Source organism: Eulemur rufifrons, chromosome 19, assembly GCF_041146395.1.
Source record: "Eulemur rufifrons isolate Redbay chromosome 19, OSU_ERuf_1, whole genome shotgun sequence".
Taxonomy (NCBI): Eukaryota; Metazoa; Chordata; class Mammalia; order Primates; family Lemuridae; genus Eulemur; species Eulemur rufifrons.
The window spans coordinates 44,968,613-45,112,791 of NC_091001.1; the positions used below are offsets into that span (position 1 = coordinate 44,968,613).

General features: G+C 46.1%; 1 long non-coding RNA gene across 1 annotated transcript; it reads right to left on the reverse strand.

Moving 5' to 3' along the window:
* Positions 1 to 40,469: 40,469 nt before the first annotated feature.
* On the reverse strand, positions 40,470 to 99,043 carry LOC138400226 (uncharacterized). Its single transcript, XR_011236223.1, has 2 exons — positions 98,759 to 99,043; positions 40,470 to 40,780 (listed from the first exon to the last, which is right to left on the reverse strand). It is a non-coding gene; the product is annotated as an uncharacterized lncRNA (long non-coding RNA).
* Positions 99,044 to 144,179: the final 45,136 nt, after the last annotated feature.

A 144,179-nucleotide genomic window follows, 5' to 3' on the forward strand; every position in this document is an offset into this window, starting at 1 on the left:
GCTATATATATTATATGTTATATAGTGTATACACACACACATACACACAGGTATCTGTTCAGATCTTCTACCCATTTTTTAATTTGGCTACTTGTTTTCTTATTGTTGAATTTTAAGATTTCATAACACATTTTAGATTCCTGTTCTTTATCAGGTTCATGTTTTGCAAATATTTCCTCCCAGTCTACAGTTTGTCTTTTCATTATCTTAACTGTACCTTTCATAGAGCAGAAGTTTTTAATTTTAATAAAGTCCAACTTATCTATTTTTTCTTTCATGGATCATGCTTTTGGTGTTGTACCTAAAAATTAATCACCAAACCCAGTGTCACATAGATTTTCTTTTTTGTTTTCTTCCAAAAGTTTGATAAGTTTGCATTTCAAATTTAGGTCTATGCTCCATTTTAAGTTATTTTTTCTGTAAGGTGTAATTTCCCCATCTAGACTGATTGATTGATTGATCGATTTAGCTTATGGACATCCAATTGTTCCCACACCATTTGTTGAAAAGATTTTACTTGGTCCATTGACTTGCCTTTGCTCCTTTGTCAAAAATCAGTTAATTACATTTGTGTGGGCCTATTTCTGGCCTCTCCATTTCTTGATTTGTGTGTCCATTCTTTTGCTTATACCACACTGTCTTGATTACTATAGCTTTATAGTAATTCTTGAATTGCAGTACGTTGAGTCCTCCAACTTTGATCTTCTTCAGTATTGTGTTAAATATTCTAGGTCTTTGCCTTTTTATATTAATTTTAGAATCAGTTTATTGATACCTAAAAAATAACTTACTGAGATTTTGAATTGGATTGTACTGAACAAGTTTAGAAATAATTGACATCTTAACAATATTGTCTTCCAATCCATGAGCATAGAATATCCCTCCATTTATTTAATTTTTTTAATTTTGCTGGTATTCCCTAGCTTTTTACATATAGATTGCACACATATTGTGTTAAATTTATACCTAAGTACTAATTTTGGGGAGTGCTATTGTAAAATTTGAATTTTCATTTTAAATTTCAATTGTTCATTGTATATAGGAAAGCAATTGACTTTGGTATATTTACTTTGTATCCTGTGTCTTTGCTATAATCATCTGTTAGTTCCACAAGATTTCTTTGTGGGTTTTTTTTGTTTTGTTTTTTTTTTTTTTGCTTTTCTGCTTTTTTTTTTGTAGATTATTTGGCATTTTCGGTATAGACAATATATCTGCTAATAAAGACATTATTTATTTATTTATTTTCAATATATATATTTTCCTCTTAGTTCTTTTTCTTACCTTATGGCTGTAGCTAGGACTTACAGTATGATGTTAAATAGGAGTGGTGAGAAGGACATCTTTGTCTTATTTCTGAATTTAGGAGGAAAGTGCCCAGTTTCTCATCATTAAGTATGATGTTAAGTGTAGGTTTTTTGTAAATGTTCTTTACCAAGTTGAGAAAATCTCCTCTATTCCTAGTTTGCTGAGAGATTTTATCATGGGTGGATGCTGAATTTTGTTGAATGCTTTTTCTGCATCAATTGATATGGTCATTGATTTTTCTTCTTTAGCCTGTTGATATGGTAGATTACATTGATTTTTGAATGTTGAACCAGCTTTGCATGCCTGCAATAAATCCCACTTGATTGTGGTGTATAGGTCATCTTATACATTGTTGAATATTATTGACTAATTCTTAAAATAATTTTTGCATCTATGTTTATGAGAGATATTGGTCTATAGTTTTCCTTTCCTAAAATGTCTGAATCAGGTTTTAGTATTAGGGTAATGCTGGTGATATACTATGAATATCTGTGCTACATTTCCCCAACCCCAGCCTCAACCATCACCATTCACACGCTGAAATTCTAACATCCAAGGTGACAGTATTAGGAGGTGAGGCCTTTGGTGGGACATAATTAGGTCATGAGGGTGGAATCCTCATGAAGGCCCAAGAGAAACTCTGTCACCCCTTTCACCATCTGAGGACACAGCTAGAAGACACCATCTAAGAACTAGACAGCAGGCCCTCGTCAGATACTAAATCTGCCAATGCCTTGATTATGGATTCAGAACTATAAGAAATAGATTTCTGTTGTTTATAAGCTATCCATTTTGTGGTATTTTGTTATAGCAGCCCAAACAAAGACAGCTGGCCTCATAGAATAAGTTAGGAAGCACTCCCTCTGCCTCTATTCTCTGTAGGATGCTGTAGAGAATTGTAAATATTTCCTCTTTAAGAGTTTTGCTGAATGTATCAGTGAAACTATCTGGGCCTAGTACTTTCTTTTCTGGAAGATTTTTAATTATTGATTCAATGTCTTTGAATGTAAGACTTCTCTTCTTTCGTGAGTTTCGGTAGTTTGTGTTTTTCAAGGAATTGATTCATTTCACCTTAGCAATACTTATGGGCATAGAGTTGCTTGTAGTATAACTTGGTTATCCTTTTAATGTCTATAGGATCAATAGCGATGACCCCTCTTTTGTTTCCGATACTGGTAATTTGTGTCTTTTTATTTCCTTGTTGTCCTGACTAGACATTTATCAGTTTTATTAACTTTTCAAAGAATCAGCTTTTGTTTTATTGATTTTCTCTATAGTTTTCCTGTTTTTAATTTCATTACTTTTTGCTCTAATTTTTATTGTCTCTTTTCTTCTTCTTGCCTCAGGCTTAAATTGCTCTTCTTTCTCTAGTTTCCTAAGAAACTTGAATGACTGATTTTATATTTTTCTTTTTTTTTCTAATAAATATATACATTTAACATTAAAAATTCCCATTATTCTGCTTTTTGTTCCTATAAATTAGTTTGCATTTTCTAAAATTTTACATGAATGGAATCACGCTGCTCGTATCCTTTTTTCTTTCCCTTTTTTCACTCAGCATGATTATTTTCAGATTCATCCATGTTCTTGCATATATCAATATGTGTTCCTTCTTATGCTCAGTAGTATTCCGTTGTACAGATATGCCCCAACTTATTTATTCATTAGTCTGCTGCTATGCCTTTGGATCATTTCCAGTTTTGAGCCATTGCAAATAAAGCTGCTATTAACATTAACGTAAGAATCTTTGTGTGGACATTGGCTTTTATTTCTCTTGGGTAAATACCTAGGAGTGGAACAGTTGAGTCATATAATAAATGCATGTTTAACTTTTAAGAAACTTCCCATTTGTTCTCCAAAGTAGATATGCCATGTTACATTCTTACCAACAGTATGTAAGAGTTCTAATTCCTCCACATCCTCACCAACACTTTGTATGGTCAGTATTTTTAATTTTAGACATTCTAACAGGTGTGTAATGGTGTCTCATTAATGTTTAGATTTGCATTTTCCTAATTACTAATGACATTGTGCTTGCTTGCCATCCATATCTCTTCTTCAGTGAAATATATGTTCAATTCTTTGTACCATTTATAAAATTGGGGTTTTTTTTTACTATAGATTTCCTTATTATAGTTTTTTAATATTCTGGGTTCAAGTCTGATATCAGATATTCAATTTGCAAAAATGTTCTCCTAGTCTATGGCTTATCTTTTTCATCCTCTTAAGAGTGTCTCTCCTCACAAAGCAGAAATTCTTAAATTTTATTAAGTTCAATTTATCAATTTTTTTATATGTTCTGCTTTTATTCTCATATCTAAAAAGTCTTTGCCTAACTCAAAGCCTCAAGGATTCTCTCCTATATTTTCTAGTAGAACTTATAGTGTTATATGTTCTAAAATTAGATCTATAATCCATTTTCAGTTAATTTTTGTACAGGATGTGAGATATTCCTCAAAGTTCAATTTTTCATGTGTGTGGATATTCAATTGTTCCAGCATCATTTGTTGAAAGAATATACCTTTTTCTACAGAACTACCTTTGCACCCTCATTGAAAATCAGTTGTCCATATATGTTGACATATGTATTTTGAAATACATATTTCTGAAATATTTTATTCCTGTGACTTTATAATAATATCTGAAATCAAGTAGTGTTAATCCTCCAATTTGGTTCTTTTTTGCAGTTGGTTTGGCTATCCCAGATCTACTGTGTTTTTCTTTTGAATTTTAGGATCGGTTTGTCAATTTCTACAAAACCAAAAATCTTCAGGGATTTTTGACAGGGATTGTGTTGATTCTGTATACCAATTTGGAGAGAATTAACAACTTAACAATACAGTCTTCTGACCCAGAACATGATATGTCTTTCTATTTATTTAGGTTTTATTTAATTCCTCTCAGCAATACTTTGCAGTATACAGGTCTTTTGCATTCTTCGTCAAATTTATCCCTAAATATTCCACATTTCTGAGGTTACTATAATGGCATTTTATTCTGATTTCTGTTTGTTCATTGTTAATCATAGAATTGCAACTGATTTTTTAATATTGCTCTTATATCTTGTACCCTTTTAAACTCACTGATTACTTCCAGGAGCTTTTTGTAAATCAATACATTTTTGTCATTTTTTGCTTGTTTAATGTGAGAAGATAAGTTTGTTTTCTTTTACATTTTTGGACTTAATTGGAAGCTGGAAGGATCTGCTTTTTAAGTGTATCTTCCATAGCTCAGTTAGGACATGGTGGCAGTAAGACCCAGAGTAGACTGGAAATGGTGAGTCCAGTCTGCTCTGGGGTGACCCAAGATCAGAGAGGATAACTCTTAGAACACTTTGCCCTAGTGAATGAGAGATATGTAAGGATCAGCTTGGAAGTCCCATCTGCGGATGTGGGTGTTAAGCCCAGTGATGATTTAGTGTCTATCTTTAAGGGATGTTCGCCAAACTATGAGACATCCATGTAATGCCATACTCTGCAGCCACTAAAACAGACGTCAAAAGAGTCATTAACATGGAAATGCTTATGGTTTATGACTATATTTGTTTCCTGATGCTGCGTGACAATTTATCACAAACTAAGCAGCTTAAAAAAGCATCCATTAATTATCCCACAGTTCTGTAGGTCAAAGTCCAGGTGGGCCCAACTCGGGCCTTGGCTTGGGGGCTTACCAGCCTGAGATCCTGGGCTCTCATCTAGAGGCTCCGGGGAAGAATCTGCTTACAGGGTCATTATAGTTGTTGGCAGAATTTGATTCCATGGGATTGTAGGACTGAGGGCTCCATCTCCTTGCCGGGTGTCAGCCAGGGCCTTTCTCAGCTTTGAATCCTCCCACATTTCTTTGGCTTGTGGCTCCTTCATCTTCAAAGACAGCAACTTTACATCACAGCCCCTGATGCGTCTTCTCTCTCTGACCTCCCCTTCTGCCTGCCTCTTCTGCCTGTAAAGGCCCATAGTTTACCTTGGGCCCACCCAGGTAATCCTGGATAATGTCCCTATGTTAAGGTCAACTAATTAATAACCTTAGTTAAATCTGCAAAGTTTCTTTGCCATTGAAGGTGACATACTCAGGGCACGATTTCTCATCATAGTCACAGCTTGTGGGGCTTAGGCACAGAATCTTGGGGACCATATTTAAAACTTTGCTTTATGTAATTATTGAATAAAAATAGGCATGAGTCAAAACATTATGTGCAATGTAATACCATTTTCATTAAGAGAAAAATGCATGCAATAAAAAAATTATGAGTAATGTCTGCTTTCTTCTTTATTCTGTAACTTTTTTTACAGAAAGAATTTATCACTGGGATACTATGAACAGCTTACATAAAACCCAAACCCATACACACCCATCTGCAAGATGGAACTCAAGGTGCATTATCCCATAGGCACAATGTTTGGGGTGATGGAGTCCTGTGGCTTTCCAAAACAATGTTAATACTAAATCTCCGTCCCGTGCATTATTTCTAGTGGGTAGTAACATCCAAGTTCTAATTCAGGATGCCAGGTGACCAGGAACTCTTAATAGCGCATTTACATAAGAAAACACCACTGCCTTACCTCTACAGGAACATCTGCATTAGGAGGGTTGGGGACAGAGGCCCTCACAACACTGCTGCACGCTGAGGCTGCCCCCCCCCCCACAGGCACATCTGTGTGTGCACACGTGCAAAAGTATGTACGCATGAGCACACGAGGGTGCATTCCGGTGTGCATGTGTGTATGTGGGCAGGTGATCTGGGTCAGTTTGTGTTGCCTCTTTTTCCAGAAGAAGAAAAGAGTCACCAAGAAAGTTTTTGTCGGAGAGCATAGGTTTTACTGCAGATTTCTTGGGGAGTCTGTGAGGGAGTGGTTATATACTCGCAACATTCTGCCTTTTGTAATTCTCTCCCTGTCTCCGCCTCTCCCCTCTCTCACCTGCCTTTCTCTCCACCCTCCCTCTGTATAGTTGCTGAACGGTTAAGCAAACTGTGGATCATCCACACCGTGGGCTACTACTCAGCAGTAAAAGGGCGTGCTAAATACTGATACGCCCAACAATGTGGATGACTCTCCAGAGAATTATGCTGAGCAAAAGAGACATCCATGCCTTGATTCTATTCCCATAGTATTCCAGGAACGACAAAACAGATTATTGGTCACCATGGGTTAAGGAGAAGGGGAGGGAGAAAGAGAAGAATGAGGCTGTAAAAATGCAACAAGAGGGATCCCTGTGGTGATGAACACACAGACCTACGTATGGGATAAACTTGCATGGAACTAAATGCGCGCACACACAGAGTGAGCACAGGAAAAAGCGTGCTCATGTCAATATTCCAGTTGTTAAACTGCATTATTGTCCTGCCAGGCGTTACCTTTGGGGGAAACTGGGTGAGGGCATTATATTCCTCTGATTTATTTCTTACGATGAATTTACGATCTCAAGATTTAAAAACTTTAATTAAAAAAGAAGTGAGGAAGAAATAAAGATTTTTCTCAGACAAAAAACAAAAACAAACACACAAACAAGCAAACAAAAAAAACCCCAGAGGAAATTCATAGCCAGCAGACCGGCCCTGAAGGAGATGCTAAGGAAGCTCTTCAGGCAGAGGAAAAATGACACGGGTCAGAAACTGGGATCTGCACAAAGCAGAGCCAAGTGTTGGAGAAGGAATAAAGAAGAAATAATATCGTTCATTTTCCTTGTCCTTAATTGATCTAAATTGCTAACTGTGGTTTTGCAGCTTTCTTCTTACATTTTTTGCTGAAGTGTCAAGCACGTTTTTTGAAAACTTGCAGACCTCTGGTGGGCCTTGTGCCCGTGCATTGGTGGCTGAAAGGCCCGGAAAGAACCCTGATGGCACAGGGTTCCCTTGAGGTTCCTCAGCCTCACCCAACCATGGTCCCCAGTCTCTCTGAGGACCCATGACAGCTCCTGTTAGAGTGGACCCCTGACCCCCTCAGCCCCTGCACGTTGTCCAGGGCCACGGTGGTGAGTGACAGATGCAAGGGCTTTGGAGTCGAGGTGACTTGAGTTCAAACCCCAACTCTGCTTGTTGGTAGCTGTGTAACCTTAGGCAATTTACTTAGCCTCTCTGGTTCCAGGTCTTATATATAACAGAACTTTTCAGCTGTGACAATTATAGGACCTAACGTGTGGGACAGAGGCCAGCACGTAATAGGCGATGTTCACTTCCTTCCTTATTAGGGTAGGTATGATTGTTCCTCCCATTGAGTAGACAGTCGGCACACTCACTAGGAGACTCCATTCCTTGACAAAATTCATATATAAGCTCTACAATGCCCTCTCCTCTCCTGAGGGTTCATTCTGTGCAGGGAGGCAAATGTAAGTATCACTTCTCAGTTTTCCCCCAAAGTTAAACAGGAATCAGGTTTTGTATGGGGTCTTGCAGCTTAAGGAAACAGCTCTGAATCCAAACAGCCGGAAGAAACAATAAGCCCACCTCCTCCCTTCCCCCAGGCCCCTCGAGAGTAGCGGCATTGTGCTGCCTTTCTGGCGGCTCTGAAAACTTTACTTTTTGGTTTTAATACAATTCTACAGTCTATTCCGTTCTCTGTCCAGCAGTCACATGGTGTCTTTAGACATTTAAAATGAGTTAGCAAGGCTCCCAAGGCCCCAGACCTGTCATGTCTGTCTGCTCTCCCATGGCCCACACCACCCCAGCCATACTCATCTTTGTGTTTCTCAACTTGACAAACCCCTTCCACCTAAGGGCCTTTGCACACGCTGTTCCCGCTGGCTGCAACACTATGCCCCTGATCTGAGCATGCTGTCCCCTGCCATCCTGCCCCGTTCCCAGAGTCACCCTAGCAGGCAGCTTTCCCCAGCACGTTCTAAAGCAGACCCCTTCCCTGTCATTGCCCTATGTTGGCCCCATGCACTCACCACAATCTGAAATCACCTCATTTACCTGTTTAGTTAATTTTTGCCTATTACCTCCTTCAGAAACATCAGCTCTGTGTGCCATGGGCTGACTGAGAAATCCCTGGTGCCCAGATCTGGCCCTGTGGTTCCGATACCTATTTGTGAATGAATGATTGCCCCGTCCTTCCCTGGCACAAGCACTCACATGCTGCAGGAGGAACCCTGGCCCCTGGCCCCCTGTGGAGAGCCATTTGTAGAACCTAAGCCGTTCCCAGACCACACTTTGTGCAGCTGGCATAAGGGAAGACAGTCACATATGATGTTAGGCCCAGGGACAAAGGCTTCTCAAGCCAGGCTTGGGGGGCAGAGGGAAGGAGTGTCCGGGCGGGAGGTTCTGAGTAAGGAGCAGCAGAGCATGTCTTCCCCACGCACGTGAAGCCACGGAGCCTGATTGCTTGGGATTAGGGCGGTGCTAATTCAACTGACACCAGGCAAAGGGATCTACCTAGGGAAGATTTACCCCTCGTCTTCTACTCGTCACATCACCCCCAGTCTGGCTGAGCTGCACACCACTCCCCCGCGGACATCAGCTGCCTGCAGTGCGGCCTGTCGAGAGCTGCAGCCAAGACCGGAGGGACGCCCCCCGCCCCCCACCGCATGTCCGTGTGTGTACATATCCAGAGGAACGCCTGTCGGGGGGCTCCAGAAGAGAAATGACTATTCCATAAAGATTTCATTTTTGTTGGAGTGTATCCACGTCTCTATATTGTCATAAAAATTCAATAGGAAACTTCTATAAAAAAAGAAGGCATAATTAAAAAGAAATAGGGACAGCTCCAGCAGAGGTTGAAGATTAAAGATCGAGAGGCCCAGTGCAGACAGGGGAATTTTACGAGCTATCAAAGAAAGAAAAACACACCACACAGAAAATGCGCCCAGTGAAGACAGCCCCAGCCGCCTTGGGTGAGATGAGCAGCCCAGACTGGGGTGCCGGTCTCTGGAGATGGGGGCACAGGTTCGGGGCCCTGCGCAACACCACAGCCCTCAAGAAAGACTGCAGCTGTAGGAGCCAGTGGGACACCAGGTCTCCACATCAGGAGAGCCTTGCCCACGTCGCATCCACAGAGGCTGGGAGCTCAGGACAAAGATATTAATAATCCTTTTCAATTTCATGACCTGGGAGGTTGGGCTGTTGCCCCAACAACCATAAGGCAGGAGAAAGAGCTTTTAACTAACCTCTGGAAGGCTGGATCCCCAGCCAACAGTCAAACAAAGTACTCAGATTCAAGGCCCCCAACTTACTTTTTACTGGACTATTTTTCTAATTACAAATATAATAGATGTTCATTCTAGAAATTTTGGAAATAGAGAAACGCAAAAAGATTAAAACTGACCGCTGTCCTTCCACCTAGCTGTACTCATCTGTCAATCCGACATTTTTACTTCTCAATCTTTGGAAAAATACAGATTGTAAAGAAGAAAATAGGAGAAAAGGCTTGGATGTTGGAAACTGGGGCCGGATGAGGGGGAATCGCCATCCAAAGCAGGCCGGGAACGGGCAGCGGCTGAGTTTTCAGGTGAAGCGCCGAGTGTGTAGAGAGAGGGCCTGCCCATCAGACTCAAAGGAGAGACTGAGGCTTAACAAACGAGGGCACAGAGGGCAGAAAAGGGGAAGCCCCCAGGGTTTTACAACCAAACAGAACCAGTAAGATCTGATGGCCTTTCCCTGTAAGAACAGTCACTCTGCAAAGCCCACAGATGTGTGACCATTTCTGTCCTCGTTTCCAAGTTCGACACAGTTGGTGGTGATGTCTGTCCTGGAGCCCACACCCTCTACCCTGATCTGAGCTAAGACTTCATGGCTGGGCTCACATTTCTGGAGATGAGGTCACCGCTTTAACCTGAAGCATTGGTGGCCGGGAGCCGTGGGCCCCCAGGGACTGCTCATTGAGAGAGCCGTGAGCCCCAGAGAGCCACCAACATAATCTCGCAATTGGAAGGTGGCAACTCTTGTTACTGCTAGTATTTTATTATATCATCATCATCATCATCATCATCACCAAGATGCTGAAAATGGCAACCAGAGCAAGTGAGCTTTGTCCTAGGCCAGGACTGAGCCACCTCTAAACTGTATGAGACCAGTCAGAGAACAATAAGATGTGCTTTTGAGAGACTTTTTTAAAAACTCAAAGTGAAAATAGCTATATTGAGTCCTAAGGGGGAAGGTTTGACTCACTTTACGGCTTTAAGTTGCTAGTTTTTGCACAGAGGATAATCTATGGAGAATCTGGCACAGCTTTGATAACCCTGCCCTAGCTTGTGGCTGAGAAGTAGCCCTGGGTGGCCTTCTGGCCCCTCTTGAGATCAGGCCCAGCCTGTGCCACAGCGTCAGCCGCTCATAGGCTTCTGGGACACTTGCTGCTGGGAAAACACCTCTAGGTGTGGAGCAGGGGAGAGGCAGGTCTGAGGTGCCTCCCAGGTGGCTGTGCGTCCCCTCCTACTGGACGCGAGCTCTGCAGGGCAGGGCTGGCTCCTGCTCACCCACTTCTCTGCTTCTCCCATGGCCATGAGCTCCCCATTGCAAATAAACACTTTTACAAACATGCCTACTAGATGGACTCCGAGTAACAGCAAGAACCCTGGAGAAGATCCTGGCAAGCCTGCTCCTTCCCCCTTTTTCAAACGAGGAGACCAAAGCAGGTGGGGCAGCCCAAGGACACCTGGCAGCCACCCACAGAGGTCACAGAACACCCAGGGCTCACGCTGCCTCATGGCCCACATCAAAGGGATGAAGGAGACTCTGTATTTTCTTTCTCCACAGAAAGCTAAGAACTTGCAGGAAAGAAGCAGAAAAAAATCCTTGCTAGATTTATAGAAAAGGAAATTTCAGGGAAGGTGACTCTGTTCTGAGATGCTCCTGAATTAGTCCTCATGGAGTTTTCCAGAATCCAAGAGTATGGGCTCTGGAATTAGACTTCCTGGATTAGATACCAATGCCCCATTTGTTAGTTAGGCCTCATCAGGCCGTATTAGGCCCTAGCAGGCCTAACTTCCAGTTTCTGAGCCTCTACCGGGACACCTGGATGCCAGGTGGCAGCAGGAGCTTCCGCCACAGCTCCTCGCAAGGATCACGAGATCTTTCATGTACCACTCATGGCAGAGGGCCTGGCATAGGGTCCCTGATCAGCAAAGGTCAGCCACCACTGTTACTGTCATTTCACTGCCACGCACCCTCCGAGAAACTTAGAGACATGGAAGTGTTCTGGATGGCCGAGACAATCTGGGATGGATCGAAGCCAGCTCAGTCCCTTGGTGCTCACTGGTTTCAAGTCTTGTATCAGAATGGGAGCAAGAGGCTTGTCCGGCAGGGGGGGAAGGAGACTGGCCTTTGGACCAGGGGTGGGGGATTGCACTTGAAATTTTTTACAATGTGCATGTATTAATTTTCAAAAAAGTAATTATAACAAAAGAATGCTCTTGTTAGTGATGAAAAATAACTGTACAGACATTTTATAAGTTGAAAGACAATAGAAGGGCCAAAGCACAGTCTAGTAAATATCCCAACACCCTTACCTAGGCACAGGGGCAAGAATTGTGTGCCTTTGGCTCCAGCAAAGAAAGCAAGGGAGCGGGGGCATGTGCAGGCCAGGGCTGGGGAGGAGAGGGAGCTCTAGGCTTTCCATACATCTTCATCTAGAGATCGGGATCTCTTTTAGAAATTGCAATGTGCAATGACCAAGAAGAAAGGAAGCAAAATAATAGTTATAATAGCAATGATGGCTCATACTTGTATAGTACCTTCTATGGGCCAGGGACTGTTTAAGAATTTCATATAAAGTAGTTAACATAATCCTAATAACAACACTATGAGATGGGCACTACCCTTGTCTTATTTAACAGATGAGGAAACTGAAGCCCAGAGAGTTTAAGTGACTTGCCCACATCACACATCTTGTATGTGTTGGATTTGGAACTAAACCGGAAAGTCTGGCTGCGGAGGCCACACACGTCTCTGTACCTCTGCAATATATGGCCAATGCATTCAGATTCTCAAGTCCTTTTATGTGAAGAGCTCAAATGAAAGGAGGAAAAATACAATCCACATCCATAGACCCCAATGGACAAGTCTGAAGTCTATGGGTTCCCATAGTCCTATTCTCACCACACATAGAATTTCTTCAATTGTCACAAAATGGTGACAAGGACAAAGCAGAGGGAAAATTTGAGTTCTCTCAGTTCCAGCTTCAGCAGAATAGTGAAGGGGCAAGAATGAGGACCGGATAGAGTGATAGGATGTGAAGCCCTGCTGCCGTCTGAGTGTGTCCCTCCAAAATGAAACTGAAACGTAATCCCCAGTGTGATGGTACTGAGAGATGAAGCCTTTGGGAAGTGATTAAGTCATAGGGTGGGGCCCTCCTGAATGGGACTAGTGACTTTATAAAACAGGTGCAGGGGGGCTTGTCTGCCCCATCACCGTGTCAGGGTGCAGCAAGAGGCGCCATCTATGAAGCAAACAAGGAGCCCTCACCAGACACCGAATCTGCCTGTGCCTTGGTCTTGGACTTCCCAGCCTCCAGAACTCTGAGCAATACATTCCTATTCTTTATAAGTTACCCAAACAAAGATAAGCCCCCAGCTAGAAACATCCATCTCTGCTAAAAGTGCTGCAGGACCTGGAAGGAGGAACAGACCGTTGAACATCATAGCTGTAAGAAGCAGTGCTCTCTGTTTATCTCAGCCTAGCCCTGTTCTCAGGATTAGCATTGTGCAACTGGAAGGGACCTTGGTGACTTCTGCTCCCCACCTTGATCTCCCAGTAGAAGAGCCAGGCCCCAGAGAAGGAAAGGCCTTGACTGAATTCACCAGGCTCATGGTGGAGAGAGGGCAGCCTCCCAGGTCTCCTGCTGGGAATGCACTGAACCTTTGACCAAAGACTGCTGAACCCCACCCTGCCCCACCCAGTCTTCTGGGAAGCCTCTCCTGCTGCCTCCTCCTACAGCCAGGCTCTGCCAAGCTGTTTCCCTCTGGCTGAATCCAGCCACAGCGCCACTCCCAGTATCTTTCTGGACATTAGTCCTGGCTGCACTGACAGGATGTGGGGTCCTGGAGTCTTCTCTCTCTGCTACAGTGCTGGCCTGGCTGGATGGAAAAACAAGTGGGTACAGTTTGCTCCTAAGGATAAGGGGGATAAACACCTGTGGCCATCCTGGGGGTTACAAGACTACCTTAGCTCCTATTTTAGTTCATTTTCTGTTGCTTATAACAGAATACCTGAAACTGGGTAATTTATAAAGAAAAAAATGTATTTCTTCCTGTTATGAATGCTGAGAAGTCCCAGGTCAAGGGGTCACATGAAGTGAGGTCCTTCATGTTGGTGAGGACTCGGCAGAGTCCCAAAGTGGCACAGGGCACCACATGGCTGAGAGTGCTAGCTCAGGTCTCTCTCCTTCCTTTTATAAAGCCCCCAGTCCCACTCCAGTGACAGCCCACTAATCCATTTATTCACGAGTGGGTTAATCCATTCTTGAAGGCACAGACCTCATGACCCAGTCACCTCTGAAAAGCCCCACGTTTCAATAACGCCACACTGGGGATTAAATTTCAACTTGAGTTTTTGGAAGGGACAAAATTCAAACCATAGCAATCCCTGGGAATTGACTCAATTCTCCTTCCTGTGCAGCAGTTTCTTTGCCTTCCAAAGAATCTGGTCATCCTAACTCCAGACCTCTGAGATGGGTCTGAGCAAATCTGAACTGAGTTTTGGGTTCCTAGAGACAAGCTTCATGCCAACACCAGGCATGAGTGTCCCAGCCTCGCCAGACCCTTCTTAGCTGGTCTGTCTTCTGATGATTAGAAATGAAATGGCCCAGAGGAGACAGAGGAGATGCAGAAATAACTCACACACACTCCCACATACAGTCCCCCATACACTCAACCTCACATACACACTCACACTCAACCACACACACACTCTCACACACATGCAGTAAAATGCACCAAACGTCTTCAAGTGAAGGTACTAAAGGCTCATCTATGTCCTTTTGAAGCATTAAGACTTTGATGAAATTCTCCATGGTTTCATAATTGCTTCCTCAAATGGGGACCCTGACTTTTCTGAGAAAAATGTAAAATAAACCTAAATTTTGCTACAGAAAATATATACACAAAGGAATATGTATTACTGTTCCGGACATTAGAGAAGTTACAGAGGAAAAGCAATCTGCACATTTGCCCTGGACCATTCATTTCCTGCATGATTACAGAAGGTGGGGGAGCATTTGCCTTTGGAAATCCAGTAGATGGAGTTGATGTGAATCTACACACATCAACACCGTAGAAAAATAAAGGAAAACCTGGCCGTATATAATGGATCTGTGCTCAATTAAAATTCACTCACCCGGATTCCAATCGGTTCACTCTTGCGTGGTTAATGAAACAGGAATTACAAGCACTTCAAAAGACCGAGTCTGTCCGTCCAATCATTAACACTCTCCATGGGTGCCTCTCTAAAGTGCTCTTCTCTAAGTTTACCCTTTCATAGTACTCTTCCTGATACATGGTAGATATCAGCATTACTCCTTCACAGTTGTAAAGGCTTGCTGTGTTCAGAACAAAGTCATATCTTGGCTTCTGATCTCTGTACCCACAATGGGAGTTAGTCTGTGTGACTCCAGGCAAGCTCTTTCATATCTTTGGGCCTCAGTAAATAAAGGAGCTCAAGCTATAGCAGTTGTTATGGACAAAGATAGATCCAGCGATAAAATCTAAATTCGCCAACCAGAAATACCCATCGCTGCTCAAAGTGCCCAGGGCCACCAAGAATTCTGATTAACTTTCTCCCTGAGGTTCCTGTGTCCTAAAAGCCATACTTCATTTATCAATAATAAATGCATTTTTCCAGTTCAGGTTGGCAAAAGTGTACTTAACTATCAAGTAGTGCTTTTGATGAGCATGAGAATACCCATGTCTCCATGAAAAGTATGATGTAATTCCAACCAAAAGTAATGGCATTTAAGATTTGAGTTATGAGTAACTGTATATTTTATATTTGGAAATACGTAGTGTTTATGACGTATAGAAACTTCCCTTCAACTCTACTCTACCTTCAGGAACCCTTTTGGGATCGAGGCACCTTGAGCTGGGAAGTACTGGATTTGATGTTCTCTAATGTTCTAGCATTCTGTGATATTGAGCCTAAGAAATTTTGGCTGCCAAGAGGAAAGGATACCACGGACTCTCATCTACTGCCAGTGAGAATGTAATTTGGTACAGTCTTTGTGGAAGTCAATGTTGCAATACATTTTAAAAACCTTAAGATGGGTATAGAGGAAGTTTCCATTCTGATGGTGGTGGAGTGTCTCCTACTGGTCCAATCTTTCTGCAGATAAGATTTTTAACTCCAAACAAGATATTAAAAAACAACTATTTGAAAGCATTGGAGAGAAACCAGAAGCAGACAGAAATGGGAATTTGACCTTTGAAAGAAGGAATTGCACTAGTGAGATCTATGTTTACACTATTTTCCCCTAAGGGCTCTCCCAGTCTACTGGGCAGAAAGCTGCAATCTTGTTGCTTTTGGTGCCAGAGGACAGAGTTCAGGGCTGCCAGAATGGCTGGAAATTGAGAGGGCAAATCCTAGAAAGAACTAAAACTTTTAAAAGCTGAATAAAGATTTCAACAGACTGCATTGCCCGCTGCTTGGGAGACAGAGCTTAGAGTTTGAATCTTGCCAGTTTTTCCAAGAGAGCTTTGGTAAACATCTTGGGCATTTCATTCAAATCCTGAGTGGGGGGAAGATCATACCTAAGAGCAAAGAGTATGCCCCCAGGATTAAAGATTTGCTTTCAGACTGAGGAAAAAAACTTATTAAACCTACCCTAAAGAGTATAAACCCAAGTTTCTACAACATTAAGGTGATAGTCCATAATTAACTGTCTGATGTTGTCAAAGGAAGACAATAGAACACAGCATCTCTAAACCTATCATCTACAAAATAGCATGCAATAAAATATTATAGACATGCAAAGAAACAGAAAAATGGGACTCATACTCCAAGGAAAAAAGTTATTTAATAGAAATAAACTTCAAGGTACTCCAAATGTAGTAGACTAGAACTTTCAAGTAGCTATTATAAAAATGTTCAAGGACATAAAGAAAAACATTGCCGTAATGAGTTAATAGATAAGGAATTACAGGAGAGCAATAGAAACAATTAAAAAAAAAAACAAAACAAAAAAAAAAAACAAAGTTTGAGAAATGACAAGACTCAGAAATGGAAATTTCAGGATGGGCCTAACATCAAGTTGGAGGCAAAAGAAGGAAGGGTCAGTGAACTAGAAGACACATCAATATACATTATCCAGTCTTAAGAACATAGAGGGGAAAATATTTTTTAAATGAAAGAGTACCAGTGACATTTGGCACAATATCAAACAGTTTAATATATGTATAATTGTAATTTCAAAAGAGGAAGAGAGAGAGAATGGGCAGAAAAAATATTTGAAAGAATGTATTTGAAAATGTCTTACATTTGATGCAAAACATTGACTTATAAACCCAAGGATCTCAGAAAACTTCGGGGAAAATGAACACACACGCGTGCGCACACACACAGAGGTACATCACAGTCAAACAGTTGAAAAATAAAGAGAGAGAGAAAAAGCTTGAGCAGGCAGAGAAAAAAATGGCACATTACATACATGGGATGAATGATGTCAATCACACCTGTCTTTTCATCAGAAGCAATGAGGCCAGAGATGATGGGGTTATATGATAATGACATAATAAATGTTGAAATCCTATGCCTAGTAAAATATATCATTCAAAAAATGAAGGTAATGTAGATATTTTCAGTTAACTGAACCTGAGACAACTCATCAGGAAATATGAAAGAAAAGTGTTCAGGTTGATGTGAAATGACAGCAGAAACTTGGGTCTTTAGAATGAAAAGAAGACACCAGAACATCCACAACCATGAATGGGTAACATATGTGGGTAAATAAAAAGGATTACTCTTTTTGTCCTTCTGTCATTTTTTTAAAAAAGATAACTGCCTATTGCTCTTCCCTATTGTCTATGTTATACATTTATATCATATACATGTTATGTTATATCATGCATATATATCATATATATATGTTATGTTATATCATATGTTCTCTGACCACATGGGTACCAAAAATCAACTACAATAAATAACTAGAAAATCTTCAAGTAAGAATTAAGCAACACAGTTTTAGGTTTATCGATATAAACTTAAAAGTAAAAGGCTAACACCAAAAACTTTTGGAAGAAAGCATAAAAGATCTTTGCAATCTTGGGGTAGGTAAATATTTCTTAGGACACAGAAAGCACTAATCATAAAGTTTTTTAAATGATAACTCAATCTTCATCAAATTCTTCTCTTTGAAAGAAATGAAAATGAAAATGAAAAAGAGACAAGCCACAGAACAGGAAAATATATATGTATTTGGTAAAGGACTTGTATCTAGTATACAAAAAGAATTCCTAGAAATCCATAATAAAAGATACACAACCCAATATAAAAATAGGCAAAGGACTACAACAGACACTTTACAAATGGTCAATCAGCACTTGCGAAGGTACTCAACATAACGAGTAATTAGGAAAATGCAAATTACAACCACAATAAGATACCATTTCCCATGCACTAGAATAACCAAAATTACAGAGACTGGCCACACAAAATGGTGAGAACGTGAAGCAACTCTCATACTCTGTCAGTGGGAACATACAATTACTTTGGAAAATTGTTTAGTAGTTACTTATAACTGAAACACATACTTATAGTATGAATTAGCAGTACTTCCCCTAGTTATTTCTCAAGAGAAATAAAAACACTTGTTCACAAAATGACTTACACATGCTCTTAATAGCTTTATTCATAATACAAAAGTGTCCTCCCCGCTTATCTGGGGTTTTGCTTTCCATGGTTTCAGTTACCCACGATCAACCACAATCCAAAAATATTAAATAGAAAATTCCAGAAATAAACAAATTCATGAATTTTAAATTGTGCACCCTTCTGAGCAATGTGATGAAATCTCATGCTGTCTTGCTGCATTCCACCAGGGACATGAATCATCCTTTTTCCAGTGTCTCCAGGCTATGTACACTCACCACCCTTTAGTCACTTAGTAGCCCTCTCAGTTATCAGATCAACCGTCTCTTACAGTGCAACTTTCAGTATGATCTGCGGTTTCAGGCATCCACTGCAGGGTCTTGGAACACATCCCCCACAGATACTGGGGGACTACTGTACTCCAAAATTGGAAATAGCCCACATGGCCATCAACAGGTGAATGGCTAAACAAACTGTGGTTTAATTGTACAATGAACTACTTCTCAGCTAATCTGAGGATACACACAAGTCACAGTGGACCTTAGTGCCGTGTGTGTGGTGAGGCCGAACAACAAGTAACCCCAGCCATGGACACCTCGACAGGACGCTCGATGAGGCTGACACCTAAAGACCAGGAGGGAGCAGCTCTACTTCTTTGGGCGGTATCCCCCTCCCCACATGCTACAGGGCACACACCTCCACTTTTCCCAGCACCTGCACTGCATTTTGGGAAGCAAGAGGAGCGGAGAAACCTTTGGTGGCATCAGAAACATAGACCTCACTGAGTCTAAGTTTTAACACAGTAGATGTTGAGAAACCTTTAGTTAGTGAAATGAAGTATTTTGTTGCCAACAAGAGGAAGGGGGCCTTGAGTGTAAGATGAGTATATGTATATAATGACAGTTATATTTTTTTGCATTTCTGACACGCAGTTCATCTATTTTTGTGTTTCCAGAGAATCTAAATATTAGCAATGGGCCAGGAGAGGAGCCGCCCTAGAGAGATGAGAGGAGGGGAGACCTGGGTGGCTGGAGACCTCAAGGACTCCACCTCTAGATTTTTGGGATTGCTTTGCACCAGGCGTATCCCCGGGAATAAAAAAATGCTACAACAGGCTTCATCGAGCTGTCTTAGCTTAAGGTAAGTTGCTCTCCCTTTGTAATTCAGATTACCCGGTGCAATTTCACCTCCAGAGAAAGAATATTTTCCATACTGACTCAGTACCCATTCTGAGAAACACTATATCTACGTTTTGTCAAATATTAAAATTTACTGTTAAAATAAAATCTTGTTATTCTCATGAAATCCCGGAGGTCTTTAAGTGTTCTCCTTCTACTTCAGTGTCCAAAGTCCTGGAAAGACCCTGGCTTCTGCGCGAAGAGAGAATGGCAGGGAGACCTCCCCCTCCACCCTCTCCCCACCCTGCGCACCCCCAAGGAGAACCAGTGGCTGAGAGGGGCATCCCGGTGACCTCAGGTTCAAGGAAAAAGTGGGTGAAGTTCTTTCATAGCCAGAGAATTCTAGAGACAATTTGGAACCTGAGTGAACAGCCATCCAGTTTCCCAGGGACTGTTCTCGTTTTTGCACTGAAAGTCCCACATCTCAGGAAATTTCTTAGCTCCATGCAGGCAAGCCAGGATTGGTCTTTCCCCCTTTTCAAAGAAGCTCTCCAGTGATGTCTATTTTTCACTCATGCTAGGGTTAGCTTGTGGGCTTACCAAAACTGTGACTGAGACAAGTGCGCAGCATGTGGTAGTGGTAAATAAAATAATGGGTGGGCCACCAGAGGTCTACAGTAAGTGCCGGATTCTGACTTAAAGCCTGCCACCAGATGCAGCTATACAACTGAAGCACACCAACTCACTTGCCACTATAAAGCTTACCACTAAATGCAGCTCTACAATTGAAGTAAGATGCTCACTTGCCACTATAAAGCATGCCACCAGATGCTTAATTGTCACTTGCCACTCACTGATAGGGTTTTGATAAGAGTCTGCAAGCAATTGATTTATTATGGTCTCCGTGCAGTCAAACCTCTCTGCTAATGATAATCTGTATTCGCAGCCACTCCCCAGGGCTAGCATCACTGCCTCGGCTCCACCTCAGATCATCAGGCATTAGATGCTCATAAGGAGTGCACAACCTATTATAGATCCCTCACATGCTCGGTTTATAGTAGGATTCGAGCTCCTATGAGAATCTAATGTTACCGCTGATCTGACAGGAGGCGGAGCTCAGGCAGTGATGCGAGCAATGGGGAGCGGCTGCAAATACAGATGAAGCTTCGCTGTTCACCCATCTCTCACCTCCTGCTGTGTGGCCTGGTTCCTGACAGGCCATGGACCAGTACTGGTCCTCGGACCCAGGGGTTGGGGACCGCAGATCTAGAGGATCAACTGAAACTGTGGACCTCCATGCTGCAACCAAATGTTCAAATGCTTTCCAACAAGAAACAGACACAACAATGTCCTTAAAAGTTTAGTTAACTTTAAAATTAACAAATAGCTTTCATTTTTTAAATTATTAAGTACATAGTAGTTAGATTTTTACAAAATAATGTGCATTTTTAAGTATATCTAATTGAAATTTCTTGAATGTGGCCTTATTTGATTACAGCTAAATTAAGGTGGCCTTCCAACATGGCAGGGTTCCCCATCCCTGGTTCTGGCAGTTCTCTGAGCCATGGAGAAGGCAAGGGTCTTCGGGTTTGGGAGTGGCCATGCCTGGTGGAGGAGAAGAATTCTCTGCCTGGGGCAGAGAATAAGAACGGCAGAAATAGGCATAAAGCGGGAACAATGTGAGTCACTGCTGCACTGAACAAGTAAGCCCCCAAGTCTCAGAGAGCAGCATCCCAATGACAGGGCACAGTGGCATGGGCACCCCTGGCTGTGCCAAGAGAGGAGAGGAAGAGGTGACCCTCTAGCTCCCGTGTAGGCTGGCATTTGGATCCACCCCACCCCCAGATAGCACACAATAGAGGGGGCACTGTCCCCGAGGAAGCAGGGGGCTACGGAAATGGGGATAAATGCAGGATGGCTCCAAATACACTCAGCTCTCCTGACAAGATGCTGTGGCTCCTTTGTTATTAGGCTTCTTCAAGTTCTGCACAGGCACGCAGGAGGTTGTCCTTGGGTCTTCATTGTCACTTTCTGTGACAATGTCACTTCTAGTGGCCCCCAAAGATATCTGCACATCCTCAGAACCTGAGAATGGTGCATTACATGGCAAAAGGGACTTTGCATTGTGATTAAGTTAAAGATCTTGAGATGTGGAGCTTACCCGGGATTATCTGGGTGGGCCCTAAATGTAATCACTTGTAAGAAGGAGGCAGGAAGGTCAAAGAAGGGGAAGACTGTGTGATGATGGAGGCAGACACTGGAGTGATGCACTTTTAGAGGGAGGAAGGGGCCAGCAGTCAGTCCCGTGATGTTGGCCACCTGGGGAAGCTATAACAGGTAAGGAAACTGATTCTTCCCAGAGCCCTGCAGACACCTTGACTTTAGCCCAGTGAAACTGATTTCAGGCTTTTGCCTCCAGAACTACAAAAGAATATACTTGTGTTGTTTTAAGCTATCATGGATTTTACAGCCGCCATGGGAAAGGAGTGTAGTTTGTATGAGAAAAGCTGGAAGACAGAGAGGGGGACCACGTCCGTCTCTTGGTTTGTGGGGAGTTCAGGAACCCCAACCTCTGCCTCCTCCTGGTCTTCCAGCCTCCCTGAAATCCTTAAGGAGAGAAGACCCAGGGTCCTCCAGGGTACAGGAAAGGCCAGGGACAAGCTGTGATCCTTAGCTCCCAGTGGGCAGGCTCACCCACCCTCAGCAGACTCAGCAGGGAGCCGGGCACAGCAGGCGGGAGTGTGTGCCCGAGGTCCTGGCGTGGGCTCCCCAGGGCAGAGTGGGAAAGCTGTAAGAGCAAGCAGGGTGTATCTGGGTGCCTCCTAGTTCCCATGAGCTGGAGGCCCATGACTGGCTTATCCATTGCACACACAGGCACACGCTGGAAACATCCAGAGGAGACGGGGAGCCATGCAAGGCTCAGAAACTGGCCGTGGTGCTGCTGTCTCGGAGCAGCCGTTGCTACTCAGGCACTTTTATCACAGTGCACAGGAAACACCACACTGGGTCACTGGTCGCAGATATCTTTCAAAAATGCAGAAACAAGTCCAGGTGAAAATGAAATGGCTCCTCCTGGCTCGTTTTGTCCCAGCCTCAGCCCAAAGGTATTCACCTCGGTGTTTCTCAGCACGGTGGGGTGTGCAGTGGGGGAGGGGAGATGCCAGAGAGACTCACTGTGGGGTGAGGTGCTCCCGATTACTGGAATGGCTTTCTACTAACAAAGAAAAAAGTCCCAAAGAAAGGGGAGGGGGGGCTGTCATTGTTTGCTTCCTTTTGCTTTTTTGGTTACAACAGTAAAAACTGTCCTTCAAACTTAGTCCCAAAAGACATCAGAGCTTGACAATGACAAATGGGGAACAGATGTTTCTGGGCTATCAGAGTCAGCTTCCTCCTCTACGTGTGGGCTTGGGGACACCAAGAGCCAGTCCTTGCCCGGCCTTGGGAGACAGACAGACAAAGCTCTGGCCACCAACGCTCAAGCTTGATGGGTTTGGTGGGACGGAGGGGACAAGCTTCCCCTGACTGAGTTGGGCAACTCGGGGCTTTTAACTGCCTTGGGAATGAGAGTGTGTGCCTTAGATGAGGAACTAAGACAGGCTCATTTCCCAGCAGGCATACTGCTCAACTTGTCCCCAAGGCCTGTGAAGCTGGGGAGAGAAGAGGGACCTATTTCGTGACCTATGGGCACTGTTCCAGGAGAGGGGAGTGGGGTGCTCTCTCCCCTCCCCCTCAACCTCCCTCCCCGAGAATCCACACAGGGCAAGTACAGGGAGGTGGGCGGGGTGGATCCCGGCTAATGACAAGGGCAGCCTCTTCCTCCCTGTGGCCTCCCTCCGCCCCTCAGTCTCTAGGCCCCGGGGGCACCTGCCTCCTTCACAGGTACCCCCATGGCTCTCCTCTGTGGGCCTCTGCACTCTGAGCCCAGGGCTCTGCTGCCACCTCCTCTGGAGCTCTGGGGAGCTGGGGTCCACTCCCTGGGCAGCCGGGCCCTCCATGGGGAGGCAGCCCTGCCCTGAGCCTTCTCCACACTCGGCCCACTCCCCTGCCTGCCAGCCAAGCAGCAGCAAGGTTTGAAGACTTCTTTCCCACCTACACTCAACGTCAGGTGTGTGGTTAGTAGAAATCGGCTACTCTTCTACTCATATTAGAAACCACCGAGACCTACCACGTACCAGTTCTAGATACCAGCGGTTAGGAGGGAAGGCTCTGGAGTATGACTCCTCAGGTTCAAATCCCAGCGCCACCAGTTCCCCTCCATGTGCCCTGGCATAGCTTAAATGCTGGGTGCCTCAGTTTCCCCATCCTTAAATGGCAGGAATTTTACCACTGTAGAGCAGTTGGTGAGAATTAAATCATCGAGGATTGTCAAGAACTTAGCACTGGCGCTTGCACGCAGAAGTCCCAGTTACAGATGGGGAGACAGGCTCAGAGCGGCTGAGCACCCGGCCTCAAGGACGGAGCAGAATTTGAATCCCGGAGGTCAGGCGGTCTGTCTGCGAGCGGACCCCGCCGGCCTTCGGTGGGCTCGAGGGCACGTGGGCGCTGCTGTCTGCGTGTCAGGTGGCGTGTGGCGGGAGCGGCCTGGAATACCGTCATCGCACAGCGCATCCTGAGCAGAGGGCAGGGGGACGAGGGGGCGGCTGGAGCCCAGTTCACTTTTGCGAAGCACTTCCTGAACTGCACATTCAGTTACCACAAAATGAGTCAAGGTCCCTTTTAAGTGGCTTGCTGAGCTTCCCTCTGATCTGGCACTGTCTCCCCGGGATGGACGGCGGCCGCCTTTCCTGGTGAGCTGGCGGGCCCCGCTCGGAAGCCCCTTCCCTGGGCACCAGCCCTGAGCGGGCACCGCTTCACTTCTTCCCTATGACAACCCCATGGAGAAGGGGCTGGCCTTGTGTCCATTTTTTAAATGGGGATACTGAGGCTCAGAGAGGGTGAGTGAGTTGCCTTGGATCACACAGCTAGCCAGGGTCAGGGCTGAGAGGTGAGCTCCCACCTACCCGGATCTTGCCTGCTCTGCTCGCTCTTTTGCCCGGTTCACTGGGGATGCAGAGGCCTGGGCCATCTGTAAGCTGGAGCTGGAGGAATGAGCTGTGGGGATGCAGCGTTAGAACCAATTCCTCACATCCCAGAGGGAAACAGGGGACTGTGCTGCCCAGGCGGAAAATATAAGGTCGATGGGCTGGTGTCCACCCTGGACTGACTCCCTGTAAGAAATGAGTTGCTTTGCCCACAGAAAGGCTCGCCTGACAGACCTTGTGTCCCCTGGGTGAAGGAAGCACCCGCACTAGGCTTCAGGCCCAGCATCTGGCCCGGGAGATGAGGAAGCCTCGGCAGGAAGGGTCCTCTGTCCCCGGGCTGGGAGGGGTGAGGAGGGCTGGGGTTTGTGCTCCCGCAGAAGTGTGCTGCCCCAGGACCCCTGTGAGTCCTGCCCCAGTGTCTCCTTTGGGGTCCCGAAGCAGGAAGGAGGAATTCTCAGTGATACCCGGGCAGTCAGAGAGAAGAGGAAGCAGAAACACAGCCTGGGAACAGCAGCGCTGGCCAGGAGGGTCTGATGGTGCTGGTGGTGCCTGGGGTTTTTTGTTTTTGTCATTGTTGCTTTGATTTGGTTTAGGAGTTTTCCTGGTAATCACTGCTGGGAAACAGTCAGAGGAACACACACACACACACACACACACAACACGGCTCAACAAATCTGACAACAGTTTTGCCATCCTTGCCCATCTTGTTGAAATGGAAACAGATCTGGGCCTAAAGTCTTCACATGGTTTTTCCTGGTTCTCTCTGTTCTTTTTAAAAAGTAACTTTTAATTAGAGAAATAATGCACAGCCTCCTTGTAAAACATTACAACATTGTAAACAAGGTGCAAGAACCCCTTAACTGCCGTCTGGATCGAGGGGCCTCCCCAGGCCAACACTGTACTCTGTTTGCTGTGGGTCTTTGCAGACTGCGTAGGGTTTTCAGGCTTTTTATTACTTACTATTTCACTGTTTTTTTTTTTTGTTTTTTTGTAGAGATGAGGTCTCACTATGTTACCTAGGCTGGTCTAAAACTCCTGGCCTCAAGCGATCCTCCCACCTCTGCCTCCCAAACTGCTGGGATTACAGGTGTGAGCCACTGCGCCTAGCAGGCTCACACTGGTGATTAAAGCATGTGCTTAAGGTAGGGCTTCTGATAAGTCAAATCCCAAACTTTGTACAATGCCTTCTCCCCTTAGAAGGGCCCAGAAATATTCGAACTGCCCTGAGAGTTTTCCTCCAGACAATACCCCTGCCTTCTGTGGTCAGCCTTCTTTGCAAAGCTCTCTCACACGCCCCTCCACTCGCCCCCACGCTCCATCCAGGCTGGTGATTTTGCAGATAATGAACAGAAGGTTCTGCAGAGTTAAGAGTCTTACACAAAACTATCTGCACTGGCTGGGTTTTCCACTACAGCAGGGACTTCTCACCTGCAAGTGCTGCCTCCTCACCATGGTCTCTAGTGGAGGCATGACTGTCCCATAGCCTCACTCTCATCAGAGTCCTCACATGCCCTAACCACAGCCAACTGCTCTTGCCTCAGGCTCTGTGAAGCTCTGGGCCTGTGTTCTCATGGGAGGGGGCTTTCCATCCAGTCTCTCAAACCAGGGGCCCAGGGGTACTTGTGAGGTTCTGGGAGATTCTAGGAGACCATAAATACCAGACCTGGAAGCAATTGTGGTGTCAGCAGCAGGTGGTACAAATGACGGAAAGAGACACACCAACCTGAACTCCATCTCTGCCCTTCCCACGCCCTCCAAACTGAGCACATCTGCATGGGGTTGTTGGGGGGCAGGGCCACCAAAGTCCCTGATGGGGCCACAGTGTGGCTCTGAGGATGAAGTTAGATACTATGTGGGTGGTAGCAACTCAGGACAGTACTCTGAAGTGGGAACCGCTGGGATGAGAGGTAGAAAAAGAAGACAGCATGAAAAACTTTGGGGTTCCAGAGAAGTCTTCCAAAGAATACTGTGCAGACATGCTCTGCCCACAAACTTTCCCTTCCTAGAAATTCATGATGTTCATTAGCATAGTAAAAGCCCTGGAAAGTCCTGCAGTAATGGCAACAGTTTGATTATCTAACCCAAGTTTTCCTGCACTCACTAGTCCAGAGAACTCCGTTCTGGGAAAATGCCTATTGCTCTCTCCCTGTGGGACACATGTTGCAACTGCTGGCCTGGCCCATCTGGGCTTAAGGAGCAGTGTGTTTCTTAAGCAGCCGTGAATTTCCATGGCCTCACCACAAGGGCCCCCAGCCCCCACCTCACCTCTGACAGGTTAAACAGATCCAACACCTAAAACCCTAAGGTGTTGATAACACTTTTAATTGAAAGCTTAGGTTGAAAACTATGTGGTCTCAAACTATGGCCCGTGGGCCAAATCTTGCCTGCTGCCAGTTTTTTTAAATAAAGTTTTATTAGAACACAGCTTCTCTCATTCCTTTACATATCGACTATGACTGTGGCATTGATATATGACATTTTGAGCTATAATGGCAGAGCTGAGTAGTTGTGACAGAGACCATACGGCCTGCAAAGCCTAAAATATTTACTGTCTGGCCTTTAGAAAAAAAGTTTGCTGAACCCTGGCTTAAAAGAAAGTCCAGGCTTATCTGCAGGATTGGCTCTGTAAAGCTTCAATAGCATAGGACATCTAGATTCGAAATCCCTGCAATTTGGACCAATCTAGGTTCTTCCGTGGTTATGTTATTGATGTAACTGACCCACACAAAGCTTCCAGTGTAGACAAGGGGGTGTGTATATGTGAATGGAGAGACAGAGAGTAGGAACAGGATGGGGAGGAAGGAGAGAAGCTTTATTTTTTAAGAATATTGAATTTGGAGCCAGAGCAATTGAGGCTGCATGACTAGGGAAACTGTGTCTACCCATAAGCCTCAGCTTCATTATGTGAGAAGCGTGGAGACAATGTCATCGACTGCACAGGGCTGTTGTGAACAGTACATGAGATCACGTAGAGCACCGCTGCCATCTCTAAAAGACTCAGCAAGTCCTTGGGGCTCCTCGGCATTTCCTGTTCAGAGTGTGCAGCATGTATTAAGTACTCAACAGACTGGCTTCTATCCAGCAATTATTCAAGGGACACCATCTTATTTGGGGGGCAGACAACATCTGGGCAAGGTAAAACCCCCTTTCCTTCTTGGTTGTACATCAGGGGCTAATTTGGGTCACCTCCTGAGTGTGAACTTCAGCCACATTCTCAGATGTGTTGGCACTGGTCACCTTACATGCAAATAGGACATGAGTGGCAGCTTGATGTACAAACCATGTGACCGCCAGGAAGCAGATGGTCCTGTAAGTGTAACCCACAGACTGAAGATGACCCATGGGCGAACAGCAAGGTGTGCGTGACTGTTATGATGGAACATTTTAGATTCCACGGCGCAAACCTGAGCTGACCTGCTCTCTGTCAGCCGGTGAGGTCTGCCCAGAGAGACGCTGGTGTTTATCTGCCTTATCCTTTAGTTTTTATTGCACTCTGTCGCCTTGTATATTTAACAGGGAAATTTGCTGAAGTGGTTACTAAGCCACTGGGAAAAAAAGCAAAAGGGTGAGGAGCCGCTCTCTGGCCCTGAGGTTGGCAAATTTGCCTCATTAATCAGACCTGTACTGGGTTACAACGTTATTCATGTTTAGGGCATTAAAACTTGAAGCTAAAATTGTAGCAGGAGGTAATTTGAGTACAGGCAGCCTGTCTGTGCCATAGATTTATGATGTTTACTCAACAAAGGATGAGAACTTTCAGGGAAAGAATGAACCCCCACCCCATTCCCTTTTTTCAAAACACATCGTCAGGCCACAGCGATCAAGTTCCTGATTTTGGTGTAAGTGTGCAGAGACTTTGTAAAAAGCCTTCGGGGTGATAAGAGTATGTTGTTGATCTTCCCCATTCTGACTCAGCGGAAGGAGGAAAATGTGCAACTCGGATGGAATGAGCTGTCTGTGGGGCGAATGGCTACTGCAGCACCCTCGGACTGCCCCGCTTTGCCAGAGATGTTCTAGACAGCATCACCGCCCTGCTGGCCCTGATGGCGAATCAGGAACATCTGCACTGCCCTGCCTCACCAGGACCTCAGAATTCCTGACGAAAGCCACCACGTTCCCGTTCCCTGTTGACAGTTTTGCTTCCCGGTGCTTCCTGGTTACAGTTTTTGGAGCTGATTGCTGGTGACCTCAGAAAAGTGAGGGTTCCCGCTTTCTCAGTTTCCCCACCTCCTTCCTGTCGGTCCAGGCGGGCGTTGCCTTCTGGTCTCACACGGTGAAGGAAGATGCACCAGCCTGGCCCTGGGGCTGGCCACGTAGGTAGGATGCCCTTTCTCAAAGAGGGTTCCTTTAAGATGCGGCACAAGGAGCATTCGTACTGCACCTGGACAAGGACGTAACCAAGTGCATGAGCTGGAAGTGCTTCGGGAGAGCGCATCTTCTCACCTTGGCACGGGAGTGATGGGAGCCATACAGGGGTGGGCTCCAATTCTGGTCACGCTGGCTTTTACTTGTGTCACTTTGCCTTGGGCCTGGCGTATTGGTGATAAATTGGAGATAATAATACCAACCACATAGAGGTGATTTGCAGACTGAGTAGGTTGACGTTTTAAGCAGTTTGGCTAAACAAAGCTACTTTGAGTATGGGCTTTGCCATTTCCTACCTGGGTCATTTTGGATGAGTTCCTTGCCTACTCTTCATTTCTCCTTGTCTAAATGGGATGAAGCTACTACCTGTCTCACTGGGCCATGGATGAATAGGTAGAAGTGATTTTCAGAATATACACTGTAGATATTCAATAAATGTTAGGTTTCTATCTCAATTTGATGGAAAGATGCATTTCTCCTTGAATTTAGGGAGAAACCAGGGGAGACTGTATTTTATGCCAAAGTCACAAAACACTGGCATATATCAAACTAAAACTCTTTCCATTCAGCAGGCATGGGGATAGCTACAAGACACCTCGACACCTTCTAAAAGATCCAAAAGTCCCACCTAAAGTGGTCACTATAATGTTGTAATCTTTTCTCTAAGAGCGTCTCAGACTTTCTAGTCTTGTGTGTTTGTTTGTTTTGTCACTTAAGCCAGTATTTTGCAACAGATTTAAAGTAGACACTAGTCCCCCCTTCCCCTGTAATCATGAGAAGTTCCCAGTTTGAACTCAAAGCAAGAAACCTTAAGTTAGACAAAGAAATAGCCCCCCAACTAGGGACAAGTAAGGCAATAAGCAGAGGGAGTCCTTTCTCCTACCGAGGCTGGGGTGAGAGAAAAGAGCAAAAGGAGTTTTGAAGGTGGCAGCAGTTGTAATGATTTATTATCAGGGAAGCCGTATTTACCAATGGAAGGAATACTTTAAAATCTATCTCGTAATGAGGCGTGTGCACGTGCGCAACACAACTGACACACAAGTATTGATATAATTTTGCAAAGATCTTTCAAGACAGTTGCAAAGAACTTTCACATATGCACACACCCCTAGGAGCTATATTCATTAACACTATCCATCTAGTCTTTGACTTAAAAACTCCTAAAAGTCATCTGGCTGGGCAACTGTTGGCTGCATCGTGACCTACATGACCCCAGAGAGGAGGAGCCTTAGAGAAACAAGGACCAACCGACAGACAAGAGCAGTGAGGACAAGCACCGTCACAACAAAATCAGTTTTTCAAGATTATGAGTGCATCTTAAAATAGCACACAATTTTCCAATCTAAATAGTTTGAAACGAATCAAGGGGAAAAAAAACATTAATCAGAGGCAACCAAATTTCTCAAAAATATTTTATTAATACAGCGTTACAAATTAATCCTCAAACTTACCAGTCTCAACAAATTTTGTACTGGTGTGTACTCTCTGACCCCCGGAAAGGACACAGGTGAGAAAATGGGTGAAATTGCCGTCCTTCAGTGTTGACCTGATGTCTCACCTTGTTTGCCTGGGGGAGTGGCTTTTGGCAGGGCTGCTGGAATGTGTGTGAACAGTTTGCTAAAATGCCAGCCAGGCCTTCCAGACCAAATCTGCACATGAATTGCAGAGGACTGAATACCTCACAGTAGCTATGTCTGTCTTCAGAGCAGATGTGTTTGTGCGTGTGTGTGCGCGTGTGTGTGCGTGTGTGTGTGTGTGTGTTCGTTCATAACATTTAAAGAAGTAGCATGCCCAGAGAACAGGAAGGGGGTGCTAATAATTTACAAGCAAAGATAAGATATGATTAGGAGTACGAGGTCAATCAGATAAAGATACCACACACACAACTTGGATTTTGGCCGATACTTTAATTTATTCTGAAAGGAAAAGGAGGGGGAGAGGATGGGGCCTGAGAGTGTTAGGTATTGGCTTCCCATGAGCTGCCTCTCTTAATACACTGTGGCTTATTTCAATACGATCTTTAAAAAAATTGGCAATTTGTTTCATCTTTTCCGCTTCCTTCTAAGATGGCAGAGAAACTTCCCTGGAGGTCCTAGCAACACTGCCATGGATGCTGAAATATTTATTCTCAATGTGCTCAGTTACCTTCCAATGGGAGCATTATTTGAAAGACAGACGCTGTCAGCATTCATCTGAACAGACAAATGCTGGAGGTGTACATAGGAGAGAGAGAGTGGCTCTGAGCTGGGGTTGCCACCACATCTTGTCAACCCTCGAGGACGCGCCATCTTCTGCGGCAATGTTGGTGAGACAACATCACAACTCGGGATCAAGAGGGTTTCTTTCATCCTCCAAATATTTCAAAGCACTTTGCAGACCTCATGTTCTGGCACCTCCATTAGGCTTGGAAGCCAAAAAGTCACATCATCATTTAACAGCTAAGGAAATGACAGGGTGGGGATGCTATGACACTTTCAAGTGAAAAGCTAGTGGTGGGACTGAGGTGTGGTTCCTGTTACCATTCTCCTGTGTCATAAAAGAAGCCCGAACAATCCATGAGCGTGGTTGGCATTTGTGAATAAAGATGAGGTGTCAGCCTCCTGCCTGGAGAAAGGAAGTCGCTCCTTGGATATTGAAAGCCCATCTTAAGCTTTACTCTTTACCTCCCTTGCAACGTCTCAGAAGTTATGATGGATGGCAATGGAGCACGAGGACTTTCTAACGAGCAACAACACATCAGAGTTTGGATTGGTTGTTTTGCTTATCTCAGAAACCTTCTACGGAATGACTTTCCCCTCTTTTGCCTTTGTAAGTCTTGCTCACTTTGAATTGGCATTTTTATATATTTTCATGGTTTTTCTTTCATAAATTAAAGGAAAGCTATTTTTGGTGGTCAAGTGTCTCCTGAAGCAGAGTTAAGAAACAGAGTGTGTTTTCAGTCGTGCACCAGACTGACGATTAGCTAATAAAAATCTCTTTTCCCCCCCTATTTCCTCAAAATTCAGTTCTCAGAAAAACAATTCATTTACTGTACGTACTCTGTTTACCAGCAAGGTTAAAAGTTCAGGAAAAGAAAGACATCAAAATATTTACATTAGGGCAAATCACTGTTCCTATACCACGTCTGGCGCTGCAGATTCAGGACCGGGCCCCTGTCCCGTCATCGCAGGCAGAGGAAGCAGCGGCTGGCGGGCGGGCCGGCCCCTGTCTGTTCTCACACTCTCCGAACTATTTTTATTCTGAGACTACTGCCATCCCTTCTTTCTAGATTTTCTTGTCTTTTTTTTTATTTTGATAGTTTATATTTCACAGCTAAGATCATTAGGACTCCTTCAGAGTATTTTCTGATGACATGTCCTGCTACTTCCTGATATATTTATTTTAAAAAAAAACACTCCATTTTTATGAATTAAAATGATAACATAATCGCCACCATTCACTGACTCTGTACGTTATGCTAGATGTTATGCTTAGTGCTTTCGTACGCTATTGCAAGAACCCCCACGCCTATGCGGTAAGCGTTATTCTTTCTATTTCATGGATTTGGAAACTGAGGCTGAGAGAGATCGACAACGAGCGGGAAGCCATGCAAAGCAGACCTGGGCACGTCTCCATTTCCTCCACCCTGAAAGAGGGGCCCCGCGCTGATCTTCCATCTGCAGACTTGCATTCCTGGGTCACCCTTGCCTCAAGGAGAGAGAGATCAGGGAGAGTCAGGTGGCCCTTAGCTAACATGAACCGTGCTCTTCCAGAGGCCCCAGGGGGCCAGGTGGGCCACCCTCCACCCATCAGCATCTTGCAGCCGAGTAGATCACGGAGGGGGCCCAGCAGTGACAGAGAGGGACCCCAACAGCCTGGGCCTGGCCTCCTGTGCAGGGTCTGCAGGAGGAGGCACATTGGGTACATCAGCAGACAGATGGGGCAGGGACTTTTCTCTCCTCCGTCTTGGCAACTGGACATGAAACTGGAGCCTTTATGTCACGGAGCAGGGCAGGAGGAAGGGGCTTCCATTCAGTGATTCCGCCCTGGACACGTCCTTCCTGAAGCCCCACGGTGCACCAGGTGCCAGCTGGATGGGAACGACACAGCCAGGGCCTGCCCTCGACAGCTCCGGTGCCAGATGGATCAGGTCTGCACTCACCACCCATGGTCACATCCCTGCCCTACAGAGCAATGCCACTGTGCCAGTGGCTTCTAGGAGGGTGGCCGTGGCCACAGTGGATGCCCTTGTGCAGGCAATGGTGAGACCCCCTTCTCTGCCAGCTCCCAGGGCCCAGAGCCTTCCCCTGCAGGTGGTGCCACATGGAGCCGTGCTCCAGTCTGCAGTGGATCTATCACAGCCCCACACAAGCCCAGGAGGCACACATGGCACCATGTGTCACCCACAGCCATTCTGTGTACCCACTACACACCCACACAGCTACCAGCACAGACATACCACACTCACCCACGCACACCCACCACCAACACCCACATGCACACATCACAGACACCTCACCCCACACACAGCACAGATACCCACATGCACACACATGAACACGCACCACAGACACCCACACCCAGCCACACACAAGGCACACACACCACACACATGATACTGCACACAAACACATAAGCTACAGGAACGTACACCCACACCACACATGTTATACCCACATACACGCACACCCCACATACATGTACACATCCACCAGATACCCACGTACATATCTACCCAGGCACTCCCACACAACATACCACACCACACACAAAAACACACAGGCACATATGCAAAAACAGACACACATACACACATACAATAGACACACCCGCACATACCACAGATACCTACCCCACCTGTACACAGGTGCCACGTGCCAGACACTTCCCCATAACCTCTTAGGCACCACATACTCGTGTCACATGTGCGTGTACACAGTCCCCACATGACCATATCGCACACGCGCAAGTGCACACACTCGCTCTCACTCCCCCATGGCTGCCTCTGCTCATTCTAAGGCAGCGCTGGCAGAACTGTCGGGGAACTGCCAACACTGCTCCTACTTGGAGAGGTGGCCCCTGTGTTAAGGAGACAGTGCTTGTTAAGCAACTTCTTGGGGACATATACAAGCAGATATAAGACAACCTAAAAAATGGCTGTCCAAAGCAGGGCATGCTTGAGAGTGAAAGGCAGAGCTGAAAGGAATTCCAAGTTGATTTCTAACAGACATGGACCTGACCATCTTGAGCTAGCCAGGGTACATGGTCACCCCACCTACAGGGACCAGGGGCAACAGTTATAGTCAGTCATGTTCTGCTGCCTACCAAGGCCTTGGAGATAAAAATAATGGAATAGGAATTGGTGATGAGGGCTGGAGGCGGGACAGTGATAGTTTTTGACGGAATATTTTTCTTATTTTCCTTCCCTCCTCGAATGGCAACAACGGCCCCCTCTGTAGGTGGAACTCATTTCATGGTTTCCCAGCTGTTCCTTTTCTTCAAGTGGCCGATTCTCAAACACCCTATTAGCTGATGGGTGGAAGCCTGCCTGGGCCCCCAGGAGTCCCTACCTGATGTCCCCACCCCTGTGACTCATGCCTCAGAAGAATTCACTTTACAAACATTTACTTGGCACCTCGGCAAGGCAGGTGTGAAGTGCAGAGTGAGCAACCGTGGGCCGTGCCCTGGGATCTTGCTGAAATGCAGATTCTTGTACCAGGGGCAGGGTGGGGCCTCTGCCTTTCTGCCCCACTGACCACACTTTTGAATAGTAGGTGGTTTGCAGAGAACGATGTCTGCCCACACCCCAGCCCTTGCGGATCCTCACACAACCCCGGCGGGATGCAGGGCCAATGGGGTCACCAGCGTCCACAGTGGGAGAGACTCAAGTGGGGGCTGTAGCAAGAGGGGTGTGGAGGACTCAGCACCCACCATCGACTTCCACCCAGCCCCGTTTTCATTTATGCTCTGGCGTCCCCCTTCCCAACTGTCGCTTACCACAGTCCTTTTTGAGAAAAATGGCATTTGCTTTTACTGTTTATAAAATGTAATACAAAGAAGCAGCATAATAGAGAGGTGGGGTGAAGCTGGACTGCTCTGGATTGACACCCAGGATATGCCGTCACAGGGCTGGTTTTTCCGACATGGAGCAAATTGGTTATCTTCACTTAAACTCAGGTTTCTTAACTGAAACAAAGGGGTGGTAATCCTGCCTTTGGGGCCTGTTATGAGAACTAGAAATCATGTTGTAAACCACCAAAAGATGTATCCAGAGCAAACTAGAGCCTTAGATGGTAGCTGGGATTACGATAGAGGTGCATATTTATTAATCCATTGACATAGACAATCATCACTGAAAACACAGTACTCTAGACCTGGGTAGAGTGAGGCAGGTCCACCCAGGGCTGAAGGAGAAGGAACTGGAATCTGACCCATTCCACCCATGGGAACTCAGGATGGTATTCAGGGTCCTGCTAAGTCACGTAAAAAGTGAAACAGGCCCGTGAGTCCAGAAGTGAGGGCATAATGCATGGGTCGGTGGGTCTCGGAAAGGTAATCCAAGTCCAGTGTTTGGAGACAACAGTCCCTGTCAAACACCTGTGAGTCAAGGTCAGACATTCCTCAGACTGACTCCCTTCTACTACATAAAAGCAAATATGACTCAAAAGTATTGAGTTTATGACTCAAAATATGACTTTAGTATTAATAAAAATGACATTTAAATCTGGAAATTTCAAGTACAGCCATTTGTCAGAAAGCCTCAGTGAAGATAAGCATGATGCAGCTTGCCTAGATATGAAACCCTCACTGCTTTTGATAACAGAGTCAAAGAACCCAACATGGGAATTCGCCTAAATGAAGCCAGCCCAGCTGTTTCAGTCAGTGCACATCTGAGCCAAACGCTCACATACGGAGCAGGGGAGGAGAGCGCATTGTTCCCACTAAGCTTTCATCTCCGCTGGGTTAGTTTTCTCTTACTGCATCCCTGATAAAGTGGGAACATGTGGATCTAACAGCTCCTTATGGGAAGGAACTACCCGAAGCCCCTGCCAGGGAGCCCCATGTGACCCCTTCAGCCTGGGCATGGGAACCTAGCCCTTGTCTCAACCACATTTTTGTTGTGGTTAAAGTGCATGCAGATCTAACTTCAGACCAACCCACAAACATCTTAGAGATACTGGAGTGAGAGGGAGAAAATCTGGAAGGCTGGAAATGAGCAAATGTCACCACCATTTTCCAAAGGACTGGCTTCCAAAGACTGCAGAAGAGCAGACTCCCTCTGATTTCCAGGGAAATCCAGAAGAAGCATGAAACAAGGCTCACAAGCTTTTGGGAAGAAAGTGGTGGTCTCTAGGAGGCAACTCGAGTTCTCTAAGAGAAAGTCATTCCATGCTAACCTCATTTCCTGTTTTGACGAGCTTCACCAGAACAGTCAATTAGGGGAATGCCCCAGAAAGTATGTCTTGCTTTCAGTAGAGCATTTGAAAACCTCTCATCCTATCCTATGTATCTAAGATGCAAAAGATGGGCCTGATGACGATAGGACCAGAAAGACTCACAACTGGCAGGACAACCATCCCCAGAGAAGGCCAACTCCTTCATGGCAGTCCTGCCCACCTCTGCTCCCTCTGCACTGGCTGGAGATGCCAGGACGGACAGGCAGTCCCTGAGTTCTCAGCTGGACAGGTGATTCAGTGCTTTCTGCCCATGGCAAGTGTGGTTTAGGATGACTCTTTGCAGCGCTACATATGAGAACATTGAGGACCCCGGAGTGAGAGTATCAGCCTGTGGCTGGGTCTGCATGAGGGACATTTGGAGAACACAGGAACATTCTTTGTGGAGAGTTACAGGGCTCTGTCCTGTGTTCTGTCCCATTCACCATTTTATTTTGTTAACATTTATTTTGTTAACATTTCTTTTTTGAGACAGAGTCTCACTCTGTCCCCTGGGTAGAGTGCAGTGGCATCATCACAGCTCACAGCAACCTCAAACTCTTGGGCTTGAGCGATTCTCCTGCCTCAGCCTCCTGAGTAGCTGGAACTCCAGGTGTGTGCCACAATGCCGGGCTAATTTTTCTATTTTTAATAGAGACGGGGTCTCACTCTTTTTTAGGCTGGTCTCGAATTCCTCAGCTCAAGTGATCCTCCCACCTCAGCCTCCCAGAGTGCTAGGATTATGGCATGAGCCACTGCACCCGGCCCCACTCACCATTTTAAAGATAACTTGGAAGCAGACATTGAAGGCATAGTTACCAAATTTGCAGATCACACAAAGCTCTGAGGAAGAAATGGCCCCAAAGAATCAAGGCACAATGGTTAGAAACCTGGGGTGAAACAAGAAAGAACAAATGTGAAGTCCTGTTAAAAACACCATCCACTGCAGGAGGACAAAAATCTATGGCCATTTGCTTCAAGTTATACCACTGAGTACTTGAGTATGGCCGGGAGTGAAAAAACAAAACCTTTTTTTTAAGTTCTTTTCAAAATATTGAGGTTTTTCTTGGGGAGCTAGACAAGCCCTATAAAGCCCTCCCCTGCCTATCTTATGGCCTTGCTGGGAGGACAAAATAAGTCAGACACGGTAAAGTGCTTTGAAAAAGGGAAAGCTCCGAAATTCAAAATAGTATTATTATTTGTTGTAAGGTGCTTTCCCTCCAGCCAAAAAAAAAAAAAAAAAAAAGAAGAAAATCTGACAGTCTATGAGTGATAAGCAGAAAATGATTCAGCTTTGGCTGCTACTTCTCCATCTCTACCCCAAACTGGCTGAACTCACTGTACCACCTGACCGAGCCTTACCTCCTCCGAAAGGTAGCACCTCTGCTGCTCCGCTCTTTCAAAGTGCTTCTCGCCCTGTCCTAAATTCTTGGATTACAGTCATTAAATAGTGATTCAGAAAGCTCCCTCCCTTTCCAGGGCTGGGTCTTCAAAGACGCAAACCAAGTAAACCATCAGAGTGAACACCAAGGGACTCAGATCTGGGCCTCAGACTTTCACAGACACAGTCATGCGGCGCTCAGAACATCTGAGAAATGGGTAGTTCGGCGATTTCATTGTGCGTACATCACGGAGTATACTTAGACAAGCCTAGGTTATACACCCATACAACCTGTTACTATATACTGAACAGTACAGGCAATTGTAACACAATGGTCAGAATTTGTGTATCTAAATGTATCTACACATAGAAGTCTGCGACATCACCAGGTGATAGGAATTTTTCAGCTCCATTATAACCTGTGGCACCCGATTGCCTGTGCAGTCCGTCACTGATCAAAGTGCCGTTCCTTACGCAGCGCATGGCTGTATTGTAAATTCTGTTCAATCCTACAGTGCAGTGCTTTGAAAGCATGTCACCTTTGCTGCTCACAAACCCCAGCTTAAAACGTGGATGGAAAATATATTGCAGACACAAGACAGGAGGGCTTTTCAGTCAAGTTAATAGACAGAGAGAATGACCTTAAACTCCCTTCAGATTCAACATAATTTCACTTGGCAGTTACAGGACTCAAGGTTCCCCTAGACCACACTGTCCAGTAGAACTTTCTGTGATCATAGACATGTTCTTTATCTGCACTGTCCAGTCTGATAACCATATCACCATGTGGATATTTAAATTTAAATTAATTAAAATAAAAATGAATTTAAAAATTCAGTTCCTTGGGTACACGAGCATGTTTTAAGTGTCCCATAGTCCTATGTGGCTATGGCTACTGTATTGGAAAGTACAGCTCTAGATCGATGTTTCTCAACCTCGGCTGTGCATTAAAATTTCCTAGAGAAGTTGTAAAAATACTGACATCTGCACCTCCCCGCTCCCATTCTGATGGGGTTGGTCCATGTGGGGCCTGGATTTCTGGACTTTTCATAACTCTTGGGTAATTCTAATGTCTTCTGGAGTCAGAACTACTACCTTAACTGACTAGAACTGTGTAGTCAATTCTGTTTGGCTCTTTCTCCTATCATCCTTGTGGGGGATGAGAACAACATATGGGTTATTTCTGGCTTTTCCTGAGCCTGTGACTCCTATCTTTTTAATGTCATAAATAATCCTAATGAGTATGACTGGGAAATGGGCAGAGGATGCAGTTGAATTCTGCTCAAGAAGACAAGGGAGGAGCAACCAGGGAGGAGACATTCTTCCCAAGGCATCAGGGCAGGGGTTTGTCCAAGAGGGCAGAGGTAGGCGTGTGTGAAGGAGCCCTGGGGCACGTCTGCAAATCCACCATTGGCCCCAGCTCCTTAGCACCCCCAGGGGCTTTGTTCCTGCTGCCTGTGTTACCCTTGTACACTGCCTTCTCCTCTGCTAGAACCCGGGTAAAGAGAGACCAGCAGAGAGGAAAATAATAATAATGAGAAGAAGAAGGTCAGGGCAGGGTGGAATCTTTGGATTAATTTCATCTGGTCTTCATGGTGTTCCGCCGGGGAAAGAGCATCCAGAGATGCTCCAGTGAGGACACATCCCTCCACAACAGGGTGGCATTTAATCTTCCAGTATGTGAGCAAATAAACTTTAACTTGAGGACATCTATCAGCAAGGCAAAGTTTGGTGTCGGATGAGAATCTGACTACCCAGACAGCAGAGAGTTCACGATCAGCCTTTTCTGCTGGATGGTTTCCCGGAGGAAATCCTGGTCCCAACCCTGCAATGCCACTTACCACACTCAGAGGGATTCAGTGTCCTCATCCACCAAAAGTGGTCAGAACAGTGCTCAGCATGGTGGGGTTGCTGACAGCAAGAAGAAGCAAGAAGAGGATGGACCCAGATGACACATAATTTTGACAGAGCATCAGATGCAGGGACAGACTGGGGAAGGAGACAGACCACCATCTAGTTTTCTAGAGCAGAAATTTTAGCAGTAGAGTGAGAGGAATACAGATAATTAATAATTGAATATTCAGGGTAAATGCTGATAATGGTAAGCTCTATGAAGAAAATAAAATAGTGTCATGAGATAGAGAGAAATGGTGGGGAGATGGAGGGATGTCCTAGGACACGGTGCTCAGGGAGGCCTCCTTGAGCAGGGGACATCTGGGCTGAGACCTGGATATGCATTGCAATATGCACTGTGCCAGGCACACAGTGGGTCTTGCTATGGCCATCATGGTCTATTGGTAAACTAATTCTGAGAAGTGTGAAACGGTATGACATGGCCATTTGAAAGTATTCCTTAATGCCTGCTGCGCTTAAAAGTGAAGACCGATGAAAAGTTCTGGAAGGCACCTAATGGCCTCTTTGGCCATGTCCTCAGAAGGGTCAAGCTGTCTTACTCCAGGTTGGGCAAGAGAGTCAGATTCCACAGAAGGAAGGCTTTGACATTTGACCATTTTAAAGAATGCTCAGGTGCCAATTCCAGAGTCTCAGGCTGGAAGGGAAGGTTTAGGAAATCAGGACGTCTTTGTGAAATGAGACGGAGCTGTCCATCCATGATGCACCACTCAGCGCCTCCCGACGCTTCCTGAGCAGACGTGCTGGGAAGCCCAGGGCTGAGTTAACCTCATCCACTGCTTCGTCGCCAGAATCTGGCACACAGCAGCTCGCAAAGAAACCTTTCCGAAATGCCTAAGTGAATGGGGGACGGATGTGTGGAGGGAGGGAGGCAGCCGAAAAGGCAGATGTCTCCCCTGGAAAGTGAGAGATTGGTGGAGATCTTGGGGTCACAGTCTATGGGCCATGATCAGGGTGGGCGTGGAAGGAAACTCCAGATGAATCCCAACATTGCTCTCAGCTGTCAATCTGCCAACACTAACGCTAGAGAGATCTAGAGAGGTATAAGGAGAAACAAGGCGAACGTGGCTGAGGAATAAAAGATTCAATTTCAACACACTTTTAAAGGTGTCATGATGATCTGTGTGGTTATGACAGGGTTCCTTTTCCTTGTGGCCTTATAGAAATTAATCTCAAACACTACTTGATATCTTTTAAATTTGTGTTTAAAGACAGCTAAGAAACAAACAATTCAGTTTTCTTTGGTTTTACTTTTAATGAAGGACAAGGCATTAAGACACATAGAGACTGGCCAGACAAATGGGAAGCCAAGCAGACGAGACCGTGACCAAAGGAGGGCAGACACAGCCCCAGCAAGTGCAGAGGCCCTTAGAGTCCCAGCAGTTGGAATCGGGCCCCCGTGAAAAGCCTTCCCCAGCGTTGCGGCTGTGATCAGCGGGCAGCAGGTAGAGGTGCTGGAGGGGGCTGAGTCCTGATTTTCGTGTCTGTGTCATTTTCGATCAAGTGTGTCATAGGGCTTCCTGTTTCATCTCCCAGTTATTCTGAAACAAAACATGCATGAAAAACACAGGTCACTGCCAACCGCATTGAGAGATAGTCACTCTAGAATATGGAAACTGAAAAGGGAAAGACAGATCACAAATGCCACAGTAAGATGGGAAATAAAGTTTATCAGCATCTCTTTAAAGTGTGACAATCAACAAAAATCGCAGGTGGTGATGATGGTGTGGGGTGTCCATTAGAAAGTAATTCAGGAGGGACTGAAGAGGCAGATGTTCCCAGAGGCCTGCTGCTTAGTTTGGGCCACTCGGCATGTTTACTGAAAAGTTGAAGTCAGTTCTGACTTCATTGCCAGGGTGTGACTCCTGGGGAGCCCTGAGGCTCTTCCCCGATGTGCTCCTGATGGCTTGGCTGAGTCACACGAGAACTTACAGGATGAGCCAGGTGTCTGCCCAGGTGACATCCTGAGCTCCCCTCCCCAAAGGCCCCAAGGAGACCCAATGAGAGGTCACCATGGAATTCCAGCCCAGTGAGGTCCTGAGCCTCCAGCTACCTCGCCTCTTCCCATCTCAGGAGAGGACAGCCTCCCCAGGAGAGGGGGCCTCCCGGGTCCATCAGATAGGAGCAGATACGCTTGGTCCTAGTTGGAGGGAAGGACAGCCGGGAAGCAGAGGCCCCGGCCAAGCAGAGGCCCAGCACGGGGCCAGCACAGGTCCAGAAAGCTGGGATCCCATCAGTGACTGCTTTGCTGCTGAGACCAGTGTGTCTGGCTCCCAAGCAGCAACTCTGTGGAAGATCTTTCCTAGGTCTCCCAAACAAGTGAAAACATACTTCCAAAGACACACAGAGGGTCAGTAGACTCAAAAATACAGATGGCACCATCCCCCCAAAGTCCATACTATAGCCCCACAAAACCAGCTCTGTGCTTAGATCTGCTGCTCAGAAGCACTTGGGAGGAGGCAGTTTTTCCAGGAGCGAGCTGGAGACAGCACTCCCATGAGAGGGAGGCCAAACCCAAGCTATCAGGCTGTTCCAGCATATTCCCTGACCAGGCACTATTGATGGCTGGAGAAAGGATGGGCTCTACCCAGGACCATGCAAAGCTCCTCGGGAACTCTGCTGTCCCCTCCACACACAGCCTGTCCAAGGTGCAACCCTGGGTTCACCATGAAAACCCATTGATCCTGTCCCTCTCCATTTCCTTTGGTTAGTGGCACAAAATTTTGTGTAAAATGAGATGGGAGAGGTATGCAATTTTGGAAAAGCTCCATTCTTCCCCCTGTGATTCATTCACAGTGCACGGTAGCATACAAAAGACCCAGAGATGCAAAGAGATAAAGAAAGCTGTTGGAATGATCATGTGCTTCCCAAACATATTTGGGGCAGAATCACTTTTTGCACACTGGCCTGTGTCAGCAGGGCTGTCGCATGGTGCCAGGAAATGCAGCCTGCTGAGGGCAGAGTGCCCCGCCTGCGAGGCCTGGCAAAGCTCTCCTCCTCCTCAGGACACCGCAGGCCTGCAGGCCACAGAGCAAAGCTTCAGGACATGTGGCAATTGTGACAGGCCATTTACTTTCTGAAACTCTGTATTACTTCTTCCCAGTGTCTTTCCCCAGTGTCTTGCACTTATGAGGTAGCTGATTCACACAAACTCCTGCAGCTTTTATTTATTTATTTTTCTTAAAGGCCTCGTCTGCCAGTGGCAGGGTGACACTGCGCTTTCCGAGAGGCGACAAACCTGGCTCCGTGGTACCCACGCAATCTGGGAGGAACACCGCCTAGATGAATCTGTCGGGAAAGCCAGCTTCCCGTTTTGTGTTCTATGAGCCAGCATTTCCTAACGAGGCTTAAAATCCGACATCTGGGCCGGGATTTCATAATGCAGCGCCTTCCTGGGTGGGCAAAGAGAAACAGGAACTAAGTAACGCATCAGCAGCCAGCATGGGCAGAAGGGGAAACCTGGTTCCTTCAGCTCACCACTGAAATAGAGAGGTGGCTTACCAACCTGCGTGCTCACCAGTCCCCTCGTTGCAGAATGGGACGAAGAAACAAAATGTGCTAGCCCAGGTGGGCTACGGTACGGAACACCCAACTGCAAACCTGGACCAAAACCACGGAGACAGGTGGCTGGGCCTTAAGGGTCATCTGACCTACCCTTCATTGCACAGGTGGAGAAAGTGAGGCACACAGAAGGAGAAGGTCAGTAACCTCCCCAAGGTCATACTGGAAGGCACAGGGCTGGGACTGGAACCTGGGTCTCCCACCTAGTCCCTGTGGGTCAGTGGCCAAAGCTGAGAAGATTCTGAATTCCAGCTCTCCACTGCAAGGCTTGAGACAGCCTGTCTGGGGGATTTTGCATGGATGAATCAAATTTCTGGTGACTCCCCATTGGTCTGGCTGTCTAGCTATCACTGAAGGAACCCAAGACAGTTCCTCTAGGAACTATAAAAGACTTGCCCCTAATTCAGAGCTGATCACAGATACACTTGGAGTGGGTGGAGGCCACCAGTGTTGGGATAGTCCCAAAGGAGCTTCTGGTCACATGTGGGGCCATTCCTACTCCCGGCTTGGCTGAGCTATGCTGTCCCTGTAGGTCTCTAACATTCAGGGGGCTTGTTAGGTCTCCCCACTGTGGGGGACGTAACTTCGCTTCCCTCCAGATCTGAGGGACAGCCTCGGTGTCACACACATCACACTGAATGCAAGCCCTCATTAGCACCCCAAAATGCAACCCAGGCCATCTTCTCGACACTCCCCGAGCTGGCTCCCAAATCCTGCTCTTTCTGTGCCTGACAGCAATCCAAAGAAAAGCTCCTGCCATGGGAAACTGAGAAAGGGGGAGAAACAGCGTCTCAGACACCCACCTCCAACCCCACCCCTGAACTGGGTGGCTGTCCGGGAAGGCTGCTTTGTCCCTGAGTCAATCAATCCAAGCCTCTACTTCCTGGGCAGTAAGAACCAAGGCCCGGGGAAGTGGAGACCACCGACTTGGGTTTGCTGTAACATCCAAGGCACTGCCAATACCTCACTGCCAAGAGGCCACACCGGCACCTCCAGCCACCCACGTGCAAAGACACACCTCAGCTTGTTCCGGCCCCTTAGCAGCACGGAGGACTTCGTCAAGGCATAGGAAAAGGACCAGTGGGGAACTCACAGCCTGTCCCTATCCACTCATGTCAGATTCTGACAGCGTTGGATGCCAGCTTTCAGAGATATCGAAAGAGTTGCCAAGGAGGATGGGGCCTGCTCACCAACACCAAGGTGTTGAGCACTGCTTTTATTTGTCAGGATATTAAAACCTAGAGGGCACACTCAGGAAATGTTTATTGCTTGTCACGGGCTGATTTCAGGGATAAGTGAGATAGGTTTTTTGTGTAAATCATGCTTTTGTGCTGCTAGAGATGTCAGGGAGGAGACTGAGGCACCAGCACTGGGACCCCCACACTTGTCTCTGGTGGGGACACCGTGTCTAGAGCTCCGGTCACGTCTCCCAGAGCAGACTTAGAGGCTTTCCAGGGCACCGCCCCTTAGAGGCTTCTGCAAAATACCTACACGTGGTTCAGGAAGACTCTGAGTCCTTGAGCGGGGACTTTTAATGGCCCTGTCAGCATAGTGTGTCAGTCCGGGGCTGCCCTGGAACACACCCGGGGGCTCTTGGCCACCACCTATTGAGAACATCCCATGTGCCAGCAGCTGCTGCCCTTGTGTGCTTTCATTAAGCCTCACCTGAGCCCTCTTGGGTTGGAGCAATTGGGACCATCGCTATCAGCCAGGGAGGACCCGTCGGGGGAGGTCCACGCCTGGCAGATAAACGGTGGCACCAGCTTCCAACCCAGCGTCTTGATCCTCGGGTTCTGTCGCCTTCCGGGAGACTCAGAGGCTCACAGGTAATTCAAACACCTGAGCCCTGGAGGATCTTGCAGGTTTGCCTGCCTTCAGGTACAGAGAGGCACCCATGACAGCTCCCTCAGTTCATGCCAGAGGTGAAAATAGACAAGGGTCATTGAGCCCAGGGCTGGCCCTAGCTAGATTGTTCCCTGGTCCAGTCATGATACCCTGCACATGAGCCACTAGAAAGTAAAATAAAATCCATTTTTTAAAGAACCAAATCTCAAAAGCATATTGGCAGCATTATAGTCCGGTTGACACTGTGAAAAGTCAGGACTATAGGTAACCTTGCTGGGCAGTTACTGGGAAATGCAAAGAACCTTCTGAAAGGTGGGCTTGACCTCTAAGCTTACGGCAGGACGCACAAAGGGACCTTAGGGAAAAGTGGAGACAGGCATCGACCCCATGGGACACGATCTTCAGGCATCCCGCCACCCCGCCCCAGGCAGTGGCTCTCAGCCGGGCTCTCTGCAACAGCAGCATCACATCAACAGAGAATCTGTTAGAAATGCAAATTCTCAGGCCTGTCTCAGATATTCTAAATAGGAAACTATGCGGGTGGGGCCCAGGGATGTGTGTTTTCACAGCCACAGGTGATTCAGATGCACGCAAGAACCACTGGTGGCAAGTGATATCTGCTCCCGGTGACACTCTTGGATGTGCGGCCGTGGGCGATGGTGGGTTGGCCGTCTACTGCTGTTCACATTTAGTCATCTGTACCCAGGCCATTCCCGGACGACTCACCCCTCAGATCCCCACCACGGGAGGAAAGAGAGAGCAGCCCAGAATCCATCCAGGGTTGTCAACGAGTTCTCAAGGTGACCTGGGGAGAAGGGTAGGCAGGACCCATCCCTTCCACTCCTGTTCCGGGTGTTGGTCCTCTGCACGTGGGGCTGAGCGCTGTGGGGTATTCAGCCTGCACTGTGGTCTCTCCCCAGTGGCCACATTTCTCCTCTAGCCGAGCCTCCCCCACCTCACTTTGCCTTCCTGTCCTCAGCTCACTGTGCTGCCACACTTTGTCTGCAGAGAACACTTGAGGCATGTGTCTGCCAGCACTTCTCTCAAATAGGAGAATAGAAATGTTTTCACCAGCTCAACCCTCCTTACTGCCACCCTGGGGAGGAGGGGTGGGGGCAAAGCCCCCACTCCCGCTTTCGGGCTGTGCTCACACCCACCTCTGTGCATAGGTGGAGAGTACCAGCAAAAGGCTCGTGATGGGACAGGTAGGAGGCAATAGACGACCAGGCCAAAAATAAAAGTTAAAAAAAATAGTTTGTTTATCATTTAAAAAAACTAACCTCATACAGGAAGTATGAGGAGAAGAAGAAGAAGAAGAAAAAGAAGAAGAAGAAAAAAAAAAAGCAAAACACCCAGGCTATGATACTGGAAGTGCCCATACTAGTTACAGATAAAATGTGTGTTCCTCTGTTTCCACATTTGACTTTGCAGGGATGGCGGGAACAGGCAGGATAGGGCACTGGGTGGGGTGGGGTGGTGATGGGGATAAAGCAAAGAAGTGGCTGAGTACACTGGGCACAGGCTTGCCAGGCACAGGGCAGGACTATGTCCCCATTCAGGTACATGTCCCTGCAGGTGGGGCTGTCCCAGTCGGACACGGAGAAGGGGACGTCTAAAACAGAAACTGCTACCTGAAATCCTCCCACGCACTGGCCTCTCCTGCCCCAGGTCCTGCCCCGGTGTGTGTTTCAAGTGAAGAAGCAAGAGTTACAAGGTCACGACCACCTTCCTCCCCGCAGCCCATCCAGACTTGCAGCCCCAGCAGCAGGCAGCTAGGGAGACACCACCCTCCCAGGCCTTCCGTCAGAGCCTAAGGCTGCCCAGACCTTCAGGACAAGCTCAACAGGCAGACTTGCATTGACTGGTCTGATGGACACTAACACGAGGCCACCCGGGGTAGACAGGAGTCAGGTCTAATGCCTCACACAGACCCATCTGCTCTCTGTGAAATGTGGTTCAACTGGATTTTTTAAAATGGGGGTGGGGGACTGACAACCTCCATATGAGGATTGGAGTGGAGAAAAATACTGAGACTAAAGGACATTTCCTCTTTCATAGAACCTTGCAACAGAATAGGAAATAGGAATCCTCCCTCCCCATAATAAAAAATAAATGCAAACACTATACAGTGTGCACACTTTGAAAAGATAGCAACCAAAGGATTTAAAGTCATTTCAAATGCTGTCAAAGAAACGAAATGAAAGAAAGAGAAGAAAGAAAGAAAGAAGGAAAGAAAGAAACTAACTCTGTATACCAAAATCTCAAAATAGAACCAAAACCTGCAAATCATACTCAGGAGTCTATTGTGAACCCATATTTTAACACGCTACTGAAAAGGTTAATTAAATTTTCCTACCGAAACTAAATGTGGGCTGTGAAAGAACATTAAAATGAAGAAAATTTCCCCGTGGCTGCTATTATATTATCACCAAAGCCATCAAGTTTCAGTTTGAGTTATTTGTATTTGTTTGTGAAAACAAAGATTAGATAAGTAGAAACATAAACCTCATACTAATTATTGTCCTGGAGTATCTGATTTTTAAGACAAAAAAATAAGACCACCACAGGCACACACACAAACACACACACACAAGCCATGAAAAGTCAAAACAAGAGAGACGAGGGAGAGGATGCTGCTATCTCGTTCTGTCATTTGAAAAAAATACATTGTCTCATGTGAAACATTAATATTTGTTTACAGTCTGTGAAGATAAAATGACAGTCAACGTGTACTTGGGCTTGTTGAAATTTTTGTCAACTGTATGCCCAGGTAGAGAACTTTTCTTTTAAACTGCAAACTATAATTTTTGTTTTACAGTTGCAAAAGTGTAATAACAGTCATACAATTCCATGTTGAAGACTTGGGAAAAAATGGAATTTAAATACTGTTTTAAAAAATCAAAATATTAGCTTTGAGACATTTATAACCAGATAGAGCCTGGATGAAACATGGGATTTAGGTGCAGACCTGGCTTTTAATTCAAATGTGTCTCAAGTGCCAGGTGAATAGTTTCTTTTCTGAAGTTTTAAAAGAAATCCAAAGATGAAATGGTTAATCAAAAACTATGGGTGAGCAGAAACTTTTCTTCATGTATTTCCATCACAACATAAACACCAGAATAAAAAAAAAAAAAAAATGCAAAAACAGACCTTCAGTGGTCTCACATCACCGAACAGACTGTTTTTCTACCTATTTTGTGTTGCTGCCTTTTGTTATCAGCCCAATCGGCAAATTGTGGCCAATTTTTTCATGGTTTAAGCAGACATTTTGTTCCCAAACTGCTTTCAACATTTTAGCTACCAAATACAGTTTACGAGAAAATGAACAAGCCACAATACAAACAGAAAAAGTACCTCTTCTTACCAAATTAACCCCATTTAAGGTTAAAATGCAAAGAAATAATAATAATAATTAGAAAAAAGAATTCTAGTAAATTCAAATTCTGAAACAACCTAATCGGTCTTTCCTGGAAAAAGAATAATTAATGATTAACCTACTGATGAATTTTGAAACCAACTATATGACATTCCCTGATTCCGACCACCATGACACCATGAAATGCTTTTAATGACACAACATGTAATTGTTATTTTACTAAATGTGTTTTTGTAAAACCAAATATTGTTTGAAGACGCAGAGCAAGACTCTCAAGGAGTCAATTGAACTATGCTAACGTAAAATAATCGGTTAAGCAGTTATTTACTACTGAAAATAAATGACACCCACGTAGTTCATGTTACATATTAATATTGAAACCAAATGGCAGTCTTATACCGCAAATCATTTCATAAAAAAAAATGAAACCGTGTTAAAATGAAAACCCAGGGTTTTATTTTATAAAAGCATTAAATATTAAGATTTAAATGGTGGAAGGCTGACTTGGCTTTTTAAAATTTTGTTTTGCTTAATTACAACAACAAATTGAAAATGAACAAAGAATGAAAGATGCCTTCCTAAAAATTCAAGAACTACTAGTCAGGAGAAAAGCAGAATTTCAGACAGAAGACTGAAGAAAAGTCTTCTCTGTTTGTAATCTTCCCTCATATTTGAAGGCACAGCAATATGTACATTTTTAGCCTTTTAAAATACCAGCATGCCCACACACTGTCTCAGATTAAACCAAGGAGAAAATGACACATTCTGAAACCATTTTCTAAAGCTTCTTTTCCTGATAACACTGAGGCACTTACAATCAAATTAATGAGTTTCTAAAAAGCCCAAACAACTCTCCATAAAGAGACAGAATTGTTCACAACAACCTGCAGATATTTCTAGATTTTTCAGACAATACTTTGAGCATTAGTCCTTGCTATTTACATTTAGAAAAGCTAAGTCATCTTTAACCTCTCCATTAGAAAGAAATACTACTCAGTCCTTTGCCTAATTAAATTGAGGAACACTTTGAAAAACACCAGTAGAGTCAGCACAGTAGTTCTCTCATTTCAATTTAAAAATTAGTTAACTCTTCCCCCCACATTCCTTGCACAAATATGTACCCTCCTAATCTATTCATACTTGAAAATTCTGAAAGTAATAAAGAAAGGAAACATCACAGAGAATAAGTAGTCAGCATTTCTTCTCAAAGTGGATTTCTTCCTAAAACATAAACCAGCAAATAAACAGTGGGAAGGACTCAAAGCAAATGACAAAACTCAGGAAGAACACTGAAAAATACATATTGATGGACAGAAACCTCAGCATGAAGAATTCTGAATCATTGAGAAGGACAGACACACTTGTGCTCAGCTTAAAGACTCCCAGTGAAAGGTCGGCTTCTGGTAAAGTTGAACCGATGACAACATCAGTGGAATAACATCTTCCATTCAACTCAGTGTGCTGTGTTGTTTAACACTACACCTAAAACATGTGACTCAGAATTTACACTTCATTTTTTATGTTCCAATTCTTTCAATATTATGGGACAATTCTGATACTTTAAAGCAAGCAGCCTGGCTTATGTAAGACAACAGCATTTAAAAACAAACAGACAAAACCACCTTGAAAAAGCACTACAATTAAAGATGACAGTGAATAAGAAGACTGTGGCAGTCACCTAATTTGCTACTTTCAGACATTTTCTGTATGAGAATTTTAATCTAAAATACCTGCCCCATCCTCATGCAGCATAATTGAATGTTCACATTCAGAACAAGCCTGACCTTAACTAGTACTTGCCACTCTTTAAAACCACACATATCTTCTTCCCCCGATTAAGACTTGGGAAATGAGGCTGATTTTAGTCATCTGGAAAGAGTGAAACAGGACATGGTCTTGAAGCACTTTCTTCAGAACCGTTGTCATTTTAACTTTGTTTTACCACAACAGAAAAGGCCGTGCCCACGGAACAAATTCAAGTTCGCCCTCAATTGTATCTGTAACGCTGGAATTTCTTAAGAGCAGAATGGCACAGCACAAAAGCTCTCATTGAATGAATAGTCAAAGCATTTAAAAAAATTCCCCACTTTTTTTGTAAGTAAATAAATCAAAATGTGAACTCTCATATATTAAAAATGAATGTTTTTTAGCACAATTACCTCCCAGGCAACCTAGCTAATTTTTTCTTCCTCCTTTTCACAATATACAATTGTTAACACCAAGATTTTTTAAAACTTTGTTATATTTAGAGGCATTCCTAAGGGTAAGTAAAATATGGTTTTCCTCTAAATTACCCTTTTACTTGAAGCCAATCTACCATGTATGAAATGATGACAATTTTGTTAAAAGCTGGCTTTAGAGGTTAAGACTGCTTCAACTATTAGGATTAAAAAATTAAGCTTTTTTTAAAAAGCAAAGAATAATTTTCCAGAATCTAGAAACAATTGCAATTGAGAAAAAAAAAAAAAAAAAAAAAACAATACCAAATAAAACCAGACAGACAAAAATGACAGAAGCCAAAAAAACCCATAATTCTTGCCCTGGAACTGAGGATCTCTTGAATTTCATTTTCTATTTTCCACAAAGACAAAATAAAATCATTTTCTAATTATAAAATTAAATATGTAGCAAGCATAAGAAATTTGCAATATATTAAATACCAATAGATCTAAGTACACACAAAAAGGTGAATTGCATTTTTTGTAGCATGAATGCAACCCTCTGTGCTGGTGCTGTTGTGAGTTGCCAAGGCAGATCTATCCAACCAAAAAAAGGATAATTTTGGTCGTAAACTCAGATTAGAGCCAAATAATTCTCCTCTAACAAGGTCTATTAGCACAACTAGGAGGCATTGTGGATACCCCTGGACCATGAAGAGTGGAGTATATTTCTGAGAGTCACCTAAAACCTTTCATTGATGTTGGCTTGAAAGCTGTTTGATTAGCTGTAGGATGCCAACCAATCTCTTTATCAAAGCCAGCTGAAAACAAAACTGAGAGAAACAGCTTGTGGTTTCACAAAAATGTATTTACATGAAGTATATTTTAAAGGGAGTTTGATCATTAGGTACGATGTCATCTGTGATGTGCGGTGGGTTTGACATTTAAAGATGTCAGAGGTTGTCAGATTTATCTCCAGTCTATACTTAGTTGAGATCTCCAGCCAGCAGATCTTCTGTTGTTGATTTCCAGCCTAGAAATCTGAACATATTAACTCTTATTTACTTCACACTAATCTCTTCTCTGTCCTCTCACGTCTTTACCTAAGATTTATCAAAGAGAAAGTGGAGCCATGGGAGCCATTTGGAATATAAGCCCCCTCTCACACCTAGTCCCGAGGTTGGTGACAGGCAAACAAACCACAGTGAACTGAGCGCCGGCAAAGAGAGTTATTAATAAGCGCACGTTCCCTAAAACCCAGAAGGGTCCACAACTCTCCAGCCCATTACTCTACTGCGACGTGTCTCGAAAAGAACATTCTGACAAGACGGGATTTCCTTCAGTTAACACTTAAAAACTGTCGACATCAAGGAAAACCCAGAGTGACACCAAACATTTTGCCTCGTTGAAAGCTGCCTCGGTAGAAGTCACACATAGGAACAGTAAAAGATCCCAAATAAGCATCTGCCTTCAGGTATCGTCAACCAGAAACAGGGTTCAATAGCTTTTTCAGTTTATTTAGCGAGCAAAAGTGAATGCTTTATAGCTTATCAAGAGATGAATACATGAATTACTACCTTCTAACTATTGTAAGAATGATGTTTGGTGCATGTTTAAACATCCATTCACTGTTTTCTAAATGTCACTTTCCATCTTACCTAATTTGTTGGGAATGAAAATTGAGCTCTAAAAGACAATTCAGAGCAGACCCAAGAGGAGTCACCACTGTGCGGCCGACAGCACAGCTGAGCCACAGAACCTCATGCAGGGGCCGCACAGACCTCTCACACAGAAAGAAAAATGGTTGCTAATGTTACAGAACAAAAATATCCATTCAGGTAGCAGCTCTGTTCCTTATGACCCTCCCACCTTAATTCACATTGCAGAAGACAAGGAGTACCAGCCCCAGGATGCGAATGCCGTGTTTATGTGCAGCTAGCAGCACACTTTTTAAAGGGTTATGGGGAAAAAATTTTTTATAAAACTTCCCTACTCATCAATTATTTTCCATACTTTGTTTTATAAAGGCCTTCTCCCCAAACTCAACTCTTTCATTGTTAATCATCTTGTTTGAAACAAATTGTGGCATGAAACCTATCCATATAGGTTGCCACTCAAGCCCAGGAGAGCCGGGCCAGAGGAAGTCCCCAGCCAGGGTTCTGACAGCAATTGGGAAAGGAAGCAGGCTGGGGGTGGGGGGGCAGGGAACAAGCAAGGGACAGTAATGACTGTGACTTATTACCTGCTCTACACCTGTCTTCTTAGCAGGAAATAGCAACTTTGATTTATTTTATAAGCTCAGAGGCACCCAGGTTTCATTTATTAAGAACCTCTTTTCCACTTGCCTGAGCTGTGGTGTTCGTTTGAAAAGTTAGAAAAACCAGTGCATGAATACCAGGAAAACTGGTCTGCAAGGAGGGGTGGAGTAAAGGGGTTTTACTCGACCCTCTGCTTCTGGGTTCTCCATGCTGCAGGACCCTGCTCTGCCAGCGCCTTTGAACACCAGGCTGAGATTGTGAACACCAGGCTGAGATTCTGAACACCAGGCTGAGATTGTGAACACCAGGCTGAGATTCTGAACACCAGCTGAGATTCTGAACCAGTGCACACAAGTCCCCGAGACAGCCGATCAGAAATTTGCTTTAGGATTGGTTTTGAGAAGAACAAATAGAGTTACAATACAGCACTGAAGCACTTCTGATGGAACTAACCCAGAATGGCAATGCTAGCCTGCACAACAAAATGTGAGGTCCTCCATTTCAGCAAATCCAAGGGACTTCCTGCGTTGTCAGGGTCTCCTTCCCACCTGCCCCCACCACAGGCACAGAGAGAAGCCCGTGGGGAGACATGTGCTGCTCCAGGCGGCCCTCCCTCTGTCACTGCCTTTGTTGTTGATACTGTTCCCACTGCGTTTATGAGGTGACACTGCCTGCAAAGCTTGCTTTCTGCTGCTGCCTGTTGCTAGGGAATGAACCCTAATCACTGCGAGAGAACAACAGCAGCAGCAATCTTCATTTGGCAAACAGCGAGCACAAATATCTCAGTTTGGTGACAAAGTACAAATAATCCTTAAAAACATGCTCACTGACATTTTCCCTCAGAAGGATGACAACATATGCCCCATAATGAAATATATATTTTCACTATCATGATGTTGGGTATGGTGTGTTTGAAGTGGATCTTATTTCCATATTGAATTTCTGTCCTTTGTCACCAACCTGGGTGCCCAGGGTGACTGCCGTCTCTTAGAATAGCTTGGCTGTGGATCTCGCTCAGTTGTCAGCCTCTATTTACTTTTTTTTTTCTTGGAGAAAAAAGCAAACCACATCGTCAAAGCATTTAAAAACACAAACCAAAGGAAACTGGGTTTCCAGGCTTTAAGCAGATGTTATTTACCCACAATTTATTTCCAAGAAGTAACTGGGTAAACCATTGCCATCCTTCATTAGTATTCCATTAGAGGCATAAAATCATTTTTGTGCCAGTTATCCATATTTGCTTCTTGACATGATAAGTGAAGGAAAACCTTTGTCCTCTAACCCTGACTCACCTCCATTCTCAGGATGTGGGGGGCCCCAACCCTTTTATGTGCCTTTCATGGGGGTGGCTAGAGTCTGGCCATTGCTGGTTGCAGTGATGAGGAAGCTGGTAGAGACAGAGCAAGCAGTTCTCTCTCCAGGCGGTACCACCCCACGCTAAATAGAAGCCCAAATGTTACTTCGTGGAAAAGGGCACCTCCTTTTCCCTCTTGTGGGGAGGATGGACCTTGTCACTGGGCAACATAGACCTCATGCTCAAGCTTTCTTCAGATAGTCAGGTCCCAAGTGTGGAGACCGGCTCCATTAGGCCCTCGGGTGGCGAGGGCAGGGCCAGGGTCTGCAGCCCCCATGGTATCCCCTGCCCAGCACAGTGTTTGGTTCAGAAGTGGCACGAGTATCTGTTGGGTAGGTTCACAATGGTGGGAGGGACAGCAAGAACCAACTTCCTAGCTCGGTACTCTAGTACAGTTCCAGAGTTGACAGAGATTGTACAAGGAGGTGAGCAATGCTGACAACTACTATTCATTAAGGCACAGTCAGCCCTCAGTATGCACAGGTTCCAAATTCCTGGATTCAACCAACCACAGATCAAAAATATTTAAACAAAAAACCCCCCAATAATAATAACAATATAGCAATACAAATAATGCAAGTAAAGAACAATACATTAGAATAACTGTTTACATAGCACTTACATTGGATTAGGTATTATAAGTAATCTAAGGGTAATTTAAATCATAGGGGAGTATGTGTATGTGTAATCATAGGGGAGTAAGTATTATGCCATTCTTTGTCAGGGACTTGGACATCCTTGGAGTTTGGTATCCATGGGGGTCCTGGAACCACTCCTCCAGGGATACCAAGGGACGACTGTGCTATCCCAGGCACATAGTGTAACTTAGCAAATTTGCTTAACCCTCTGAGGCAAATACTCTTATTATCCTCATTAGAGAGAAGGAAGCCAACAGAGGGGTGGTTAACCTGTTGCAGATGACGGTAAGTCAAGTGTTGGAGGACTGCAGGTGTCTGCTGGCCCAGCCCACATTCTTGCTTTCTTACCAGGAAGCCTTCACTGTCATTAGAGTTAGTGGCCACCAACCTGGGCTCTTCCCCTGAGGCCGTGGGTCTGGTCACTATCCCTGCCTTCCTGGTTGGACTGTGACTGCTCCAGGACAGATGCTGTGACCAGCTCAGATGATCCTGTCTCTCCAGCACCAAGAACCTTGCCTAGAGCACCATGGACCTTGACACATATTTATAGGACTCTCAGTTTTTAAGACATGGTTCTTCATCTCCTGCACACTAGGACTTCTAAAGCGAAGAGGAAACTGTCTTCAGTAGTGGGTGTTTGGTTCTCTGCTAAGAGCCAGAAGTTAGTGGATCTAAAGAAGATTTATTGCATTCAGTGTAATTATCCTCGGACGGCGGGGGGGGGGGGGGGGGGCTGCCTTTTGGCATTACCCTGCATGTTAATTTACTGACATTTACCTATTCCATTGTCTGTCCAAGTGGTTAGTACATGCCAGAATGAAGCTTTTCACATTGATGAGGATTTAAATAAAAATCTTTTCACAAATTGCCCTGTTAGCCATGTCAGCAGTACCTTGAAATAAAACAGAAAAGCAAAGCTACACAAAGGTTGTTTATCAAATTAAATAACATTTATCTTTGGTGGTTTGTGTGTGTATAATCTTCATGATCAAGGCTAGAACATGTCTGGCACACCTAATCCAACGTTCTGCTGAACATTCTTATGGGCAGAGATCAAGGAAAAGAGGAGGGCACCTTGCTGGAAGGTGGGCTTTGGTAAGTCAGAAGGAACCACCTCTTTGTCACACGGGGTCTGGTCTAAGGTGCCATAACCCTGTGCCCTAGGGAGTTGGGATGTATTGGAGGAAGCAGGATCTTTCATGCCAAGGAAGGAATACCATGTGTCTTTCATAGAAAGTAGAAGTATATCAGAATATTATTACTGTCATTGTTATTAACCCCTTTGGGTTTGCAAAGGATTAATACCTCTCAATTCACAGGAGCCTTTATAGATATGGTTTCATCTAAATTTCAAAACTGCCCAGGGAATCAGGAGGGGCACATTCATTTATTCCTTTGTCCAGTGGTTTATTTAACACACACCCCTGTAAACCAGGTTCCTGGGCCCACTCCCCGACAGCATCACGGCACTAGTGGCCGACTTTGGGCTCCAAGAGCACAAGACTGTGTGTGGCAGGAGAAGAAGGAAAGAAAAAAAGGACAGGCAGAGCATCCTTTCCCTTTCCTGGGTCAGCCTGCTTTAGACTTTCCGGTCCCTCCAGCTCCCACAGGGTGGGGCAGAGAGCACTCCAGGGCCCCTCCCACCCCATGGCAGCTCCACCTCCAGGACGGCCCCCACCCCCTCTCCTGGGGAGGCTGGGGAGACATCTGTGGCATTGGGTCACCGAGGTCTGCTGCCCAGACCAGTGGTTAACAGAACTCCCAGAGGGGGCTCCAGTGTGTGTGTGAAATTCTAATAGTGAGATTTCAGGTCTCATTTCTGGCCAAACTGCAGGAGATGAGGGGAGGTGATGTTTAGGGACAGACCTATCTCATCAGCTGGTGGCCTACAAGATTTCTCCCAGGGGTGGGGTGGCAGGTGGGGCTCTCTGTTGGTCTAGACTGTTCTTCCTCGCCTGAGTACTCCTGAGGTCCCACTTTGGGGGAGCGGGGTGCTGTGGTCCTGGAGGCGGCCAGGATTTGGGCTCCATGTGGCACCCTTCTCAGAGCACCGGGTCACTGTGGCTTTTCTATTCCTTTGCACAGCAGTGAGCAGGATGCTTGTCGCCCAGGGGGTGGGAGTGGAATCCTCTTCGTGTCACTCCAAAATTGGAAAAATGAAAGTTGTACTTCTTTTATTTGTTTCTTGCCTTGATCTTCTTTTCCTCCTGTAGACTAATATTTTAAGGGTAGTTTCACTGTTTAATTTCATGTCTTTTTTTTTAAAGAAAAAAATATAAAAATCCTCTTTGCAATCTTTTTTTTTTAAAGCCACCTGTGTATACATATATACATATATATATATATATATATTTTAATATAGAAAGAAGGGAAGATGAAGACCCAGAAGGAAGAGGAGGAGGAAAAAGAGGAGGAAGAGAGGAGAGAAAGTTTGGGAGGAAAGAAAAAAGGAAGGGGAAATTGACATAGATACTGACCCCATTCAGACAGAACTTGAAGAAAGCCATAGCCTCCTTTTTGACTCAGATGCTTATTTCATGGAATGTTTAAGAAGCACATGGAGAAATTAAAGAGAAAAGGTGCTTGGGTCCCAGACGCCCACCGTTCTATGGAGCACCATCCTTTACCGCTGGGAAAATCGCTCTTCCCTGGTTATAACAGAATCACTTTCCCTACCGAGCATCGTGCAGGACTGCTTTAAAAGCAGGCTAGGACACGAAGCCAGTGAGACTCATCTCAAGACTGTAAACATGACACGGGAAACCTCTGCTATGGAAATAAATCTCTTTGCCTCTAGGGAAAGAACAAATCCAAAGGGGTGACTCAGGGAGGCGGCAGGGGGCATCCTTCCCGGCACTTTTAATAAATCAGAGTTTTAATGGAAAATGTTTCAACATTGGTGCTAATTCTGCAATTTATTCAGAGAGTCAAAAGATGGCTTAAAAAAATAAAGGTACACCCATTATATTTTCTTTATAGTTCTTAGTTGTCACTCCATAAACACTAATTCACAGTATTAAGGAGGCTTTTGCTGGAACACTGACTGCCAGGCTTGGGAAGGCATGGTTTTATGGTGACAAAAAGCCCAGCTTTAGGAACTGATGTAGGAAAAGGCAGCTTCTGATTCAGGGCAGGTTTGCAGGTGTCGAACTCAGCTTTCCCGACTGTCCTGCTGTTCAGAGAACGCTTTGTAAAAAATCCACCACTGTCTCTTGGGCCAGCAGCCCCAGCCTGGCCAAAGGTACCACCTTCCACTTCCCACCTCTCTCAACACACACCCCATTTGCCTCTGTCTTCTTCGTGTTCGTTAGCTTTTCATTCTAACCTTCTTTGCAATGTCAATGGAACCAGTGTGCCAGCTTGTTTCTGACAAGCCTATTTCACACTCTGATGGACACTCTCTTGTCTGGAAATTTATTTCTAATCTTACATTCCAGGACGTCCTCCCTCGGTTTCACCCCATTACTCTGGGTACCCTTCTTTATAGCATGTTAAATGCCTCTTTTACCTCCTGGGTATCAGTAACCTTCACATATGTGAGAATGATGGTCTTTTTCCTGCCCCAGCTCCATTCAAGCAACTCAACATACTGAATTCTTGAGAGCCTTCCCACCACTAACCTGTTCTCAGCGACTTTTCCCTCAGTCACTTTGGGTTCTCCTCTTTCTCTTTCCCCCGTCTAGGTGTTCCCAACTGAATGTGTGTGGCCTATTTCAGAAGGAGCTTAGAATCGGGAAAACACTTATCAGATTAGGACAAATATACGTTAGCCTAAAATACCCAGCTAGTTGAATTATAAACCTAACCACAGAAATAGCCTGGGACAACCCTGACGTTGAATGTGATATTTCAGGCTGCACCTTGGGACGGCATGCAACCCCCAGTTATAAATCCACCAGAAGCACGGTCATGCATGCTACGGTTTCCTGCATGGCATCAACACGGGCAATGGATGGGATTCAACGACCGTTTTCTCCAGCAAGATGTATTTTAGAAAGCGAAAGGCGAATTGGTTTTTTAGTTGTGGTGCTGCCTCATTTGGAAAGAAAAAGTATGTCAGGCTTTTGTTTCACTGAGATGCCTGTCTCACACATTAAGGCATTTGCGGTCCCACGCTCGGGCAATGTCTTCATTTCACGCCGCCTCCACGAAGAATTATTAATGCGGGTAATGGGCACAAATGTGATACCATAAAACTTGCACCAGTACAGTGTTTGCTGTCAGGAAGTCAGGAAATTGCTACAACTACCACAACAGCTTGTGTGGAATTAAGTATAATTAGTGTTAATTCCACTGAGGTAGAGTTTTTTTCCATGTTTTTTCTGATTTTTTATTTTTAGTTATCATGGGTACACAGTAGTTGTGTATCTTTATAGGGTACACATGATGTTCGATTTTTTTAAAAAATATCAGATATGGCTCATGAACTTGTTTGTTGGTAAGGGATGTGTATTAGCATCAAAAATAAAGGCATACCACAGAAAGGCATGAGAATGATACTCCGAGGCCACCGAGTGGTTATTGACATTTGTTTCATGAGGTTTTAGCTCCTAAGCTAATATTAACCACTCACAAAAATCATATGGATAATTCTCACATATATACTTCCCTTAGTAAAATGATGCACTTTCAAACGTAAATGAAATCTGAGCTAACGTCGTAAAAGCACAAGTATATCCTACCAAGTTCAAAGCTCCCATAAAGCAACAGTGTCTACATGCAGCGAGAAGCTCTGTGCTGTCCGCTTGAACAGCCCGTGTGCTGCTGACTGCCAGGGAGCCACTGTGTTTCAAACCCAATTCTCCCGTGAAATACAGGCCTCAGAGTCTAATGGCACTCCGAGGTCACAGGGCACGGTGGAACCTGCCTCTGGTCTGGGAGCCTTCCCCAGAGACACACCAGTGGAACTCGTGAACTGTCTAGATTAAAGGATTAAAAACATCTTCGCTGCAGGTCTTTATCTTGAGGATAATCTAATCAGTGGCACGTTTACTTAGAGTAAGGAATGGCCATGGGGGGAGGGAGCAAAGGGTCAGCAAAGAGCCCTGGACGGGGCTCCTGCCACTGAGCTCTTGTCACTCCCAAAGCACCGGCTCTCGGGGCCTCAACTCCTGTGTCTGTAAAAGGAGAGGTCTGGACTTGGTGGTGGCTTTTGAGATCCCTGCCCCCATAATTTCTATAATTCCTTGAGAATCACATCTAGCTTCTAACTTTATCACACAAAGTGATTCAAAAGCCCTGGTTCCATTAATGGGTGTTTTCTTTTACCATGTTAAAAAAGACATGACATAAAATTTACCATTTTAAGCACACTATTCAGTGGCATTAAGTATATTCACTGTTGTACAGCCATCACCACCATCCATCTCTAGAACCTTTTCATCCTCCCAAACAGAAACTGTCCCCGTTCAACTAAAGCTTCCCATCCTCCCTCTCCGCAGCCCCTGGTAACCACCATTTTACTTTCTTTCTCTATGACTTTGACTACTCTAGGTATCTCATATGAGTGAAATCATACGATACTTTTTTATATTCAAAAACAAGAGTACAGTGTATTTGATACACTATCTTTTTCTCTGTCCTGCTACGTGTAAATTACACTAAAACAGAGTGGTCCTCTCTAGGGCCACTGGCATGAGCAGTACTTTCACAGATTTAAAAAATGGCAGTTGAGCCCAAACATCCAATTGTATAGAAAGCATTCGTGCGGGGAAGGCATCCAGCGAGAAGCGTCAGGGATATGCTATTTTGGTTTGGTAAAAGACACACTTTCAAAACTGATATTTTAAAAGTCATTTCAGAAGTAAAATAAACCAGGCTGCTATCTCCTAGCCACTGTGCATACTCTGTACATGATCTCTCACCACTGAAAAAAGCTGTGCGAAACAACAGGAAGTTGCTCATGGATCCTAACATTGGCCCCTGGTGACTGTAAGCAGAAAATACACTGAGTAATTCCCCTAAAGATGAGATGACTGAAGTTGATTATTTGTTTAGTGTTTAAAAATAAAAAAGAATCAGCAAAAAAGGAAGGGGGTTGGAGAAAAAGAAAAAGTTTCCCTTGTTCATAGAAAAGGTAAGTTTTATTTTTTAAAATTCAGTGAATACAAAAAATTCTTGATAAAGACAGCATATGTCATTTGTTTTGTACCATAAGGAACTACATGCAGCTTACTAATTTTCTCTACTTGTATGCTACAGGATGAGCTTGTCCATCACAAAAATTAATTTCATAGGCAAGAAAATATGAAATATGAATTTCATAGGTAAGCTTCTATGAAATATTAATTTAATAGGTAGCCAATAGGAAATATTGATGCCTTGCAATATGGGTGACCATGGAGATAAAAATCACTGACCCAGAGCATGATTTATTGATTAAAGGGCATTATTTACTATATCCTAATAAACAAAATGTGTGTGGGCATGTGACAGTTCTAATTTAAAACATAATTCTAAATCATGTTTACCTTAGATCTGAAAAGCCCTGATATTGTAGAAAAACTAAAGCTTGACAGACAAAACAATACAAAAGCCAAATGCTGCATTTTAATTCAGAAGTGGGAAAATGTTAACTTGTTTTACTTTTTGATACCTCTCCTATTAGGGTTATTACACATTTGATATTGAAAAGAAATTGAAGTTAACAACTAATACTATTTCTTTTTTTAAAAGCCTCAAATAGTTTGCACATGCACACATAGATACTATAAAAAAATATAGAATATATAAATATATATAAAACAAAATATTACAATAGACAAGATTTATTAATAGATTTCCTAGGAAAAAGGGAGAAAATCATGTAAAAGAGCAAATTCTTGATTTGGCACAATTAATTGTAGGCTCTCTTAACTGTGAAGAGGGAGAGGTTGGAGAAGGTATTAGTCCACATATATTTATAGAAGAGAATGGATCTTTTGAGCAGACAACCCAACAATGAAGTCCTAAAGTGACACCACTGAAATCCTCTACTGTTTCTTTCTTTTGGACAAAACCAAACATTGAAGCAGAGCTGGCCTTGCCTTTGAGGCAAAAGGCAAAGGCAGCCAGAGTGATGGCCACACCAAGCCCTCCTGCACCAAAGGATTTTGAAATCAACAAGTCACCAGACCACACACCAAGCAAGGAGCGACCACTTAACAGAGAGAAAATAGCCGTGTTTAAAATGAAAGCATTATCAACGTTGGTCTAAACAGCTGGTAAGATGACCTTGAGGGAAGTTCCAAAATGAAACAAATCAAATTAGTTTTTGATCCTTTCTAAAATCTAAAATGTGAAAAATCAAAGTATGCTTATTAGGGTCCGTGTGCTGAAGTTTTAAAATGACTAAAATTCCATCTGTCGTGGAAATCCCTACAAATTTACAAGACGATAAAAAAAAACTATTTCAAAATGGTGCTTAGTCATGTTGCATTTTTTGGTAATAATGTCCAAGCTTTCATGTCCCCATGGGAGAACCCATGAGTATGTGACCTTCACAGGACTCTGGGGTGTATGGGGGTGGGGGCAAGTTCTAAAAATACTGCTCACAAATTATTGCTAGTCAACTCGAATTTGACTGTGAAAGCCCCGGTGGAGGACGGGGATGGTCTAAAATGTCTACAGGAGAAGGCAGAGTGACTGTGTTCTAGAACCCCTGGCATCTGTGGGTGAGCACAGTATTTTCTAATGAGTAAGAATGAAATCAGTGAAAATGCTCAGCATTAAAGGGAAAAATAACTTATCTGCTCTCTAACCACGGAGCTCAGTCATCTAAGAAAAACCTTAATAATTTGTGAACAACGTGCCCAAACATACAAAAGTAGCCCATTGCTTCTTGCAGAATATTTAAACCTGACTTGACTTTGGAGTTATAATCCACATATCTTAAGTCCACATTTCATGGCTGGAACATTCCATTTAGTGACGGGGACTGACTTAGATGGGTGAAGTTCTTGACCCTGAACAGAAAATAAAATGTTAAAAATAGTAACGAGAGTGCTGAATAGCTACGTAGTCAACTCTAGAATGTGCAGTGTGTTCATGAAACACACTGCTCGCTGTCTCCAAGAACAGTGACCACTGCACCAGACTCCCAAAGGAAACGTGGCTAATCCTGTGAAATTCGGGCTTCTTTTCAGCTATGCCATAAAAGTAGCCCTAAACACACTTGACAGGGGACTTTTCCGCTCTGGACCCTTTCCCCAGAACCTGGGTGAACACTCGCACACCTAGCCCCTTTCTTCCCTAGGCCTTCCTGTGATGTGCAACTGGTGAGGGCCTATTGTGCCAAAGGTGCAGAATAACAGAGGAAAGTTTGTTTACTCTCTCCCATTTTTTTGATGTTAACAACTGCTTAATGGCCTGAAAGCTCAAGGATCCCTGGAGCAGGGTCCCTTTTACACCTACCCAGCCTCACACTCCCCTGACAGCATCTCTATCTTTTTCTTCTAGTTGTAACACTGTGTTTCACTTAGTGATCAACATAAAAATAAAAAGGACAGAGGGGCAGGCCTAGAACAGGCCTAGGACAGACAACCATCTGGGATTGTGCCGGCATCAGCTGCAGGTCTGGGGGTTCCAGTGAGGCCTGGGTGGGTGTGAATTAAAAGCCTGGAGGGGGAGTTCTGTGTGCCTCTGGGGGGAGTGGAGGTGAGGGTTTCTCTTGGCCCTCACCTCCCTGTGTCAGGAACCCTGGTAGTGCTGGGGACAGAGCCTGGCCCGGGTACCTCCTTAGCAGCTCCTATTTCCTCTGCTCTCCCTTCCTGCAACCTGTGCTCCTGTTTCCCGGCACCCCCTGCTGTGGGGAACCCAAGATGGCAGCTCCATAGTTGGGGGGAAAAGGCAAAGGCTGGAGGGTTCCAAAACTCCACGCCTAGTTCTGCAAGCCCTGACACAAAGCGGGGAGGGTCCAGAGGAGATGAAACCCCAGTGTACTCTTTTGAACAACTGGGGTGGCACTACACTGCAACCGACAGCTGCTCCCCAAGAATTAATCCAGTATATCTCAGCCCTCCCCTTTCAGCTCCTAAGTGCTCCCAGAGGTCAGAGCTTCCAAACCCTTCAGTTCACACAGGCCGGGACTTGCTGAGGGCAGGGGTGCTGGAGAAGTGAGGGTTACTTCCAGGAGTATCTGTTCTTGCCCACAAGTGGATCTTGCCCACAGTGGATCACGAAATTACTAAGTGTTGCTATGGTTATTAAAGTCATCCTTTTTAAAAAGAGAATACCAGGTCAGATTTTCTTAACACATTGTTCCAATGGCAACGGTCCAGGGTTGTAGCTAATGAAGTGTCCTAAAGATAAACAAAGGACTGCACATTCCAATTAAATTGTTTGCTGCTGGTTCTTTTACACACACACACACACACACACACACACAGACCATTCAGGGGAAATAATGTATTCTTGTGCACTCAGCATGAGAAATAAAGAAAAAAAATACATTTTCCATAGAAATTGTCTTACTCCACGTCCTTAAAATTCTACAGCTTGGTTCAGCACAAATAAGAGGAAACCATTGTGAAGGCTGAGCTCTCCGCAGGAGCGAGGCAGCCGCAGAGCAGGCTCAGGCAGACCGCGGGCAGCCTCATTTCTTTATTAACACCACCACCTACAGGACTGCTCTGAATAGCATGGTGCGGCGCGGCTCATGCAGCCTTACAAGGAAAACAACATTCAGAACAATTGCACCACATTTTTTTCAACTTCCTGTTTATTAGTATTTTATCTAAGAGCAGAACAAAAGTCTGTATAAATGGGAGAAAAGAAAATGAATGTGCCGTAAAGTGCTATTCACAAGGCACATGCACAACACCTCTTCAAGTGCTGTCGTGTGATGTTTTTTCACTGAACCCACCTCAGGCCTTCAAATGTCTCCGATGACAGAGGTCAAGAAGAAATAAATGAAATTCACTATTTTGTAAGAATTTTATAATATTAAACCTTTTTTTAAAAAAAAAAACAAGTGGGCTTGTTTTCTGCACAGCTATATGGCAGTATTCATTTCTACACTGGACAAGTGCACGTTTTATCAGTAAGAGTGTGTATTTTGCCAGACATGCCCATGAACACAAAGAACATGCAAGCGCTGCCCCCTCCCCCCAACGTTTGTTGCGGAGCTTGTTGTGTAAAAGAAGGGAGAGGGTGTGTGGTCGAGGTGAAGGGCGTCTGTTGAGGTTCCCAGGTCAAGGGTGGACAAAGGGCTGATGGCACCTGCATTTCTCCTCAAAGAAACAGGGTCTCTGCTGGGGTCCTTCCAGCTAAGTCATGAGGTCATTACAGAATTGTCAGTGACTTCTGTGAACTCTGCCTTTCTCCCTTCACCTGCCGGCCATGCTGTTCTTTGGGTTCCTTCCCTGCTCACTGTCTGCACGAGGCTCAGGGCAATGAGGTTGAGTACAGAATCAATGGCCATAGGACTTAAACTGTTGGCCTTGACGGCCACGTTTTCCCTTGAAAACAGCCTGGAATGTGCAGTCTATCTTTGTGGTTGGGTGTTCATGAAAGGCCTGGGCCTTGGAACAGTTCCACGGGACCCTTGCTCTTTTATGTCTCCAGTTATAAACACCACTGAGTCTCATTTATTTTGAGCAGTTCTAACATCCTGTTTTCCCTCCTCAAGAAGGACATCTAGAAATGTGGGATTATCAACTCGGGGAATTACCTAAGATTGTTTTCTGTGCCCCAGTCATCAGAAGCCTTGCTATGATGTACCCTCCACATCTCGGTCTCTCGTGACATCAGCATGTACGGCCTTGCCTAATTATTCCTGATGCCGATTGCCTCGTTCACGTGAAAATGAGAGGGAATCCATACGAAGAGGCCTCCTATTGTATGGGGTAACAAGAAACATATCTGCAGATAGGGAAGGCATAAATCAAAGCTGAAACGTGAACTTCGCACTGGTCAAGACCAGTTTAATCAGAAACAGATTGCAAATGCTCTAGCAGAACAAATAGTGTCTTTCTAAGTGGCTGAAAGGGCTGTGAGGAGCTCAGAGTGAACTGAACAATCACAATAAACAACGAAGGTCACCAAATGACACAGCAGCCATCAATTGCTCGCCGGTAGTAATCACTGAGCCTCGCCGCATGCGCCTGGAACGTGGCGGACAAAGAAACCTGGGGTGGTTGTCCTTCTGCCCAGTGACCTTGATCAACACTGTCAGTAGTCAGGTCTAGGTAGGGAGGGGACCCTTACTGGAGAGAATATCACTGTAGCATTCTTTTTTATTTTTTTAATTGACAAAAATTGTATTATATTTATCGTGTATAACAATACATATTGTGGAATGGCTCAGTCGAACTAATTAATATATGCATCACCTCACGTACTTAGTTTTGGTGGTGAGAACACTCAAAATTTACTCTCTTAGCAATTTTCAAAATACAATACCTTGCTATTAACTATAGTCCCCATGTTGTACCATAGACCTCTTGAACTTATTCCTCCCGTTTTAACTGAACTTTTTGTATCCTTTGATCAACATCTTCCCAACAACCCCCTCACCAGCCCCCAGGAACCACCATTCTACTCTCTGCTTCTATAAGTTCAACTTTTTAATATTCTACCTATCCGTGAGATCGTGTGGTATTTGTCTTTCTGTGTCTGGCTTATCTCACTTAACATAATGTCATCTGGTTCATCCATGTTGTTGCAAATGACAGTATTTCCTTCTTTTTACAAGGTGAGTAGTATTCCATTGTGTATATATACATACCACATTCTCTTTATCCATTCATGTTTTTATGGACACTTAGGTTGGTCCTGTGGCATTCTTGATTGGCAAATATAGGGGAACATTTAAGTACTAACTTCTGCTAAGGAAGGAATTGCTCCTTGAGCTTAAGAGTACATTTCGTCAGTGTCAGTATTTGTGAAGCAACTCACTGACTCTAGCTATCCGACACTTATGATAAGTCAGAAAGACAAAGCTCCCGTGTCTGCTTCACAGAAAGAAAATGTGGATGCACAATATAATAAAGTCTTCCTCAAACACAAAAGACAACTATCTGTGCTATTAAGGAAGGAGCTGGATGTTAGGAACCAGGAGCTGGGTGGCTATGGCAGACCAAGGCACAAGGGCAGGCCATCTCTGAGTAGGAACTGTCCTGCCACCATCCCACACTGGGTTTAGGAATAATGGGTGCTCGACTGAGTAAGAAGCTACCTTGAAAGCTACTGAAATCCCTCTTCCAGCCAGCCTACAAAAGGGATAACTAATGTGACAGATAAATGATAGGTGATGACTTGTAAGTCAAGTCATGGCTCCTTTGTATACCAAAAAGCTTAAATTTAGTGGGTCACATATGTCATTGAGTAAAAGCTCCTGGACATCTGCAGCTTGCTTCCCTAGTGTCCCATTAGCAATCTTCATAACTCCACCTTCAGGAGAGGGGTGGAGATATGGCAGGTAAATTAATCAGTACATCACAGGTCCCCACCCACTGTGATTGGCTTGAGGACAGGCACATGACCTCAGCTGGTCCAATCAGGGTGAATCTCTTTTAAAGGAAGGCTGGGATAAAAGTTCTTTCCTGCTGAATTTGGACCTGAAAGGACAAATGGCAGCCCCTTTAAGACCATGATGAGAGTTGAGTTTGAGAACAGGGACAGCACATTAGAAACTGAGCCAGGAGGAGAAGAGAGAGGTGAAACACCTTGACTTCATTTGAGCTGTATGTGTGCCAGCCCTATTCCTAGATCATGAGATGGTAAATTCTGGATTGTGCTTAAACCACTTTGAGTTCGGTTTTCTGTCACTTTTAACCAAAAGACTCTTAATTAAATCAGAAATGCCTCTGCAATTACCTACTTATTTACCCTAAAAGAGAGGATCTACAAGTGTAGATTCCTCCTTCTTCATAAAGTGCTTAGTGTTACCCTACAGTCCCTGCCATTTAACTAAAGACACAGAAATGTATACCGAAAGAGCCGATAAAATGGAGCAGAAAGCAGTTCTCTTAGTGCCTCTGGCCCTTAGCATGGCGAGAGATCCTCCTCCCAGAGATATCACCCTAGGATGCCAAAGCGGGTCCCTCTGACTCCCAATTACAAAGGAAACTAAAATTAAAACATCCAGAAAAAAATAGAAAACCAGATTAAATGGTTTGTTGAAACACAGAGGACTAAGTAATGACAAGAGACTACCAAAAATAATCATTAGGCCTTCTTCCATTTTCAACATTATTTCTCATTCAGCCATTTTATAAAACACAAATTCTCTCTACCCCCCAAAACTTCATTTTCTTTTGGGCTGTGTTCTTTGCTGTGGAATCTGACCAACTAGGATAGAATAATGCTCAAAGAGATCTTGCTTTTATAGTATAAACAAATAATGTTAGCAGGTTTCTTGGCATTATTGGTTTCTCATTGAGGTTCCAAATAGCTCAGCATAATAAAGGCTTTTAAAATGTTCACACTGAACACAGAAATAACCAAAAGTACGAATTCAACTGTGAGCGAGACGCAGTTTTAAAAAATGTTCTTGGTACTATAAGCTTTGGTTTGCTTCACAGGGCATCTGCTGAGGTTTGACATTTCACCTGCCTTGAGCTTTCATTCATTCATTCATCATTGTGCATCCCCCAAATACAAATAAAAAGGACCATGTCACTGAGCTTAAAATTTAATGTGCAACCACAATCCATGCAAGCTAAGGACCAGGGAAGCAATGTCAACGAGCCTCTCATGGGCAGTGGCTGAGGCAAGTAAGAAATCCCGTGCCCAAGTCAGACCGGGGAGCCCATCGAGCCCCCAGCTACCCATGGACCTCACCCATCCAGGCCTCTTTAGTCTATGAAGGCTTCTGATTGTGGAGGCCGCAATTCAGCCTCTCTCCATTCTGCCGAGAGATATCTGGGGTACTGCAGTCCCTTGATGAAAGTCCCCGTCTGGCACTGGGGGCATACTTGGTTCCCCTAAAATCCCACCTGCCCTGTGGAGCTCCATAGCTATAGATTCGGAAGCCCTGAGACCAGCTTGTTCACCATTATTTCACAGGTGAGGGGAACTGGTCTCTGTCCAATCAGATCAGGACTCCATGGGCTTGTCTCCCAGGTAGAATTTCAATTTCCTGGTCCATCAGAGGTCTTCATCTGCCCCTCCAGGGGAGAATCCTGACATAAAGGGAAGGAAAGAAGCCATCCTCCCACCCCCCCCCACCAACCCCTCCAACAATTCTGCCAGTGTGCCAATGCCCATCAGCTATCACGAGCCCCTGGACAAGTTTTCTCAAGGCTCCCAACCGTGGTTCCTCACGCTTGCTCAGAGAGGCATAGCCTTAACACACCAGTCCTCCTAGAACATTGCTTTGGCTGTGGAATTCTGCTCAAGGACCTACGGCTCTCCCTACTGGCTCCAACACGGAATCTAAATTCTCTGCCCAGGCCAAGAAAGACCTCTGTGGTTTGCTCCTACCCTAGCTAAGCAACATTTTCTTCCTCCCATCCACCTATTCAAGCTTTTATTCAACAAAAACACACTGAGCACTGGATTAGTTGGGCTGCTGTAACAAAGTGTCACAGACTGACAACAGAAGTTGATTTCCTCACAGTTCTGAGGGCTGGGAGTCTGAGATCAGCTGTGGGTAGGGTTGGTTTCTTCTGAGGCCTCCCCCTTGGCTTACCTGGCTGCCTACTTGCTACACTCACACGATCTTCCCTCTATATCACGTCTCTGTCCTAATCGCCTCTTATAAGGACACCAGGCATTTTGAATTAGGGTCCACCCATGTGGCCTCATTTTACTTCATTGCCTCTTCAAAGATCCTTTCTCCAAATACAGTCACAGCCCAAGGTACTGGGAGTTAGGGCTTCCCCATGTGAATTTGGGGTGGGACGGAATTCAGGCCATGACAAGCACCAACATGATGCCGTGGGACGGGGGAGGGAAGAGAGGCAGGGACGGGGAAGGGGACAGAGATGGCTGAAACATGGCCACTGCTGTCAGGCAGATAAATCCTCCACTCCTACAGGAGGGTGGCAGGACTTTCTCCCCCCCTCCCCCCGCACCCGGGGCTCAGTCTCCTCGCCTCATCTGGTCTGTCTCTCGAGCTCAGCTTGGACTTTTCTTTCCACGGAGCCCGGACTGCCTGGTCCTCCTTGAGTCCCTGCGGGGCTCCCACTGAGCTAAACTTCTCCTCCCCATGCCGTCCTGACTCTCCTGTGACCTTCTCAGGGACACAAGTGGCCGGAGCATCTCTTGCAAGGCTGGGCACGGTAGGCCCCAAGGCAGCGCTTCCTTCTCCCGGGATAAAATACCTTCCTCTTCTTCTGCTTTCTGACTGGTAAAAGCCACCAGAGGGCGGCTGGGGGCGACTGGCTTCTCCATCACCTGCCTCAGCATCTTTCAGGCAAGTGCTCAACTATTTCAGCGTGTTCCGAAACGCAAAGGCTTTTGAGTATCAATAAGTGAAATCTCCAGTCAGTGTATCTTGATGAAATAGTCTCTTCGGTCTTACATTTTTACTCCCTTTCTGCTCAGAATTACGTGTATGAGAAGTGACACCTTACCACGTGAGACAGGGATGCTATCCGAGTTGACACTAACCACGCAGCACTGGAGTGAGATCTAAGAAGATGAAAAATAGCCAGGGTCCTTTAAACTTTAATGTATCTGAGGTGTGAACAAATGACCCTGTTTTATACTTTTCTTCTATTGTCATTAGCTGCAAATGCCACCTTATGTGTGTATCCAACATTGGTGCCCCAGCCCTTCCCGGCTGAGAGAAATATCAGCTCTTCTTTTAATATGCCCTAGGCTCCCACAGACAGAACTCTCAGAGTTCTGTGTGCTCCCAGAGTGCTTTGTGCATAGTGTGGTTTAGTGGCATGGTAATTAAGAGTGTGCACTTTGGGATCCAACTGTCCAAGTTCAAATCTGGGCCTTGTCACCTATCTGCTGTGTGACCTTGGACAAGTTACATAACCTCTCTGTGTCTCATTTTGCTTATCTGTAAAATAGGGACAACAATAGTATCTGTCTCATGGATTATGCGAGGATGAAATGAGATAATTCACACAATTAACAAAAACCCACATTTTTGGCCCTCAGGAAACAAGACTGTGGATATCACATGATCTTTCACAACTGTCTGCCCTTCCACACTGTGAACTTCTCAAGGATGAAGGCACTATTCCTTAGGACAGCATGGTGCCTGGGACACAGTGAGCACCCAGCTAATGTTTGTGGACATAAACACGTATAATAGCTCAATTTTAGTTTTAAAACTGGGTTTTCCTCTTTTTTTTAAAATATAACTTGCTCACTTAGAGCTTTAAAAAATACAGCAAGAGGCCAGGAGCAGTGGCTCATACCTGTAATCCTAGCACTCTGGGAGGCCGAGGCGGGAGGATCGTTTGAGCTCGGGAGTTCGAGACCAGCCTGAGCAAGAGCGAGACCCCATCTCTACTAAAAATAGAAAGAAATTGTATGGACAACTAAAAATATATACAGAAAAAATTAACTGGGCATGGTGGCGCATGCCTGTAGTCCCAGCTACTTGGGAGGCTGAGGCAGGAGGATTGCGTGAGCCCAGGAATTTGAGGTTGCTGTGAGCTAGGCTGACACCACGGCACTCTAGCCTGGGCAACAGAGTGAGAATCTATCTCGAAAAAAAAAAAAAAAGAATACAGCAAGAAAAGTAGCACAGACCAATTAAAAATCCTGGGTTAACTAAATAAAGCCCCCTACTCCTGTCTTTTGGCTTCATCCATATGGTTTCAGCACGAACACCCCACAAATACAGAATAGAGTTGCCCATATGCAAATTAGCTTCTTTTCGACATTCCTATAAAAATAAATATTTCCAAATACGAAGTTGATGGTGAAAAGTGTGCTCATTATGGAAGAATGCAAAGCAGCACCATGATATTCATCTCGGGGCCAAATGAGCAGTGACCACAATTCATAACTGAAAACTCCTGGAGAAGGCCTTTGCTGGCAGCGCACTGCCCCTCTGTGAAGCTCTCCTTGCAACACCAAAGCCGACCTCGGGGCTGCGATGCTCACCTTCTGAGCCTAAGTCACCACCCCCTACACCGTGGTAGTGGCTGTATTTTTATTATTTGGTAATTAAAGAAAAAAAACATAACGTAGATTTAATTATGCATGCAAAAGAATTCATATAATTTACATCAAAAAAGCCCCTACATGATAGAATTCATAAATGCCGGAGCCATTAGTTGTCATTTACCATGGCTGACAGGCAGGTGGGTTTCAGGGTCCCTGCAAACGTTGCAGACCCAAGGCCTCCCGGGTGGAAATCACTCCTCAAGGAGAACATTGCCTTCTGTCTACCAGCAAAGATACGGGCAGCTGCTGGTTGAAGACAGAGTCAAAAGAAACATGGCTACAAAGGGCATCTATCTTCCAACCCTCTAGGGACTATATAATTTACAGTAGAAAATCTGGTCCTTGGAGCAAATCAGTCCTATATCGGAAACATCCTGACATAGCCACCACCCCACCCCCCCAAAAAAATCACCCTGCTACTTAGAGACACTAGCTAGCCAAACAGGGCAGAAGATATAAGATCACACAATATTCAGATTGCTGCTAACCAAAAAATGCCTTGCAGCACTGCACTCTGGGGGTGAAGGTCAAGTAGAAGAAAAGCCGGTGGTCCAGCTGGTCTGTGGCGCTCCCTTTATGACACACGAGGGCTGACCCGTCCTCTAGGGACAGTGGGCCATGTCTGCACTGACCCTCGGTACCAGGCTCGGGAACACTCTCACTGACTCAGAAGATGACTCTGGGGTGGGAGGCGGAAATAAGAAGCTCTTCAGAAATGATTTACCCCCACTGTTTGAAACTTGCCGTGTCACACTTGATGAGACCCCACCGATAGGTTCCAATATGCATCAAGAGAAAAAAAGGACCGTGTGTGTTTCTTCACAGGGTGCAGGCAGGCAGCCTGCAGCCGGCCTAGCTCCAGGTGCTTCATGTGGTTTCACACTCGGTGCCCCCAAGCCCCTCCGCCTGGCCAGCCCCCTGCTCCTGCGGGCACCCGGCTTGGTGGGGGCGGTCGTGGGCAGCGGCTCTGACGTTAGGAAACAAGGCCCCACCCACACAGCTCGGGTTTCAGTTTCACTAGGCGGCAAACACAACTATGCAAATTATTTTCCTTGCCCACCCCGCCCCCGCCCACAGCCTCACAGACTCATTCTTCACTCTGGAGCTAACATACACACGAGGCTAACTAAGGATTTAAATCCTATTTACTTTAAAATGCCCAGGTGCAATTTTGAAACAAGATTCTCCTTTCAGAAGGGCAATCATGAATATAAAGTAGAGAATTAGTAGCAATGTCAAGAGTAAAGCCCCGAGGCTAACACCAAACTTCTAACATAAATGGAGCGTTGAAAGGCACATGCCAGGAATTACACAAACTGAAGGAAAAAGATAACTGGGGGTGTGTTTCGACCCACGCGATTGGTCCAAGGGGAGACAGGCCCACAGAGAGCCGGCCTCAGGCCTTGCAACCCACACTGCACGCGTCTAGAATCCTCAGGTCTCGAGGGGTTTAGGAAAACTAATGTCTAGTTCAAATTCAAGTCATGTTCTAGAAATTGGGGCATGTAGTCATTTTTTCTACATTATGTGTGATTCATTTGCACTTTAACTCAAGTGATTTGAGCTAACATCCACTCAGACAAAAACTTCCCAACCCAGAAACAGAGTTAGTAAAATTTGGGGTGGGGGAGAAGGCAACAGCATGCTTTCCTTTGCTGTCATGGTAAATAAATTATTTAGGGGTAGGTTTATGTGAATTTAGACCAGAATAATGCTACTCAGCTGTAATCATTATTTCATTTATGAGATTCAGATGATCTTGGTGAATGATATTTTTGCAGTTTTTTCTAAAAGATGTCAAGGGTTTCTATCACCAGACACACAGGAGGAACCATTTTCAAAAGGATAGTAATTTCTATTTCCTTCAAAATCATTCTTCCCTGGTCCCCATTTATGCTCAGTTTCATTTTCAAGGTGCATTTGCAGGGTTCGTGTAAAGCTCACAGCTGCAACAAAAAGACTGACAACTCTGTAAAATACCCTGAGCGCAAAGACAGTCTAGTTTGTTTATAAAAAGTCCTTAAAATAATTGTAAACTGAACTGTGGGTGGGAAACCTTTTTAACACTAAAGCTACAGAGACACTGACTCCTCTCGGAAAGCCCTGAATAGTAAGAAGTGATGCCAGTGAATCCCTAGTGACTTGTCACTCAACTTAAAACCGGCCCTCATTAAGAGTGACGGTCCCCAGCCTTCCCTGTAAGATCAACCCAAATGTAAGTCAAGAACAAGAACAAACTTCCTTGCAGGGGATTCTGAGCAAACTTCGAGGCTGTTCCCACATCTGTGAAAGGTCACGGGCTGAGGCCGGGTTGAAAAACCTGCACAGCTAGAGGACACCTGGGCTGCCTGCTAATCACCTGCCAGGCACCTGCCTGAGCACCATCACTACCACATGTGCAGAACCACGAGACAGGCTCTGTCTCCATCTATATAGATGATAAAACCAAGGCGCTAGAGACGTTAAGTAACTGGCCCGAAGAAAAAGCTAGAACTCAAGGCATTTGCTTTTGACCCACATGCACTACTACGTCTCTAGAACAAAACTACCAGATGTACACATTTTACCCACCTCCCGAACACCAAGAACGGCTTTCCTTTCCCTGCCATGCACAGGCAGGCTCGTGGGTGCCCAGCCCCTCCTGGTCCCTGTGGACGCACCTGGCCAGTTCTGAGTTAGGGATCTCATTGTTCCCACACACCAAGCCATGTTCTCCAACAGCTCTGTCAATAAAAATAGCTGATATCTGGGAGGAAAAAAAAATATTTTTTGGTTCAGGACGCTCTGTAGTGTTCTGGCCTGCAAAGAAACCCTTGCCCTCACTTACCCCCAGATAGAAATCTGAGAGTGCGCGTGTCCCTCCCACTCTGCAGGGCACTCTTGTCCTCTCCCTTTCCTTCCTCGTCCCCTGAGGAGCTCTGTGATTGCTGTTCTGAGCTGTGGGCTGATGTGGGAAGGGAGAAGGTCCCTGCATCCCTGGTGGGAACATCGCTGAGCCCACCTGTGAACTCATGTGAAATCTGCGTACTTGCGCTCCGCCTTACGGGACCATCATCTCAGAGCCCCCCAGGGAGGGTGATGCGGCTTTCACTGCATACCCCGGGGACCTTCCTTGGAACCTGTGTTCTATGACTAAGTGTGTTTAAGATCCAGGCACACAGCTCACCTCCACACCTAGCCAGTATGCCACTCTCAAGGTGGGAAACACTCTTCCAAGGACTCACGTTGACCCATCTGGGCAGGGCAGTCTGGAGCAGAGGCGGATAGTAGGAAAGGACTGATTCTTTTGGATAGCGCTGCTATTAACACAACAGAGAAAGATGGAGCCCCATCCAATAGAATCCAATGCCAATTACTCCCAGAGAAAAATTTAATCATTAAGGACTGCAGTCCCCAACCCCCAGGCTGCCGACCAGTACCAGTCTGTGGCCTGTTAAGAACCGGGCCACACAGCAGGAGATGAGCTGCAGCAAGCAAGCAAAACTTCATCTGTGTTTACAGCCTCTCTCCATCACTCACATCACCGCATAAGCTCTGCCTCCTGTCAGATCAGCTGTGGCACTTGATTGTCATAGAAGTGCAAACCCTACTGTAAACTGCGCATGTGAGAGATCTAGGTCTCAGGCTCCTTATGAGAATGTAATGCCTGATGATCTGAGGTGGAGCTGAGGAGGTGATACTAGTGCTGTGGAGCGGCTGCAAACACAGATTATCATTAGCACAGTAAATGACTGTACAGTAAATGTAATGCCTGCTTGAATCATCCTGAAACCTTTCCCCTACCCCCAGTCCATGGAAAAATTATCTTCCATGAAACCAGTCCCTGGTGCCAAAAAGGTTGGGGACTGCTGATTTAAGACATAAAAATTAAATTAAGTAAAATCCCCTTCCTCATCCCTTCCAAGGAAGGTGGATTCTGAAGATGTTGAGGGTGACTGATGGTAGATTTTAAGGGTGGGGAAGAGACAAAATTGGCCAAAATGAGGCTATTGGCTCCATGACTTTAGACATTAGAGATCAGAGAGTGTATCGGCCAGGACAGTTAGGAAGAAGAAAGAGATGTTTAAAGAAATTGATGGAACCACATGGTAGAGCTTTAATGGAAAAGGCTTGAGAGAAATATGGAAAGATGGTGCCTAAGGGAGAAGGTGCCCACCTGCCTGCTGGGAGCCAGCACCCAGCACATAGTTGGTGCTCAGTACATGTTTTTAAGTGGAACTCAACAAAGCCCTAATAGAATACTCTCAGAAAGGCACAAATCTAATTGGACCTTGGTAGTGAGAGAAAATAGAACTTGGTAGTGAGAGAAAATAGGACTTCTCTACTTCTATTTTATCTAACTTTTCTGTCAAAGAAAATAATGTTAATACTGGGAAGAGGACTATATTAGTCAGGGTTCTCCAGAGAAACAGAACCAATAGGGTGAGAGAGAGAGAAGAAGAGAGATTTGTTTCAAGGAACTGGCACACACAGTTGTGAGGGCTGGCAAGTCCAAGATCTGCAGGGTAGGCTGGCGGGCTAGAGACCCAAGGGAGAGTCTGTGTTGCAGCTCAAGCCTGCTGGTAGAATCCCTCTTCTTTGGGAGGGATCAGCCTTTTTCTATTGAGGCCTTCAACTGACTGGACAAGGCCCACCCACATTATGGAAGATAATTAATCTGCTTTACTCAAAGCTACTGCTTTAAATGTTAATCTCATCTGAAAAATACATTCACAGAAACATCTAGGGTCATGTTTGACCAAATATCTGGATATTGTGGCCTAGCAAAGTTGACACATAAAATTAACCCTCACAAAGACACAGACATCGTGTGTAGCAACTGAAGCCCAGGATGGGGTGGGGAGTGTGAAAGGACACCCAGATGACGAGAATTTCTGCCCCAGTGTCCTGCAGCCCAGCAGCTGGGAGCCGGGCTCTTAGAGCCATCACAGAGAGCTTCTCAGATGCTCATAAGACATGTGCAATTCTGGTGGCCAAAAAGGGCCAGAATGTGACCCCATAAACCCTGAACCTTATATTTACCCTTGACAAGATTCTAAAATGGATTGCCAAAAATAATACTTTAGAAGACCTTAGAAAAGGAAGTGGCGAGTTCCAGGAGCCAGATGGGTTAGTCAGACAGGTCACATCCAGCTAATCTCATTTTCTTGTGACAAGTTCTCAAAATTGGTAATACGGCAAGCAACCTATCTAGACTTCAGCAAGACGCCAGCAAGGAAATGCTGGAAGCCAAGATGGAGATCTGTGCTCAGGAACTGGGTTAGTGATGTCACAGTTGGTTGCCTGACTCAGGAGTTCTGACTGGCGCCACCTAGAGGACTGTTCTCCTGGGCTATGCTCCATGCCTCCATCCTCTGCCCTGTCCTGTCCACAAACACAATATAGATGGCATGTTTGTCAGGCCTATCAATAATCCAACCCCTGGGGGGATTGTGAATTCACTGATTCATAAACAAGATACTAGAAGACTTTGATGGGATATGATGATGGCTTAAATATTCCAAGATACAGTTTAATAAAGGAATCATTAAGTTATGTACTTTGGGGTACCAAAAAATGGTCTCCATAAGTTTAAAATATATGAGATTTGTCTTTTGTAGCAGAAATTAAAGGGGGAAAGTATTATGGGATTCCATTATTAACAGAGGTGTAACGTGGCCACCAGCTGAGCAAAGGGCTCCCAGGTATGCTAACAGGGCCCTGTAGGGTGGGAGGGGGTGGCCCTTTTCTGTTCACTTCATCTTGGACTTCCAGCCTCCAGAACTGTAAGAAAATAAATTTCTGTTATTTCAGCCACCCAGTCTATGGCATCTTGTCATGGCAGTCCAGGCAGACTAATGCACAAATCAAAACTAGTTTAGTTTTTCCTCTTGGTTGCAAACTGTTGCAAAGTGTCCAGGTTTTATATCTCCCCTAGCCTGCAAGTGCTCAGAGGACACTCAGCCCACATGATTCCAGCCAACACGTGAAGTTTGAGTTCACAAAATGCTGTCCTCCCAGTGGAATCCTGAATGATAAGGAAAATGGTATAGCGCCAAGGCTTGGACACCAACGACACAGGAGCACACAGATGCGTACACACAGCACCGAGCCAGCTAGGGGCAGTGATGGGGAGAAGCGCCCAAATCCATTCTGAGCACCGTGACAAGCCCATGCTGTGGGAAAAAGCAGCCGCTGTCACAAAAAGAAAGACCCCAGGCAGGTACTTCTTAATCATATTAAGGCTGTAATAATACGACAAAGAAAGAATATTCCAAATGGATCTGGCTCTTTAAAACAAGGGAATTTTCTTGCCCTTTGACACCAGCAAAATCCACTGCTCATTGAACTGCCTGTCTGGAATCTCACACATTTGCACGTCAAAGTTGCTAATGAAGGACTAAGTCGATAATTCAAACAAACCCTGTGGTTTGGAAGTCACAGTCTTTCTGCTTAATGTTCGATTTTCAGGCTCTTCTCTTGGAATAGAGCCCATGGTGCATTCTATGGGTGCTTAGTAGAGTGACAAATTCCACATGAGAGATTTTAGATTTAGAAACCGTCAGGTGGAATGAGCCAGGTGGGGGCCTGGCTGGGTCAAAGGTGAAGCAGGGAGGGCTCTTTTCACCGTGGCTTCTGACCAGGCTCTCAGGGTAATCCCCTCAAAGGAATTCAGCCTTTGCGTGCACTAACACCCTGCCACCCACCCACTGGACCACCATTGCACATCCCAATCCACCTGCCTCTCAAGGCCTTGTCCAAACACCGCCTCCTTCACCAGCACCCATGGCAAATCCAGGGCGAGTCCCCGTCCCCTCCCTGAACTCCAGGTCCCTCCACCTGGGCCCTCTTCAGCACTTTCCCTTCCTCCTTTATACCCCCACTGCTTCGGACTCACTTCTCCCAGGCTCTGTGTCCTTTCCCCTGGGATGTCTTCCTGGTTTACCATGGTATCCCCATCAGTACCTATCCTATGGTGTTGAATTACAGCTCTGTGATTTTTTTCACTTCATCTGAATCTCATTACTTTCCAATCACAATGCAGAAATATTTCTAGTAGTACATTCCAAAGTACACTTCCTCTTGTGTTCTTTATAATGTGCAATGCCTATCATGTCTGCCCTTCCAAGTACTAAGAACGTTCCATCTGTCTGTTCAGGTTCTATGCCTCCATGGAAGAGGGGTTGAAGTTTCCTACACAAAACATCTGCACATGAGGGCACATGAGAGCATGTCCACGTGTAAATGTGAACATACATAAATGTGCAGGAGATGAGGCCATACGATGAGCAGACACTACTTGACTGTCCTTGGGAGATGACCAGGCACACAGCCCTGGTCTACGAAGTGATCTTCCTCAGAGGCTCTTTGTCTCGTGCATGAACATGAAGCAGCAAAACCTGTGACTTCCAAACCACAGGGCTTGTTTGAATTATCTACTTATTCCTTTATTAACAGCTTCAATGTGCAAATCTGTGAGATTCCAGGACATACATGCCAGGGAGCAATGGATTTCTCTGTTTCTAAATAACAAGCAAATTCCTTGTTTTAAAAGAGGCAGATTCAGTTGGAATAGTCTTTATTAATTGTACATTACCTAATGCTACCTGGGATTATAGCTGTTGACCAGCAATGGCAAGCTGTCCATCGCAGTGAAAGAGCCTGCATTGCCTCCCATGTCCCCATGGCTGCCAGAGCTGCGGGCCCTAGTCACCTGAATGGTCTCCGTGTCGACGGCCAGGCAGAGGAGCTGGCTGTGCTGCAGAGTTGGCAAGAGCCCTCCTGGCACGTAGGTGTCTGCATATGTTATTGGTGGCTGCTCAGCCAACATATACTTGGGGAAAGGAGGGGGAGTCTCCTAAGAGTGCTTCACCAGTTCTGTAATAGTCCTATTCTGTAATACTCTCAATGCTTGGGCGAGAGAAACTACTTCCACGCCATGCCCACCCTCACACATGTCACGTTCTCCTGGCTCATGTGCACAGCCGGGGGCCCAGGTGTTGCCATCTGTTCTGAGTTCTCAAAATATCAGTGTGACATGGGAGGCCTGGAGTTTCACAATTCAGCCAGTTCCATCCTGCCACGTCCGTCTTGATCGTGGCTCTCACGTGTCCATCCCATTCCTTCCAGGCCAGGCCGAGCTCCCGTGCTGAGGGTGACTTCTAAGAGGGCTTCAGGCCTTCAGTGGGGCTTCACTGCAGTTCTTCCCACAAAGCCATTATTCTAAAGCTGTGCATTCATCATTCTAGCCCCTGCTCAAAAACCTTTAAGAAACACACACACACACACACACACACACACACACACACACTGCCTGCAGGTGAAAGACCCACATGGTGACCTTGTAGTTGGGGCTGCCAGTCCACAGAGGGGCCCGACACCTCCTCCACTGCCACCTGCTGAGCTAGAGGGTTCCGGATGTGCCAGGGCCACTGCACTCTGCCTCCGACCATGCCACTCCTCCCAGAGGGAATCCTTTTCCCACTTTTAAAAATTTCAATCCGGATGTCATTTATCTTTTCCCCATATTAATTTATTCCTTCTAATCTTCTATCAGATTCTTATGTTTTGTCCTAAATTGTATTCTTTAGGACACAGCTGTGGTCCCATGAAATTCTCCAAGGAAAAAAAGTGGAGGGTTTCACCATCATCTACATTTGCCATATACTGCAAATTCCATGCCATTTTGCATATTTCAAAGCACATATTTGGATGTTTACAATGCATGGCCCAAGGCTCTGAGAAGTCTACAGTTAAAAAAATGTTTCTCTTAGATCATCCTGGGTTTTCCCATTCTATACTTGACTGCAGACCCTTTGGGGGCATAGCATTTATTACGGCCACACACGCACTGGCCCCCCTCACCTTCTCCAGTGCTGTCTTTGCAGGCATCACCACGTTACGAACAACTGAGCCACAGGTTGACTGAACATAAAAACAGCAGAAAGGAAGTTGTAACGAAGTCTCCTCAAAGTCTCTGCTTCCTATGGGGCAACTACAGCTGGATGTGCTGCATGTTCCATTTCATAAGCCACCATGTTGGTTGAGCTACCAGATTCTGCAACCTCTGACCTTAGTGAGCTTACCTGGGCTGGAGCCAGATCCATGCAATCCAGAGCTCATCTTGGAGCCGTGGGTTTAGGAGAGTTTTGGTGGGAACGTGGGTGGGCGTCATGGCCCCCTGGTGCTTTCTTTATAACTGGACAGCAAGTTTCCCTCTTAAGTGGGTGCTCATTTGCATCGCCTGCCTGAGCCTAATGTCCCCATGGTAACAGAAATACACCTCCAAAAGGTGCTCGCTCAGTCTATAAATGCTGAGATCAGGCCCTATATAGGGAGGACCCTAAAGTGGCAAGACATGGGTGGTGAGAGAAGAATCCCGGACAGAAAACTTGACTTCTCAATCCTAAGGGATCCCAGCAATGGGTGGGCAAATTGGAAAGGTTGCCCCAAAGCCCATCCCCTGGAGCATGTCCTAGCCTGGGACAGAGAGTTCTCCTATAGCTAGTCCTTCAGGGCCCCTGGATTCTTAGTTCTGGAAACCAGGTGGGATGAGTGTATATTTCAGGCCTGAGCCATCAGTCCAGTGCAGCACCCAGGCCTCTGCTGGCAGCCCAGTTTCTCTGTGGTTGTTTCCAGCACATAAAATACAGCCCAGCACAGCCAGCCCTGGGGCTGGAGGCTCTTCCGTGGGAGCATAATCTCACTGCAAATTCTATCCCTGCTCCTTCATTTCTGTAAATTGCTTTTAAGTCACATTTCAGCATCTGTTGTTACATAAAGCAGTGGTGGGGAGTCCAAGTTATGAAAGGCAACTACATGTCATCTGGTGCTGGCCCCGCCTTCCTTCATGGAGTCTCCCCTGGAGGATCGGAGCATCCTCTGGGCTCAGCAGGAAAGGCAATAAGACCCACCAATACTGAGATCCACGTGAGCCCTAGTTCAAGGTGGACATGTGTGGCCCCTTGCTCAAAAATGATTAAGAATTTCAAGATGGTGACAGAAGAGCATTAAACCAAGCCAGGCCCTTCTGTGGGGTGGGGAGCACCCTATGGCACTGCATAGAGCACGGGCCCATGAGGCTGGCACAGCCAGTGTCCGCCATGGGCCCACATGGAGAGTGCTGGGGACCTCATGGTCTTGCTCTGAGGTCCTCAAGGTGGCCAGACAGAAGTACAGCATCCTGGAAAGACTTCCTTGGAGAGGGGCTCTAGGCCTGGCCTTCCAGTGCCCTGCCCGGATTCCCATCCTCTCGGAGTCCAGCAGTCTTGACGGCCTCTAACTGTTGGGTTTGACTTGATCTCCACACTGGGAGGGGTCAGTCTCCTTCTTGCCGGGTGTGTCTATTCCTACTGATGAGGTTATTTTCATTGACTGTTTATTTTTGGCCCCAGGAAAATCAGGCCTATTTTCTACTTGGGTTGCTTGTCCACATTTCACACTTGAGATCAAATTTTCTCCCGGGGGCCCTGCCTGGCCTGGCCTGCGTCCAGAACTGGGTGTCAGCCTTTCCTGAGCTGACGGCCACCTGGATCCGTTTACGCTGAGACTCTCCTGAGCTCATACCTGAAACCTTCCCTCCTCTGCTCTGGCTCCAATGTCCTCCACTGTGTTCACTGTCTCTTTGCCCCATTATCCATCCGACCCCTTCCTGTTTCTATCCCATATTGTCTAAAAGCTGTGGGCTCCATCCTTCCATCCTTTAGGTCACAAGGGAGTCTGAGAGGCAGAGGTGTCCTGTGGAAGCTCCACTCCATCCCATATTCCAACTGAAACGTGCCCACTTCACCCCTCCCCCAACGCATAAACTTATAACCTTAAAATATCATAATTTCAGCAGGAAAAGGTGCTCTACTTAGTCAATACTCTGGGAAAATTTGCTTTCCATTTAGAGAAAATTTAGACCCCCTTCCTTATTTCAAATGATAAACAAAAATAAATTCTAATGGATTTGATATTTTAAACTTCAAAAATAAAACAATAATGTATCAGAAGGAAAAAAAGTGAGAGTATTTTTGTACTCTATGGGTAAGAAGAGATTTTCTAAGCAAGACAAAAACCTGGGTATCAAAAGGAAAATAATAATTGCTTAAAAATTAAATACTTCTGTAATATAAAAGACACAGTGAACAAAGTAAAAAGACAGGCTAGGAGAAAATAATGGCATCATATATGTCAAAATTTAGAGTCCAGGATAGTAGAAGAGCCCCTACAGAAGAACAAGAAAAAAGGAAGGGAGGAAGGGAGAATGGGAGGGAAGGAAGGAGGGAAAAAGTGGGCAAAGAATCTGAGCAGCGATTTGCAAAAGAGCAGTTAGTAGGCTGTAGGCCTTCTCCTTTAAACCAACTCTCCCCAGAACAATCTGCGAGCTTAGATATATATGTGTGTATATATGTATTTTTCCATATTATTATTTCTGGATGCTGAGTTTAAACCCTTACTTTTTTCTTTCAGTGCATAGCTTAAATTTTGTGGGACCTTTGGCATAAAACTCTTCAGCAGAGAGCGCACATTTTAGGGACACCCCCTAAAGGCAGAATTCTTCTGAAAAGAGACCAGCAGGGCACGACTGCAAAGTAAGGCGGCTACAGAAATCATCCTACATAATATTATGCTAAGTAACTCTGTATGCTTTTTGTGTTATCCTAACAAATATGTTGTTCTAGATGTTAAAGGAGATTAATTACGTGAGAGATTATTTATGCAGTTGTCACACGTTCACGGAGCATGAGGCCTGGAAGGAAGCCTGCCTGACTGGGAGCAGCAGGCGGCTCTAGCGGTGGGAACGTGGGTATTGTTTTCTTCCTTGTCTTTTCTTCCAAATCCCCGCACCTGGCGTCATGACAGGCGCTGCCACCCGGATGCCAGCGGAGCCGCATCTCCGTCCTGGTGCTGTCAACGCTCAGGGGCTGGGAGGGGAGCGGGGAACCTCTGTCCTCAAGCCGTCTTTCGCCTGGTGCCTGAATATTTTCTTCAGATATTACCTTAAAGTAACAGGCCATTCACATCCTGCTGGTGAAAATTGCTCGTTTTTGTCATTTCCAAAGTATTTTCTTTACATGGTTTCTGGTTGCTTCAAATGATGCCCTCAATTTTACAATAAGAGGATTATTTAAAAATGTAAAAGCTGCCACTTATAGCAAACTGCGGTGACCTGGGGGCCCCGTGGTGGATGCCTCCCCTGTCCGGCCACAGGGTGTCCTGACCAGAGTCCCAGCTGCCTGGTCACGTTTCTGAGGTGGGCAGGGACGCGTGGACCTCCCCCGTGGCCCGCCCGGCACGGGAGCACGCAGCTGGGGCGCTGTGTGTGGGCACCCACCCTGCAGGTCGCCTCCAGATCTGAGTCCTCTCTCCTCTGCCTATGACTTTGAAGTTAAAGTTTCACTCTCTTGACAAATACTCATTGCTTAAGGCTACCCTTGCTACTAAAATAACTTTCCATGAAATACTCTGAAAGAAGCTTCTTGACTGTAAATGCTACTATATTATAAGAAATGCCGTGTTTGTGTGCGGTTATGTCTTGTGTAACTGACTCCACTGGGTTTTCGAGGTGAAAATTGTTCGTTTTTGTCATTTCCAAAACCTGACATCTTTCACTATAATGTGGCAACTTCTCAGTTCTTTAAACTATTTTTTTCTCGAATTTCTCATGAATTGATGGTTCCTGTTTTTCTGAACTGTTTGTTGAACCCATGCTTCTGCTAGGTTCACAGTCACCCTTATTCAATAACTAGGAAGCAAGGCAAATAGGTCCTGCAAAAAAATGTGACTTTGCAGTCACTTGGGGGCTTCCGTGGCCTGGCTCTGCAAATTGCAATTTGGAGTGACGCGTGTGAACCTCAGAGGGAAGAAAAGAAGCAGGATAATGGCAATGTGGGTGAAAGGTCCTCCTGTAGGGTGAGGTCCTCAGAGTGAGGTTAGACTGTGCTGTCCTGCTCACGCGGGGACCATGGCTCAACCACCGGCCCGGGGCGTGGAGTCCCAGAGGGTCCCTGCACAGGGACTTTCTGTAGCCCACCAGAGCATGGATCACATCACATATAAAGATGAAACAAGCCTTTCTTCTTCCTCCTCTTCCTCTTCTTCTTCTTCTTCTCTTTTTTTAAGCAAATGTAAAGACTAGATTTTGTTTTTTAATCTCCAATTTTCTGCAACTCAGGAAAAGTTAAAACAAAGTGAGAACACTGTCTTCGCTTAAATAAAAAATGATTTTCTGCTTACAGGTTGGTCGATCATCCATTATCAGCAGATGTCTCTTGAGGAGCTAATCCACACTGAGCTGACCTGGGACTCGGGGCCCTGCTCCGAGGAGCCTCCTTCGACATCTGCAAGGATGCACGCTGTGTTGGTCTGCCAGGGCCACCGTGATAAAGCAGCACAGACAAAGTGGCTTCAAAAACAGGAACACATCAGCTCACGGTCCTGCAGGCCAGAGTTCTGGGGTCAAAGTGTCAGAGGGCCACGTTCCCCCTCAGGGAAGGATCTGTTCCAAGCCTCTCCCAGCTTCTGGTAGGTCCTTGGCTTGTGGCAGCTTAACGCCAGGCTTCACATGGCACACTCCCTGCGCGTGTGTCTGTCACTGAATTTCCCCTTTTTATAAGGACGCCAGTCATATTGGATTAGGGACCCACCCTACTCCAGTATGACCTCATCTGAACTAATTACATCTGCAATGACCCTATTTCCAAATAAGGTCACATTCTAAGCTGCTGGGGGCCAGGACTTCAACATGTGAATGTGGAGAGACACAAGTTAACCCATAACACGCCCTAGAGGATGATTCACACACGTCTGGACTCCCACTCATTTTCTTTGTCGTTTCCTCTACCAGTCCTCTGCCCCCAAATGCGTTCCCCTGAAAGCAAGGTGTCTTCCCACTAAGCGCAGGCCCTTTGCTTTCTTTCCATCAGCGTCCATGGCTATGCTCAGAAGGAGTCAAATTAAAGGTTGCTGAAAGCCAGGAGCTCGAGATCCTGCTGCTGCCGAAACAGCACTGCCCAGGAAGCTCACCTCCGCAAAGATGTCCAGCCACCCTGGGCCTCCTGGCTCTGCACTTTCAGACTAACCCCACGGTGCTCTGCGGGTAAACTCCGGGAAGTCCCTTGGGCCCCAGGGCGGCTCCTGTGGGGGCAGCTGTCCATGCACTCCTGTGGGGGTGCTGCCTGCTCTGTCCCCACTGGGGCAGGCAGCGGGTGGCCTAGTGACTGCCTTAGCTGGAACTCTGGCTCCCCCACTTGTCAGCTGGGTGGCCTCAGGTTCTGCTTCCTGCCTAAGAAATGGGGATAATCGCTTAGGGTTATCAAGAGAGTTAAAGTGTGTGAAATACTTAACACAAAACCTGGCCCAGAGGAGGGTCTTGTAAAAAGTCAGCCTGGACTACTTGTGGTGCCACAGAGAGAGCACTTGCTTTCACTAGGTTTCTTTTAAAAAATTCTTGACTTGTAAGAGTCTTTGGAAAAAATAAAACAATGAAAAAATTAAATTAAAAAATTCTGAGATTAATTCTTTTGAAGACCCAATCTCTGTTTCTTCATCCCTCTGTTTTGTAAATAGAAGTTGGTGTCAAGGTTACCCTTACGAAGCCCACAGTGTCCAAGTCCCTGCTCTCATTTCTGGCTGCCAGATTGTCACCCTGGGGAACAGAGTCCCAGCTCCCCGGGAGCTCATCTAGGAACCACTGCTGACCCTGGAGCTTCGCTGGGGAGAGGAGACCACACACAATGCCTTCCCTGTGTGCAAGGGCCTGCCCCCTCCATCCACCCATTAAAAAAATTACAAAAGTTCAAAATTTAAAAAAAAGTTTAACATTAAAAAACCATCGTGATAGCTTTTGTGAAAAATAAGGGATAAAAGAAAAAGACCTGTTCCTCTTTGCTTGTATTGTATTTGCACAAAGAAACTCTGCAGGGATATACAAGAAGCCAAGAAAAGGGTGATGGAGGGAACTGGATGGAAGACTGGGGTGGGCGTGTGCTTTTCAGTGGACAACTCATTATAGAGCTTCATTTGCGAACCTTATTCAGAAAAATGAAAGCTGGATATTTCCTTCCCTCATTCACCACATTTGCAGGTTGAAAGAGACGTTCTGGATGCTCGTCTCGAGAGATGCTGAAAAGCATCAGCTGAAGCCCCTTGCCAGGCGAGTAGCTGGCAGTGTCTGCCACAGCAAGAGGGTGCTCTCCAGGGCTCGTCGCAGAGCTTCTGGGGGGACTCCTTGAGGCCGTGGGAGAACTGCTCGGGCAGGGATTGCAAAGAAAGGCGTCTTCTCCTGGAAATAACTTATCTGCAGGATCCTGATCTGCATGTGGTCTTGGCAAACAGGATCCAGCAAAGCTGGATGTGTGCAGTCCAATGGAGATTTGTGCTGCCTTGGGTGAAGCTGGGAATTCCAGCTCTACCTCAGGCTGTGGACCCTCAAACTCTCAAGAGCCTCAATTTGCTCATCTGCAACATGGGTCAATAGTGCCAAACCCCCATGGAATGGACATGGAGTTTAAACAAGCTAATAGACACATACACCTGGCCCATTGAAGGCACCCCATAAATATAGCTCCTCCATCCCCTTTCACTGCTGCCAGGAAGCCCTTTCAAAATTGAGTTGATTCACTACATACAGGTTAAGCATTGAGGCTGATCTCTCCTAAGTTCTGGGTGACATACATATGAAAACCTCAAACATGAGAACAAAAAGGTTCCACTTTTCCACCAGTAGAGGACCGAGAAATTGGAATGATCTTTTGAATCAGTTTTCTCAGGTCACTCTGAGACTCTCTATTTTCTGAAATACGAAGAACAATTTCTATTTCAGTAAGATGTCCATTGCCTGCCAATGACTTTTAATTTTCACAGAGAATGGTAGGAAGCAGAGTTAGAAGATTCTAGTAGTTTTGGGAAAAACATTACAAACTACGGGGGAGAGGATACACTGAGATGAGAGGGGCTGCGTTACGTGAAAGGCCGTGCACAGACTGGGGGGGGCAGCATTTGTCCCCCTTTCCAGTGACTGCTCCTGTTCTGTCCGAGAGTCCCCTATGACGAACCCAGTCAGTGAACACAGCAGATGACGCACACTTTGGACAGGTGAGACAGTCGCTGTGGACGAGTCATCACCCTACCGGAAACCTCTGGTGTGCAGTCACCTCCGCTGCTGCTGGGTGGCAGTCTGCACTCACTCTCTGCCTCCCCTCTCCCCTCCGCATGCACGACTCTGAGCAGGCTTCTGGGGACTTCAAAGCCACCGCGCTTGGGGATGAGATGAGCCACATGCATGTCAGGCCTGGCTCAGCAGCGCCAGCTTGAAAGGCTTGTCTGAATGGAACCAAATACGTCCACCCCACAAACTGAGGATGTGACTAGGTATAAACAACAATCCTGACAACCAGGCATTCGAACGCTCTGGATGTGGAAGGTGACCTGCCGCTAGTATCTTGTTAACGGCTGGCCTAGAGTTAGCTGGCCTTGCCAGAAGCTCCCTGTGCTTGAGGATCGAGGGAACAGAGAACAGCGGAGGAGGACAAGCACCTTCAGAAGAAGGCCCACAGATGTCAAACCATCCCTACCGGCTCCCTTTGTCCCTGGGATCACTATCACACATTTGATCGTGTGATGTGTTGCACAGTCCCTTTCACCCCCATCGGTGAAACTTGTGCAGCAAGGGGAGCTATTGTATTCAGTGGGGTGCCCGAGAGTGTTGGAATACTGGCGACTTTGAAGACAGTCTCTAGTGGGGTGCCACAGGTCTCTGCTCTTGGTCTGCACTGACCCAAATGGTCTGGCGGAGATGTAAAGGGGACACCGCTGGAACTTGTAGGTGACATTAAGTGTCCTGTGTTATGTTAGAGAATATGTGGGCCAAAGCTAAAAGACTACACTAAGGATAATGTAACGTTCTACTCAGGTTAAAAATATAGAAAGAAGAAAACCAAAAACGTCACCACCTCAGTTGCAGAATGAGGGAGATGTGGCTTTGCAGCATGTCCCCACACAGTGAGGCCAGGAGGTCAGCTGGCTGCGAGTGCAGTGCTGGTCCCACAGATGGGTGTGCCTGCCAGAAACCTGAGCCTTTATCCAGGACGAGGGAGGTTGCTGCGCTTACCTGAACAGGGACATTGGAAAGCTGCCATGTCCACGAGGTGCACAAAGAATCTTTCCAGGAGCTGCGAGAAGAGGGAAAAGCTTGAACACAAGTGGTGATGTCTGTGAGTGGGAAGGTTCTGGCATGGAAGAAGCCGGGGCACATGCTTTAACTCAACAGTTTCTGAGACAGAGTAAGTGCTGGTTGCATGTTCGTGGACGTGTTGAGTTATGACCATCATGCTGATCGTGGCTATGATTAAGTGGCTTCAGGGGGCAGAAGTAGGTCCAAAATGTGGACGTGCGAGAACCCAGGCTTGGGATGGGTTATGGACCATCTTTTCCGTAGGCCCTTGCAGCGACAGGCTGGGCTGTCTCTGGAGGAAGGGGAAGGCTTACGTCGCGATCACACAGCCCCTGTGGGGGCTCCTAGCCGGGGGTTTCCATGGTGGGACGTGCCCTTCACGCTCAGAATCCCTGATTCAAAGTGAGGAGCGTGTAAGTGATGACAGTGACTCCAAGCTGGATTGCTGAGCATCTGCCATTGTGGGTCACCTTACCCAGGCCTTACAGAGGATCAAAGAGGATCACGGCCCCACAGCTGGCAAGAGGAAGCTAGGAATCGGCCCGGGGACTCTGCCTCCCAGACAGATGTCATGCCAGCTATTGACCTCCCCAGAACCTTGCTGGTTCCCTCTTCATGTCCCCACGCTGTGTGCCATATCCACGCGGGAAAACAAATGAACACACAGATATACACACCTCACTCCTCTCTCTCTGCTCAGATGTGTTCCCATCAGAGTGGCCAGCGGACCGCCCACACGTGAGAGGCCCCTCTGCTAACAGCCCTTCTCACAGCCACATCTGCCCATCACCTGCCCCCGCAGGTCCCAACAAACATTTGTTGAATGGTGGATGACGAGCTAAACGCATGGGCATTGAATCTATTTCCTCTAGATGTCTAGTACTCTACAGCTAATGCCGTCCCTGGGTGAAAGCAAATGAAACTCGGAGGCCTCATCGTGGAATTCCTTGAGTGCCACAGTCGTAGTAGCTAGATCATTGCTGGGATGCAGATCTGGGGCCCAGAGAAAGGCTCCTGTGGTCAGAAATAAACAGCAAAAAAGGCACTAATTCCAGCAAGAATAGCTGATACTAGTGAATACCTGCTATCCTACTATACGTGGCACTTTCCTAAGAATTTTTCATGCAATGACTCTTTTCATCCTCAGAACGACCCTCTGTGGTAATTGTTCCCGTATTCCTATTTTACAGATTAGGAAACTGAGGCCAGTAGGTGTGCAGTGAGTGGCTGGCAGAGCTGAGGCTCAGCCCGGGTGGTGGCTTCGTCACTGTGCCTCATGGCCTTCCCGAGGACAGAGGGTTCACCGAACCAGAGCAAACAGTGCCTGGCGGGGAGACAGGTGCAAAATCACAGAACGTGAGGGGTGATTCCTGGGGAGGGAGGGCCCCAAGTCTGGGCCCACAGTCCCACACACGTAGAAGAATGCAGCGTGTGCTGGCGACAGCTCGTGCTGCGCTGAGGAGAGACAAGCGGAGGAGGCAGGTAGGGATGAGCATTGGGGCTCAGGCCTGGGGCCCCCATCTGCTCATCTCCCCATGGCCTGTGTGTGTCTTGTCAGCTGCGCCTGAACTTTGTCTGTTAAGCTGCGCTTAACGCGTCTCCCCCCAAAAGAGTCAAAAGACAATCTTGGGGACTTTGCAGGACCTGGACAGGAGCCAAGCCTGAGGCTTCTTTGTGCCAATCTAGAATTTGCTGGAATGACTTTACAAAAACAAGACCAAGGAGGTGGATCCCCGTGAAGGCAAATTCATGCACAAATGCCACAGGCCCGGACCGTCTGGCTGTGTGCAGCCCTCGCCTGCGGCCCTGGCCTGAGGGAACCCTCAGCACAGCCGGCAGAGATGCTCTCGGTGCCGGGGCATCCCCCTGGCAGGCCCCTCCACGGGGCTTGCAAGCCCCCGAGAGCCCACTGGAGGATTTACCCCCCAGAGATGGGGACACTGAGGTTTCCACTAGTGGCCACTCCTGGCAGAGGCCAGGGACGCCCACCCGACTGACTGGCCAAGGCTCCTGACTCAGGGGCTGTCCACTGTGGAGAGGACACCACCCCTCTGAGGACCCGCTGAGAGCCACCACCTTCCCCACAGAACCTCAGGGGCTTGATTCGGGCTTTTCATCTTGTCACGGTGATGACCCGTCTTTCAAAGCCACCCAGATCAGGAATCCATGCTCTACATCTGTGCTGTGAACTCTGGTAGCTACTCACCATGTGTGCCTATGGACATTTAAGTTCAAATTAATAGAAATTAAGTGAAATTCTCAATTCAGTTCCTAGTCATAGCAGCCACACACTTTACTTGCTCAGTAGCCATGTGTGGCGTGTGCCCCTTGCATTGGACAGCACAGATCTAGAACATTTCCATCCTTGCAAAGGTTCTGTTAGCGCTGTCCTATGCGATTTGGGAAGCCACAGGGAGACAACATGTGATCCACACCCCCTCAGGTCCCCTGAGAGTTTTCTGTTTCTGCCTTCTCTCTGTCACTGCTATTTCTTGGCCCAGGCTGGGGGAAGTCCAGCTGCAGCCGGCAGCAGGCAGGACGAGGCGTGTGGAGGGTGACGCCATCAGACACTGCTGGGCTACATGCTCACGCCGTGGCTGAGAGAGCAGGGACTCATTTCCAGCAGCAGCAGAGCCTACGGTCAGGGGACAGACCACGGGAGGTGCCGTCCCACCTGGCTGGAGCAGGCAGGGAACAGCTCCTGGAGCTCCCCCTGCATTGAGTCTCCAAGTGCCGAAGTGGCAATGGTAGGGGCCACCTCAGACAATGGGCACTCCTCCCTGGTTTCCTGGTACCACCTAAGCCCAAGACTGTTTGATGACACTCAGAGCCTTGGGGCAAGCAAGGATGCCCAGTAATGACAGAATCTGAATTTTCCAAGAGCCAAGTAGAGAGGGTGCAGTAAGGGCAGGGTGAACTTGGAGCAGAATTAATATAATTTAGAGAATTAGAAGTTAAAGGAATGTCACATTTTTGATAACTTAACATTGTAGAATGCGATCCACACCCACTAAACAAATAAATTGAGCAAGGATGGCAAATTATTGCAGGGGAACTCGGGATGATCACATACGAGTGGAGACAGGGCAGACAAGCCTGCTCTGAAACCCACCCCGTCAGTCCCACAGCTACAGCGAGTGCCGAGGATGTTGTAGGTCAGCAGCGACACACGCAAGCCAAACCCACCCACCCCGCTCAGAGGCCAGAGTTAGGGTCACATTCCCTGCCCGAGGCTGTGGAGGGTCCGCAGTTCAGAAGCCACCCCTGAGAGACCAGCCCACATGCCCCATGGCAAGGCCCTTCTGCTCTCTGCCCTCCCGGGCCTACTTCTGTCCCAGGCACAGAGGGCACAGAGCATGGGCCCCATGACACTTTCAGGGGCCCGTGAAAATGTGTTAATTTTGATTTATTTTAAAATTGGAGGAAAACCATGAAAAAATGAAAATGAATACATCATAACGAATCCGGCCTGGGTGACATTTATCTTTCTGCCAAGGCAATGACACTATGTCTTTTTCATGAGAAAGTTGTCCATGAAGACCAAAGCATCTGGGGTCCCTGGGAGTCCACACAAGGTCGTGAGCTCTTGTCCCCTATACCAGAGACCTGAATGGCAGCTCCACACAGAGGGGACCCTGATGCCCTGACAAACACTGCTAGTTGACCTACAGATTGAATTTCAGCAGTGATATTTTTCCCACCTCCCTTCTGCATCACACAGGGTAAACCCACTCCCAAAATAGTCAGGAAAATTACCTGATTACTCAAAGGCCTGTGACTGTCTGCCTGTTCTACCATCCTACCATTTTCTTCCTTCCTCTAAGTTGTCTTACGGCTTCAGGAAGGCTGCTGGAGCTCCAGTCGTCACCTCTGCATTCCAGACAGGAGGAAGGAGGGAAATGGGGTGGAGGGGTATATGGTTAAGCCTGTTAGATCTCAGGCTCCTATAAAGACTTTTCCTAGAATCCCCAGCTCACTCCTTCAGCCTATAGCTTTCATTGGCCAACCTATCTGTAAAGGAGCCAAGGAAATACCATTTTTTAATGGGGCATATTGCTGTCCCTGACAACATAGGGTTTGTTGTTGACAACACAGGAAGCAGAAGAGAATGGACAACTAGCGGTCTCTACCACAGAGTACTGAAGACAACTCCATTCATATTTTACAGCATTCTCTGTCCTGTGAGTGGACCCAGGGACAAACCACTTAGCTCCTCTGTGACCAAGGTCTCTTTTGTGAAATAACAACATGGCTCTCACCAGAAGCATCAGGAAGGGTACCAAAGAGATTGTGGCTTCAAGGACTTTGAACAATCTGGAGGAGGATATTCAAAAGGACAGAAATCGCTTGTTTGATTTTTGTATTATAATCAAATAGGATTTTTTTTCATTCAAGCATTTAGCGAATATTTCTCATTTATCCAATAACATAATAGGGACAATCCAGACACTGTTCTGTTAATTGAGTGTTTACTTGGGGCCGGGCACTGTTCAGAATCCTTTGCACATGTGACCTCACTCAGTCTTTGCAGAACCACATGTGGCAGATTCTACCATCATCATCCATTTTGCTCAAAGGAAGTACTTGGAACACAGAGGAGTTAAGGACAATGTCCAAGGTCACACTGCTGGCAAACAGAGGAGCCAAGCTTTGAACCAACAGGCTGTCTCTTCGGTCCCAGGGATGTGGGGGTGAACTGGCAGACAAGCTCCCTCCTAATTTTGTCTTTCTGGTGAAACAGATACACGCCCAATTACATAAGGCTGTCATAAGTTCCCCCATTCCGTCATAAGTGCCCTTCCCCCACTGGGGAGGACACACCAGGAATCTCAGCTATGTCTGGGTTCATGACTCACCTCTTGCCTCTCTGCCAGTTTTTCCAGAGTCAGGACCATACCCTTCCAGTCCCAACGGTGCAGTAAGGAAACTGCCCAGACCTGACTTCAAAATCTAGGCTACCTTCCAGCAAAGAGCAAAATGACTCTTTGCTTAGAATTTTTAGAAAAAGTTCAGCTCCAAGGACATGGAGTCTATTCACATAATTCAATCTGATCAAAAGCCAGAGAAACTGAAACTGTCACATTCCCCTGCTATCTCCTGGCACAATCAAGGCCAAAAGGACTCATGAGGAGGTGATGGGTTTTGCGGGGAGGGTGTTTGCTGCTATTCTGCCTTGGATCTAAGTCCCCTCCTGTGCTTTTCCTTGCTCTGCATCATATCAAGGCCTTGCCTCACTCCTCCATCTTCCTCCTCCAGCAACTTTATAGACAGGGTGGCCAGTGAAAGATGTTGGCTGAAAGGGTCAGCTGGGGATTCTAGGAAAGGTCTGTAAAAGAGCTTAACCTTTTGTCCCTCCCCCCACTTTCCTCCTTCCTCCCGTCTGGAATGCAGAGGTGATGGCTGGAGCTCCAACAGCCTTCTTGAAACCATAAAATAACTTGGAGGAAGGAAGCCAGTGCTAAGGATGGCAGAGCAGGCAGATGGACAAACCGGCTGCTTATTGACCCTTGCCCTGGACAGCCTGCTTCCTGTCTGAGAACAGGACAGATAGGGGAAGAGAACCCTTTTTCTTGGTGAGAGAAAGTAAGCCTACTCTTTTTGGAACCACTGCTATTTTATAAATTTTCCTTTCATCTATTAATAGCTGAATTGATAGAAATTCATACATCCGTCTTACACTCTGTAAATGATTTATCCAGTGAGAACAGCTAAGATAATACTTTTTCTGTCATCATTAAAATTTCCAAGATTTTTAAATTTGAAAAACGACAGGATGGAGAGAAAGGCTAAAAGCCCCTGTAGTAGAGCCGTCATTTGTAGGGCATCACTCCTGAAAGCAAGAGATAAGCAGGAAAACCACGATGGATAAGATCTGCCATCACCCTTAGCTTTTCTGAGGGTTATATTACACAAAATGCAACAACATCTATTTTTTTAATCAGAAGGAATCTTTTGAGACCAGCCAAGCATCCTTCCCTCTTCTCCTTCCTGGGGGCCCAACTTCCTTCTGATCTGTTGTTGGCTGTTCCTTGCTTGAGCTCTGTGATCTAAACAGAACCTTCCAGAATCTGCAGGGAGCCCAGTCCCTGCCCTGCAGCCCGGGGCCAAGCACAGCACTGCCCAGCACACAGCACTGTGGGCAGAGGAGTCCTCTGGATTATGGCACCAGGGGCAGTTGCAGGAACAACTCCTCACAAATTAGCACCATCTGCAATTGACAAACATAGTGCAGACAGTTCTCAGCATCCAAAGCTTAAACAAGCACTCACAGTGGAGACATATACAGCATCCGATGCTTCACTGTGACAGGTCAATCCCTGAGAAGGCAGAGTGATCAAAAGGACACAGTGGTACTTTTCTTGGACCTAGCAGAATGGTGTATGGATCTGGCTTCTGAGGCACCGCACAATCTTTAATTTTCTTTAGAATTGGCAAGTAAAGGCCATGTTATGTTCACCTTGGTTTAAGTTTTAAGTGTATCTTATTTAATTTTTTTTCAATATGAGTCATCTCCCTATACTGTGATGATTTTCAAACAACCGGAATCTAGATGACTCGAAGTTGACTGTAGCTGGCTTGAGACAGGAAGCGTGAGTGCAGAATCCAGCTGCTTCCACTTCGGGGCAGGTCTGAGACCAGCAGTCCTGGGCTTTCTGGCCTGTGGCCCCAGTCTGGTTGGATTACACACAGAACCCTCCTGATCTCCCGCTTGTCCTGATTCTCCTGCCCTGAGCGAGGGCAAGGGGCTCTCCTGCCATCGATGCATTCTTGGGAGCTGTGCCAGGATTGCTAAGGAATCCTGGACCCTTGAGGGAGTCGAGTGACCTGTCATCCTTCCAAGCTTCCAGGGTGGGTATGTGTGTTGGGGGGGAGAGGAGGGTGGAGGTTACAGGAAATGCACACAAAGTTACTACCATAGGGTTGAGGCTGGATGAAACCAGACTGTTCCAATTGTGATGATGTTGAGGACAATGATGATGATGATGACATCTAGAACGCCAGGATTTCCTGGAGAGAACCCAGGCGGATCTCCCATTTACCTAATAAATAAATTTCCTATGAATGCAGACATGCCATGTAACTGATGATGCAGGAGGGGTCTCACTTCGGGGGCGTGAGAGTCAATTCTTTATGGATGCCCTCGGGGCAGAGGGACCCAGGTGTCTGGCCCTATTTCTGAATAAATGAATGTGTACTTAATAGTTACTGTGTCTCCTCGTAACTTGTGTACCGATCATAAAATCTTCCTAAGAACTCCCAAGACTGGTGCACTTATCATCCTGACTTCACAATGAGGAAGATGGGACACCAAGAAGTTAAGTAACTTGCCCAACACAGGGGTGAGCTCACCACATGGCCACCGGTGGTGGGGACACGGGACACGTACTGCGGAAACCTCTGGGCAGGAGGTTGAGAGCCCTGGTCCAGGTGCTGAGGAGGGGTGGAGAGTGGCAGCCAGGGCCAGCAAACCAGAGCCCAGTCCCTAGGCCGAGGGCACCATGACAACAGGACACTGACCAACTCCCCGATGTCACCAAACTGTCAGCATTTTCTTTTGCAATAGATGTCCTTTTACCATAGATTGCTTCCCTCTTTACCCCCTGCCTGCTTCCTCATTGAAGAGCAGCCCCTCTGGGATTGGGAAAACACGACAAAACAGCAAATCACACATTAATCAATGCTCTGTTGCCAGGTGTGTGCATGGCCTGATTTCTGGCCTTTTTAAATGACTCTTTTTCCTGATTACAAACGCGATAATATCAGTGCGCCACAGGCCTGTTTCTCACGGGTAAGAAGTGTCTCGACTCCCAGCATCCACACAACTGCCCGAGTCCTGCATGAAGAACACACTCAACGTCTAGGATAGAAATCAGCGCCCCCAAAACCATTTCCCGACAGCACTCACAGGAGGATTGAAAGGAAAGGCACGGGGCCCAGTGATAAGCCCACGTGCAGGACCGACGCCTTCTCTGAAGTGGGGACAACAGAGTTAGCGTCCACAACCCTCTGATGCGCTGTCTGGGGCAGTGTGCCTTTTACAGGCGCTTGTCTCCACGAAGGGGGCATTTCTCTGAGCACTTACAAAGATTACTCACCAAGAGAGACAAACAGGCTTGTCTCCCACCTTGGAAATGCCTGGCATCTGTCTTGACGCTGTGATTCTTAGCTTTGGAACAACCGCAGCCTGCATTGAAGCTATAGGATCTTTCTTGAAAAAGCCATGGAGCTAACTCAAGGGCCGCAAGCCCCCAATGCCTGCAGAGGCCAGATAAATACTAGAAGCCAACAGAGCTAGTATTGGTGGGGTCCCTTCTACATCAGGCCCTGTTCCATGCACTGGGTCCTCGCTGCAGCCCGCTGAGGCAGGTGGTGTCTGTCAAGCCTCTCCCGAGGCTTCGAGAGGCTGAGCCGCAGGGTTTGGGGCAGTCAGCCTGGCTGCTAAGCCTCCCCTCTAATCGTGCTATCCAAGCTCTGTGGCATCAGGGTGTGTCGGGGCCTGTGATCCGGAGAATGTGAACCCCACCCAGAGTTATCTAAACAGAGAAAACAACCCTGGGAGGCCACACAGAGCTAATGGGGGAGGGATGCAATCAGGGCTGCACCAGGCGGCACCCAAGCGATTTCATTTATTAAAACTTTTCTCAGCATGTATCGCATTTTATTTATAAGAGGAGTGAGGTTCTGGGGAGGTTCTCTTCCTTGGAATCTTGCTCTCTGATTTTAAGCTCACTTAATCTTCCCACGCTACACGTCACATGCAGAATGCCAACTTTGAAGTTCATGCCACGACTGACACTCCCGCCCAATCCCCCAGCAAGGGTGACGTGTAAGCAGAACATCACAGGACACTAAACGCAGCTTCAGCCCTCCGGCCCTGAATGAATGCTGGATTTTTCGTTTAACAGACTGCATGCTCAACCTGTTCCCTAAAGGCAGAACCCAAAAGTCACCAACATTAGCCAAAGGATGGATGCCAAATGTGTTGTTCCTGACGTGGAGACAGACCCTTAGCACAGGGGACTCCCAGCCGCCGCCTGGGGGAGTTGGGACCTAAACTGGGAGTCGGTCACCTACCCAGGGGAGGCATCCAAAGTTGATCTTAACCAAAGTTCAAACAGCCAAACCTTTCTAGGGGGCCGGTCAGCCACCGTACTGTGCTCGGAGCTAGACTGAAGTTCTCTTAGAGGCTCCAATTTTAGAAATTGGGTGCTGACTCATTATTAACCCAGGAAGCCCACACACTCAAATGACTGTACTGAAAAAGCTCCTTGTCATGCCCTGCCCACTGATGTGCTGCTTTTTAAGCAAATTCGAAAAATGTTTATCATAAGGTATTTATGACATTTTAACCGTTTCATTTACAGTAACTAGAACGACATTTAAAAAAAAAATGTTTCCTGTATTTTACTTGACAGTAAAACTATTCATCAGAATAGTAACAGCTCGAGAAATACCTATCAAGATCAAAGTCAGGCCTCAAGGGCTCCGTGGCCCCATCCTCAACTCTCCCCAGCCCCCCAGCCCCAGTCCCCAGTAGTTTTATTTTCTTTCTGATTCTATCGAAGTATGTGACTTTCAGCGTTAAGGAAAAGGAAAGGACATAAAATAAGCTCCCAGACTCATTCATGAGCTTTCAGAGAAGGGAGCCAAAAATTGCTGCCTCTCTATTGTATTTCTTGAGCTGAAACTGGGCAGCAGGGACCACGCGGCCAGAAATGGCTCAGGGGCTGCCTTTCCTCCACCTCTGAGAAGCGGAAGCCGACCCAACCTCAGCACCCCTGGGGTAGCACAAGTGCACCCACTTCCATCTCTGAATTTCACTTTGGCTTCTTGAGAGGAGTCTCCAGCAGCTTATTTTCCAGCCTAGCAGCAACGCTACATCTCCCAAGACAACAGTGCACAACCAGCATCTGCATTCTCGCCACTAACGCCTGAGAAACTCCTCCCGACAGCCAGGCTCCAATGCAGTCACCACGGGGGTGGGGGCAGAGGGAGCCACTTTTCTAAAACTACAGCTTTTCCAAGTCTGAACGAAATGCAGTGTCCACTCCAGGGCACAACAGCCTTGCCCACAGCCCAGACTCTGAGGCAAACTGCAGAAATGATCATAAAAATGACAGAAACATACTCACCAGGGAGAAGCTGGTGGCGCCACCTTCCCAGGAACTGTGCCGTGAAGCTCTGAAGACGGGCATTGGCCCAGGCACAGCTGGCCTGGAATGTCAGTTTGAAACTTTAAAAAAGCAGTGACCATACAGTCACTTATTTCCCTCCATTCCCAGTGATGTCCACACGATTAAGACAGAAAAAAAAAAAAAAAAAAGGCGCACACCTCAGCCTTCATTCTCATTGGAACGAGATGACTCATGCTGACTCACAGCCACCACTTCCTCTCCCGACATTCTCTTCATACTTGTGAGCCGGGCTGGTGCGGTTCCCAGGGTCCCTGCAGCCTTCCTGGAAGGACAGCCTTCCTGACCCTGGCAAAGAGACCCACACTCTGTCCCATCGTGGGACCCAGGGATCGCCTACACAAGGGAAATGCTTTATTTAGGAGTCCTGAGAACAACTGGAAATTAAAATGCATGAATCTTGTTTACATTTGAATTTCAAATGCACACGGAAATTCTGCAACGTATTCCAAGTTCATGTATGAAATTCTTGCTCTTTTCTAGGCACGTCAGGAAAGGGGGAAGAATGAGATATTGTCTTATTCATTAAAGCATTTGGGTTTACATTGCCCTGATAATGCTTATTTCAGTGCATGTTTTCCTCTGATACAATAATTCACCCCATCTGAAATCATCTCTTCAAAGCTGTTTATTAGGTGGGCTTGTGCCCTGTTTGTAGGCTTAAGTGGCTTACATCTTTTCTATCCATCTTTCAGACTTCAAGAATATGCTAGATTCAAACAGAAAAGTCCCAAGGAATTAAACGAAACTACATCGATCTAACTTTTAAAAATTGCTGATGAATGTTTGTATGCAAAACCGAGAGTAGCCTCTGCTTCCCAGTTTTCTTTTGAATGATGCAGAGGGCGGGGCAGCCTTCCACAGCCTCCAGCATTTTTAAATTATGAGAAGTACTGGGAGACAGCAGAAGCCATGTGATGCTCCGTGGCCTCTTGGGAAGCCACAAGTAAGTGCTGCTGTGATTGCATTTGGCCGACTCACGGTTTTTGGAGGGTGACACACGCAAGGTCATGAATGAAGGTTGGTGCTCTTAAAGCTTCTGTTTGACTTAGTACCTGATGCTCTGCAGGCCACGATCTGACAGCCCTAACGGTTATAGAGCAAATAAGGAAATCGCATTTTGGAGGAGGACAGAAAACCCAGGCTGTGAAGAGGCACATCTCTATGTTGTAGACTTTGCCCTGGAGGGATCATTTACAGCTGGATTTATTTTAGGGAAGAGTGTACTCTTTCAAAATTCCCATCTCAGATCTTTTATCAGGAAGATCAGGGCATTTTCCATCAGGCAATACCAAGGACTCTGAGTTCCCTCTGAAAGTTGTAGCATATCGGTCATTTGGCCAGAGATTCTTATTCTTGCAGTTTTGTTTTTCATGTCTTTTCCAGGAAAGTACAAAGCCTGCTGGTTTTCTGGAATTTAGGAATATTTTTGTTGTGCAATTCATTACGGTATGTTTTCTTTAGGGGGACTGGGCAGCAGCCCCAGATACTGGCGTCAGCACATCTTGTGGCACCCACAAGGGGCAAGTCTTTCGGCCACAAGGGTGTGGCAGCCCCATGAGAAGAATGCATTGACTGGGAGCCATGCAGAGGCTATGGGTTGTTATGCTTGTCCTATATATAGAAAACCAGGCTTTACCGTTCTTATGAAGACTTTTATTAAGTCATCTCTTTAATCCCTGAACTGAAAAAAATTAATAAAAAAAATAACACCAGGGATGAGTGAAAGAAGTTTGAAATAGGCTCCAAGTGGGGCCACACCCTCCTGCCACTTTAGCACTGGTTTCTTCCACAGCAACACTGTTACAAGGAGCCTTCTGGGACTTTCAGAGGCAGGGCCTTAGACATAGCCAGGGCTGCTCCCAAAGCAGCAATTTGAGCTGCCACCATAGGGGGCCAGTGGAACTGTGTTCTTCCTATAAAGTGTTGCATTTGAGAATCCCATAAATGCTAAATGTTAATTCCTGATTCACCTTCGCAGCTCTTCTCATTTGGGCTGGAAAGTGGAAAAAGGATGTAAGTGTGAGAAGGGGGAGGAGGCCATTTCAGTACATTAATAATAAATCATTCATTAAGGCATAAAAGCACCACCCTCCCCCTCCCCCCATTATTAATGTGGAATTTTCTGGAGTGGATTCTCTTTGAGCTGGCTCTACCTATTCCACCAGAAAGGAAACAATCATGACAACTTAAACATTGCTACTTTGAAAACACTTTGTGAACATCTGGACATTCTTTCCTCAAGGAAAATAGCACTGTAAAAATGTAGTTTCATTGAATTAGGAAAGCAAAACAAGTTTCACTTCTAAAGACAGTGTACCCTCTGAAGACAGTGCATCCTAGCATGTCACGGAATTCTCATCAACACTGGTGGCTTACATGTAAGAGTATCTAATACATGCTAGTAACTCTCCTAAACACAGGTAAGTATTAAGTCCTCTGATCCTCAAAATAGGCCTATACCAAAGGTAGGGATATCCTCCTGCCCACTTCCTAGCAAAGAAATGGAGGCACAGAGAGGTCCAGGAGCCTGCCCAAGGTTGCAGAGCCTGGATGTGAGCCCAGGCTGGCTGGTTGCAGAGCCCATGTACTGAACCAGCAGACCATGCAAATCCCCACAAATGATTTTTTAAACATCTCTGTGCACACATCCTCTTAACCCATGACGTGTTCTCCCAAATTTTGCAGGCATATGTGAGGCAGGGGTACTTTCTATTTATTTGAGAAATAAATTGAAATACTAATTTTCAAATGACCTATCTCTATCTAAAGATGCTCCCCCAAGATTCCTATTCCTCGTTATTCAATCAAACATTAATCTAGGTACTGTTGGGAGGGGATTTTGCAAGTGTAATAAAGTCAAAGTCGATTGACCATAAAATCAGAAGAATAGATGGGTGGTGCTAACCCAGTCAGATGAGCCCTTTAAAAGCAGAGAGTTTTCTCTGGCTGGAAGAAGAAGAGGAAGTCAGAGACTTAAAGCAGGAAGGAGTCACTTGGTCAGGAATGCACCAGTCCTTAAGTGCTGACGGCAACCTGCAGCTGACGGCCAGCAATGAAATAGGGACCTCGGATCTACAGCATCAAGGAACGGGGTTCTGCCAACAACCCACACAAGCTTGCAAGTGGGTTTTTTTCCCCAAAGTCTCCAGACACAAACTCAGCTCCTTTGACATGCTGATTTTGGTGTGTGAAACCCTGAGCAGAGAGCCCGGCGGAGTCTATCCAGACTTCTAACCAACAGACTTGTGAGCTAATAAATGAGGCTTATTTTAAGCCACTCAGTATACAGTAATTTGTTACACAGCATTAGAACACTAAACCCTCAGCCCATTTGCAAAATAGGAGCAATAAGAGTTCCATACTCATAGAGTTACATGAGAATTAAAAGTTGATATCCATTAAGTACCTAGAATAGATAGGCCCTATATCTAAGTGTTGGTTATTTTTCACATGTGCCACTGAGCTGGTAAAAGCCAGATATTCTGTGGTTGACTATTTGAAAGTTTTTCCACCATTACAGTATTTGAGTCACAGGCTGCAGTCAAAAGTCTAGAATTTTAGATGAATGAATCACACACTAAATACGCATCATCTTTTCAAAACTCAGTGCCCCTGAATAAGCAGCATGATCATAAAACATTACTTAACACAGCAGACCAGAATAAAGATTTCAGAAGATGTGGTGCAAAAGACAGGAAGTTTGGAACCCAACAATTCAACAAATATTTAACGAACACACACCAGATGCCAAGTTCTGACTCAGGTCCTGGGGACACAGCAGGAAAAGAGACACAAAAGGTTCCTGTTCTCATGAAGCTCACACTCTGGGGGACGAGACAGAAAATAAGTACATGAGAAAAATACAGGCCAGTGATGTGAACTGTGCAAAAATTAGCATAGGTAAGAGGGAAGTTCTTGAGATGGGCGGGCCCTCTAGAAAAGCCGCTCTGGAGAGGTGCCATTTAAGCTGAGATTGAATGATCTGGCCAGCAGTATCCCAGGACGTGGGGTCAGCTAATGCCAAGACCCTCAAGGTAATAAGGAGCCCAAAAAAGCCCAGCATGGCCACAGCTTGGAGAGCAGCAGGGAGAGAAGATGAGATGGGTCTGGAGAAGGTGGCAGGGAAGGAGCTTGGATTTTGTTTCAAGTGCAATGAGGATGCACTGGAACATTTTAAACAGGAGAGTGATAAGGTCTGATTTGAATTTTCCAAGGGTAACTCTTACTGCTATGTATGGAGCACTTGCTGCGTAGGACCAGGTGGGAACAAGGGAGCCCAGGGGCCCCGCTGGAATCTGATGACTGCTCCAGAGAGGGAGAGATGAGAACCTAGTAGAGTAACATTTGGGAGGTAGAGTTGGATGGATTGGGTTTGAGGGCAGTGATGGAAAGAGAGTAATCAAGCATAACCCTTAGACTTTTGATTTGAGCAACAGAGGAGTTCCATTTACTGAGATAGGAGGAGTGAAAAAGAAGACAGTCTAGGCTGGGAAGAAACCACAGGTTCTGTTTCGGCCACGTAAATTAGGACACGCCTATCAAACATACATATGGAGATGTCAAGTAGGCCTGGAATTCTGGGGAAAGGTCAATGTTAGAGGCAGATTTGAGAGTTAATGTCCTGGAGATGGAATTAAAGACCTGACCTGGATGAGAGAGAGAGAGATGAGAAGGGAGTCAGGCCAGCGATGACTCACGCCTGTAATCCTAGCACTCTGGAAAGCCGAGGCGGAAGAATCACTTGAAGGCAAGAATTCGAGACCAGCCTGAGCAAGAGTGAGACCCCCGTCTCTACTAAAAATAGAAAACCTTAGCTGGCCAACTAAAAATAGAAACAAAAAATTAGCCTGATGTGGTGGTGAGTCCCTGTAGTCCCAGCTACTTGGGAGGCTGAGGCAGGAAGATCGCTTAAGCCCAGGAGTTTGAGGTTGCTGTGATCCAGACTGATGCCTTCACACTCTAGCCTGGGCAACAGAGCAGGACTCTGTCTCAAAAAAAAAAAAAAAAAAAAAAAAATTGAAGGGAGTTCAGCACCCTCAGCCAGTGAGGTTGGAAGAAATCCAAGAAAATCAGTGCTCAGAAGCCAACAAATGAAGGTTTCAAGAAGACGGAAGAGGTCCGCTTACCAGCACAGAGCAGGGTGTGCTGGCCTGGCCAGGAGGAGGCCATGGTGACGGGAAGATGGCCCTGGGCAGTATCCGTGAGCAGGGCATGGGAGACCAGCTTCAGGGGTTGGGGAGGGAGCACCAGCCCTGGGACAGGGTGCAGCACCCACAGACAATACTTTCAAAAAGGGAAGCAGGAAAATGGGATCTGGAGCACTTTGAGGCCCCACCAGGTACAGTGATGTCAATTAAATGACAGAGGCCTGGGCTCACCCTGTGACCTCTGAGTTAAGTCAATGCAACGATATTCCAGTTATTCTGCCAAGTGGAGAAGGCGTTACAGCAGGAGTTGGGGGCATTGGTAAGTAGCCCACAACCCATGAGTCAGTGGCCAACAATACCACTCTGTCCTGGCAAAGGCGGTAATAGATTCTGAGGTTATTGTCGGTATCAGCCGTCTCTAGGTTGGTGAAGACAGACTACACACTGGAAATGCTAACAAGAAAAACATAAATCAAATCTATTATAAAGAGCCAAGGCAGTTTAAATTCTCCATTTTAACTAACAGGAAGAACTTACGAATGGTCTCTTTCCATCGTAAACAGAGGCAGATGGTAGTGTTTATCATTTTGCATGATTTGGTATAACTGGGAAATTTCTTAGGCTTGACAACTGACAAAACAAAGCCAAGCAAAACCCTTAATATCCAGATAATTCTTTGGTCTAATGTATACTGCCCAGAGAGCAGAAAGAGCCTGTTCTCTGATATACCATTTTGATTCTTAGCAGAGTGATCCTTTAACAGCAGAATCACTTTTTAATTTGTATTTCGTGATTCCCTCAAAAACACAAGAACACATACACCCTAAGCAATCTGAGTTTGCTCCTGGAAAAGCTCATAATTAAAAACTTTTATTGTATTGGGAAAAAATCAGCACACTTCCTAATGGCCATGGCTGGGTTGTTGAATTCACCATAGTGGCTCTTGACGGCAACTCATGAGTCAAACCTCATACTCCCCGGGGCCAGGTTGACCGAGGGCCTGAGAAGAGGTTCCCAGGCTGGCAGTGTGGGCCAGCGCGGCCCCCACCCCACCCCGGGCGTCACCCGCCTCCGGGCAGCCCCTGTCACTGCAGGGTCTGCCTGTCCTTCCTGCCTCCCCCTGCCACGCTCCACTCCCTTCTCTGAACTGCTTCTTTCACTTTTGTGATGACACAAAGCCACAGATCTGATCGGGCCACCCTCCAGCTTTCACATCTGCACAGCTTCTTGGAGTCCACGTTGTGGTTTCAGGGTTTGCCCTGAGGCAAACAGGCCTACATTGGAACCCAGCTCCCAACTCAGCAGCCTTGAGAAAGTGCCCTTCCCCCGAGTCTTTTATTCCTTGTTTGGAAGCCGAGAACAGCCATGGTCATAGGAGAGTCCTTGTCCCAGTATCCTGGTGTGGACTGCATGAGACGATACAGGTGATGTGGAGAGCAGAGGGCCAGGCCCTTAGTCAGCACCCAGCACATGGTTGTCATTCTGTCTAACAGCCCCCTTTCCTGGAGGACCCTTCCTTTCCCCCTTTCATGTGGTCCTGGTGGTTCTGTCAACCTCTGCCTCCCACCCCACACCACCTATCATCAGGTCTGGCTGTACATTACTGGAAAAATGTCGCAATGGCATCAGTCGGGACTTCATTTCTCTCTCACACCAAAGCAGTCGGCATAGGAAGCACAGGCTGATGGGGCAGCCCCCAAGTGTCACTAGGAACCTGGGCTCCCGTCTTCCTGACGCACCACCCTGGAGTCTGGCTTTCACCCTCAAAGTGACTTCACAGTCCAGACGGCCGGAACTCCAGCCAGCAAGTCCGTATTCCCCATGTGGGCAGTGGAGGAAGTGAGGGAGCACAGAAACGTGCATAGCGCCCCCTCCCCACCACTGTGGAGCTCTACTGACACTTCCACATATGGCTGCACACATGGAGCTAGCTGCATGCCAGGCCGGGAGTGCCGTCTTCCCTCTGGACACACTGCCACCGAAATACAGTGGTTCTTCTCAGTGAGGCGAGAAAGGGAGAGGGGATATCGGGTGACAGCTGGCAGTACCTGCCATGGCATTGAGAGCGGTGCGGGGCCCTTGTCGCCCTTCCGTGGGATCTGTTCTACGGCACTGGAGAGAGACGGTCCGTGTTCCCTGTGGGTCACAGGCAGGAGCAGGGTCCCAACACACAGAGGACACAGTCAGCACACAGAGGAACATGAGCCAGGGAAGGGAGTGTGTGTACACCAGGAGTGAGGCTGCCTTTCAGCTTTGGTTCTGGGAAAACCGCTCACCTCCTGACCTGACCTGTGTAAGTAGAGTCTCCCCCACTGGAGTGTTGACGGCTTGCCATAATTATTACTGTGCATCGTAATGAGTGGGCTACTCTATGTACGTTTATTATTAATACTGGCAAACCCAGGTGACATCAGGGGCTCCTCCAGCTGCACCCATTCCTCCCACAGCTCCCCACACCTGCTTCACCCATGCTGGCTCCTTGCTAGGTCTCAGGCCAAAAGCTCCTTTCTCCTCTCTGTGCCTACACCTCTGCTTCCCCCACCCCCAACCTGGTCACTTCTCCTCCGTCCTTTCTCTCCAAGCAAATTCCTTCTTAGTCTTGAAGACTGGATTCAAATGTCACCTCCTATGTGCAGCTTTCCTCAACCCCCTTAAATTCGTTGGAGTCCGTAAATGTTTTAATGATCTGTTTCATATTTAACACAGTCCTGGGCCCCTCCCACTGGACTGAAAGGACCTGCAGGGAAAATCCCCACCCTCCACACACACCCACACCCACACACGCACTCCCACAGGTAACCGTAAGCATTTGTCACTGGATGACTGAATGAACAGCAAGCGGACTGAGGTTTGGCAGATGCAAACGAGACCCAAACTGGAGTCTTCTGAGAAGGGTGTTGGGTGTGAATCTCGCTCTGCCTCCACTGCCTTCTTTGTAAAAGAGAAATAATAATAATAATAATGACATCCCTCTAGGGATAGTTCATAATGACTGATGCGCAGGAAGACCTCGATTAATAGTGGCCATTTGTATCAGTACTGTTTGCACGCCATCGACTCTGAGATGCACATTTCATTTTCCCACCGTATCAGCCCTTACAATATACGGCATGACATGGTTTAATTGGCAGAGCTTGTTTGTTTGTTTTTTTCTTGGTGGTACAATCAATGCTGTTTAGAAGTCAATGGAACGGTTATTCTCAGGAAAGGAATAGAGCTCAGAAATTTCGGGCCCTGCAAAGTCAGAGAAGTCAACTGCTTATAAATTCCAAATAACAAGAAAGAGATGAAGCTGTGCCAAGGCCCAAAGTGGCTCAGAACAAGATGACGGGAAAGGCCTGGCCTTCACCGTGGTCTTCCAGAAGGAATCAGGGAAGCTCCCATTCCACCAAAGGAGAGCATGAAAGCGAGGGAAGAGCACAAAGGAAGGAAATTAAGTACATCAAAGACCTACGTCTGGGCGAGAACTCGGCATGACTGCAGCCATGTGGAACTCACTAGAAGCAAACAGATCAGAAGCTGACTACATTTTTATGGAACCTGAATTGCCACAAAGAAACCATGAACCAAAAAGCGTGTTATGCATACAGTGGAATACTACCCAGCCGTAAAAAGGAATGGAGTATTAACACATGCTACAGAGTGGATGAACCTTGGAAACATATGCTCAGTGGACACACGCTGCCTGCTGCCATCTCTGTGAAATATCCGGAATAGGCAGGTGCACACGGAGACAGATTAGTGGTCACCAGGTGCTGGGGGGAGGCGGCAACAGGGAGCAACTGCTTAATGAGTGCAGGGCTTCCTTCTGCGGTGATGGAAATGTTTTGGAACCAGATAGAAGTGGTAGTCATGCAATGTTGTGGTTGTCCTAAATGCCATGAATTGTTCATCTTTAAATGGTTAATTTTGTGTTTTGCTAATTTCACCTCAATTTTTTTTAAAAAGGCATTTGGCTGTTCAACCATGGGACCCCCAACCTTTCAGCAGCAGGAGGTGGACTGGAGAAGCCGCACAGTCCCCACTAAGGGCGTGTTCCCATTCCAGCACCACAAACAGCTGCCCAGTGGGAGGGGCCGGAAGGGCTCTCTGAGCACAGCCAGGGGCCCCACAGAGCAATGGGCAGCCCCAGAGAGGTACCTGAAGATTTGGGGGAAGGGACTTCCCCTGTGTGCTCAGAAGGTTTATTGCTGGACAGGGGGGCCCTGTGTGCCTTTTGCTACCCTTCTCTGAATGGTAGTGTTGTTGCCGTGATCCTATCCCTGTCCTGTTGCAAGGTACAGGACTGCACGGGGCAGCTAATTTATCTTACAGTTTTATCATCTGTTTATAGGCCTCTGGGTCAGGAAAGGCCACATCACACTCTACTGAGAGACTGCCATGCACTGCCTGGAGATCCCAGAACACTCTACCAAATACAGCTCCGTTTATGGCCACGGCAATGACTGTTGGTTCCTAACCCCACATCAGCTCTCCCCACTGCCCCTAATAATCAAGCCACTGATTTTTCAGCTGGACACAAAATAATTCTTCCTAGAACAATTGCACATGTATTATCACCCTTGCAGCTGGGGTGGCCACATCCTGGGGAAGGCGGGTGATAAGGTGGAAGTTGCCTGAGTTAGCAAGGATGGGCAGCCGCCAGGTAATCCTAGACAGCCTTCCTATGGATTTCTTTTGCATGAGAGAATAAAACATTTTGCATTTGGGTCTTTGTTATTATAGGTTTCTGTGATATGCGACCAACCCTAAGTGTACTTTACACAGCGGGCTCTGTCATACTCAACTCTGCAGTGCAGCCTTAACCCCACCACCATTTGGGATCTGTTGAACCTCCTCGTTGTCTTAGACCTTTCAAAAATTGACCAGGGCACCCGCAGTTTCCCACAGAACACCCTCACATTTTCATATTAGAAAATTTCAAGGAGGAATTTGCCAAGTTCAGGCAAGACAATTATCCCTAAGCCTGCAGGCCCCCTCCCTGGCCACTGGAGCTTCTAGACAGACCTACAAAGTAGTAAAGGAAGACAGCATTGACTGGTGCATCCTTCTGTACAGTATGTGCTTGAAAAACAATCACAAAGTACTTTAATTTTACCCCAGATATTTCTTAGCATGTCCCAAAGAAGAAATTCATTTCTGATGTAGTTTGCGGAGTTTTAATTTTTGCTTTCATATTGTTTTTGTTTTGCTCTCACTTCATAGGCAATTTCATCCACTGCTCAGTGGACACTAGCTCCCACTGAATTGAATCTTGTGAAAAGTGAGAAAATTCCTATTAATCAAGACAGCAGCTGCTGGTTAGAGTAACAGGAATTTCTTTTATCAGATGTTCTTAAAGCTAGGGGGGAAAGTATTAAAATCTGCAAAGCATGCATATTTTAATATAAAGTTTATTTTTGCATGATTAGAAAAGTTATAAATGCTGCCTGGGGCTAACCTAGACAATACAGAAGAGCAGAGCATATTAATCCTACCTCCCAAAGCCAAACACGGTTAGTATTTTGCAATATTTCCTGCTGCCGGCTTCTCTTCTCTCTGTTTACATAGCTGTATTCCCACTGTATACATAACTTTGTACCCTACTTTATTTCACTTAATATTACAACATAAGCATTTCCCCACATTATTAAAAGCCCCTAGTACCCAGAGCCCAGGCCTATTTTCATGATGAAGCTTAGATAGTTCTCAATGGGTGTCTTAGTCACACAAAGACAAGCATAAGGACCTCAAGAACGGTCCCTCCGAAGGAGCAGGCTGCTCTTCCTCGTCTACCAAACAGTACGAGAACTATGACAGTCACAGAGGGGAAGGAGGTGCCCAGTGGTTCCACTGCCTGCCCGTGACCAGGGCCCAGCTTGTGGCCTGCTGAGGGCCCTACTCATTTAGTTCTTTCTCACAGAAACACACCCTGGCTTTGAACCAAGGGTGCAGGCCAGTGCCACAAAAGCTCAAGAGGGATTAAAAAAAAAAAAAGAACAGACACAAAAAGAAAAAGTAACATATGCCGGTGTTTGTGCGGTGAGATAGCGAGACGTTCATTTTAATTCCCAGAAGAGAAAAGAGCTGTCCTAACTCACAGACACGACAAGTCTGCCCAGAAACCTTCACCCTTGCTTTGGACACCTGGTGAGCACACTCGAGGCTGCAGAAAGTCCGCAGACAGGGATGGGGAGAGAGACTGGCACCGCCAGTGAAGTGGCCCTGGGCACTGCCCCAGAGTGGATTGGGGCGATTTGGCTTCTCTGAAGCGAAACATCTTTTCTGCAGAAACGCAGTGACATGAGGGCAGAGCTGTGCCTATATGTTCACTTCTGTGTCCCCAGCATCCAGGACGTGCCTGGCACATATTGTAGTATTCAGTGTAGTTTACTGAATAAAGACCCTTTTTGCAAGCTCCCTTGAATGTTGACAATCAGGACTCAGTTTGAGTTCACAAGCACTTTCTTGTGAAGCAGCAAATGTCTCCAGGCTTAGCAGTCACTCTTTCTGGGTGTGGCTCAGCTTGCTGCTTCTTCATTGCCCTGCTCCCCAGGGGAAGGTGGGCTTAGCTTCCGCAAAAGAAGGGCAGGGGGACATGGACAGGAGGACACTATACTGAGGGACAGAGGTGCATGTGATCACAGATAAACTTCCCTATTTCAAAATTTGGCTTCAACATAATAATAACAAAATTTGGCTTCCAATCTCTTCTCCTTCCCTGTTTCTTTTTTTTTTTTTTTTGTTTGTTTGTTTGTTTGTTGAGACAGAGTCTCACTTTGTTGCCCAGGCTAGAGTGAGTGCCGTGGCATCAGCTTAGCTCACAGGAACCTCAGACTCCTCGGCTTAAGCGATCCTACTGCCTCAGCCTCCCGAGTAGCTGGGACTACAGGCATGCGCCACTATGCCCGGCTAATTTTTTCTATATAGATTTTTAGTTGTCTGTATAATGTCTTTCTATTTTTAGTAGAGACGGGGTCTCGCTCTTGCTCAGGCTAGTCTCGAACTCCTGACCTCGAGCGATCCACCCGCCTCGGCCTCCCAGAGTGCTAGGATTACAGGCGTGAGCCACCGCGCCCGGCCTCCTTCCCTGTTTCTTACTCTTTCATTTCCTCCTTGTTCCCAGGACCCAGAGCTCAGGTTAGGCCTGGTAATGCTAAAGGCCAGCATGTTAAGGGTTAAATACATCTTCAGTGGGCATTCTTGTGCACAGTTTATATCATTTTATTTCTGAAAAAGTGCAGTGACAGTTTTGACTTTAGAAGAATATTTTGGACCATATATGTGCTTGTAAGTTGGGTGTTGCTTGCCTCTAGAATTGTATGCGTGTCTGGACCAGTTGAGAGTTATTCTGGGATCTCCCCTGTCCTGGGAAACAGGGCAGCCAAGGGGTCTGTCTGCAGTGTGAGGATGTTCTCCCTACAATAGGAGAAATAGACAATCTGCAGTGACACACACAGATAAGCATATCCTCAAAAGTTAGGAAACTGTAGCCAAACTCTAACATAGAGACTGAATCACCATCATCATCACCATTATCATCATCATCACTATTACGCATGTGGCTAATATGTGTTAGGCTATTACTATGCACCTGGCACTATGCTAAGCAACATGCATCCTCTCATGTAATCCTCCAACAGGCACTTTATAAATGAGGAAACTGAGTCCCAGAAATGTTCAGCAGCTCACCCAAGGGTACAGAAGCGGCAAGGCAGGGACCCACATCCACACAGTCTTTCTCCAGGACCCAGACTCCTAACAACTCATTGTCGTAGGGAAGATAGAAGTGAAGCAGAGGGGACTCCAGGACTCTGACTTTAATGGAAAGTGACTATCTCTAGCCTCTGGCAGCAAAGCAGGGTGGGACTGGGTCTCTCAGAGCTGCCTTGATGCCAGGCTCTCTGATCACTGCAGTGGCCCCAGGCAGTGCCGTGCACACTCCAGACACTCAGAAGGTAGTGGTTGAGTGGGCATGTGAATGACCTGGTTATCAAGTATATTTCACCCTGTGAACTTGTCCAAGTTGTTTTCAAATATTTGAACTAGGCTTCCTGACCTGTACCTAGGAGGTTGCACTGTGATTTCTGTGTTCCCGTTCACAGCTATAAGACCCTAATATTGACTTCCTTGTTGGCTTGAGAGCAGGCAGATATGGGAGGGTTGTTGAATCTCCCCGACTCAGTCACACAAACTCATAAAAGACAAGGACAACCATTAATAAAGGCATTACTGGCTTAGAGGGTACAAAGTTGGCTTGAGGGGCAGGCATGGTGGTATAGAAGAAGGGCAGTTGGGTCTTTTTAGCTGTGAAAGGTGGAAAGATGCTGGAGGCAGTGGGCACTTGGGGACAATGGTACATGATTACATTTCCCATCTCCAGAACAGCTAGAGATAGCCATGGAACTGTGAATTGAGCTTGTTGAGTGGTACTGTCTGGAATGAAGGGGGCAGTCAGTGGGCTAGTGGCCATCTTACCTTCTCCTCCTACTCTTCATTTGTTCTCCTGCTGCTTGGAATGCAGACATGATGGCAGGAGTTCCAGCAGCTATCTTGGGGCTATCAGTGAAAAGGCTATAAGCACTATAGTGCCCTCAGTCTTTGAGCCAAGGCCAGCAACTATCTGCCTCCAGTTTTCTTATTAGAAAAACAAACCTTATTGTTTAAGCCACTTAGGTCAAGTCTATTACTGGCAGTTGAATCTGATTCCTAACTGATACGCCCTCTGTGGTAGGCAGCCTCTGAGACAGCCCCCAAGTTTCCCACCTGCTGGTACTCACACTCTTGTGGGAATCCTTCCCCTTGAGTCTAAACTGGATTTACTGACTTGCTTATCACAAAGAATATGGCCGAAGTGATGGAATGTCACTTCTGAGATTAAGTAACGAAATGACTGAAGCTTCTGTCTTGAATGCTCTCACATTCTTTTGGATTGCTCACCCTGGGAGAAGCTAGCTTCCAGGTCATGAGGCAGCCCTATGGAGAGGCCCACACGGTGAGCGACCAAGTTCTGCCGACAAGTTTGGAAGCGGACACCCCCACCTCAGTTGAGCCTTCAGATGAGACTGCAGCCCTGGCCAACAGCTTGACCGAAACCTCAGGAGAGGGCTTGAGCCATAAACATCTAGCTAAGTCATGTCTAGATTCTCAACCTACAGAAACTGTGATAATATATTTTTATTATTTTAAACTTATTTTAGATAGATAATATATCCTCCACCCAACAATTTACTTTAATATTCAACTTAGTGTCTACTCTGAGTCTTCTATTGCACATCTTGCTTGCACTGTCCTCATTGAAATATTGGCTCCTGAATAGAATTCTTGGCATAAGCTGGCACGTAGTAGATGCTCAATGGAAGAACAGATAAATGGATGGATGGATGGGAGAATGAATTACAGAGGCTGTGTCTTGCTCAGCTGTTCTTCAGAACCCGTAGCCTCAATAAGTGTTGAACAAACCATGTGGGTAAACACAAGTGTAAAATAACAAAAGTGCATCGTATCAGCCAACTATGATTAGAGCATCAGTAATTTTACTTGGGTTGGCACTTCTAGACCCAGTTTTGTGACTTACTAGAGGCAAATTCCTCTTGGGAGGCCTTATTAAGTTAGAAGAGTATTTAATAGCACTCAACATTTATCTTTGGGTGTAAAAGTAAACAAAAGTTTTATTTATTACTGTGCTCAACTAAACAACACATTAATATGATGTGTTAAGGCCGGAAGCTACGAGTCAAATGAACAGACTGACATTAAAAGGGAAGACTCACCAAATTTCCTGATAATTTATGAACTAGAGCAGAAATAAGAGCTGCTTAATCAGCTTGAAGGCTGGTGGGAACAATGACTGCAGCTGTTTGCAAGGCAATGAAGGATCGTTCTTCACTGTCAAAGGCAGACAGGGCTCTTATTTTAGGCCATCCAGTTTTTCATTTCATTATGCAAGACATTTAAATGGTAGCCCAAGGCAAACTGTAAAGCCCATATTGTACTTTAATCTAAAGCAGGTCTCTTTAAAAGCTTTGTGCCCATATGTGGTTGTTTGCTGAATTCTAGTTTTATATGAGAGGGCTAGGGGAAAAGAATTTTGCAAAATAGAGATAGAAAGTATGTTGGCTGGAGGGGGTGGCCATGGCAGGGGGAAGGATGGGCAACAGGAGGATAAATGGGGGGGCGGGGTCAGCCTAAGCTTGGTCCCCCAGGAGAGCAGGAAGGACACACACTGAATGTGTGTGGCCAGGATTGGCGGCACTGCCATGCAGTGGGGTCAAAATTCCCTCAAAAGTTATTTACATTACAAGGACAATGTTTTTTAATCTATTCTCTAAATCAAGTTTTAAATTCAGAGAACAACCTGTCTGGGTTGTTTGTATGATTTGTTTCAATGCATTAAGGAGATGAGTGGTTGTCACCGGGCCTTGCAGAGAGATCGGAGGAGATTCTCCCCGCCAGGAAGCCCAGGAGTCTTTCTGGTCTTTGCTTTGGCAGCAGTTGGATGCCCTCCATCCTCCCAGTGCCTGCCCCCATCCCGCCACGCTGCGTCCCCCAGCTCCCTCGAGACAGGTCGCTACAGGTCTGTAGAACCAGGATCCCTCTCTTCGCCCACTGACACCTCTTATGTTTCTTGGGAAGAATTTTATCCTACGTAGCAACATCCTGGAAACATAACTGCATTCTACTACTGGCCTCAGAGGAGAAAGATAGTTTGCAAAATTACTCAAGGAAATAGTTAGCATTGAGGAAAAAAACCTCTTACATTGTCCTTCTTGTGGAAGGCAAAATGCTCTGGAAGGCCAGGCTTACTCCAGTGAAACAAGTACCAACATTTCTGGACCAACTCCTTATTGGCACATACTGCAAAAGGAACTCTTCAATCACATGGGCTGCTTAGTTCCAGGAAATGAGCAGAGTCTTATCCTGGTACATTTCCATCCCTGTTGCTTTGGATCCATCAATGGAGAGGACCCACCAGCTGAAAGGACTGTCCCTTTCTTTGGGCTGTTTGTCCAACTTCATCTGTGAACCAGCAAAAAGTAAACTTCCCACACTCCCCATGCACCAGGATTCTTCCATTGAAGAAGCCAAATGCCTCCCTCAAAAGACACTCATCAGTTCTCATGGTTTCCTCAGGCCAAGGTGCTGTGCCTGGAACAATGGCCAGTCCCCATCATCAGGGAGAGGCCACGGAAAGCCGGTGTGAGAACCGGCCAGGAAAAAATGCGGTTAAAAAAAAAAAAAGAGAACAACCGGGTCACATCCTCAGTCTTCAAAGAAGAATATCAAACCCTGAGCAGGCTCCATGGTTGCCCCAAAACTCAAACCTCACTTTATTCATCAGAACCTCCATGGGAGTCAGTGACTGAGACCTGGTTGGTCCCGGTGCCAGGTCTCGGGTTCTTATAAACTTTGGTGTCAGAACGTTATCCAGCCAGGTCCTTCCCCAGATCTGGAATACTCAAGACCAAAAGGGCTTCTAAATGTGACATCTCCAGATGTGTGAGTTGAAATCCAGAGCGCTGCAAAAATACATGAAAGTATGTCTCTCTGAAAGTACCTGGGAATGTGGTAGTCACTAACTTAGCGCAAAGTTTCATTAATTTGAAATAGTCAAATCTTAATCCTGGTCAATGAAGCTCAGACTCGGGGGGATGGGGGGGGATGGGCAATATATATAACCTTAACTTTTGTATCCCCATAGTAAGCTGAAATAAAAAAAAAAAAAAAAAAAAAAAAAAGCATGAGGATAGTGAGTTTTGTTGCTAAGAGGAGGTGAGTGACAGGTAGTCCAGCCCCTCCCTGGTGTCCAGGGGAAGCCACGGCCCTCCAGCCTTTTATTTTTAAGGGATAAATAATTTATTTATGAGATAATTTGAATTTCTGTTTTGCTAAATTGTTTTTTAAAATTACTACTTATTAATGACTTCTTTAAGTTTCTATGCAAGCAATCTCGTCTTTAGTAATTCTTGCTTCTCCTCCGCTGTCATTTCTGGTTTCTCCGTCATTTCCTCTATCTTTCCAGCAGGTTTTCCTTTCTGCTTCATATTTCATGTCTACTTAGTCCTTATATCCTTCCTCACGGACATCAACTCATCTCACTTCTGCCTGAGGTTCTCGTGGCCGACGCTCATCAGTTCCCAGGGCTGATCAGTTTGCTACTGGGCCTTCAGCGCCCATGTGTTCTGAGCCAGGAATCTTCAGGCCTTTTCGTGGGAGGGAGGAAGACGCAAGCCACATTTCCACCTTCCTTGCCAAGGGTTGTCCTGATAAGCAAAATGCACTTTAACTTCTGAGGATGGGTGTGCAAGTTCACCAACCCCTTGGGAATTACGTGTTTTCTCAGCTTCTCTAATGTAACCTGTGAGCTCTTCGGTTTTAGCTGGGTCTCTTTCCTCAAAGGGTCAAGGAGACTGGTTCCCGCATCTGTCCTTCAAAACATCAGTGCATTCCCACTTCTTCCCCTAATCTCTCTGTGACTTAGCATTTCATGTATTCCAGAGGCAGAAATCTTTCCACGAACACCACACCTCCCCTCCACCAGCACTTTCTCTAGGGCTGCTTCAGTCTGCGTTCATGGTGTGGACACCTTGGAGAATGACTGCAATCTAGAAAATGACATGACCCCACCGTCACCATCCACAGGCCTGTGTCCCCATCCACTCTGTTTCTGCTGGTCTCCCTGTGCCCCTGGGACCAGAGCTGGCAGGCCAGGGGACTGTCCCATCTGCCCTCCTTCCCAGGATCCACTTTGCAAGGCTCTCTTTGGCTTTATGAGGCACTCCTATATCCTCCTATAAATTCTCTCTCTCTCTCTTCCTTGTGTAACCTCAAGTTTTCTGAGTTTTCTTTTTCTTGCTACCAAAAAGGCCCCAAAAATACAAAATCTGACACCCCTCCTTTTGCAACCTAAGCTACCCAGCACACAAAATCACAGCATTTTATGTAATTTTTACAACCTCACTGAGCTGCACTGAATGAAGAAGTGAAATATTTCCCAGGACTGCAGTGTGTGATCACTGTTAACCCCAGGAACATTATAATGATGTCTTACGATCTCAGAATCTCTCTCACTTAGGGAGTATAAATCTGTGTTTCTATAGCTAAAAGCTACCTTGAGAATACGGGGATAAGAGCAAACCCATTAGTTTTACGTTAGCAGCTAAACTAGAAGCAGAAAGTCCATCAACCGTGACACAGCTGATGGTGGGGGGACCGATTCCTCTCCTGTTGTCAATATTCTGTATGATCATAAGCAAATCATCCTCCCACCCGTCCCCCTCTCACAGGGTAAATGCATTCAGTAGGACAATAGTTAGTTATCGCTCGCCTAGAAGGTGCCTGATACCATGGGGGTGGAAGGAGGGAGGACCCACTGCAATTGCAAAGCCATGTGAAATCTGATGGGCAACACTGCTACATATAATATAATACAGCACAGACAGAGGGGCACGCCTTCCTGCCAAGACCCCTGCCAAGGACAGGGTTTCGATGTACAAACCCAGAGGCAGAGCCTCCATGAGATGTAGATTCCATTCATGTCATCTTAACGTCTCTCAAAGTTTGGGGCTTACCTGACAAGAAAATTATGAAAAGAACACAGAATCCCTTGCACTGCAACCAACTTGGAGGATAAAAGAGGTTCTGACCATTTGCATGAAGAGGTGAAGGCCCGATGGGAGGCCAATGGAGCGTCATTAAAGCCCTGATGAGTTGGGAGCAAGAGAACCAGCAACGCAAACCCAGGCCGTGGCAGATTCAAAGGGACCCAGAGCTGGGTCCGGTAGGTGAGATGTTTTGTAAATACGAGTTGGGGGGAAAAGTCTTTGAAAAGTTAAAAAGTGGGGCGTGAAGAATGCATTCTAGGCAAGGGGAGTTCAAAAGTAAAGGAAATGGATCTAGAAAGCAGAGTGGGGAAAATAAAGAAGGATTCTTTAGTGAACGTTAGTGGCTTCGACTGGCTGATGTTTCGCTCAATTAGATTGAACGGGGATGACTTCAGCTGGGGAGGAGAGGGGGCTACAGGAAGAGCAGCAAGACGGGATTCGACTGAGGACCCTGACCATCAGAGTAGGGATTTATTTCAGACTCGGGACATTTAGAACTGGTGGCCCTTAGCAAGTGTCCCTGCAGGCTGTCCAGGGAAGACTTGTAAGAAAACGCACCTGGCCTTGATGTGGAAGATGGATGGGAGGTGTAGAGGGTGCTGGAGGCAGGAGTCGGGGCTGTCAGAAGAGCAGAAAGGAGATCATCAGAGATGGAAAGAACAAAAGATCACACTGCGGTGGCCACCCAGGCACCCAAGAAACCATGGTAGACAAAACAGGAATGGGGGATGCAGGAGGAGATGGGAAAGTGGAGATCAGTGTTTGGCTTGTGTACTCACAGGGCCAGCGAGACCCTAGAGGGACACTGTCGCCTAGGTAAGTGAACAAGAGGGGACCTGCAGAGAGAGGAAGCTGGGGTTAGAGATCCAGGTCCGGGGTTTGGACAGGAGCAGTTCATGCCAAGTGTCCAAAGCGGGGAGCAGCAGCTGGGAGGACTCCTTCAGAAGGAGCTGTGGAGGGAAGAGTTGGACTCTGTGGAAATCACCTTCCACCCCCACTTCCTGAACCCCTGTGAGAAGGTACACCCCCGTGCCGGTGTCTCCAGCCCACACAGCAGCTCTGCAAAGTGGGTGATTTTGCCCCATTTTACAGATGAGGCCACTAACTGAATCCTAAGAAGCCACAATTCTTGCCCAAGCTCAGATGCTATCAGGTGGCAGAAGGGCGAGGCCCCAGGTCTGTGGGGCTCTGCAGCTGGGATCTTCAGAGGCCCTGAGTCTCCAGGCAAAAGGCTGGGTCCCTCTCAGCCCTTAAATGTGACATTTGTACTCAGAACAAATGAGCCTGGGAGTGGGTTTTGGTTACTGGATTACTTTTAGTTTCACAAGACCTTGGTACATCTGTGTTTTAGGGAGGAAAAAAAAACTATTTCCAGGTTCCAGGAAAGCTATGAAATCTAGGGAAGTATAAACAGGGCAAAGCCGGCTTAAGCCCTGGGTCAGTTCTACAAAGGCTGGAGACTCCTCTGGAACCCAGAGCATCCAGCGAAGTCAGAAGCAGGCCTGAGATAAAACAGATGTGGGTGCACAGGCTGGGGCCCGATGAGAGACGTGGCCCCGTGACCCTACTGCCCCAGCCTCATCTCATTAGACGACAGGCCACAAAGATGCTTCTGTGCAGTTAACTTCTTGCTCTCTTGCTTGCTTTTTTTTTTTTTTTAATTAAAATCAATATCGTAGTGATAAAGGAAAAAACAGCTGGCTTTGCAAAGCACAGGAATTCCCCGGGATCTTTGTTTCTCCTCCCCCGTCTGCCAAAATGCAAATAAATTTCCCTCGGGCCTCCATTCACCCTCCATAAACTAAAGATAACACCAGTCACTCAAACTTCCACATGGGAGTTTGGACATCTTAGAGGAAATTTGCTTTTTAAACCCACACATAAGCGTAAGCACATATGGTGTGGTGGAAATGGCATCTGCCGACTGAAATGTCTCCACGCTGTGGAGCTGTGGTCGAAAACTTCACGGCCCAGCGCCCTGCAGCCTGCCATGGCCATGACTCCAGTTCTCACCGGTGCGTGGTGAGGGGAAGTGATGCAGGTCTCATCCAGGCCAAGGCTTCTGAGAAGCAGGTGGGGTTTCTCTACTCCTCCTCTGTCTGCCGGCCAGGGAACAGGTCCCAGGGGATGGTGGAGAGCCCCCAGACAGAAGGAACCAGGGTCTCTGAATCACAAGGAAAAGGAGAGAGCCTGCCAACCAGGACTGTTACGTGAGCGTTAGGCCACTGGTGTGCTGGGTTTATTTGTGTAGCTGCTGGGGTTACTTGATCTAATATAGCTGTGTGTCTAGAAATGTATTTATACCTGCGTGTGTGGTGTGTGCATTGTTTTAAGAAACCCTGAGATCTGAATGTAGGTTTTTATTAAGTTAACCACATTTGTATCACAGGAGGGTTCCTCACTGTATGAATCATTCTCTGCAGGAGTCTTTTAAAAAGATAGCCCCCACCCCCGGTAAGAATATTATTCTGCTTACAAGAAGTGGATTTCAGTACAGCTCGAGAACATGCTGCCCACATCATGAATGTGTACGATGATCCATGCAGGACACCAGAGGGCCCTGGCTCACCCTGGAGTCCCCGAAGACCTCTCTCTTTGTCCCCTGCCTCCAAGGCAATGAGGCTAGGGCAGATTTCCTCCACAAGGACTCACTGTGCTTCCCGTGGCACAATCCAATCTGAAACACCACTGGATCCCTGCCAGCCTATTTCTCATGGTGCCCAACAGCGTGGCGTTTCCTCGAGCGAGTTGTGAAAATAGCATAGCGTGGATGTGAGTTGCAATGAGTTTGCTTTTTGTTGGTGAGCCGTGAAGTCAAGGTTGCTCCTTCCAGGACATGGGACCGAGGGCCCAGGGAAGGCTGTCTGTGCACAGACAGGGCACTGTGGGCGTGGGTGCAGGCGTCTGGGAGGAGGGCTGTGTGCATAGCCCGAGACGGGAGCGGGTGGGGCTGCCAGGAGGAGAGACAGGGAGGAGAAAGAAAGGTCTAACCATGACACTTGTAGTGAATTCACACTGGGCCAAGCAGGAGCAGATTTTAAGAAAACACAAGGGAATCAAGCTGGAAATAGCAAGATAAATCCAAGAAGGAATATTGATCCTAAAAACAGCCTGGCCTTTACATCCATTAAGTCATTTATATAAAAAGTCAAAGTGTCATGACATGATTTTAAAATATATTTTACCTAGCTGAAGTGGGGGGGTTGTTTGTTTTATTAAACAAAAAAGTGGTTGCAAGTGTAGACAACCATTGGAATTGAAGGCAGGATTATAGCTCAGTTCCAAATATTCTGTGAAAATTTGCTGTTAGGCCTGAGCACAGACTGGGCAGGGCCATCTTGTCCCCAGAGTGAATCCCTCTGACAGCCACATAGGGCCAGATCCTGCAAGCTCCCCATGTTCCTCTGTCTACCAAAATCCATTTTGCCTGTAATTTTCCTTCTCTCCAGAGAAGGTCTTCATAAACAGAGTGGTAGGCAGTGCAACTAACCAAGGGCCCCTAGATTATAGATATGATGTCAAACCAACATGACAGAGACCAAAAGAGTTTCAAAATACTCAGCTCCTAATTAAACTCGTGTTCAATTACCAAATCCCCAAAGCAAGGATCTAAAGGCCCTTAGGAATATGCTCTAAAGGGGGCAGAAGAGAGCATCGTCCACATTTGTGATCAAGAGCAGCACTTTTCAGCTTCTCAGATGTCCCTGGCCTGTTCAGCTCCCCGGGGACCTCAGCAAAATGCAGATTCTGATTCAGCAGGCCTGGGGCAAGGCCTGGGATTCTGCATGCTTAACAAGTTCCTGGGGAGGCCACTGCTGCTGGCCCAAGTCCCACACTTTGAATTGCAAGGGTTTAGAGCAATTTAGGGACTAAAAGATCTACAGATATTAGAGACATAGCTTCTGATCTGAGACTTGGAGCATGCAGAGAAATTATGGCATCAACAGAACTCTGCTGACACCCCTGAGATTATCAAGGTTTAAACACACACACACACACACACACACACACACAATGTACAAGCTCACACACGAAGAAATCTATTCAAAACCTGTGCTACAGATTTTTATTCATACTCTGTATCACGTGGGTAATATATTCAATCTGGAAGTTCAAACATTCATTCTAGAAGTTTCTGTTTGTGTCTCCGTCACAGGGGTAACTTTTAAAGGCAAATGTCTAAAATATATTCTGATATCCAGGCATTTACACCTGACTATTTTAATAGCACTAACCTCAGCAGATGGGTGTGTGTTGGGGTTTTTAGTTGATATTAACATGCTCAAGTGCTCATAGCCTGAGACCCTAAAATAAGTGTGATTATTCTTCATGAACCTGGCAGCTCTTGGCTACTGGTAACATGAAGTGTACCAGGCACTATGGAGAGGGAGATCTGAAGGATTTGGAGGAGGATTCTAGGTCAGGGCCAGGTTCCAAAACTTCTTTCTCTAATCACTCAGTAGTTAACTGATCTCTTGAATTACACTGGAACTTACAGGCAAGGGTTGTCCTCGTGGGTCTCCACACTCCAGCTGTGTTATATGATCTTTCAGCTGAACAGACTTCCACTGGAAATAGGACTTACAAGTAAGGGAAGTTAACAGGGCACTTTCTTTGCATATCTGTTTTATTTAAAATTTAAATGATGTTCTGATTTTTCTATCAGTTAATCCCTGATCTTGATTAAAAAAAAAAAAAAAACAGAGCATGTGCCAAACTGGAGCCCTTGCCCAGATGAAAAGACAGAGAAGGAGCAGCTCATGCGGAGCTTGGGATGTGCTGGGCCGTGGTCGAGGGCAGCAGGCCGTGGCCTATGTCTGGGGTGTATACAGCAGGTTGCTCTGTAGGACCGACATGGCAGCCTGAGACCCTTGCAGAGGAGCCTGACTTTGGGCATGGCACCTGCCCCCACTCAGCCTCGGTTTCCTTAGCATCACATGCCCACTTCCTGGGCGCCATCCAGAGGGAATGAGGTGTGGTGGCAAAGGGCCCGCACACTGCTGTCCCGCCCTGTGCCACAGCAGATGATGGTAATGCAGCCGCTGCTGCCCACAAACTTCCTTCCCTCAAAGAACGTTTTACCTGTTTGCAAAGTGACACTCCCTCAAGCCCTGCCTTTCCAGGGGGAAAACTGCCACCCCTGGTTTTATTCTTTTCTGATTCTCATAACCACCTTTTTTTTTTACCCAGGTGGGGGAAATTAATATCTGTACTCAATACTACTTCAATGGCTTATTTTATCCGTTATCTTCTTTTATGCTGCTTTTTGTGTCCTAACTAGGAAATCTTGGCCTTTGCCAAAATCATGAAGTTATCCTCCTATGTTTTCTACTAAAAGCCGAATCGCAGGACAGTGGCCATGGAAGTTGGAATCCACTAAGGAGTGTGTAACAACTCACCTGCTGAATCAATTAGCAAGAAAAAAAATATCTATAGAAAAAAATAAAATAAAATAAATTTTTAAAAAACTGAATCGTTTTACCTTTCCCATTTAAGTTTGCCATCCATCTGGCATTAGTTTTAGCAACATTATTTTAAATACTAATTTTGTATTTAAATACAATTTAAATATTAATTTGGTACTATTTGTCTTAATTTTTATCTTTTTTGTTTTTAAATAAGAAACCAGGAAAGTAGCAATTTCCCAGGTAGAAAAAATTACATACCCTAAAATTATAATATTTTTCTCTTTTAACTTTAGGATAGTCAGAATGTCAGAAAGCAATTTTCCCATTTCGTGAGGCTAAATAAAAATTAATTTATCATAAGCATTAATTACATACATAGAGAATGCTTGTGTGAGGTAAACAAACTGTGGTAACTACTGAAGATGTTAGACTAGTTTAAGGAAGGATTTAGGCGTTCATTTAAAATGTTTTATTGATATTTATATTATACATTTATATCCATAAGAAATATATTTATATAAAATAGCCATGCACATTTTTATGTTCATTATATTTATTTGTACATGTTTACATATTCATTAATATTTATTATATTCAGTATATTGATATCCATGTGCTAGTGAAGATACGTGATTTGCTTGGGGGAAACTGGGGACATCCCAAAAATCACCCAGCATAACCAAATGACATCAGAGGACAGGTTTGATGATGCCACTGGTGTGCAAGCTTTATTCTTTGCCCCCGAGCTTTGTCGTTATTTCAGAACAGTGTCTTGTAGGTCACAGATGTGACTCCATGTGTACCAGAAAAGATGTGTCTCAGTCTAGCATGGCAGACCTGACCTGCAAGGTGCAGCCACCGCCAGCATCCCGGGTCAGAACCGGAACATCGGAGACCAAGTTAGATGCAAAGCACAACTTCTCCCTCCGGGAATTGACTTCAAATACTGGGCTTTCTGCAGGCCAAGCCACTGGACAGGGAAAGAAGTTTATTTATCCTGTTTTTGAATACAAAGATAAATGAAATCATGAAGTGACATGAGAGCCGTAGGTCAAAAGCAAAATTAGATGCTGTCCTATTTACAGCACCACAAATCACTTTTCATTCCAAACGCTAAACGCTCTCAGCATGAGTGATCCTGGCATGTTCACACTGAAGCAAAGAAACACTCTGCCTGAGGGAAGCATCCGCCGAGGGAGCGAGGGTTTCCATGCTATAAAGAATGGGGCGTGGCCGAGAGGTGACTCCAGGGAACCTGAGCACTGTTTCCTGCTCAATCTCCCGCCTGCGCTTCTTGAGACAGAGCTGTCAGCTTATTCTGAAAATTTTTAAAGTTTGTTTTTATTCTTACCTAGATGAAAGACTGAATCCCACATCCACATGGCCCATGGGCATCCAAGGAGACCCACATTTTCCCCAAAATCACTTTAACCAAAGCTCTGGGGTAAGACTCATGACTCAGAATGCTGCCCCACACGTTGGTCGTGAACATGGTGAGTTGGAACTGGAAAGCCTTTTTTAGAGCCAGAATTCTCAGCCAGCCATATCGAGTGCACAAGAACGTCAGCACAGGACAGCAGGCTGTGTGGCCCAGGAAAGAAGAGTGCTCACGTGGGGCTGCAAGACCCTATTTAGCTGTACTATCCATGGCAACATTGAAAACATCTGCTAAATACCCCACTTTTGCTTAATTATGATGGATTTTAAGCCTCTCTGCCTGATAATCACTAACCTGTCCGTTTGCTTCTTTTAACTCCAAGGTAGGAATAATAAAACTGAGACCCCAGCTCAAGGGAAGATGTTTACCTTCCTGTGCACACCTACCTATCATCCACTGTCTGCTTCAAGCTGCCAGTTATACGTTGACAAGGAAGGAGAGATCGTCCATGCCCTCTTGTACGTAGTGTTTCAGGTTCCCAGCACTACTGTTCTTTGTTGATTTGGAGCAGGCATGGTCTAATCCACAGCCAGCCACACCAGCAGCTCAACTCCTAACAGGACAGAGAAGATCTGGGAGCAGCCTCCCCCTGTTCTTAACTGGTTTCTTGATGAAATTAAATAGAGGATGGAACAAAATCTGTCAAACCCACCTGCTCTTTATGCTGGTGTCAGTGTAAAGATCACATTCTGCCCTCCAGTACCCTGTGGGTCATCAAAGAAGATATTAGCATCCTTTTCTCCTCTGTGATGCAACCCTTAAAAGCAGAAAATGCCCTAGTTAAAATTCTGCAGATGTTATCATTTAAAAACGGCATTGGTGAATTCCACATGCAAGTTTCTTTCTTGCTAGCTTGAGAAAGAGATGGTTAATTTTCAATGAACTGTGGTTCCCAGTTTAAAATGTCATCCTAAGCTTTGATTTTAAAAGGCAATATAAAATATGTATCGAAAATAAGATGGAAACTGCCATAATGACTGATACGGTGGCCCAAACGCTTCCAATTATGACAGAAAATTAGATTCGATTTCTTTGGGGGAGGGGGATGAGGAAGCCAGCAATACTTTGGAAATGAGTGAATGGAGCATTGGAGGCAATGTTTCCCTCTCACGTTGCACCCAGTTTTGACCCTCATTGCTTCAGCAATGCAAAGTGGCATAAATGCTGGTCCCCACGCAGTGCCTGTGCAGTGAATGCAAATACAGTACTTGGTTCCTGACCGCAGTGTGCAAAAGCACATAGAGGCAAGAGGGTCGCATTTCATATTCTCTCTGCTTCTCCAGGGCCAGGCTTCACGGAGGCTGAGCAGTCGCTGGCTGCCTTGTTCATCTCTCTGCCCCTTTGCTAAATCACTACCTACTTCAACATGGAAAATGAAGGGAGAAACATCAGCAGACCATTTGCCAAATGTCGATCATCTGTTTTAATTGTGGTTGTGCTGATTTTATTGCTCTTGGCAAAATCTTGTTCTCCCTGCAGTGCAGCCTAAATACTAGGTTATATCAGTTGCCATTGAAAACACAACCCATTACATGTCAGACACAAAGGAAATAAAAATTGCTGACACTCTGTTTTGCAAGGACAAATTAATTTGCCCCAGAATGGCATGTTTGCCACCGATCTCATTAAAAGCACTGCAAGATTATCAGGAAAAATTAATACAAGCTGTTGGTTATCAGCTACATCATTTCAGCTCACAAAGGCAAGTCCTAGTTGTCAGTTTGCTGCTGGGGGCAAGGACAGGCGTTAACAAAGAAAGTCACATTCAATTAGAAACCATCGCTGGGGCTGGCATTTGCGGTTCCCCTGCACCAGATCAGCTTGAAGAACAATCACACTGTTTCTTTTTGGTTCGAACTTTAAAGCAAGGGCAGTGTTGGCAGCGAAGGGGGATCAAGTCCTTTCTCAAACATGCTGATGCAGTCTGCTTGGAAAGTTTGGAAACTGAGGCTCCATGGTACTGAGCACGCTCAGGAGATAAAGGATTGGATAATAATTTAAAAAGTGCTTTGGAAATACTCACTCCCTGAAGATGGGGCTGGTTGAAACTTCAAGGTGCCAATGATGCCTCCCTCCTGGCACCGGGCTCAGGTCCCTTCAGAACCTCTCCCCAGGTAACAGTCCCATGATCTCTGTGCATGGCTCTCAGGAATCACAGGCACCTATTTAATGCCTAGGACACTCGCTGGCAGCCACTACACTGATGGCCCTTGTGTGCCTTCTGAAATATCCATATAATGGACCCTCACTGAGCAATAGCTATGAGCCCAACACCCTTGGAGGCCCTAATACACCAGTTGAGCGCAAACACCAAAGAAAGAGATACTATGTTCAGAAGCCTTTTATTGCTAAACAAATTTCATTTGGTTTCTAACCTCCACAAATTGCTAATCTGAGCTGTGGGTTATCTCTGAGTTACATTCACCCAACCATTTTCAGGAATCGCCTGTTTTCTGCAGAAGCAGCTGCTGCACGTGCTCCTCCTCCTCTGCTCCCTCTTAGACCAATGTGGTCAGTCAGTTAATAAAAGTGTGAATTTGGTCCCTATTCTAGGGGCCAGGATGTTAAGTGACCAAAGCTATTCCAGGGTATTTATCACTAAAAGTATATATTTTTAAAAGGCATCTATAAAAGTCCAGAACAGGCTGTCTCTGCATTCACCTAGCCTAGGTGAGAGTCTGTCTGTCCTGCTGGATCTCCATCTACTGGGGCAAGGGGCGATGTGATTTGTCAGATCATGTCCCTGCAACATTGTGCACACCATTTAACCCTAGTAAATGTGCAAAAAAAAGAAGTGTTGTTGAAGTGAGTTGACTGTGGAATTTGTCTCTTTTTCCTTTCTGGGCTCTGAATCCCAGGCCCATGAGCACGGCTTGGCACCCTCAATCCTGTGGCCTTCCCTGCTTTATGCTGAGAGGCAGCAGGAAGGACCAGGCCTGGGAGTGGAGCCCCAGGATCCAGTCACCTAACTGGCCTGACAGGTGCATCTGAAAAGACTTCCTGGAGGCAGAAGAAGCTCCTGCCTCCAGCTGCCTCGGGCCTTCCTCCCGTCCAAGTCCCACAGCCTGGCTGTCCCTCCTGTACTGTTTGGTTTGGGCCTCCACCCGGGTGCCGACTCATGCATCCAAGCAGGCTCAGCTAGAGGAACCCAAGCCCCTTTCCCTGAAAATGTGTCTGTGAGTGGCAGGTAGCCTGGCTGATAGAGGTGTCACTCCTCAGGCAAAGGGGCCCCATGCCCACAGCGCTAACAGTGGGGTGAAGGGGCTCCTGTCCACTTCCTGAGCTGAGCTTGTCTCTGAGACGCCTGTGCCTCCTCTAAGGCAGCACCCCACTTCCAGCTCATTCTTGTACCACAGAATAGCAGGAACTCAGTGCTCAGTCCTGCTGGCCTCAGAGACTCCCTTTGAACTCCCAGAGGTTTGAGTCTGTCAGCGGCACTTAAACCAGGAGGGCCAACCTCTGACACGTCCAAGCAGGCCCATCCACGGTTTCTCACAACATTCCAAGAAGAAGGAAGAACAACTCTCTTGGGCTGAAAAGAACTGGAGACAATCCAGGAGCACAGTCTTCAGATCCTGCCTCTGATCTTGGCCTCAAAAGTCAGAGCCTCCCATCAAAGGACAGAGCCACCAAAAAACTCCATTTACACCGTGCCGATGGCCTCTGTGAGCCAGAAATTTCCAGAAGCTCTGAGGTGGGGGGGAAGGGGAGCTGTTGTGGTTGTGCTCTGAGCTGAGTTGTTCAAGCCCTACTTGCAGAGGTAGAGCAAACCCTGTGGAGAGCCTCCATCTCAAAGGCACACACTTTGCAAAGCAGGTGGCTCTCACAGGGGATGAAGAATCTACATTCCCATGGAACTGGGATGAAGTAGAGTCATGGAACAGTATCTGTCCCGGAGTATGCCTGAAAAGCAAGCAATTAAAACAAATGTGATGGCTTTGGACAGAGACCAAACCCCGCATCACTGCTGTGGAGGTCCGTGGAAGGGGCCTCTGAGCACAGCAGACTCTGCAGTCAGTCTCCACTTTGGCTGGCTTCGAAGGGGCAAGCTAGATGACTTTTACAGCCATCAGATGCAGCGAGAGACACAGATACCTCGGGCTGAAAGAAACACACTTATAGCTGGTACAGTGGCGAACATCTTTCCTTGTTCATCCTGGAGAATGTCCCCCCGGGCCAGAGGACGAGGCTGGCCAGAGCTGCTCTCGGTTGAACACGAGTGAGTGGTGTTGAAACTACCGTTGAGCTGGAAATCAAACGCTCTCTTCACACATTGGTTCCAATTTTCCTTTTCTGTTCATTCAACATCCTCAGACAAGCTCTCTAAGTCTAAACCTCGTCCTGGCTTAAAATCTGAGGAAGCCATAATGGTGAATGTCCATGTCAACACTCTTTGCCTTCGGCTCTCGGACTCGCCCTTCCCTCCCAAGGCGCCGCCCTGGGGACGTGGACGGCCTTGATGGCAGCCATGGGACGGAGCAGGCTGCGCTGCTGCCGTCACAGCTCCATAGGTGCGCTGTGTTTTCTTCTCAGCATACCCATTTTAGGCTCGTGTGGTATTAAACTTTTCTGCCAGTAAGTAGAAAAGGCATTTAAAAAAAAAAAAAAAAAACTGAGAAACAACTTGCAGGCGAGAGCAGATATTTCAGAAATGACTCAGAATCGTGTTTTGCTAGAAGAATGCTAATGAAATACAGAGCACGTATTCATGAAACTGATAACACTCCCTCAGAAAGAAAATGACTCTTATTAGACATCTGAACTTGAGCAAAACATTCATGTCATTGATTATAATATAATGGATTGGCTCCTGCTCTAGCAGCAAAATTTAGCTTTAATGTGACTACAGAAGGGAAGATTATTCTTTGGGGAATACTGATCGAGTGTATCTTTCTGATCATCTGAAACAGTTCATTCACCTCTGAAACTGACTGTAAACCTCAGGGAAGAAGCTTCTCAGAAATATGTGACCCAGTGAGCTAAGAGGCAACTCCCCAGCGCATCACCTTCCACACCCACAACCTCAAGTCCAGGACCTGCAGAAAGACAGCTCTTACCATGTCCTCTGTGACCCGCGCAGAACGGTGCACTATCATGCTACATCCAGTGACCCACAAAAAACCAAACTAGCTAGTAAGCTTGATCATGACTAGCGCTGAACTACCGAGTTTCTGACTGTTACAAATTAATCGAGTCACAGCACATTTGTGATTCATATCAGCGGCACAGGGCGTTTCTGTAGACAGCTAAGCCATTAGGGAAGCAGTCAGCTAATACTATCTGGATGTCAGATACATCTGATGTTTTGGCAGCTCTTTATTCTCTCTTTCAAAGAGATCGTGTTGACAGACACTTGCCCTTCAACTCGCTGCTCTGTTTGACGGCAGCTCTGTTTTTACAGCTGCCTTCATTGCACCTGAGAATTTGCTGCAGCCTTGAATGGGGATGCTTCACAGGTAAGAGGGCCAGATAGGCAAAAATCTAGAAAGAGGGCAGGTGCATTTAGAAAGCCATGCCCAGAAACTCTAGATCAGAGGGTGGACTCTCCTTCCAGAATCCAGAGGCTTGAAGTCCAAGTGGTTCAATCTCAGAGGGGACCTCTAACTTCTCCAGGAGCAGTTTTTAGAAGGATCAGAGCCAGATTGCAAAGCAGGCTTTAAACAACAGATTCATTTAAAACCAAGGGTAATAAGAAAGGTGTGAATATTGGGAGGTTTTTTTTAACCTGTGAATTGGATTTGATTTTCCTTAAAATTATTCCTTAAAATCATGATCATTATGACTATGTATAAGAAAAATAAGAGTTCACATATTTCAGAGATATATACTGAAATATTTACAGATAACATTATACAAATTTTAGGCCAGGCGTGGTGGCTCACAACTGTAACCCTAGCACTCTGAGAGGCCAAGGCCGGAGGATCCCTTGAGGTCAGGAGCTCGAGACCAGCCTGAGCAAGAGTGAGAGCCCGTCTCTACCAAAAATAGAAAAAAATTGGCTGGTCAGTGTGGTGCATGCCTTTAGGTCCAGCTACATGGGAGGCTGAGGCAGGAGGATCATGTGAGCCCAGGAGTTTGAGATTGCAGTGAGCTCTGATGATGCCACTGCACTCTAGCCAGGGTAACAGAGTGAGACCCTGTCTCAAAAAAAAAATTATACAATTTTTAGAATTTGCTTTAAAAAAAAATTCAGAGGGTGGTGAGGTTGGGTTATAAATGAAGCACAATTGGACATAAGTTGGGCATTGTTGAAGCCAAGAGATGGATACAAGGGAGCTCATTACAATATTCTCTCTAGCTATGTATATGTTTAAGATGTACTATGATAAAAAAGTTAAAAATTAAATATTGTAAGACATGAATGTCTTTCTCAGGGACAATTATCTAATTTGAAACTTAGTTTCCTTTAACTCATGATTTATTTGCATAATAAATAAATCACATAAGTTCTGTCTTGTAAAAAAGAAACCACAGCGTTAAACCCAGGCTGCTTCTCTTTTCTTTTTGGTTCTGCTTTCTTCCCAGGGATTCCGAGTGAGGAGGCACTCGGTACGATGCCTCCCAGTCAACAGGTGCACCCTGAAAACACTGCACGTTGTCCTCACCATCAAAGCCACTCCTCACCACGCACTGGCCATCTCATGGGTCTCAGGTTATATTGCCATGGAAACCAGCCAGGCCTCCACCTTTGAAAACACCTTTTAAAGAAATGATTGTAAAGCTGACTATTGACAAATCTATAAAATATTTGTAAGATTCTTGAATGAGAAAAAAAAAAAAGCCACCGTGCTACTGAGAGACACAGAAAGAGCTCCGGCAGCTCTGTCTCCACCCCACACAGACCGGCCATCCTTCCTTGAAGGCGGGACACGCTGGATCTGAACACAGCAGGTGCCCTCAGCCCAAGCCGACCTGAACTGCAGCCAGTTACAGAGACGGGATGATTTCTCCGTGGTCCTCTCCCATCCCCATTGAATCCTTCCCATAGTCAAAAGGCAGTTCCCTAAAACAAATGAGCATGGCTGAAAGCAATCTACTTACTGAATTAAGAAAACACTTAAATACATTAACTGAAGAAAACTGGAAAACAAAACACTACTAAAGAATAAAGCTGAGCAGAAAGAAGCCTGCGACAGAGACAGACATCCTTCGCAACGTGGATTTAGCCCCATTATAATAGCCTTGTGGGTAGACAGGGCAAAGGGGTCTCTGCTGGGTCAGCCTAACAGGACGGGGGAGGGTGGCTGGGTACGCAAATAGGTGAGGAAGATTTCTGAACAGCTGATGTGAAAGCAAAGTTGGCCAAAGGTCATACGAAAAAAGTCTGCTAGGAGATCTGACTGGGTAATTTATAAAGAAAAGATGTTTATTTGGCTCGCGATTGTGCAGACTGTGTAAGAAGCATGGCTCCAGCATCTGCTTCTGGTGAGGGCCTCAGCTGCTTCCACACCCTGCAGAAGGTGAAGGGGAGCTGGTGTGTGCAGAGACCACACTGCAAGAGAGGAACCAAGAGAAAGAGGGGGAGGTGCCAGGCTCTTTTTAACAACCAGCTCTCCCGGGCACTAACAGAGCCAGCCTCACCCACCCCCGCCCAGGGCATTAGACGCAAACACCTCCCGTTGGGCCGCCCCTCCCAGCACTGCCACACCGGGGATCCAATTTCAACATGAGATTTGGTGAGGACAGACATCCAAACTGTAGCAGTGCCCACCTGTTGAATGCTTATTCGCTATGCGCAATTGTTTGCTTCTGAAAAAGCTGTGAAATCCACTCTGTGAAAGAATTCTATTTTGAATGGCTGAATGGAATTTAATTTAGAGAAAGTCTGTTGCAAGTTACCTTTAAGGACTACCTGCCAGGTTAGCTGTGTGGCCTCAGGCAAGTTACCTAACTTCTCTGTGCACCAGTTTCCCCATGTACAAAGCAGGGAGAACAGCAGTGCCTACTTCACCAGGCTGGTGTAAGGATTGAGTGATTAACATGTTTGAGGGGCTGATTACATGGTGTTTGAGAGATGCAGCCCTCCTGAGGCTGAGGCACAGCCGCTTTCCCCTCCAGTGTCTGTGTCCCTCCCCTGCCCAGTGCCCCGGCTTTGTCCCCAGAGCAGTTGCCAATGGCATGCACAGGGGTGCCGAGGGCCAGGGCCGTCTCTCCCTGCACTGGCAGCTCTCCACGTCTGGAGCCATCACAGAGTCTCACTCCCTAGAAGTGACGCAATGAGCATTTGAAGTGAGCAGCCCCCACTGGGAAACAACTGGCCGAATGCGAACTTCAAAGTTCGGATTTTGCTCACATAACTAATAAAGGCCATCCTGCTAATTCTTCCTTAGTGACCTCACAGGGTGCCACATTCAGAGTGGAAACGCAGCAAATATTCCTGGGTGAATACAGTGCGACTTCATGCTGTGTAACAACAGGCATTCCACTAAGACTTTTCCATTCGTTTCCAAAAAGTTTTGTAAGCTGAGCATCTCCTTCCCAACTCTGGAGTGCTCCAGCCAGTGCTCAGGTTCTCCGCCTGCCGGACCCGGCCGTGGGGGCCCATGGGGCATCCCTGTGCCAAGCAGAAGCGCAGCACCTCTTCCTCTGAGCCGGCAGCCTGTGCTAGGGTGTGCAGCAGTGAGGTCTGAGGCCTGGTGAGGTCTTTGCTATTCGTCCGCGGGTTTTGCTTCATGCACATCAGGGGCTAGGGAGCTGTGGTGAGAGGAAGGACAGCATGAACACCAGCATTGTCGTTGAGAAACAGCGGCAGAGGGAGTCAATTCTATTCTTAAACCATTGGTGGTGGTTAAAAAAAACAAAACATTTTTCCTCCTGCAGTTATTGTGAACACCTGACTTCTGGCATTAATTGCAGGGTAAGACAGGGAAAGATGGTAAGAGCATTTGGCCAAGCCTCTTCTATGCAAGGCGACAGAGACTGAGTAGGAAAAAAATCCGGGTCCTGACCTGGACAGCCGACACACAGGGGTCTCTGTTCCCTGGGCTCTCCCAGCACAGAGCCTGGTGCCAAGTCTCCACCTTAGGAGTTTAGAGAGAGCCCCCAGAAGGTGGCTGGGGCTGGGCCTTGAAAAACAGCTGAGTGTGTCACCAGATTTTGGGTTAGGGTGTAAGACAGGAAGACTGGTAAATTCAAACTTCTCTGCTTGAAACATAAGAAAACCTGGTAAAGATAAGTATTCTCCCGGTACCAGAGTTTTCTGCACAAAATCAAGCATCTCCTATCCCTGGAATGTTACATCCCAAAGGTAGAGCCAGCCTGCTCCTGGACCTCAGGTGAGGGAAGCCCGGATGGCAAGGAGATCTCCTCTGGTTTCTGCTTCCTGGGTGGTCCTGCAGCCCCTGCGGCTCTGCTAGAACCCCTCCCCAGCGGAGAGTCAAACCTGTCTCCAAGGAGATGATGGATGAGAAGCACAAGCCTTTTCCCCACACAACGTAACTTAAAGGATTTGAGAAGCAGCGAAAACACAGAAGTCTGACCCAGAATCCCAGAAGCATAAAAGATGAAGTGTCTGATCTCCTCTGACCCAAGTGTGGCCTGCCCAAGTCCCATGACTCAGCAGCCCCAGGCAGTCACCCAGGAGGCAGCAGGCCAGGGGAAGTTACAGGTGCCCGCCCCACCCTAGAGCCTGAGCCGGCCAGAAGGAACCCACTGGAAACAGCAACCCCTCCCTGTAGAACTCTAAGGAGAGAACTAGAGAATTTTTCTCCCACTTAATCTTAGCAAACTCCAGGGAAAGTGGATAGAAAAAGGTATGATATAAAATATCACATCAAACCCACCTACCTCTTGCATTTCCCTGCAAAGGTGGAGGCCAGGAAGGGGGAGTCAGAAGCCAGGAGCCACACTGCTGGGTGGCAGACCCAGCCCAGCCACTTACCAGCTAAGCAACTCCGAGCAGGCTGCTCTCCCACTCGTGGCCTCCATTTCTTTATAACATGAGAGTGAAAATAACACCACCACGGAGCACATGGGGGAGTTGTGGGAAGAAATGAGTGAATACATAAGTAGCACTTAGAACAGCAGCAGACAGGCAACGCGTAATCAAAAATGTCAGCTATTATTAGTAACTCAAAGGATTGGGAGGCATCCTTTTATTTAGGTATTTATTTTTGCTGGAAGATGATATAGATCTTTTCTCTCTATTCATATATGGTCCCAAAAGCCACCCACCCTAGTAACCAGACAGACACAAACTCAATTAGGCTCACCAAACTCCAGGAAAAGTGGTCACATTTCAAAAAAAAGCAGGAATATGAGAAAAAGGTAATTCTCTCACGAGGACGTTCTTTCCTTTGGCTACATTAAGACCTTGAGTTTTACTTTAAAAGCATTCATAGTGAAGGTAAGGTGGCAGGATGCTGTCAATTCTACTGACACACTCCAGCAAAAAAAAATTTTTAATAAAACTGTTTAAAATGCGGTACATACACGTGGACATAGAAATGCTTAGATGTATTTCAGAGTGTGCCGTCTTGCCAAGTTCAGAATTAACACCCTCGGGAAGTATTTCTGTGCTTCTTTACCGGTGCCTACATCCACACCACCTCGCTGTTACCGATGATGAACACCTCAGAATTGGGAGAAACGGTTCTTGAGAAATCTCCCACACCCCTTTTAAAACCGGCAGGGACTCAAGCCAAGGCGGCAGCAGCAGGAACAGTGACAGCAGCAAGTGACACCCACCTGCACCTCGAGAGCAGCACGGTGCTCCCACCACCCGGGCTGGCGCGGGAGCACACGTAAGAGACGTGCAGAAAGAGGTCGATTGTGCACACGCACACACAAGCACATGTTCAGTGTCTGGCCAAGGCCCTGCAGGCCTGGGGAAAACAATGTCACATTTCAACATGATGTGAGAAACCCTACTCTCCACTGAAATCTCATATTGGCAGCAGAGATCTCTGCCTGGGCAGATGCTCTCAAAAGCAAATAAAATTAAATTGTGTTTCTCTTAGCACTCGCCCAGAGGCAAGCCCACTTCACATTTCACAACACACCGACTCTTAAATAGCTCCTGTGGGGCCCTGTTTAATTTACTTAACTCTTGTTGGCAATGGAAAGTGGGCCTGCCACATCTGATGGCTAGAGCACATTCATCCCAGTCACCTGCCTCCCCTAATGCACATAGAAGAATAGAACAGAAACTGCAAACTGCGGCCTCAGACAGCAGTCATGCGGCCAGCTTTGTGAAATGCACTCTGGCACCCAGCCCTGGTGGAACAGTGGTTGACAGAGACAAAATCTCAGATTTTTACTATGTCCAAAGCATAATGGACTTTACCAAGGGTAAATGTCTCCCAGCCTTCTCATATATATGATCCAAGAAAAGCAGACACAACAGCCTTGCTTCTATTCTCTGTACCAGTTCTTTCTGGTTGTATTGGATTTTGCTAATATAATAAGCATAGCTGTTGCTGGGTCTCTATGCATGTGTTTTATCTTTCAAGCAACTTGAAGTCAGCTCTTCTCTCTTACTCTCTCTGGGTTCTCAAAGAGTGAGGCACAGATCTGTACCCACCATAAGCTCTCAGTAAAGGTCGAATGGAGACCACATGGATGAATAAACAGGGATTTGCAGGCTGGAAGTCAGACGCCATTCCTTGAGGGTGTGTTTAGTTACAGCATCCTGTGCAGCGACTAAATAGAGAAAGGCCGCTGAGAACAGACAGATCTGGCTTTCATTAGCTAAGAGATGGGCTAAGGAAGGAGGAAAATGGATGTCCTGTCCACTCCCAAAGAGAGTTACCTTCATATACTAAGGGGAGACTGAGAAGCATGACTTATTCTACATAACTGCAATCTTAGTCCAACCCAAAGTCAGCCATTGCCATGGATAATCAGGATAATATTTGGAAAATATCTGCCTGTCAAAACTGACATTTTTAGAGGCCATGGAGAAATAGGTATCCAAAGTCAGGATTTGTTAAGAGAGGACATATATTACTCTAGACTCCAAAAGCCCTTGGTCTCCAAAGAGCCACACCTAGCCACCTTGACTGTAGAGTTTGCTATCAGCCTGAATCAAGAGAACACAGAGGACATCAGATCAGGGAAGCCCCACCCAACAGAGAGGGGAACAGATGCACTCTGGCCAGCAGGAAAGGTGCTGAGGGAGGGATGCGGGGAGAAGAGGAGATGAGGGAAGTGGAGGCTGAGCTAGAGTGAGAGCATCCTACATGCTGCTCCATGTCCACACTGGGGAGGCAAGGAGCTACAAGGCACTGCTTCCTTGAAGCTACAAAGGGGCCCAATGCCCCTTGCCTCCAGAAAGCACAGCTGTGAGCTAGCCTGCCACAAGATCACCATTAAGGAGCCTGGAAACGGATAACAGACAAGACTGAGATTTAGAGGATTTTCAGGGCCAAGAAGATCTGAGCAGGAGGTCCCAAAGGACCAGGAGAGCCAGCCAGATCCAGGGGTCCCAGAACTGGGTGCTCAAAGACAAGACCAGGCCAACCCCAGCCCCAGCCCCACCCGACAGTTGTCCGCTACGTCTCAGAGGCAGGCTGAGTTGAGAGGCCCCACCACATACCACGAGAATCTATAAGCATGGCCTTCCTCCAGCTGCCAAGCTGGGACAGAGGAGGGTGAAGAGATACCCTTGGATAGGCAAATCTTAATTTTGATTTAACAGTATTTACCCAAAAGGAAGTGAGTTACGCCAAAAGAGTCAAAGTTGCTTTCAGTAGACAAGTTCAAGGTTCTCCCTCCCCTCCCTGCCATCAGCAGGAAATGACGAGATCCATATACAGAATTTTTAAAAGGAAATAAGTTATCATTTTCTGTACCTCTGAGTTTCAATGTGTAAATTTTTCCTCTGCTAGAAATATGTACAGTGTGGGAAGCCCAGCACAAGAAGGAGCTTAATTCATGCTGCTGATTTAATAAATTTTTGTCATGGATATGCCAGAAAGCTCCACTGATGGAAACATCCCTGTTAGCAGAAGTTGGTGCCAGACAGAAGCACACATTGATTGGAGGTTAAGAAAAAGGACACTTGACTTTGTAGCCTGGAGGCCCAGGTTTCACGCCCAGGGTTAGCTCAGCCCTGTGTAATCCGGGGTAAATCATGACACTGTCCTGGGCTTCTGTTTCTTTCTTCCTTCCACATGAGCGAATTGGTTAAGACAATTTCTAAAATTCTTCTGTTAATTAGTAATGACAATACTATCAATAACCATCAGCATTTATTAAGCACTTACTAGCTGCCAAACACTGTGTTACTTAATTTGTTTGCATAACCCCAGTTCATGTTTAAAATAATCTTATGAAGGAAACAAAACCATTATCATCTGCATAAGATATAACTGCTTACATAGAAAATCCCCCAAATCCATAAACAAATTATTAAAAATGATAAATTTAGTGAAGACATAAAACATATATACACCAAACAGCTAGGAAGTTTAAAGAGACAACACTGTTTATAACACTGTTAGAAAATACCAGCTCTCTTAGAACAAATCTAACAACAAATGTTCAAGACCGTTAGAAGGAAGAGTATAAAGCTATTAGGAGATATTAAAGAAGATCATGGATAGTATGATTGAAAATTAAAATTTGATTTATACATTCGGTGCAATTCCTATCAAATTCCCAATGCTTTTTTTTTAAAAATGGAACCTGAAAAGATGACCCTAAACTTATTTGAAAGAGTAAAGGACCAAAAACAGCCAGAATGTTTCTGAAAAAGAAGTAAACAGAACTCACCTTATCAGGTATGTGGACTTATGAAGCTAGAGTAAGCAAAACCCTACAGTGTAGGGGCCTGGATGGAAAACCAGACCATGGACTGTGAATGAGATTCCAGAAAAAGACTCATGCATATAAAATTTGGTACATTACAGAGGATAGGGAAGGTGATCAGTGAGGAAAGGAGTATAAAATGATAAATTTAAATATATCAAAATTAAGAACTTTTGTTCACCAAGAGATACATTTAAAAAGTGAAAAGACAAAGTAGAAACGGGAACACGATATTCATAATATCAACCACAAAGCTTTAATACCAAGAATATATATAAAACTGCTATAAATCAATTTTGTTAAAAACACACAAATCACCCAGTATAGTAATAATGGGGGAAAAAAAACACCTACAAGTATTTCACAGAAGAGAAAACATATGTGCCCCATAAATTTATGAAGAGATTCATGAAGGAAAATGAAAATCAAAATCATAATGAAATCACATGTTATACTCAATCAATTAGCAAAAAGTAGAAAGCCTAACACGAATAAGTGTTGGACAGGATGAGGCTTGTGGAGTTGTAGATTGGTGCAAAGTCTTTAGGAAATGGCTTCACATTATCTCTTAAAATTGAACTTTCAAATGTTGTCTGACATGATTCCCTGTCAAGGTCCGTAGCCAAGAGAAACTCTTACACTAGTACAATTGCAGGCATGCACAGGTAGGATTACAACAGCACTGTTCGAACTAGCAAAAGTCAGAACAAATAAATTACAGTGACATACCTACCACAGGATGAGTTTTAGCAGTACAGCATTAGGTGAAAAAAAGTAAGTCCCCGAAAGTTTTATAAAGCTAAAAATAATTGAGACTAAAATATACATACTTTCTAGCAATACATACGGAGGCATAAAACCAAATAAAAAAGGAAGCAGTTGTGTTAGGGACACAGGGTTAGGATGGTGGCAACCTCAGGAGTTGAGAGAAGGGGTTAATGAGACCGTGGGGACTAGCTGGTAAGATGTAGGTTATTGTGTTAACTTGGCTTTTGTTTGGGGTGGTAGATTGGTGAGTGCTCATTACACTATCGGCAAAAGTGCATAACTAAATAAAAGACAAAGCCATGCACAGACCAGTGGTGGACCTTGCTATGATCAAAGATTAACATTAATCTAACTCTTCAGCTCCGAGGAATTGGGAGTGGGGAGACCCTATGTCCTATGGAGTAAACGCTATTACCATCTGCATGTTACAGGCAAGGGAACTGAGGCTCAGGCTGGTTCAGCAATTTTCCCCAAGCCACACAGCTAGCAAAGAGCAGAGCTGGGACCCAAAGGCAAGGCATTGATTACACCCACGTAATCAAGAGGCAGCATAGGCCATGCATTTAGAGGTGACCTGTTGACTAGAAGAAGACCCCATGGTGTCCATAATGACAGTCTCTTATTTCGGTCCTGGAACATTTATTCCCACATTCATCTTGACACTGTTCATTTGCCATCACAACCCGGAGGTTCTGGAACACTCCCATGAGCCGATAACCCCCCACCCCCGCGTGCACACACACGCTCAAAATATTTTCTGGCACCTTTTCAAATCATTTTCATATTCTTCTTGAGCAGTTTCATTTTCTAAACCTGTTACTTCAGAACTCATTCATAGGGAACCTATGAGAGAAATTCTGCTCAGCATTGACTAAGCATATGAGTAAGTTTTTATTTTAATAGCACCATGTAGGAGGTTTCTTTATAAATGAATGGGGAGGAGAGGAGGGAATTCTTGCAAACTGCCCACAGACAACAGCTAATACCTACAAAAGCATGGTAACACAGAATCACTCTTTTCAGCTTCAGGGTAAGCTCTTTTGGTAATGTCTTTTGCAAAAAAAAAAAAAAATAAAAAGTCGACAAATAATCTTTTTAACTTGCTGTGGCTCTTAAAAATAACTGCTATCTAATGAATGGAAATTCACGGACCACATACATAGACAGCAAAGTTACTAGGATCCCGTTCTGTGTCTGATCTGCTTGTGCAATAGAAATACTCAGCTCGAGACGGAGGAGGGTGGGCTGGTCCAAGTTTAGCACCATTATTTTGCATTGCTCAGCTGCTACATTCCATAGGCAAGGTCACTTTCAGAAAGACTGGGCATGAGCGGACTTCTGACGGGTTGTATGCAGCATCATCCTGCGAAGGACTGGTCAGAGCTGGGCAGTGTTAACCATGAGCTCTCTGTCCCCAGGTTGCACACTCTGTCTCTTCACTGTCACTGAGGTGGCACCATCTCTAGAGGGCAGCGCCCAGCGGAGCTGTAGCTGAGCACATGGTATGTGACAATGTGGAGCCTCCTAGGGAGCGGCTGGGGCTAGTCCCCCTGGAGTTAGGTTAACTCCCTACCTGCCCCACCTGAGTGTGTCGTGTGTTTTGAATGTTCAGGATGTGCCCCCTAATTCTCTTTCCCACAAGATGGCACCCCAGAGCCTCTTGCAATGAAGGGCAGGGTCTGGATTTTTCTGGCCCCTCCCTGGGTTATGCCTAGCAAGTACCTGCGGTCAGTCTGTCCTGGTAAAGGACCGACTCACCCAGTCGAGCCACTTTGCAATAACTTTAATGTCCACCTCTCTCTCTCAGCCTCCCCCAGACACAGGGACACAAAGGACCCATATTCCCAGCTGATGCCCATTTTCCAGGCAATGGTCTAATGGCCAGGGCCATCCTGAGCCTCCTTGAGCAATTCCAGTGCCAAACGGTCTGCCAGTGCTCCTGCCAGAGATCTCTCCTCAGAATGGGGGTGGGGGGACAGTTCTCCTTCCCATCCTTCTGTCTTCCTTTCTCCTTCAGACCCTGACTGCCCCTCCCCCCTGAGATTCTACAGGTGGCCACACCAGGGCCTGCACAAGCTGAGGGCCATGCTGGGCTTGGAGGGTTGCTGCCCAGTCCCACAGTCTTGTGGGGGCAGCAAGTTGGGGTGGACACATAGCCCAGAGCAGTCTCTAGTGGGGGCATTTCCTGAAGAGCACCTGTATCATTGTGGACTGAATGTTTGTGTCCCTCATCCCTGACCAATTTATATGTTGAAGCCCTGACCCCCAATGTAATTATCTTTGTAGGTAATTAGGTTTAAGTGAGGTCCTGAGGGCGGAGCTATCATGATGGATTTAGTGCCCTTGTAAGAAAAGGAAGAGATCAGAGCTCTCCCTGGCTCCACCACTCGCAGACAGAAGGTGGTCAGCCGCAAACCAGAAAGAGAGCCCTCACCAGACACTGGATCTGCCGGCACCTTGATCTTGGGCCTCCCGCCTCTAGAACTGTGAGAGATAAATGTCTGCTGTTTGAACCCCCTCGTCTATGGCATTTTGTTAGAGCAGCCCCAATGAACTAAGATGCCTAACATGCCCCTGCCTCCCTACAGAGTGAGTGCCATTGCTCCAGAAGGACAGCCGTGAGCTCCGGCATATAGGCCAGAAAGGGGGAGGCACATGCTGCCACTTGCAGGTAGACTGTTACTGCCAAGCAGCCCTGGGACAGCTGGGGCTGGGGTGGAATCTAGACCACTGCATATTGGATTGTCCATGGACCTCTTTTTTGCTTTCTAAATAGGCCCGATTTCCACAGCAGAACTCAGTCCCTCTTCATTTTTTTTTTTAATTTTTAATAGGTTGTTCTTAAAATTACAAGTATATAATCATTATAGATATTCAAAAGCTCCAGAGGTGTATAGGGGAAAGGTCAGACCCCAGAAGTGCTCACAGTCCACAGGCGCGTGGGCAGCACCCCCACTTGTCCTCTGTGTCCATCCAGCGGATGCAGCCATGGCTAGAGGCATGGAAGTGGGGATGGGCCCGGCCCCTCTCCCCCTCTCTGGAGGAAGCTGACATTGTTCACTCCCTTCTCTGAGGCGACTGTCCCACATGGTGCTAATCCAGCCACAGCTGTCAGGAAATGACCCGCCCTGGCAAGTTTTCTCTAAGGATGCAGGGCGGGCCTTTCTAGATGAGGGACGACTCCTGAAGCCCTCGTGTAATGCAGGAGTGATTTTTCCCTTGCATTAACTGCAGAGAAAGCAGTGGGGGCTGTTTGTGGATCTTTAATGCTATTTTTATTTTCTCAGCGTTACCGTCAATATTTCTTAGGATGCTTGTCCTAATATTAGAAAACTGGTATTTCCTAGTGTTTTTAGTTCTTCTTCATGACATTTGATCTCACCTAACTTTCATTCTTAAGTTACCAAATATGGGTGTATATTTTTTAACACTGGCACCACAATCACTCCTTGATGACAATGGGATGATCTTGCTGTGGAATATACTGTTTGTTTTAAAGATTATAACACAGCAAAAGTTGAAATGACTACACACTTACTAAAAACACAAGAGAAGGGAGGCCCATAAACAACATAGTTCACAACAGCCAAAGGACGGTGGCATTTCTGTCTACCTACTCACCCCTTGAAATGGGAAATGATTCATGCTTCCCACCTCACCCCCTACACAGCTTTGAGATTATGTAGTTTTTTGTTTTTCAACTAAGGACACTTTACATTATTTCAAGAGTTTCGAACTCACATTATTCAAAATCATATAGAATATTCCTGTGCTGCTTGGGTAGGAGCGGCACTCCTTTCTCTTCCGTTGCCAAGATCCCCATCACTGGGCCACGTAGCCCCTCACCTCCCAGAATGCCGGGGAGTAAGGGGTCCCTCCTGTGGCCCTGCATTCTCACCCCAAAAGGCTGCCCAGGTTGCCAGGCCACCTCCATGTGTCTGAGCGAAGTGAGGCCACCTCACTCATTTGGTCTAGTGCGGGGGAACTTCTCTGAATGTGGCCCGGGTGTTAGAGAGAGCATCACCTCCCCACCCCTCCACCCCCCCCCACCACCACACACACACACACACACACACACACACACACTCTCTCTCTCTCACCAGGTATTTTACTCTCTCAGACCTGGCGGTGCTCAGAATAGAGCTCAGATGGGGAGGTGCAGCTCCCACGCGCTCTCAGCCGTGAGACTTCTGTCTGAAGCTAGGTAGTCTCAGCGACACTGACCATTAATTACCACAGAGCCCACCCACCTCCCTCTGCCGGCCCCCAGCACGCCAGCTGCCAAGCAGCTTTAGCTATGGACACCGCAGACATTTAGTTTAGAGCCCTTCCTCCACCCTGGGCGGTAAAACAGTGTCTGAAGTCGTCTTAATACTTTGCTAATTGCCATTGTTTACATTTAAAATTTTAGTTTTCTGTCTATGGTTTTCCTTCTTACTGTTTCAATCACATCCATGTCCATATATATCATTTTAAAAATTCTATTATTCTTTCCTACTGCCCATATTTGTTTTCTTGTTAATTTTTTTCTTCCTGTGACCTTGGGCAAGTTACTTAATTCTTTTAAGCCTCAGTTTCTATAATTTGAGGTTAATATGTTGTTTATGTTGTATATTGTATATGTTGTATGTTTGTATGTTGTTGGAGTATTAAGGAAAATGTTTTAAAGCATTTGGTGCAGAGTAGATTTTCAATAAATCATTATTATTGTTGTATATTAAAAAAAAAAAAAAATACCCTCCCAGACCTATATCTGCCGGGCAAAAGCTTCAGGATGGGTCCTGCCTGGGTCATGTGAACAAACGTGAATCTGAAAGAGCCGGTCCTCCAAGATGGATCTCGAATGGCTAAATGGGCCTGAATTTAAAATAGAGCCAAGCCCCCATTTGCTGACGAGAGGTCACCCACGTACTCAATTCCCCGAAAATCCGCACCTCTGTTCAACTCTGGGGCTCTCAGAGCTCACCTGAACCGACCAATCAACACTCAGCCAAGTCAACCAATCAGAATGAAGCAAGCATAAATGGACCTGATTGGGAAGCTGGGTGGGCACTTTCACTATATAAACCAAACCTGCCTTTTGTTCTCTTACACTGAAGGCCACATCTCCCCATGTTGCAAACTGGAGTAAAGTCTTTTTCCTCCAAATTCTTTTTGAGAGAGCTTTCATTCACAGCCACCTCAAACTGCACCCTCCTTATCAGTCTCCAATAACACACTCCAATTAGGGCCTGTCTCTTGGTTCCCCTGAATCACACTACAGCC